Consider the following 144179-nt stretch of genomic DNA (forward strand, 5'->3'; position numbering starts at 1 on the left):
GGGTGGAGACAAGCCTATGCCAGTCCCCACTCTCCTACATATCCCATCCCTCTAAAACTCTTGTTAGTATCATTGCATATTAGATATGTGAAAATATTATCATCACAAATTTCTAATCACATACTGAGTGTCAACATTTTAAAATTGGACAAAATGTTCAAATACCCACTTTATATTTGTCTTTAGATATTTAATTGCATAGTCTTTTGGAAAGACGATCTGATCATCGATGGGCTTGAAATGCATGTCATCAAGAGCATAAAAATTTGGACATGCATTTCCAACAAAAAGCCATTTTTGTCTAAGACCACCCCTATTATAAAGGATGACTAAAAAAAAATCCAATGAAAACTACTTATAATTTTTTTTTACCAATATACAAGACCTATTTGATGATGTGAAACAACAAGCATAAGCTCCTACAACAAAAGGGAAGTCAATACTGGAGTGGAGTTGCACTACTTTTTTGGGGGTTACCAAAACCTCTTCTTCGTTATTTTTGGAGCTGGCCGCATCCAAACATGGAAAAAGAATTCACATACAAGCATGCTCTTGCATAGATACACATATTATCAATTGTACGGCAACAATGAAGTGAAAAACTACTCATCAACATGCAACGATGACTCTGAGCTGAAAGTGAGGGGAGATATAAGGTCTTCATCACCTAGGGATTCATAAATTGGCAAGTCGTAATATCGGTATGACGTACAATGCCTCACCTTTTTACCCTTTGCAAGGCTGAGATTGACGCCGTCAAGCACCTTCCTTCTTTAGATGACAGTGTGAAACACTCATGTTTCCATCTTCTTATGGATGTATGCAAACATGCTAAGTAATCCAAGGGTGTCATTAAATAAATTTTTGGTGCAAAATAAGGCTTTTTCTAAGATAGAAGTATGAAGAATTCATGCAAACTTATTTGTGCAGACCCCATAAGACAACAAGATGCTCTCTTCTATAAGCAACAAAGGACAATCACCAATAACACTGTGCTGCTTGTGTGACACCCTTGCACATTCATGATGGCTACCAAAGCGAAGATTCTATTTTGGAAGCTATTGTCCAAGATCGACGAACAAATTATCTTGCATGTAATTTTGGACTCTTTGCTTGATAGCCATTAGGAAGGTGTAAGAGAGTCCGTCGATGACACTCCAATGGAGTGATTGGTAAGTCCCAAGATTTGAGTTTTACTTGCATATCCATCGGATTTGGCTCCTATCAATGTGGTGCTAATTTGAACCCCTTAATGGCGAATGTCTTGATCAATGAGCTCTTTTCAATTGTGGAGATTACAAAGGAAAATAGTTGTTTGCCACCTCTATGGAATTTAATGTGCTACTACTACAAATACATGAGTCTATATGGTTGCATATTGTTTTGAAGCTCAATGCTAGAGCCTCCTTTACATAGATGAACCTTTCTTTTCCACCATCAGCACGGGAATCATAGTAGGGACGTTTATACATATCTTTATATTTACACTCAGAACTTCTATACACATCACACCCACAAGGGGCCATATTGTGGGAGCAACTTCCCCAATGGAGAAGTTGGAAGCACCCATCGAACACGGCATTTTGGGGTTACATCTCGAAGTCTCAATCAATTGAGCTACTGTCTTCGAATATAGATGGAGCTTACTTGGTGTTCCAAAGAAAGTATCTTGAACACTCCTGACAAAGACAAGTTTCCATTTTGTAAGCAAAATATCTTTTTCTTGTTACACTTTATAAATAGGCTACAACCACTGATACATATCTTAACTCTATTGATTGTATATGGAAGTTTGATTCAGTAGAATCGTAAATGAAAACCCATATGCATGCTTTTTGTACTGAACTATCAAGGTTGTAAAGCGAAAGATGATGATACATAGCGTAACTCTATTGATTGTGTATCACGGTTTGCTTCAATGGAACCATAAGTGATCGCCTGTGATGTATGATTTTTGTACAAACTATTTTTTTTATCAAGGTTGTTAAGGTTTAATTTTATTTTTGTGGCCTACATAAGTTATGAAGCTGTGATGTGCTTGCAATGCAAGATGTTGTGTGTGGTAAGCTTTAGTGGATATGCACCAGTAGGTTGTTCTAGCTTGTAATCTTTCCTTGAATGTTGCATGTTTGGCTCTAAGGAAAAGCAAAAACTTCACTTATGTGCTAGCAAGGAGGAGTATATCCCTAAATAGGTCTTCTTGCGTATGGGAAGGTAAAACCTCAGGATGTTCATGTATGTCTATTACATGAAGTTTAGGCCTACCTTGGAATGGCCTACTTGTGTATGCGACCACATGCCTCCCATCATTTTCAAGTTGGCCAATAGTGTCTCTAGGTTGTTGCAATTTAGATGCTTTGTGCAAAGTGGATGCACACATTCAAATATTGTAATGTGCAAGCCCAACATGGAAAGGTGTGAATGTATAAGCATTAGTAAAGAATCTTATGTATGACACACGAGTAGTGTTGATGTCTATGTTGGTTTAATTGATGAATTGGTAGGAGACTTATTTAACAATAGTTCTGTAATCGGACACTCAAATGTCCAGAGACACTAAAGTGTCCTGTTTTTCTAGCAATTTGTCATAATTATTTGGTGAATCTTAAAAAAATTTAATTAGGTCACGTTCATATCTTAGTCAACTATGAGGTGAAGAACATAGCCAAATTTTACTTTTGCCAAAATTAATACCAAATTAAGATTATAATGATAAGTTTTAAAATGAAAAAATCATAGTATTTTAGTGCAGTTTTAACAAAATTTTCATAAATTGAATATAACTTCTCATCAAAATAAGATTTTGCATAGATTTCAAGGTGTATGGATAGGAAAAAACTTATTATAGCAAGAAATTGAGCTTCATAACCTAGTTATGGGATTAGATTTTTGTTATAATCACAAGACCAAAATCTTGAAAGTGCTGACAAAGAGAAAAATTTTGGTCTTTTCAAGCCTCTTTCATTAACATGATGAAGTTATGGGACAAAACCTAAGGTGTATAATGTATCTATAGGTCAATACCCATCAACTAAGCATTTTTCAAGGGTTCAAACTCATATGCATATTGTAATTTAAGCTTGTTTAATAAAATTTGTAGTGTGTAATTTCTTGCAAAAAACACATTGTTATGAAAAACTAATGAAAGTGTGTATATAAATTTCCCAATTGTGTCCATATGAGGCATTTATATACAAATAAGTGAGATGAATGAAAAAATCCAAAAGTGGACTTTATTTTAAAGCTTATCTTTGATAAATAAAAAATCATAATTACAATATGCGCAATTTTTGGTATATGCCATAAATCACCAAATGTGGCTTGCATGACCATTGAAAATTATCACTTTATGTAATGGAGTCATAGATCTAATATATATGCATCATAAGTCATTGTAAATTTAGATGAACTAAATGTTTTTTGTGATCATTAATTAAATTTGTGAGCGTTGCATATTTGACCCACAGGACTTTCTATATTTTATTCTAGTCACAAAGGATTTTTTTCTCACATGACAATCACAAAAATATCAAACACATATATAAGTAGTTACCACGGATTATTGCATGCACCCTGCTCATTTTTTTCTTAGGCTAGAGTACGATTTTTAATGAAACATTGAATGCTATTTTGCGTAGGTTCATTTCATGAGTGTAGTTACTATTGAGGTTATGATCAAAACTCAGAGAAATTTATATTTCTACGAGTACTTCGAATAACATTTTATAAGTTTGCAAAAGCATTTCTTGAGATGTGTTCTAAATTACAGGTACCGTTTTATTTAAATTCGCAAAAAAAGGACACTGAAGTGTCCTTTTTGGTACCAAACTAGTGTTACTGATCACCTAGATGGATGCCATTTGTATTGAATTCCATTTGCGATGCACATTTGTTCTCTCTCTCTCTCTCTCTCTCTCTCTCTCTCTCTCTCTCTCTCTCTCTCACACACACACACACACACACACACACACACACACATGCGCACGCGCCCAAGTAGACCCTTGTTTCACATTCCTAAATGAATTGAAGTCATGCTACTCAAAAGCAACTATGAAAATTCAGTAACATACATCTACAACATAACAATGATATATTTTGGAATTTTGGCTTCCTATGAAACAAGTTGCCATGCACTTTCCTTAATAAGTTGTAGGGAAAGAGCTACACAAAAACATCATACTTCTTATGACTCAACCACCTATGTTGATGAACAGACCGAATAAATTAATGAATGAAACAAGCTAGCAGAGGTCAAACAAGGCATCACTCCATTCCAGCAATTTTATGACTTGGGACTTTACATATGTAAAAGTGATGATACCACAATAAGTTAAAATTATAAATATGGAAAATGTGAAAAGAGAGAGAATATGAAAGGGTTTGGGCTATTTTTTGTTTCATTAACAATTTTGATAGCATGTGCTATCTCCAATAAACCAACAATTCTTCAAATCATAAATGTAATAATGGTGTGTAAAGAAGGAAAACGGCACAAATGCCATATTGGTGCTCAACTGTAAATTGGGTCATCAACCAATGAGACATAGTAGCAACGGAATCAATTAAATCACATTGAGAGTGCCCACAATAGGGGTCCACATGATGCACATACAATATTACGAACCTAGAGACAAATGAAAGGAGGGCATATGACAAATTGTGATGCAATAAACAAAGACAACTATTGCAAATTAGTGATCACATTGAGTACTCGCAATGACCATGGATTATTGAAGATTCATAATGCAAGAGGATGTATTGCATCATTTGACATGGAGTTCTCCTAAAGAAAGCACAACAAAGCTTGTAGTAGCACCTCTACCATAACAACAATGTCAGATGGAATGGCACCCAAGGAGCTGCAACCACCACAACAATGTCCTATAGAATGGTGGCACCAAAGCCTTCAAAGAATTAGACAAGCCAAACAGAACAAAAAAAGCCAGGGGAAATTAGAAAATATAGCATGGCCCTATGTTGCAAATGAAGATAGGGCATGACTACAATGTGGAGGTTTTCAAAATGTCAATATAACAAGACCAAGGATATCCAAGACCCTAGGAACCACATAAGGCGGTTCCTATTGCAAAATGTCTTCTCCATGGACAAGATTTGCAAAATGTCTTCTCCATGGACAAGATTGAAGAAGATACGGTACATGTGAATTGCAGCTTTAACAAAGTAGCTGAAGGGGGAGTGTGTGAAATGGGCAGCCATACGTGTAGAGAGCTTAGAAACCATGCTAACACAATCTATGAAAACAAAACCATGTTAACACTACATATGAACAAGGTGTGAAAATCGTTATACTTGTGCACATGAAGCTCCGACAAGCATGGACAAGATCAAAGCTTCAACAATGCATGCAACTTCTTTAAAAACAAGGAGAAGGGTCACATTGGCATTCTAGGGTAGAAGTGCCAATAAGCGGGCCCCATAAGAGAAACAGAGATGACAAGGACTGAGCAATAGGTGTAGAAGGCTTGACGTGCACTGCAATGATTGGCCGCTTTGCTGGTTCAAACCGGTTTCCCGCTTTTGACGCATGGCCAGCAACGCCTTTTGGATCCTTATTTTTTTTGACACAACAACGAGAAGATCTGCATTGCGAATCATCTCTACTGCATCGCAAGCTAAACCGCCTCATCTACAGATTGCTTTGCTTTGGAGCTTCTCATCCCACTTCTCAACGCTCAAAATTATCCACCACAATTCGTGATTAAAATTGATGCAAAAGTCCAATGTCTGCCCAACTCGCTTAATAAGGCTCGTCTTTAAGAAAGCCAATTATGGGCAAGGTAGGAATATTTTTATCCCATTATTGGCAAAGAGACTTCATCACAGTCCTTGGAAATGCATCTCAAGGTAACCTTTAAATCCTTGTGAACATGTTTAGAATCGTACAAAAAAGGCTCAGTTAAAGACTCAAAATATATGACGACCAAGAGACACATGGGAGGGTAAGTGATTTATAAACATTTACCTTCATTAACGTTCCAAAGCAAATAAAATGAAAATAGAAGAAAGCAAAATGTCTTTATTATATCCTCCATTTTATTTGATACATCCTCCGTTACCATATAACTTTAAAACAGCATGACAGTAATATGCTATGGAAGAAAAATCACTCTCATTAGATAACTCACTAACTAGAAGGTGCTAATTACAAGAAAATAACTTCATATTTCGCCAAGGATCTGAAAAGGAACAAAAGGAGTCTATCTGGCCATGTTAGAGGGATACCCGGGGCTCACGAGTCTGAGGTAGTTGAACGACTAACAGAGCTTTCATGACATATTTTACACTGAACATCTTACAGTTGCTGTACCATTACTGCCTAAACTGCCTCTTTAAGTGCAAAACATGCTTCTGTCTCTACATCACCATCAAATGCTCATTCTACAGCATCAGTGTATCGGCACGTGAGGCAATCAATGTTGTGACCATGCTCTTTTCTCATTTTGTGCTCCATGGGCCATGGCCACCCGCGTTGCACGTGACCATAATTGCATGTCGCAAAGTACATTGTAAGTCAAGCTTGACCTGCACCTGCTTCGTCCTCGGAAGTATCCCCATCTTTCACTTCCTGCACACCTTTCACCTGTTCAGCAGGTAAAATGAAGACGTTGGAGTCTCTTTATGACTTTGTAACATCAAACTCATCGTATTAAGTAAACACAAAGAATTCAGGGAAAGCCAATATGCAACTCATGGTGGTCATTGCAAAGACCATACAAGGATCAGCTCCGTTATTTTCGGGCATCCTCATTTATGCCATCACATACAGAAACACACACACACACGTCGACGCACAATCATTCATTAATAAAAAGATCTGCATACGGGCCCAAGAGACGTAAGGCAGACTCCACCATAATGAAGTCCAGCACCTCTCAAAGCATTTAATAGAATGAAAACATACAATAAAAAGTATACATGAGAAGAGTATAACCATCAACTAAAAGTGCATTGAGCAGACACAGAATTGTTTCAACATTCCGAAGAATACAAAGAAGAAACTCACACACTAGACATTGTACACAAGCATACCTCCGGTACATAATGCATGAGCATATTCTGTATCCCACTTTTAAGGGTGACAGAAGAGCTTGGACATCCACTGCATGCTCCTTGCATCCGCAACTTGACGATTCCACTTTCCCTGGTGACAAACCACTTGATAATTTTGAGTCTTTTTCCATGCAAAGCGCTCTCTCTCTCTCTCTCTCTCTCTCTCTCTCTCTCTCTCTCTCTCTCTCTCTCTCTCTCTCTCTCTCTCTCTCTCTCTCAGTTATCAGCAGATAGAAGTGGTCGTTTGTTGTTTAGGGTTGTCGGATCGTCTCAAGAAATACGGCCATGAATGCCACACTTGTAACACCTTACTTCGGATCGATATTGTGCCATCTCTTCAAAAGTTAGCCATCAGGTAGAAGTGTAAGAGGACGTGCTAGTTCGTTGTTGTGAGGTATCCTGACTGGAAGGTCGCAGACTTTAGATTCCTATCTTTGAGAGCATTGTGAGAATCTTGGACGCCTGAAAAGATGAAGAACTTAAGACTGTAGCACCACCAACCTTGAAAGGTTTGAGACCTCAATTCACCGGAGGTGCCGAATAACAATAGTAGAAAATGATGCTACCCATCAGATGAAAAAGAAAACAAGATGAGCAGGGGCTGGTGGTGGCAGTGGTGGAATGGAAGGGGGAGCTCCAAAAGGCAACAGACGTTGCATGTAATAGGCTTGAACACTCCAAGCGTGAGATCTACAGCAATACACATGAGAAAACTACAAACAACTGCACTAAACTTGAATAGAGAGAGGAGAGGAGTCGATTGCGAAGTGGCGGATTTCCGGCTCCAAGATGCACTGGCCCCAAAGACAGACGCCCCTTTCGGTATTTATTTCTTATTGATGCTTCACAAGGTACAATGTCCAAGGGTCCTCTCTCTACAGTGCTCCCCAGCTAATGTGCCAGAGAAGAGGCCCTGGCCCTGCTTATAAAGGTTTTACATGTGGCCTCTGGCCCAAAAGAATTGCCAGTGAAAAGCTCCCGTCTCCAAAAGCTTGCGCTCCAAAGGCTGTTCCACGTTTTGCAAAAACCCATACGTGTGCCACATCAATGCGTTTTGCAAGGAAAAATCCATACGGCAACCACATCAACCTTCTTACGCTTTGCTTTACTTTAGGGGTTTGAGCCATGTCACGTGCACACTTCACTTGCATTGCATGGACATGCTTCTACTACAGTCTTGCATGAGTCATTAGCTTAGGACTAGCCTGGCACCTTTGTGAGCCTCTAGCAAGACGTGCGTGCCCAGGCTGGTCATAGTTGCATACCCTCTCTTGCACAGTACAACATTTCAGTACGCAGGCATTTTACCGCGTGAACCACCCCTTACGACCTTATTATTTGATAAGTCAATTTCGGCCTATTATTTAAATGATCGTGGGCTGGCCCTTTTGACTGCTCGACCCAGCCAATTGCACCTTTGTATGCAGCCAGAGGCAGTGCTTGGAAGGTAGGAAGCAGGAGGAGAAGACAGCCAGCGTTTTCCCTCACAGTAGTCCTCAGTGCTTCAGCCCAGACAGCCAACGTTTTCAAACAGCATGACCAGCGTTTTCAGCCCATGAAGACCAGCATTTCTCAGCCAAGACAGCCAGCATTTCCAGTTTGAAGCGCTTGCAGATTTCAGCCCTAGCCTCGTCATTGGTTGCAGTTCCCAGCCATCGACATCGCTAGCAGTACTGGCATCCAACCATAGCATCGTCTTTGTCGTCGTCGTCGTCGTCGTCACAGTACCCCAGCACCTAGTACCCCTTGTGCCTTGGCTCGTTATAAGGATCCATAGGACCCATCAGAACCTCGTCGTCATCGTCGACATCGTTGTCGTCGACACAGAAGATCTCGCTGATCTCTAACAGATGCCTATATGCACTAAGTCCAAATCACATTCATTCTTCATTTAGCCATCACATCCAGATCTTACTTATCTCTGAGATGGATGTCTAGATGCACTAACTTCTAATCATTCATCAGACAAAATGTTGGAGACATTTCATCTTTCTCTACATGTCTCTAACAATACACACATGAAAGAGCACATGTTTTCAGTTCAATCAAGAAAAATTTCCAATTCAATGTACATCTATTCATAAAGTCATTCCAAAATAATAAATATATTGTCTGCCTGTCAGTGCCCTAAAATCCTAAAGAGAAATTAGTGATTTTATTCAATCTAGGCAATCTGTGACAAAGGAGTGGAGTGGCTCCCCTCTTGTGCAATCCACACTGCACCAGATTCAACCTGCTAATTCATTGGTAACTTTTGGCATAGACACTGCTAACAACCCAAAAGCTTCAAGGTAAATCTCTCTCTGAAGAAAATTTGTGAGATTCTCCTCCTCCATCCACTTTGCATCGAAGGCCAAAAAGTACCCTTGACCAAATTATCCGGTGGACCTGGCTTACCTTTCTGGTCTTTCCTTGTGCCCTTTGACCTGTTGGTAGCCCTGCTGGCCTCCCTGTCCTTGGCACCTCAATTTGGATCTGAGGAATTCTTTAATCTACCGGCCGATTCCCTTTTACTTTCTTTCTTCGTAACCTGGGATCTATGGGTAGCCTCGCTAGCCTTCCCTGTCCATGGCGCTCTTCAGTGTTGCAAAGGCCTCTAAAATCTCTTCAAGGGATGAGAATTTGGATATGAGGCAGAGACAAAGTTGGTCATCTCGATGAGCCCTACATATTGACACAAATAGATTTTGATTCCAATAGTTTTAAAAAATTAGGTGTTAACCTTCGTGGCTCACGGACACCCTATCGCCTACGACGGACGCCGTATTATTTATTTAGTAGAGTCAGGCACCGGGCTTGTCGGTCCAATAGGAAAAGGGTAGAGTGATCGCCGACAAGCAAGGGTTAGTTGGCTAAGCATGGGCGCCCAAATGTGAATGGGGCGAGCTCGTATAAAAGTCACCTAAACCTAAAATTGACCTATTCTCTCACTGTGCAATAGAAGAAGTGCTCTTGCCCTATCTCCATCCCCATCTCCATTGTGTGCTCACAGGTGTGTGTGTGTGTGTGTGTGTGCGCGCGCTTGAGGGAGAGAGGGAGAGAGTGTGTGTGTGATCGAGCATTGCGACGGCACCTGCAGCGGCGAGGCGGTTGAGCACAGTACGGCGGCGGCTCCCTCTTCTTCGCGGCGAAGAATCCTTCACGGCGACAAGCGCAGGGAGGTGAGTGACACACCCCTACTCTCTATGAGCTTGCTAGGCTAGTTGTGTGCTTGCAGCCTTCGTGGCTCGCACACGGTGCTCGGCAAGTCCCTAGCTCCGACACGTGCGACAGACGTGCACATTTTTGGCGCCGCTGCCGGGGAGTTGCCCTGCACTAAGCTCCGGGAAGCACTTTGTGCTGCCCCGTGGAGTCACTAAGCTTAAGTAGGAAGGAAGAACGAGAAGCCTGGTGACTGTGTGCGCAAATCTGGTGCAGATTTGCAAGAGTTTTGTGTTGTGGGTTAGTGTACGAAAGGTCTGTTTATTTGCACAGTCTATTACAGTTCTGCTATAGCTCACACAGTTCTGTTTGAGCTCACAGCAAGTTTGCACATTTCGATTTCTGCTTACAATTCGGTTCAGCACAGTCAATTCGGTTCGTTTTTGGTACATCTAGTTCAGTTTGTGTTCTGCACAGTCGGAACGGCTCAGATATGGTTTGCACGATCCTGTTATCCGCACTTAGTTCAGCTCAGTGCGCAACAGTTTCACGGCCCACAGATCTGCACGTTTTCGTCAACATTATCTTCAAAAAACAGAAAAAAAAAAGCAATTGTTAAAATCTCTTGTGAGGGGAATATTTATTTCCACACAAAAATTAGTTGTAAGTTTGTCCCAAAAAGATAGATCGGGATCGGGATCATTTGATGAGCTTGAGCTTGAGCTTGAGCTTGGTCTTATGATATAAGGTAAATGCTATTCACTATATATAGGCTAGTGCTCAAGTGAAAGGAGAAAGCATGTGGGGCAAAGCCTTCACCTTTCCCTCCACAAGTCACCCTTCAACTTTCTATTTTAAGCCATGTGCCCAAGTAGAAACTAGGAGAAATTGATTGTTTTAGGGACTTTGGGAGCTTCCGATAGTCAAATAGTGTTCTATAAAGTGCGCCTAGATCTCCTAAGCGATACGCTCGTTTCGAGCTATCACACGTCCCAATCCGTTTTTTGAATCTCAAAAAACATCAAAAACAAGAAAAAATCAAGTAGAAAACGGGGTGCAAAACACCCACAAAACAAAGCAAGTAACCTTTGAGGGTACTTGCCGACACTTGTAGGGCGCCCAAAGCACATGTATCTACGCTCTGGTTGTGTGCTAGAGTCCGAACAACTAGCTAGTGCTTCGATTTACGGGGATACTCACCATCCTTCCACGCTAGGGTCTAGGCCCTCGGCGGGGACCCAAGGTAGTGCGACCCAGGACCCAAAAATAGCTGCTAGCGACTCTTCCTCTGACTACGATATTATGGAGGAGTATCTTACACAGCCCCAGGGGAACAAATGAAATTGTACCTAGCTGGGCCCAACAACCTGAAACTAGGGTTTTTAGCCGTTTGATGGAAACTTTTAGTAGAGCTACGCGCTCTGAACCTACGGCTAGTGAAGTAAACGAAGGGGGTGGGGAAGTAGAATCACCATTTACATCTCCTGTAGACCCCACACTCCCTCAAAGTGTCCACGTGGACATTCTACCTACCTCATTTAATGAGGGCCCTACCGAGCTACCACCTTCCAAAGTCGCCTCTAAAGTAGCGGTGACTAAAAGTCAAAACACAGGAAGCAACATTGCATCCACCTCACGGCAACCCTCTAGTACACCAAGTTTGGACGGGGTATTTCTCAATGAAAATTGGGAATATGACCTACACACGGAGACTTTGACCGACCTATACATACCATGTGGGTTGGTTAGAAGTTGTACAATCCACATCTAGTGCTACTAGTCTAGAGGAACAACAACACATGATCTGCAATGTCATCCATAGGATTATCCAATCCGAGAGGCAAAATCGAAGAATGAACATACCTTCGACGGATCCTATGCGATTTTTAGACACGGGCAAAGGGAAACAACCCACTCTATCACAAATAGAGACTCCCCCAGTGAGTCCCATCGATCCCCCATATGTTGTTTCGCCAGGGGTCTCAATGCAATCTGAGCCCACAAGTGATAGCTTTACTTTTCCAAGTCTAGCTCATCCTTCCCTTGATGAAACCACGGATACCATGCCTACCCCAATGATGGGCATACCAAGAAACACACCATGGACCTCGTTTGTTAGTACAACACCGCTACATGGAAGCTCAATACCTGCAACAGTACCTACAAGTGTGTACCAATCGTATGCACCTATGGGTCATCGCACTCATATAGTCCCTACCCCTCCCATTGTTTCAACTACCTATGCTCCCCAACCACAACACCCAAGTTCTTATTTCCATGGGACTATACCGGCTAGCATTAGCATGTCACATCCGACGTCTGCTATGCCTAGGTCCACACATATGAACTATGGACCACCACATGGCACAACATCGTACCCAATGTGGAACCCAATGGCTTCCTATGCGCCAGTCCCAATGCCAATACCTACTCCACATGTAGTCTCTGGAGCACCTCCACCCACGGTACCTGCTCACTTAGGTGACTTGGCAACATTTGCTCAAGCTATTCGTCGATCTATCGCTGAGAATATGCGTAACACGCCTGGTAGAGAACCTAGAAGTAATTTACACAAAAATTTAGTGAGACGGGGATGTGCGAAAGCATATCGAAGTGTTTGAACAAATATGTGATTCTCTAGGAGAACACAATGACCTGCATAAGAGTAATGCTTTAAGCCTAACCTTAAGTAGGAAGGCAGGGGATTGGTATAGAACCCTAAGGATGGAAGAAAAAAGCAATTACCCTACTCTTAAGAGACTGTTCTTGAAAGAATACATACGAGAGGGAGTGCTTTGGGGTGTAGCCTCTCAGCTCCAAAAAGCCGAACGAGAGGAAGGAGAGTCGGTGAGAGACTTTATTAGTCGCTTAAAGCATTTAAATTCTCGTTGTAATCCAAATGAGCGCTTCAATAATAATCAATTTCTTGATAGATTCATTAGGGGATTACGACATGAGGATATCTACAATGGTCTAGTCATTAGAGGTATCACCACTTGGGAAGCAGTCTTATCACCAATGCGATCCAATTGGAGGATAATTTAATGATTCAAGGAGAAAGAGTGTCTGTTGAGACTAAATCTATTAGCTCGCAGGCATTAGGGCATCAGCGAATGACCCTAAAGCCTATTGCTAAGGAGCCAAAGATATCTGAGATGACTTTAGCAGATCTCACCAAGGCTATTCAAGTATGTATCCAAGAAGGGAGCAACAATGGTGCTCAGTATGCTATGGACCGCATAGTACCAGTGAATGCCCTACTTTTAGAGTAAAATTCAATGGGAACTGCAATGCATGTGGGAGGTATGGTCATCAAGCTAAGGATTGCATAGTATTTAAGCGTGCGATGGCCAATAGACTAACCTTAGCATGGACAGACACACCTCGAGTGCCTGCATTGATGCCGGCCCCACCTCTTGAACAAACATCACAACATATGGTCCCTAGGGCCCAAAATGTTGTTCAAACAATACCCTTACCACCTCCAGTGCTAGGACCGCAACCACCACATCCGAGAATCACTTCTGTGAATCAAGTGGGTTGCGAGTCATCTATTTCTTGTTTGGAAGGCTATGAGGAAGTTATAGATCCTAATATCGCCTATGGGATGGATGTGCTTGAAGAAAGTCCACAATACTACATGGAGGACTATTGGGGACAAGTCAAACCTGTATATCAAGTAGCTGCTCTTGCTACAAGAGGCCAAAATATCAATTACACTGCCAAGAGACCACCTCTTCAATGCTATGAGTGTGTAGGTCCACATCGTGTAGCCGAGTGTCCTATTAGGCTACAAAAGAACGCCACACTAATGCAAACCAATCAAGCGAGCACGTCTACAATGCCAACACTCATGTGTAATCGATGTGGCATAGATCATTTGATTGCCCAATGTCCAAATAATCCAAATGCACCAAAGATCACGCCATTAAACTTGATTGAAGTTACCGAGGAGCCATCACCAAGTACACCTGTGGTACCAGTAAACGTACTCACACGATCGATACTCCAAAAACAAAATTATATTCTTGAGGAAAGAGACACGGCATCAATTGCCCAATCTCAGAAAAAGAAGAAAACACCAAGAAAGAGATTGCAAAAAGCAGCGAAGTCAGACCCCAGTTCAAAGACCAACATAGGGACTGGTGACAACCCCGTATATAGGAACGACGCTGAAGAGGATTCTGATTCAAGTGAAACCATGGAGACCAAAACGACCACTAACATAGAAACCAACAAGGAAGATCTTCATGAGCCACAATGGTGAGGATCCAAAAAGAAGATAGGAACTTACCCAAACCCTATAGAGGAGATTGAGTGAGTCAAGCAATTAAGGAGTTTGGTAGAAGATACCCAAAGGGATCTAGAACCAGCACCTAGGAAGATCCAGATTACACACACCGTGTTCCCTACGCAACAACAACCTCACCAAGTCCATAGACCCTTGGACATACCTAGTGTCATCCAAGAAGAAAGTGACTTAAAGTCATGGGAAAGTGGACGTACTCACTTCTTGATGGAAAGAATGTTTACAAAGGGACTACCTGATCCTATGGAAGAAATGGAGATCCCATCTTCCCCACGTCAAGGGACTCAAGGCCAAAAGGTGCCGTTAAACATTGCCAAATTGATGGATTTCATGTCTTCAGAAGTTAGAACCACCATCATGTCCAAACTATATAAAGACCCCGAGCTAGTCTCAGCTCTTCGAGCCTTCCTCAATGGAGAACTGAAGTTTGGGCTACCACAATTTGCACAGATTGATGGAGCTGGGGAGATGCCAATAGAGGAGGAACACTTAGATCCACAACCCAACCTAGATGAGAACCTTGTTGTGGAAATACCTGTTAACAAGTTGGGACAATACTCTGAGGGTGATGAATCCAATGCGACCATACCAATCACTACTAAGGGATTAACTGTGAAGGGAATCCTTGATGGTGGCGTTGGGGTTAGCATTGTGACTAAAAATTGTTGGGAAACTATGGGAAGACCTCACCTTGCGACCACAACCATAGTAGTGAAGATGGCCAATGGGTCTATTGTTAAACCTATTGGGATGCTAGAAGATCTCAAGATCAAGGTCTTTGGACATAAAATAAGGATTACCTTTATTGTTATGGATTTCTCCAAACACACTATGGCATCGGAGATGATCTTAGGACGTCCTTTCATGAGGGAAGCAAAAATGGTGCATGACTGGTCTAAAAACCATGTCTACTTGCAGTTCCAAGATTCTGTCATTCGAGTGGATCTTGTGTGACGGGTCGAGCACATCCTCTAGGAAACAGGCTTATAATTGATCATAGATCTGACACCACAGTTCACTCGGCCCTATTGCAATATTGTTACATGTGTAAAGCGGACACTGATGTGGGGAAGATTCTCCTTATATGGATGTACTACTTGGGATAACTGAGTCGGACAATGTGGATTGGGTCCACCTAACAGCAACCATAGACACTTGGGGAAATAGGGGGACGACCTGGGTAACACCTAAGGGGGATGAAAGACCACCACTTGTACCCTTAAACATGCTAGAAGCAAGGCATATAGCTTCTGATGATCTACAAGATGAAAGTTTGACTGGCATTGAAACCAGTAGCGTCTCACAAGACTATAGCCCACACGATTTGGGGTCAGAATCATCATTTGAAATTGACTATGAGGACGAAGAATCTGAGTTAAATCTTAGTGCAAATGTGGGGACAAACCATTCAGGGCCCAGTGGTAACTTAGATGATAATCTATCCAAGGGAGCAGAAGACACAAGTAGTGATTCATTTAGTGAGTCTTCGCTAGAAATCGACCGTAATCGAGAATTAAACAAGAAGAGTAAGAGATATAAGAGGCGACGATATCGAGCAAATGTGCGTGCTAGAATAAATGAAAAGAAATCTACCGCAGAATGACTTTATTATATAGGGGCATGTGATGCTCATCGAAAGTTGGTAGATAACTGGGGTGAATTCCTTCAAAGCGTTATGTGGTGTAATCCACAACCCATTGGCATCGCACAACTAGAGGCTACAGAGAAGCCAAGGTTGAGCCGTACCGTAAGGAGACGACAAAATCGAGAGTTAGCTCAACAACAAAAGGAATCAGAAGTTAAAATCACAGTCCACAGAACAACAAGACCCCATAGACTTACACCCTACACCTGAACATTTCAAATCCTATACCACAGAGGAACGTAAGGTTGTGTATACAAAGGCCCAAAGAAAACCTATTGATGGGAGCAATGGAGTCTATGATGGTCCAGCGATAGTTAAGGAAATAGAGTTAGCAGACCCAGGAGAAGAGTCTAAACCTGTCTTCATTGCCCAAGATCTGACAGCGACTGAGGAATACGTACTTAAAGAACTTCTCAAGGAATTTAGGGATATATTTACTTGGACATATCATGATATGAAAGGTGTCCCACCTTCCGTGGTGCAGCGCACAATCCCCATGAATAGCATGGCTAAACCAGTTCAGCAATGACCCTACCCAATGAATCCTAAATATGCAAAGATCGTTCAAGAAGAGATTGAAAAGCTTGTGGAATGCGGATTCATATACCCTATTGAGCACTCAGAATGGGTGTCTCCAATAGTGATTGTGCCAAAAAAGAATGGGGAACTCAAAGTGTGCGTAGATCTCAAGAAGGTCAATGCCGCCACTAGGAGGGACCATTACCTCTTGCCATATTCGGAACATGTGCTTGAAAGAGTTGCAGGGAAGGAAGCTTATAGCTTTTTAGATGGGTACTCTAGCTACAATCAAATCACAATTGCGCTGGAGGACCAAGCTAAACAGTTTTTATAACCGAATTTGGAGTGTTCGCATTTCGTGTTATGGCTTTTGGCTTAACCAATGCCCCGGCTACCTTTCAAAGATTAATAAACACTGCTTTTAGAGAATATTTGAGGGAGTTTTGTGAAGCTTTCTTAGATGATCTTTGTGTTTATTCCTCTTGGAAAGAACATCTATCATGCTTACGAAAAGTGTTTGAGAAGTGTAGATTGTATCGCATCTCCTTAAACCCTTTCAAATGCCAATTTTGGGTTAAACATGGAGTCATTTTAGGGCATACAGTGTCCAAAAATGGAATTTCCACAGATGAGGGCAAAATTAAAGCCATTGCTGAATTGCCACCACCTACAAATTATAAACGAGTTCAAAGGTTCATGGCCATGTTGGTTATTACCGACGGTTTATTTTAAACTTTCCCGAGATAGCTCGTCCTTTGTACAAGCTTCTTATTGAGTTCCAATGGACTGCGGAGTGTGACCATGCTTATGAGTCATTGAGAAAGACCTTGACTAGTGCTCCTATTCTACGAGTGCCCGATTGGAATGTAATTTTTCATGTGCATATTGATGCATCGAACTTGCTATTGGGTGTGTTCTAGCTCAACCAAGAGAACATAAACTGGACTACCCCATTAGCTTTGCAAGTCGTCAGTTGAATGATGCCGAAAGGAACTACACCACTACAGAGCGAGAAGGTTCAGGTATAATTTATGCAGTGAAGAAATTTCGCTACTACCTTCTGGCCAACAAGTTTGTGTTCTATGTTGATCATCAAGCCTTGTTGTATCTAGTAAATAAACCTTGTTCCACGAGAAGAATTACACGATGGTTGTTAATTCTCCTTGAGCTTGATTTTACCGTTGTGGTGAGACCTGGTAAAAGACATGTCATGGCGGATCATTTGTCTCGCATACCCAATGGTGAAGCCCTACTGGAGTCGATGATGAATTTCCCGATACTTCTCTATTCCTAGTCGAAACCATACCTGAATGGAGTGAGAAGGTTGTGAACTTTCTAATTAATGGTTTTCCACCCAAAGAGCTTCCTAAGGACATAGCTCAAAAACTGTTAAAAGAATGTGAACCTTACTCTCTCATTGCAGAAACTCTCTACAGGCTAGGGAAGGACGATATTCTGAGACGTTGTGCCCGTGAGGATGAGTATTTGTACATACTGCAAGAAGCCCACATGGGTATAGCCGGAGGATATTTCTCGGGGGGACTAACAGCTAGGAAGGTGTTGCAATCAGGCTATTGGTGGCCAACCTTATTTAAGGATGCATCACTTTTTGCAAAAGGATGTGATGAATGCCAACGTTACAAGATCACTCAACGAAAGGATAGGATGCCCTTATATCCTGTTAAAGTGACTCAACCATTTGAAAAATGGGGTTTGGACTTTGTAGGCCCAATTAGTCCGGCAGCTCGTAGCACTCAATCTCGATATATTATCGTTGCCACTGACTATGTAACAAAGTGGGCGGAAGCCAGGGCGACACGAAAGGCTGATGCGAGGTCAACTGCCAAGTTTCTCTTTGAGAACATTATTACAAGATTTGGTTGTCCCTTTGAGATTGTGAGTGACAATGGTACTCATTTTATAAATGGAGTAATCAAAGAACTCACTACTAACTTCATGATAGCTCACCATAAGTCAACACCTTATTATCCGCAAGCAAATGGCCAAGCTGAGAGCACCAATAAAACCTTAATCTCTATCTTGACCAAAACGGTGGAAGCTCATCGCACAGATTGGGATTTAAAGTTAACTTCAGCTTGTACAAAGTTGCCATTAATTGCACACCGTTTAAGATGGTGTATGGCCAAGAAGCGGTTATGCCATGGGAGTTTGTCGTTCCTAGTCTTCGAGTAGCTTCTCAAGAAGGTTGGGATGGTAACCCTTTAGTTGAGCGATTATATATCCTTGAAAGGCTAGATGAAGAGAGGCAATTAGCTGTGCAAAATGCACTTGTGGAGAAAGATAGGAGGAAGAAATGGTTTGACCATCATCTAAAGAACAAAGATATCAATGTTGGTGATGAAGTCTTTATATATGGAGTAGGTAACGAAAAGAAAAAGTTGAAATTTGCGGGAAAAGGACCGTATAGAGTATGTGAGATCACCCCACAAGGAACCATTCGTGTGGAGACTCTTGATGGAGTTGAAACCATTGGATTCTTCAATGGGAGCAAATTTAAAAGATACTATGATCCTTTAAGCCAAGAGGAGCTACGTGCTATCCATACGAAAAAGACAGCCAAGGCTCAAACAAAATTGAAAAAGATACAAGCTCAAGCTGAGGCGAAAGAGCGCCAACAATGCATAAGACGCCAACGAGAGGCTAACCTTGGAGTTACACATGCATTCCACGTTGAAACAGAGGATGATTGGTTAGACTCTGACACGCCTCTACGATACCCTATTGAGTTAAATAGTGCCTATGGAAAAGTGCTATATAACGCCTTATTGGACACGGGTGCTAAATATAATCTGCTATCATATGGGGTGTGGTGTCAGTTAGGGAAGCCATCTCTATCTGAGAGTATTATCCAAGTCAAGGGTGTCAACAAGAAAAAAACTACGGTTTTTGAAATCTGGCACACTACTATCAGTTATGACAATGGGGTTGTAGCTCAAGACTTTTTGGTCATGCCTACTGGAACTATGGAGGGTAATATAAACCTAGAACGCACGTGGATGATAGCCACCAAATGCACTATTGATTGGGGGACTGGGGGTGTCACAACGCAAAAACCAACTCTTATCCCTACCACTCAAGCCATAGTCCCTGAGATATTGCCTAAGGAAATAAAACCCAAGACATTGCATGTCCAGGAGGTTGAACCATACGTCCCCATAGCCCAACTCTCTAGAGCTTCAACTGATGTAGTTGAAAGAAAACTTCAGACACACAAGAACCATCCTAATATAACAAAGAAAACATACAAGTGGGTCCCTAAAGCTTCTTTAGTGACCACAGCTGATGCTAAAAAACGGAAGCCTCGTAAGAAACGTCCCACTCACTCCAAGAAATGTAAAGAAACATTGCGTTGGATTCCTAAACCACTATTGGAAGCCCACGGATACTATGAAGGAAATGATCAAATCAGGGTGCCCAAACGTAAATTGTACTCTTACCTGTCACCTGGTCCATGTAAACCCAATCCTGTGGCTCCAAAACAAATTGAAAATCGTGGAAAGGAAAAAATCACGGAATGTTACACACCCGCTCTAGAGCTAGTTTGGGTACCAAAGAAAGAACGATTTGTTCCACCTAGCTCAGGAACAGGGAAATCAAATGAAGCTTCTTCCTCTTCATGTAGTTCCTGTACGCAAATAGAAGCTTCGACACAACCTCCACCTACCATTGTACATATCCATACAAGCAAGAAAGAGTTTGCACCTCCCGTTGTAGGTTCACCACCTACAACAATGTTGCAAATAAAATCATGGGAGAGTACCTTACCACCCTTGCAATTAGATGAAAAACATAGGGCGATCGAAAACTATTGGTTAAAGCCTTCACCCATAACAACTTGGAACAATTGGTTTCAAAAGGTGACGACATCATTCCAAAAGGTATGATCTACCCAAGGAAGGGGGGAGTGTTTGCTGACATCCATCATTCACTTGCTTCCCTCTCAACCTTCCTCCCTGACCTCTTAATCTCCAATCCTAGGGAATGTATATATAAAGCCTTATACTAGTTCTAGCAAACAAACAAAAAAATGTTTTTTTTTATAAAAAAAAAGTAAAAGAGCAAGAGCAACTAGCAACGAGAGAGCACCCTATCAGATCCTACACATAAGTCTAAATTCACCATGTCACATCAAGCAGCACACAAAAACAACTCATGTTTTAAAGACCTAACCAAATCTATCTGTATTCTCAGAGATGGCTAGTGCACCAGAGGCATGCGCTTCTATTTTTTATGAAAGGTACCCTTTTTCTTTTTCTCTAGTGTTTCACATCTGCTACCCTGTACTTTCTTGCGAATGGGATTTGGTAGAGAGACTTGCGCGTGAGCAAAATTTTGAGGAGTTAGAATGGTTGATACATCTATGGATAACTAGTGATCCCTACCTAGTAGCGAATGTTTCTCCGGTGGAACATGCTTATTCTTTTGCACAAGATGAGTATCCACGCATCGCGAGATTCTTGATTAACACGCTTGCGCAAAAGGATGATGAAGAAGAAATAATAGAGACCGAGGAAGACTATGGCCTCACGGAAAATGATTTCGTTTATCTAGAGGATGAGGATAGAGACCTAGCCTTAGGGTGGCCACCCGGTTTATATAATATCCTCTTTCCTTGATTCTAAAAGGGATGACAGATAGGTATGTTAGGGGTCTGGATTGTGTTTTGAGTTTGTTTTCTAGGAGTCTTAATTTTTTCACACTGACATGCCTCCTAGAGGTATAGTGCTTGTTTTTTGGATGTGTTAGGTAGGACTTATATGGATCTCCATCCACATGGCTAAGGACATCTGCTTCGACGAAATGAACAACTCCATACCTCCAGGTGTACTACTTTCCATGATTCATGTTGGTGGATATGTATAATTGCTAATAATGATTTTTCATGGTTTGATTGAGTGCAATAGTTATGTTTGTTATCTGCCATTATAGATGTATCAATTTGTTTTTGCTTAAGTTGATGGAACTAGAGTTTAATCTTATGGATGAGCCTTGAGATTAGAAGACCGTGACTTTAGGTTAACTCATTTACTTGACCACTAGGCTTAGCTGATAAAATTATCTGAGTATTTGAGACCTTAGGAATGTTTAGGCATAGAGAAGCTTGCTCACTTAAACAACAAAAACACTAGTGAGAATACAAAGGAAATGGAAGCAAAAAACATAAGTGCCACAAATGAAAAATCTAATGCTGGAAGAGAAATCCTGGCTTGATTTGGTACTTCACTCACATGTATTGTCTATGGTACTAGAGCCCTAGAGGTTCCCAGTGTGGGCGCTTTTCTTTGAGAAGCAAAAAGCCCCGGATATACAAAATAAGCACACATGTCAAATGATTGTGAACCAAAGTAAAAAAGAAAAAAAAAAAGAATGACATTTAAAAGACTTCCATCAAGCTTACAGTTAACATTTCAAGCTTTTCTTTGCAGTTGTGAGAGCTAGTTGGCTAATCAAAGCTGAAAAGCACAATTAGGGAATCTTGCATTTAGATAATCTTTTTAGCTTAGCTAGTACTAGAGCAGTTGTTTTAACCTTAGTCATAGCTAACTAATTGATAGACTCACCCATAAGCCCAAAACTCTTGATTAATTAATTTACTCAAAGTGCGATTTATTTGTCCTTAATGGCAGTCTAACATTTCATAAATCTTGCATTTACTCATTTCCACATGTACTTTACATTCCCCTCATGATTTATGGCCATATAATTCCGCTTGCTGAAACAGTGACTTTGCCTTGCAGATTCAAATCCAGATGCTCTACAACATGGACATAACAAGCTTCAACTCAATAGCTTCCGAGGACGGAATCTACATCAGGAAGGGGGGCATGTTAACCCTCGTGGCTCACGGACACCCTATCGCCTACAACGGACGCCGTATTATTTATTTAGTAGAGTCAGGCACCGGGCTTGTCGGTCCAATAGGAAAAGGGTAGAGTGATCGCCGATGAGAGGCGCACTCTAACTCGAACACGCAAGGGTTAGTTGGCTAAGCATGGGCGCCCAAATGTGAATGGGGCGAGTTCATATAAAAGTCACCTAAACCTAAAATTGACCTATTCTCTCACTGTGCAATAGAAGAAGTGCTCTTGCCCTATCTCCATCCCCATCTCCATTGTGTGCTCACAGGTGTGTGTGTGTGTGCGCGCGCGCGCTTGAGGGAGAGAGGGAGAGAGTGTGTGTGATCGAGCATTGCGACGGCACCTGCGGCGGCGAGGCGGTTGAGCGCAGTATGGCGGCGGCTCCCTCTTCTTCGCGGCGAGGAATCCTTCACGGCGACAAGCGCAGGGAGGTGAGTGACACACCCTTGCTCTCTGTGAGCTTGCTAGGCCTGCTAGTTGTGTGCTTGCAGCCTTCGTAGCTCGCACACGGTGCTCGGCAAGTCCCTAGCTCCGACACGTGCGGCAAACGCGCACATTAGGGCTTTCAACAGTAAATTAGGGTTCCTGCAACATGTGTCAAAACTATGTTTTTGAAGAAAGATGGAGTTAGAAGCATGGGAGATAGTAGAAGCAATGACTTGTTTGAAACTTTAATTGAGCTTTTAAATTTTGTTTGAGGATATTGTTTGGGAACTGTTTGAGTTATATCTAATCTTCTTTAAGCCTATTAGACCTTGTTTCGATGTCAATTAGATTTGTTTGATGTTGGTTGCAATGCCAGTTTAATGCTGGTTGATAAACTCAAGACGATGCAGGCTGCGGTCTGGGGAGCGTCTAGTTGTACTTGGAAGCTCTAAAACGACGCAGGCTGCTATCTAGCAAGCGTTTGGTTGTAGATGGAAACCTCTAAATGATGCACGCTGTGGTTTGGGGAGCGTTTGATTATATATGGAACCCTCTAAACGACGCAGACTTCAATTTGGGAAGCGTTTGGTTGTATCTCGATATCTTTATGTTATATGTTTACACATGTGAATTTTGTGTCGATGCATCAATAGTTCCAAATTGGTGAGATTGCCAGGGTATGTGATCTTAGCACATTGACATCCCTTCAAAGGATCAGTGCAATCTGGATGTGATGGTTAATATTGCTATGGCTGAATAACAAGAGCTCCGCTACAAATGAGATAACTAGATGAAAATCTGGTTGTGGAGTTGTATGGTGTAATGCATGCTAGAGAATGTGCTATCAGGCAATGAGGGCATTGGCATGTATGCATAAAGGTAGTGATTTCTAAAGAATCGGCTTGAGTTTTGAAGGTCTAATTGCAAGTGATTACTCTTCTTTCGACAGAGGAGTATGTCACAAGTTGATGATGTGGCATATGGACCATGGATAAAATATGCTCACATGGCAGATGGTATGATGTAAGGTGCAGCGGAATGAATGTTGTTCTTTCTCAAGATGAGTGTTCCATATTTTGCTCAAGGTTCCTTTTAGTTCTTATGGAAGGGAGAGCCTTCCGTTCTTAATGGAGAGTGCTATGATCACAAACAAAGTGAGTGGACACCGTGCATGCAAGTGTATGAGACTGAGAGATAGAGAGAGAAGAGAGATACGACACTAGAGACGTAAAACCCTCCTCCGAAGGCCCATAGCGATTTTGGACAGCAGATAAAAGATTGCAGATTTCAGCCCTAGTGTCGGCCTCGTCATCCCCGTCGTCGTCGTGAACATAGCCTAAACTTGCATCAGTCACATGCATTTAGTTTGTACCAATTTGTGCAATCATAAGTAGACCACTCTCACCGACGAGAGTGGTGCCGAAAACGCTGATTTTGCTGGTCTTTAGGGCTGAAAAACTGCATCTACTGAAGGCTGAAAATTGAGGTTCTTGGGCTAATCTGATGGTCTTTCTACTACTGAAAATGACGATCTTATTTGTTGAAAACGCTAGGCTTGAGAGTCTGCAGAAAACGCTAGGGCTGCAAATCCAAAACGCTAGGTGCTGAGTCTGTGGCCATGATCCTCCTGATGGAAACGCCACGCTGATGCTGATCTAGGCGATGATGCTTGATGATGCAAACGCTAGGTGCTGAGTCTTGCTTGGAGGGGAGAACCGCCAAGGTCTTGCTTGAGAAGTTGCCTGCTGAGCTTAGCTCCTGTTGCCTCTTCTGCCAAATAGTGCTAGTCTAGGTTTGCTTATATACAAAGTTACTCAATTTGCCCTACCCACTTTCCAACAAAAGTCACTTATAAATAATAAGTGAAAAATGTCAAAAATAGGAAAAATAGGTTAAATGTACTGGAAAATTCCCCTGAAGGATTCTGATGGGAATGCTTATGATCATGCTGTGTGCAACCAAAGGATATGCATCTATACTAAGTGACTGAGGATATGCATCTATACTAAGTGACTGGACATGCACGATCTGCGAACAGACTCACAAAAGTGCCAGATCACTTCTAAATCTAGACTGACTGGACTGACTGAACCCTGATCATGATGTAGCTTGTCCACGGACACATAGGGTTGGATGTGTCACGTGACATCCCCTCCTTTTTACAGTGAGGTACTAGTACCGAACTGTATGGCGCGTCAAGGGAGATCACCAACAACATCCGGAATCCTCGAAAGGACTCTTCGCTGACCCACTCTGAGGTGTGGGTCGTGCGATACTTGAACTTCATAAAGGTCTGCAAAGTTTGCTTCTCTGGGCCGCGCCGAAAGCGACACAGTCATCTGTGGCTCCTTCAATGCTTCAACTTCGTCCATAGTCATGCTTCTTTCTTCTTCAAGAATCTCCAAGGCTGAAAATTCATGAAACCACTTCCAACACAAAAACATCAACATACCTATTCCATGTAAGGTGACTGGAAAAAATCTTGTCTTCCTCAAAGACTGCGCATGCAATGTAGATGAACAAAGAGACGGAGTGCTAAATCGTTCACCGCACACATGCAAACAATGAGATCAAATCTTTCTCTTATGATCTAGAGCAATCAACTGTGGCAATTCACAACGGAAATGCCCATGCTTGGTGCTCATACTGTCATGTGCTCGTGCTACGAATGCGTCATGCCAAGGAAGAGACATGGAATGTGACTTCCTTACATACATACTTTTCAGCTTTTCATGAACAATCCGCATACATTCGTGCTCATTCATGAGTGAAACGTGCTCAACGTACAATATGTCATGCCTAGGAAAAGGGATCACATAAAGACGCTGACGAAGATACAGGAAACGATCACGAATTAAACACTCGAACATTGCGTGCGTATAAATCATGCGAACACATAATACTTCTTGTGAGGGTTCTTTGGACCTAGGCTCGAGAGCCAAGATCGGTTCTTCCTGAGGGAGTTCTTTGGATCTAGGCCTCGAGAGCCAAGATCGATCCTTCGTGATTGATCAAATCTGCAACGAGGTTAGCTTCACTAGAGAAAGTATCAACTAACACATAATCCTTGTAAACAATCACATCATCTTCATGCAGCTAATCATGCTTGTGAGAAATCACATCTTCTTTATGCAAATCATTGTCATTCAAATCATCATGCAAATCATGTGTGTCTTGCTTTGGAGAAGAAGAGACTGAGAGAGTCTCCTTCTCCTGAATCTCTTGCATCTGTGCCTGCACTTGAGAAAAGAGTCGCAAAAACTCTTTCATGTGTTGGTCGCTCTTTTCTTTGATGGCTTTGTTCTCGCAATCAAATTCTGCTTGACTTTCTTTGATCTCGCGATCCAATTTGGCTTGTCTTTCTTTGTCTTCCAAGTCGTACTTACGCTCTATGGCTGCCATGCTTTCTTCGTATTCACAATCGATGGCTGCCATTTCTTCTTCGTAGGCCTTTCTTTTTGCTTCTCTTTCTTCGCGTTCTAACTTTCTTTCCAGAAACGATTGCTTCAAAGCCTCCATAGGAGTTAGTGCAATCCTTGGCGTAGATGGGGAAGGGGAAGGGGAAGGGTCGGGAAAACCTCTTGGTGGGGAAAATTCTTCTTCGCCTCTCTCATGCTCATCACCTCTAAGCGAAGTATCCATTCCGCTTCGAGTGATGACCATCCACTGAAGTCGTGGGTTCTTGTGGGTTCTTGTGGTCTTGGGTTCTTAAGTTCACGAGGAACTTGGGTTCTTGGGGGTCTTGGTTCTTGGGGTTCTTGAGGTTCTTGCGGGTCTTGAGGTTCTTTCGCTTGCAATCTGTGTTTGAGAAGGATCTTCTCTTCACCCGAGTTCTACTCCTTTCCGCACGCGCACCCCTTGGCGGCCTTGCGCTCACACCAAGGTTGCTTTTTTCCACCTCACGTCGAGTGGTCGGCCGCTAAGTGCACAGTCCGCTCTCAATGAGTGAAAAGAGACACAAGGGGAGGTTGGACGAGTCCTTCTTTCTTGGGATTCCTGTCACTCTTCAAAAAACACGATTAGGAATCGACACGCCCAAGCGAACTTGGGTTCGTGCGACCTCAACAAGCAAAAAAAATTATGTGGTTCTTGTGGTTCTTTCCTTGAGTTATACAGAACACTGCCAAAGCTCTGATACCAATGTTAGGTGCAGCGGAATGAATGTTGTTCTTTCTCAAGATGAGTGTTCCATATTTTGCTCAAGGTTCCTTTTAGTTCTTATGGAAGGGAGAGCCTTCCGTTCTTAATGGAGAGTGCTATGATCACGAACAAAGTGAGTGGACACTGTGCGTGCAAGTGTATGAGACTAAGAGATAGAGAGAGAAGAGAGATACGACACCAGAGACGTTGTAAAACCCTCCTCCAAAGGCCCCACTCTCGTCGGCAAGAGTGGTCTACTTATGATTGCACAAACTGGTACAAACTGAATGCATGTTACTGATGCAAGTCTAGGCTATGTTGACGACGACGACGAGGATGACGAGGCCGACACTAGGGCTGAAATCTGCAATCTTTTATCTGCTGTCCAAAAACGTTATGGGCTGAAATCTGACCTTGCCAAAAACGCTAAGGAAAACGCTGATTTTGCTGGTCTTTAGGGTTGAAAAACTGCATCTACTGAAGGCTGAAAACTGAGGTTCTTGGGCTGAATCTGATGGTCTTTCTACTGCTGAAAATGGCGATCTTATTTGTTGAAAACGCTAGGCTTGAAATCTGCAAAAAACGCTAGGCTTGAGAGTCTGCAAAAAACGCTAGGGTTGCAAATCCAAAACGCTAGGTACTAAGTGTGTGGCGATGATCCTCCTGATGGAAACGCCAGGCTGATGCTGATCTAGGCGATGATGCTTGATGATGCAAACACTAGGTGTTGAGTCTTGCTTGGAGGGGAGAACCGCCAAGGTCGTGCTTGAGAAGTTGCCTGTTGAGTTTGGCTCCTGTTGCCTCTTCTGCCAAATAGTGCTAATCTAGGTTTGCTTATATATAAACTTACTCCATTTGCCCTACCTACTTTCCAACAAAAGTCACTTATAAATAATAAGTGAAAAATGTCAAAAATAGGAAAAATAGGTTAAATGCACTGGAAAATTCCCCTAAAGGATTCTGATGGATTCTGATGGGAATGCTTATGATCATGCTGTGTGCAACTAGAGGATATGCATCTATACTAAGTGACTGGACATGCACGGTCTACGAACAGTCTCACAAAAGTGCCAGATCACTTCTACTAAATCTAGACTGACTGGACTGACTGGACCCTGATCATGTTGTAGCTTGTCCACGGACGCATAGGATTGGATGTGTCACGTGACATATGAACACCTAAAAATTCTGCCGTAAACTGCTAAACAATACAGATGCTCCACAAAACGGGGAAGTAAAATCTAGGCCCTAGCTTTTGAGCCTGAGAGCTTTATTATACCTTTACAACCAAAAACAAGACCTTAAAAGTCTTTTGCTTTATTTTAAAAGCACCAAAGTCAATTGCTTTTCCACAAGACAATTGCCGGTCAACTTTGCCACATCATGCTTTTCTGTATACCTGCGATATCATCAATCTTTGTGGCAAAAAAAGCAACAGATTTTGCGAGATGATTTGCTTTATTTTTTGCCACCCTATGACATCATCATGTTGTATGTATAGTAGAAAGGGAGATGAATAGACAAGGAAACTATATGAGAGAGAGATGAAGAATCAGTCTAGGGGTAGGGGTGTATACACAATCTGTGTGGCACCCCACTCAAAACAACACCCAAACTACTATCAATCACAACCGAAACTCTCATAGTAGTCCTTGAAACCTCGCTTATCTAATAAATCCTCACTGACGCTAGCTAGATCCATCCCCTACTTCCCTCTATACAAATAACAATATGCTCTGCTAAAGCTAAGGGATTATGTGCCAATGCTAGACTAGACTCATCCGATGTCTCAAACTTAACCCTGTGGCAACTTTTCCCCAAAAGACACAATCACAATCTTGGAAATAGTCGGAGGGAGCATTGCGGAAGTCCAGAGTCTGTGTCACTCACGACCTCTCCTACCACTTTGCATACCAAACAACATGCCTCTAATGTAGCCACTAAACTATGAATGTGTCAGGTGTAGCGGAAGGGTTTAAGGATTTAGATCAGATCTAACAAGGTTACTTTACTTTGCTTGAGAGAATTAAACTGAACACAATGACACGAGAGGCACAGAGAGAGAAAAGAGAGAGGATGATGCATGTCGGGTCCCAACCACCCTCAAGGGCCCCCTTGCTCTGTTGCAAGAGAAAGTACTTGCTTTAATTACTTGCACAAATACTGATACAATGGCTAAATGCAGAATACTGAGTGCTCCATGCTCATGATCTGCATTAATGCTAGATAATGATGTTGATGCAAATACGGTAGGGCTGATCTGGTGCAAAAACGCTCGTTGATCTGATGCAAATACGGTAGGACTGATCTGGTGCAAAAACACTGGCGGATCTGATGCAAAAACGTTGGCTGATCTGATGCAAACGCCAGGGCTTATCTGCTGATGTTGAAGGTGCTGGCGATGGAAACGCTAATGGATGCTGAGGGAAAACGCCAGGGTACTGTTGGGTATTGGATAAGGGTACTGTTGGGTATTGGATACTGCTCTTCTGATGCTCCCAATGGGGACCAAGGGGTTGTTTATATAGGTTCTTTCGCGATTTGCCCTCGGTACTTTTTATAAATGTCATGTCAAAGTCACTTATTAATAAATGACTTAAGTGATTGTTCATGTCACGAGGACGTGGCAACTTGCTAACCTTAGTTGTTGGTTTCTTTCCAATGATTTTTGTTTTATTTTTGAGACCCTCTTTTTGAAGTTGCAAATGGTCGGACATTGTATGGCCAATGTGAACGGTAGTTTCACCCGCAGACAAGAAGTTGGTCGGCACTGGAATTCGTATAGTAAGAGAATGTTTAGGCTCAGTGCAAGATCATGTGGGTCCCCTCGTCGCACTTAGCAAGTTGGTGGATACTAGGAAGTGAACTCAATAAAGGCATAAAGTCAAGGTGGGATCACCAACAGAAAGTATTTGACAGTTGGGCCCCATTGCACTTTTGGATGCGGTCCCAATGAGGATAGATGGTCAGAAGACCGGGAGCCCAACGGAAGCATCTCCTAAAAATTAGGAAACTGCTATTTTGGGCCGTGAAATGTGTTCGCGTCATTACCTTCGGAATGACAAGGGGAACATTTTACAACTCTGCCGCGAAGTCAACTGCGCAACCGGTCGGGAGATTTTTAGGCGGCAACCCTGAAACGGGAAAATGCGTGAATTGTGCCAAGTGGCGCATTTTAGTCTACTTTCCTATTGCAATGAAGAGGTAGCACTGAATATTAAGCTGGGAGCCCTCATTTTGAAGGACTGTCACAGGTTAAGAGCTATGGAGTGCTTTCTTTACACTCTATGTACAGTGTGGTGCTAGGAATGATGGCCTACACACTCCACGCTGCTCTCTCTCTCCCCTACGTGCAGTTATGTGATGCCCCACAAGAGGGCTCTTCATTTGACTAATGTACCGTTCTGTGGGTTCATGCGCGATTGCCGAGGCAAGAGCCTCTTGCACAAGTACCGGATTAGCTAGTGGCTAATCCCCCGCAAGTACAGGTGAATTCGGAGAGGTTTCACGTGAGAAATCTCGTCCAATTCAAAGGGCAAGTGGCCCTACAGGTGCGGGAGCTCGAGCCTCGAGGACTTGCTACGGATGTGACCAGCTTGCGAAACAAAGCCCAAAACAGGGAATTACAGCCTGCTGTGTATTTTTCCAGGTTTAGGGTTTCCGCCCTAAACGGTCCCTAATACCCCCAGGAGGTCCGGGGACACGAGGGGACCACTGTAGAGGTGATCTGGCACATTTTCGAGGCAGAAACAGAGAATTCAACGTGCTGCAGATTCTCGCCAGGTTTTGCAAAGTGTTCGTATGCATCGGGAAAGTCATGTATTGCGTGGGGATACTGTCTGTGAAGCATCCTAGTACAGTTATGCTGCCGAAATCGGGCCAGAACAGGTGGATTTCAGCCCGGATTATGCGGGACAGCTCGTAAGAAATCACAGGTTTTATTCCCTCTATTAAAGTATAAAGAAATACCGAAAGGGGCGCCGATTTTGGGGCCTACAGGTTGTCGGCGTCTACTCGGAGCATTCTAGCTTCCGAGCCGTGTGTGCTTAAGTGTTAATTCCCGTCACAGGTGTCCTTTGCACGTTCTCTCTGTGTGTGTCTAAAGTAAAGAATTTCGGGTGAAAGCCAAAGCCTACCGCCCCACAAGCGGGTTTCAAGGTTCCATTGCCGAGACATCAATCACTTTTTCCTCAAAGAATGAGCCTCGGTTGTTTTGAGTAAAGACATAGAGTACAGGAACACGGGATTACACTATGGCCGACAAAGGGAAGTGCATTATGGAAGAGGGTTCCTCTTCGAAGGACAGACAGGAAACTGCTATGGTGTTCAAGATTGGCGAGAGCTCACGGCCACGTCAGTCTGTATCTCCTGTTGATGTGAATGTCCCTCCAGTAGTACAGGGCTTTATGACTGGGCAACTTGAGGATGATGCGTTCAGAGCTTAGTTAGTTGCCGCGGTGAATGTCTTTTCGCAACTGGTGTAAAATCCAAGGTTTATGGAGTTCTTGCAAGTGCCACCAGTGCAACAACAAAATAGGCAACCTACACCGCGTACGGAGCTTGTTGAGGCTCAAGCCCAAGTACTTCATGTGACTCAGCAGGATAGGGAACACTCGCATGTTGCGGAGTCACGGGCCCCAAAACAGGTTCCTCCTGTGCTTGAACAGGTGGCTAGAACGCCTATTCAACAGGTTATGCCAGCTCAGCCCGCCACCTTTCAGAGCCCGCATGCTGTCTTGAATGGACAGGGAGCTGGCTACCAGGCAATGCACCCCGTTTTTCCACCACCCACGGTACATCTTGGGTATTTTGGAGGTGGATCTGTGTTCCAGAGTATGGCTGGTTATGCGCCTGGAAGTCAGCCGCACATGCTAGGAACAGTGTTTGGGGGTATGCAAGGCATGATGCCAAACCCCATGTATGGTAACATCAGCATGCAGCAGGTTTTCAGTGCAACCAGGGCCAGTTTGGGGAGCCACAGGGTCATTTTGGCATGGCTGGTTTTTCTGGACAGCAGCCAGATATCGCACCTCTAACGCAAAATGTTAATGGCCAAGATGTGCCGATCATGCCTACTACAGTGCCCGTGTTGCAGACCATTCCTTATGACAATTTGAGGGCATTTGTAACAAACTTGGACACTCCAAGTCAAGAATCAACCGCGACAGCACCAAATAACCACTTCAAAACAATTCACAGATCACAATAGATTTGCACTGGCCCGACGGAGTTCCGTGCCTAGAGATATTGGCCCCAAAGACTGGCGCCCCTTTCGGTATTTCTTTTTGTATTAATCAATCATCAAAGTACAAGAGAGCGGTTAGGGTTTCACTCTCAGACTCTGCGTCCAGATGCTCTGAGAAGTGAGGCCCTCACCACTAATTTAAAGGTTACAAGGGATGCCCAAAAGCAGAGCCCCAAAAGCTTTTAAAATCAAAAGCATCAATTCTCTCTCTCTCTTAGAGAGTCTTTTCTCTTTTTTTTTTTTTTAAAAAGCAAAAGCAAAATTCGCGTCGCTCATCATTTTCCAAAAAAAAAAAAAAAAAATTAATAATCCGCCTCCGCGATTTCCGGAATTTAGGGTTTTTGGCAAAAATTAGGGTTTGCAGGAATTTTAGGGTTTCTGGCAGAAATTAGGGTTTCTGCTGTCCGCCACGTCATCACTTTGTGACATACCCCCCTCTTGAAAGCATTGTAATCGACCGCGATTACGCCTGCAAAACCGACAAAAGCCATAAACCGTCTTAGCAGACACTGACTGTTAGTACCTACGTACTAGGAACGCACATCTAGCACATGTACAAAATCGACAGTCACATCACACGACATCACAGGACATCACCAGACATCACAGGACATCACATGACATTCAACATTCATTCGGATCTTAGACCATGATTTATCGGCAATGTAGCTAGCAATCACATCTAGGTCCAATCGGGACCTCATCGATGTCCGATTGACTAACCCCTATTGCAACCATGTCTATTCGAGATCAAGTAGACCAAAATGCTGCAGTCATTTCGTCTATCAGTTCCTGCACTCACAAGAAGTCAAGAACAAATCAGTATCATAATCAGGAATTCCATTTCATAAAGTCATCCAGCAGAATACTGTCAGCTCTCAGTATCCCTGAAGCTCAAAGAGACATCAGTGACTTTAGTATCAAAATCGAGGCATCTGTTGACAAAGGAGTGGAGCGACTCCCCTCTTGTGCATCCCACTGCACCAGATCTTCGGCCAAGCTGAGTTTCTGGGTTCCGTTTGGAGTAGACTATGCTAAACCAAAACATCGAGGTAAAGTTTCACAATCCGAGGAGTATCTGCTAGGTCCTCCTCCATCCACTTCGCATCAAATGCAGGAAAGTTCTTGAACTTAACCAAGAACCGCCTTCGGACTTTACCTTTCTTCGTATCATTATGTGCCAAAATCTGTTCAGGAACAAGGATCTCCTCGTTTTCTTCCACTTCGGGTTGCTCATCAGGCTCCCCATCATCAGGCACATCACCCTTAACAGGGTTCAAGAGACTCACATGCAATGCATTATGAATCCTCCAAGTATCTGGCAGTTTCAATCGGAAGGAGACATCATTTATCTTGTCAGTAATCTGGAAAGGTCCGTAGTATCACATACTAAGCTTTGGAAAAAGCCTCTCCTTTCCCTTTTTTTTTTCTTAGGCGTGCCTTCTCAAAAGTAAGAGCACCCAATCATCCTCCTTCAGTTTCCAGTCGCGACGATGGCGATCCGCTGCCTTTTTCTGTCGTTCTTGAGACTTCTGTAAAGTCTCGTGAACCTTGGCAAAAGCCGTATCCAAATCTCGCGAATATTCATCCGCTTCAAATTTCTAATCTTTCATGGCATCTTCCCCGTCGAAGAGTGTATCGTGTTATTGTAGGCAAATTCCACCAAAGGTAAGTTCTTTTCCCATTGAGTCTTCTGATGCGAGATACAAGACTTCAATAAATCTAAAATCACTGAATTGGCAATCTCAAATTGCCCGTCAGTCTGCAAGTGGAACGATGACGAGAACTGCAACCGCGTCCCAATGTTCTCCCAAATTGCCTTCCAAAACAAACTCATAAATCTGGGGTCTCTGTCGGAGACAATCGTCTCAGGCGTGCCATGTAATCGGAAAATCATCGTGATCATTCTGTATTCTCGGGAGATAAAAAAAAATGAAATCCATTTCAATATTTTCCCAGGGGCGGGTGGGTGGGTATGGGTAAAGGCTGTAACAATCCCTGTGCCTTATGCCTGTCAAACTTGACCTTCTAGCATACCAAGCAACTGCGCACAAACTCTTCCACATCCTTCTTCAGTCTCCGCCAAAAGAAATCTCTCTCTACCCCTTTCATGGTGGTAGCAATGCTGCGGTGACCCGTAAAAGGTGGACAGTGGCAATCAGTCATAACCTTTTCCCTCAACGGCTGTGTAACGCACAACATAGTCTTTTTCATCAAGTAGCCTTCCCGAAGGGAGTATCCAGCTACTGTCTCCCCATCCCGTATCCGTGTGAAAATACCTGCAAAATCTGTATCTGTGGCACACTGATCGACCATATCCTCGAAGCTCCTATGATGTATCGCGGAAATAGCCAGAACCAACGGTTTCCGAGACAAAGCATCTGCCACCACATTCTTCTGTCCCTGCACATGGACAATCTGGAAGTGAAACTATGACAAGATGTTCGCCCACCGCATCTGCTTTTCCGAAAGCTGCTTCTGTGACAAGAAGTAGCGCAAACTCTGATGGTCTGTAAAGACAATAAAATCCGCTCCGAGTAGGTAATGCCGCCACTGAGTAAAAGCATGGATAACCGCCAAAAGCTCTTTCTCATAAATCTGTGCTGTCATCTCCGGCCTAGAGAACAAACGGCTCTCGTAAGCTATGACATGGCCTTCTTGCATCAAGACCGCACCCAGACTACGACCACAAGCATCACAATATACTTCGAATGACTTCTGCAAGTCCGGCAAAGTCAAAATAGGTCCCGTAGTCAATTTCTCTTTCAATGTCTGAAAGGCAGTCACCTCTGTGGGTCCCCACGAAAAAGGTACTCCTTTCTGTGTCAAGATATGCAAAGGGGAAGCAACCTTTGCAAACTTTCGTATGAACCGCCTGTAGTATGAACATAGTCCCAAGAAGCTTCTAACTTCATGGACATTCCTCAAATCGGGCCAATCACGGATAGTCTCTATCTTGGCCGGGTCCATTTGCACTCCTATTGTGTTGCTGACACAATGTGTCCCAAAAAGTGTATCCATGGTAGGAAAAAATTCACTTTTCTTTGCATTAATCACTAGCGTGTGATCTCGTAATGCCTAAAAGACTTGAAGCAGATGATCTCTGTGTTCTGCCTCATTCTTCGAGAAAACAATGATGTCGTCAAAGAAAGTGCCAACAAATAGCCTGTACTCTCGAAAAATCCTGTCCATCATCCGGTTAAATGTCGAAGGAGCATTGGTTAAGCCAAAAAGCATCACCAAAAACTCAAATAACCCAAAAGTCGTCCGAAAAGCTGTCTTGTAGACATCTCCTGGCGCTATCCTGATCTGATGATATCCACTCTTCAAGTCAATCCTGCTAAAGCACGAGGATCCCTGTAACCTGTCGAGTATATCATCGATCCTAGGAATCGGAAATCTGTTCTTGATGGTGATTTCGTTGAGAGTGCTATAATCGATGCACATTCTCCAAGATCTGTCTTTCTTCAAAATCAACAACACTGGAGAGCAATACGGTGAAGTACTAAGCTGGACAAGACCCTTTTCCAAGAGGTCTTTCACTGAGTTCATAATCTTTTCATTCTGTACTCGGCTCACACAATAAGGTGGCCGATTCCGTGGTGTGCTTCCAGATATCAGATCAATGGTATGATCTTCAAGCCCTCTCAAAAGCAATCGGCATGAGCGTGGAGAAAAAAATCTTGGCGTTCTTTTCTTCAGGTCAAAACATATTCAACTTTTATCCATGGTTCAGTTCTCCCGAAAGAATGAGTAAGAAAACTGAAGTTCATCAAGTACAATCTCTAAGCCCTTCATTTATCAAAGTCGCTTTCTCGGCCCGGTAGTCAACCACGGCGTAGTTCTTGTGGTACCAAGGGATCCCGAGTAGAACGTCACTCACGTGCCCTGAACACCCCTGTCATTGCAAACGAAGTTTGCCAATGCTCAGTGTAATGGCAACATCCCATCCGGGTGCCAGTCGAACTACCTCCGCCAGTGGCATCAGTCTGTCGAGCGCAGTTCCAAATCGAGCCGCCAATTCCAAGTGAAAAGAAGTTGGCCTTGGCTCCTTCAAAAGAGCTTCTTGATCCTTCACTTTGCCCCAAAAAAAAAAACGGCAAAGTTTGTACTTTCATTCATTTGATTCGGTGCAAGTCCCACGCCATGTGGTACCAGTTCTGCTTTTCTATCTGCCTTTTCTGCCACATTCCTCAGCTGCTCTCGAACTCTCAAACCTGTCGTCGTCTTTATCATTCTGTTCTTTCTGTGCCTTATCAGGGCACTTTGCGGAAATATGTCCATGTTTCCCGCATCCAAAGCACTTCCCCTCTCTGATGAAGCGAGCTCTCTCCTCAGGAGTAAGCTTGGGTCGTGCATCCTTTTTTTTTCTCTGGGTTGCTCTTTTTTCATTCTACTTTCATTCCCAGAAGTCTGTTTGGCTCGTTGTGTCATGGCCTCATCTGTGGGGTAGGTCAGACTGCCAGAGTGAATGGCAAAGCCCCGCTTCGCATGACTCATCAACTCCTGAATAGAAGCTGACTTCTGTTCCAAGCAGTGATCTCGGATCTCTGTAGGTAGACCCAAGGTAAACCGCTCAATTTGTTCTCTGAACGAGATCTTCTTGAATGAAGAGGCGGGTAGAAAAGAGCTCCAGAATCTTTCACAATAAGAATTCACTGTATCGCTCTTGGTCATCCGGAGATGGTTCCAAGTAGCTCGTATATCTCGCTCAAACTCTTGAGTCAACCAAGAAGAAATAAAAAGCCTCTTGAATTTAAGCCATGTAACTGGCACAGTCTTGCTTAATAGAAGCGTGGACCACCAAGTAGGAGCATTCCCCTCAGAGTAAGAGGCAGCTCTCCGAATCTTGGAGTGCTCTGAATAGCGTCCTCCCGCGAAAGCGATGTCAAACTGCTGTATAAGAGACAAAGCCTTCGAAGCATCTGAGTATCCTGAAAAGTATCAAACTTGATCGAGTGGCCACCTTCCTTAAACTCTCGGACTTTCTTGCTGTTATCTTCGAGAAAGTCATACTGGTTGGCTTTGTAAAAATTCTTCTTGTTCGCATAAAACTTTCCGTCATCGGAATCTGAGCTGTCTATAGACGAGTCCTCAGTAGAACTGTCAGTCTCTGGGCGAGATGTAGCCTTCTTTGCCTTTTTCTTGCCCGTTCCGAAGCTTTGTGTCTTGCTTCGCTTTTTGCTTTTTTTCTGTCTTCTTCGCTCTAATCCGAGGAGCTAGAAGAACTGTCAGAAGAAGAAGAAGAAGAACTGGGTACTCCTTCAAATCGAACACGCTTCTTCCGTTTCTTTGCTTTGTCGAATGTCGACTGACGACCCAAATATCCCGGGAAGTCAGTGCCTTTCTTCTGCTTTTTGCCGTGCTTTTTGGCTTTCGTTTGCGCGTCAAAAAGCTGAGCAATCCGTGCATCAACCACGTTCTCCAGTTCCTTCTCCGTATATTTCTTGGAGGCAGAAGGTTTCTTGAGAGCGGGTTTCGGGAGTGGTGTTGTGGTTCTCTGCCACTCTGTCTGTACCTCTTCCAAAGAGGTCTGATTCATATATTTTGCCATCTTCGGGTCCTTGGCAAAATTGAGCATCATCTTTGTTGCATCACCAATCAATTGACGACGCTCCATCTCTCTTTGCTCCGCCTGAGTAGGCCGAGGCGGGCCATACTCTCTGCCTGAATCTTCGTTGTGATCCCAGCCCGCATCTCCAGATGCAGAGGGAGTCGACTGATCATTGCCTGAAGCCATAGGTGCCGCGGAAAAAAAAAATTCGGGGATCGGATTTCCCGTAGAAGAGAAATCGGCCGTGCTCTGATACCACTGTAACAAACTTGGACACTCCAAGTCAAGAATCAACCGCGACAGCACCAAATAACCACTTCAAAACAATTCACAGATCACAATAGATTTGCACTGGCCCGGCGGAGTTCCGTGCCTAGAGATATTGGCCCCAAAGACTGGCGCCCCTTTCGGTATTTCTTTTTGTATTAATCAATCATCAAAGTACAAGAGAGCGGTTAGGGTTTCACTCTCAGACTCTGCGTCCAGATGCTCTGAGAAGTGAGGCCCTCACCACTAATTTAAAGGTTACAAGGAAGGCCCAAAAGCAGAGCCCCAAAAGCTTTTAAAATCAAAAGCATCAGTTCTCTCTCTCTCTTAGAGAGTCTTTTCTCTTTTTTTTATATAAAAAAAAAAGCAAAAGCAAAATTCGCGTCGCTCATCATTTTCCAAAAAAAAAAAATTATTATTATTTTTTTTTAATAATCCGCCTCCACGATTTCCGGAATTTAGGGTTTTTGGCAAAAATTAGGGTTTGCAGGAATTTTAGGGTTTCTGGCAGAAATTAGGGTTTCTGCTGTCCGCCACGTCATCACTTTGTGACAGCATTGGAGAAGCCGAAAGCTTACAAAGAAGGTGGTGCAGCAATAAAGTTCAGCACTTTCAGTGGCTTCGAGGATAAAGCAAAGGCTCTCACTTTCCTCTAACAGTTTGATACAGCCTATGCAGGAGGGAATTTTACAGAGCCTCTAAGGTCAGGAAAGCTGCCACTTTCTTAAAGGATAATGCGCTTACATGGTGGACGACATTGTTAATGCAAGGACAGGCACCGCCACTTGGGTCTACTTCAAGCAAATGTTTGCATCTGCTTGGCTGTCAAATGAATTTGAAGTCGACGTCGTGACATATTGGCACCAGCTTACTTCGGCTACATGCAAGAGCTTGCTGGAGTACATAGGAAGTTTTGTAAAGCGTTACTCTCAGTGACCTCCTACAGATTTGTGCCATTGACAGAGCAGATAGAGAAGTACTGTTGTGGGCTGCCTAGAGGGCTTCGCGATTACTGTACCAAGAACAGAGTGGCTACCCTCACTCAGCTTATGGAAGTTGCTAACACTGGTCTTGCCTTGTTGAAAGGAGAGGACAGTGGGTTTTCGAGCAACGAGAAAGGAGGGCAGCAAAAGAAAAATTCAATGAAGAAGCCCTTTGTCAAACGGCTCCTGAAGCGTCACAGGGTCAGAAAAGGCCACCAAAGACAAGGATTCAGACAGGACTTCTGGAGCGCAGGCAAAGAAACAAAAAAGGAAGCCTTTTGTGCGCAAGTCGCTCAAGGAAAAGAAGGTCCTAATGGCTGAAAATAAATGCTTTATATGCGAGCAGCCTGGTCACTTTGCTACCAATTGTCCACAAAGGAAAAGACCAGCTGACTTAGATGATCAAGAGGATCAGAAAGGCAAGAAGCCTAAACTCACGGTAAGTTTGGTGCCAGACATGGTGGGTGATAGGCCCAGTACAGATGCCAATGAGTTATGGAGGGCATGGGGTAAAGTTAGGGATCAGACGGCACTTATCTTCTGTTATCCAGGTGCCAAAACAAACTTTATCTCACCCAAGTTAGCTATGAAGCTGGGCATCAGAGCTGAAGAGATGGGGTACACGGCACAAGCAGGGTTGGCATGTCATGGCCACTCAGAGTGTGTTACTCCCATCATTGGAAAGTTGCGTCTGCATATTCAGTCATATGTGGACATAGAAGAATTTTATATCATGCCATTGGAAGGGTGCGCTACTTGGAATTCCGTGGATGTTCAGAGTGCATGGCATGCTGGAGGTCTTCGGCAAGACGATCACCCTTCAGCATAGGGGCAAAACTCATGTTTTGGATGTAAAACTCAAAGGGGAGTCTGTCCCTATTGTATTTGCTTCTGCTATCACTTCTGTAATAAAGAATCATCTTTCTGTGTACTTGATTTTTTCACATGATGTCTCAGATGATTGTTAGTCAAATTTATCTGTGTTAGATAAAGAAAGGTCATCATTTTTGCGAGAGTTTAGTGACTGTTTCTCTGATTCATTACCGTCACAATTGCTGCCACAGAGACCTGAGGACCATCGGATAGATTTGGTGCCAGGGTGTAGCCCACCAAATAGACCTCCCTACAGGGTTAGTGCGGCGCAACAAAAAGAGATTATGGGCCAAGTTGAAGAGTTATTAGAGAAGGGGCTGAATCACCCTTTTGCACCCCAGTGCTCCTAGTGCAAAAGAAGGATGGCTCATGGCGCATATGTCTTGATTACCGTGCGTTGAATAAGAATACCATCAAGAATAGGTTTCCTATTCCTCGAATTGATGATTTTCTCGATCGTTTAGAGGGTGCTGCAATTTTCAGCAGGATAGACCTTAAGAGTGGGTACCATCAGATTCGTATAAGGCCAGAGGATGTGCACAAGACTACGTTTAGAACGACATTTGGTCTTTATGAGTTTCTAGTGATGCCGTTTGGTCTAACAAATGCTCCTGCCACGTTCAACAGAATGATGGACCGGATTTTCCGCTCGCATCAACAATTTGTTGGGACGTTCTTCGATGGCATGATAATCTATTCAAAGAATGAAGAGGAGCATAGGTGTCACTTGACCATTGTGTTCGGAGAGTTGCAGTCACATACTACTTGTCAATCCTAAGAAAAGTGAATTCTTCCTGGAAGAGATCCACTTTCTTGGCCACATAGTCTCAAAGGATGGTGTCAGAATGGATCCCACAAAGGTTGAAGCTATTAAGACATGGCCAGACTTGAAGACTGTGCACGATGTCAGAAGCTTCTTGGGATTGTGTTCCTACTATAGAAGGTTTATCAGGAATTTTGCAAGATAGCATCACCTCTTCACGCTTTGCAAAAGAAAGAGGTCACTTTTAGGTGGACCCATAAAGAGATTTTAGCTTTTCGTCTCTTAAGGAAAAGTTGACTTCAGATCCAATAATTGTTTTGCCAGATCGCAGGAAGTCATTTGTGGTACAGTGTGACGCGTGTGGCACTAGCATCAGAGTAGTGCTAATGCAAGATGGACGGGTAGTAGCTTATGAAAGCCGAATTTTGCAAGGGCCAGAGAAGACCTGATTCATGCGCTTTCTAGCTGGAAGCACTACCGCTTAGGTGCTGATTTTGTTGTCCAAACAGACCATCAGACCTTGCGATACTTCTTGACACAGTCAAAGTTATCCGAAAAGCATATGCGATGGGCAAACATTCTTTCCATGTTCCACTTCCAGATTACGCATGTGGAAGGCAAGAAGAATGTTGTGGCTGATGTGTTATCAAGGAAGCCACAAGTTTCAGTTGTGTCAATTCCTTACCATCATGAGTTAGATGACATGAAGGAACAGTATGCTACTGATGAAGAGTTTGCAAGGATCTTTGAACAGTTGCAAGAGGGGCAACATCATAAACACTACCTCCTTAAAGATAGTTTTATGATGATGCATGGTAGACTTTGTGTCACTAGGCCATTGCGACATAAGGTCATGGAAGAGAATCGTGTCCCACCGTATGCAGGGCATCGTGGTATTGATGCGACAGTTAAAGCGGTAGAGACATTCTTCTATTGGCCTACCTTGAGGAGAGATGTGGATGCCTTTGTGCGAACATGCATAATTTGCCAAAAGGTCAAGTTTGACAGGCAAAAGGCACCAGGGTTGTTATGGACCATTATCTGCAGGTTCAGCAAGCAGGCCCATTTTATTTTTGTCAGGAAGAAGATAAATTTGATCAGATGGCACGCTTGTTCATGTACAATGTGTTTAAGTACCATGGTATGCCACAATCGATTGTCAGTGATCGTGATCCTCGCATGACCAGTTTGTTCTGGAGAGGATTGTTTGAGAACATGGGCACTACACTCAAGTTTTCGTCTTCGTTTCATCCACAAATTGATGGACAATCAGAAGAGGCTAATTCTACTGTCTTAGATCTCCTGAAATGCTATGTGTCAGATAATAAGGGCAAGTGGGAACAATGTTTTCCTATGCTTGAGTATGCGTACAATAATATGGTGCATTCGTCAACTAGCAAAGCACCTTTCGAGATTGTTGAAGGCGGCAAAAAAGTTCCTCCCATTTTGCATACAAAGGACAAGATTTTGAGGCAGATCGATATGTTGAGACATAGATGAAATGTACAAGAAGATTAAAGTTGCCTTGGAGAAGACTCAGGCAAAGCAGAAAAAGGATGTTGATCGTCACCGTCGTGCTGTTATCACCTGGTGATTTGGTACTCTTAAGGTTCGAAAAGGCAAGGTTAAAGAAGATGAAGGGCAAGGAACGGTTGTTTCCTAAGATCAGTATGCGTTACTATGGGCCTTTTCAAGTGCTTGACAAGATCAACGATGTGGCTTACAGGCTGAAATTGCCTGATGCATGGAAGATTCATAGTGCGTTTCACGTGAGTCTTCTAAGACCCTTCGTGGGTGATGTGCCAAAAGATATGCCAGATAAGGATCAGCCAGAAGTTGAGGAACTTGCTAAGATCCTGGTACCTGAGCAAGTTTTGGCACACAAGGACAGAAAAGTTAAAGGACAGGTTGCAAGACGCTACTTGGTGAAGATCAAGAACTATCCGCCTATAGATGCAAAGTGGATGGAAGAGCACGAATTGTCAGAGTCACCAAATGTATTGCAGCTTTTACCTTAAAGCCTTTGGGTTACAACCTACCTATGTCCCAACCCAACTTGTGCAAAGGAGGGGTAATGATAGAACTAGCACATCAAATGTACATATGAATTCAATGTGATAGATCGAAATGACAAAAGTATGAAGGTCTCATTAAGTCATTTGTATCTATGTGTTACGACCTTTCTTGCGGATACATACGATGATAAAAGAGTGCTAACAACACAAGATCATCAGTGGCGTGTATTTATGGTATGCAATCGAGGACGTTTTTCAGAGGGGGGTATGTCACGAGGACGTGGCAACTGCTAACCTTAGTTGTTGGTTTCTTTCCAATGATTTTTGTTTTATTTTTCAGACCCTCTTTTTGAAGTTGCAAATGGTCGGACATTGTATGGCCAATGTGAACGGTAGTTTCCCCACAGACGGGAAGTTGGTCGACACTAGAATTCGTATAGTAAGAGGATGTCTAGGCTCAATCCAAGATCATGTAGGTCCCCCCGTCGCACTTAGCAAGTTGGTGGATACTAGGAAGTGAACTCAATAAAAGCATAAAGTCAAGGTGGGATCACCAACAAAAAGTATTCAACAGTTGGGCCACATTGCACTTTTGGATGCAGTCCCAATGAGGATAGATGTTTAGAAGACCAGTGGGAGCCCAATGGAAGCATCTCCTAAAAATTAGGGAACTCCTATTTTGGGCCGTGAAATGTGCTCACTTCATTACCTTCAGAATGACAAGGGGAACATTTTACAACTCTGCCGCGAAGTCAACTGGGCAACCGGTCGGGAGATTTTTAGGCGACAACCCCGAAACAAGAAAATGCCTGTAATTGTGCCAAGTGGCGCATTTTAGTGTACTTTCCTATTGCAATGAAGAGGTAGCGCTGAATATTAAGCTAGGAGGCCTCATTTTGAAGAACTGTCACGCTCTCTCTCTCCCCTACATGAAGTTATGTAATGCCCCACAAGAGGGCTCTTCATTTGACTAATGTACAGTTGTGTGGGTTCATGCGCGATTGGCGAGGCAAGAGCCTCTTGCACAAGTATCGGATTAGCTAGTGGCTAATCCCCTACAAGTACAGGTGAATTCGGAGAGGTTTCACATGAGAAATCTCGTCCGATCGAAGGGCAAGTGGCCCTACAGTGCGGGAGCTCGAGGACTTGCTATGGATGCAATCGGCTCGCGAAACGGAGCCCAAAACAGGGAATTACAGCCTGTTGTGTATTTTGCAAGTCTAGGGTTTCGGCCCTAAACAGTCCCTAATACCCCTAGGAGGTCCGGGGAGGCGAGGGGACCGCTGTAGAGGTGATCTCGCCCATTTTCGGGGCAGAAAACAGAGAATTCAGCGTGCTGCAGATTCTCGCCAGGTTTTGCAAAGTGTCCGTATGCGTCGGGAAAGTCATGTATTGCATGGGGATACTGTCTGTGAAGCGTCCTAGTACAGTTATGCTGCCGAAATCGAGCCAGAACATGTGGATTTCAGCCCGGATTCTGCAGGACAGCTCATAGGAAATCACAGGTTTTATTCCCTCTGTTAAAGTATAAAGAAACACCGAAAGGGGCGCCAATTTTGGGGCTTACAGGTTGTCGGCGTTTGCTCGGAGCATTCTAGCTTCCAAGCCGTGTGTGTGCTTAAGTGTTAATTCCCATCACAGGTTTCCTTTGCACGTTCTCTCTGTGTGTGTCTAAAGTAAAGAATTTCCGGTGAAAGCCAAAGCCTACCGCCCCACGGGCCGGTTTCAGTTCATATGCCTATATGCTGAAGTGACTATAGTGTGCAAGCTAGGGTATGAAAACTATGACCTGCCTGATCATCCACGTCCTTCTAGAGGCTCACAAAGTGCCAAGCTAGATCCTAAGCTAGCTAAGACCGATGCTAAACTGTAAGAATAGCTTGTCCACGTGGCTCCAATGCAATGCGTACGTAACAAAATGAAACTAAGTGTGTCTGTTGAAAGTCCGATCCTAAATGGATACCCATCAGAATCCATGATGAAGAAAAGACTAACCTCCAATGAGCCAACCAGACCTGCCAGATAAAAGCAGGGTGCCAGGCTAATTGCCCACAATAAAAGCAACCCCTCCCCTTCCATTTTTGCATTAGTTGGAATTGCCCTACTACCGAGGAGATTCTGCCACACTTGTAGCATCTGACATACGACGATCAAGCCATAGGTTCCATCGGTAAAGTGCACCCAAGTTGGAGCTCTACAACCACGTTTTGTGCAACAAGTGATTGTTCTCTCATTTGATTTGCCTCGTAAAAATTTGTGTATTCTACAAGAGTTCTCTTCGCTACCGAGATCGATCAAAATAGAAGGATTTGAGCTTTGCCAAAGGGATTCTGAGATTAGAATCCAAGAAATTTTCAAAGATAGCTGTCACGAGGCTGTGGCAACCACTAACATTAGTTGTTGGTTTCTTTCCCTTGATTTTTATTTAATTTTTGCGACCCTCTTTTTGAAGTCACAAATGGCCAGACATTGTGTGGCCAGTGTGAAACAGTCGACGGCCGAGAGTTTCACCCGCAGCCAGGAAGGGCAGGTCGCCACGAGACGGTCGGCCCAGCCGGTGTCACAAAGTGATGACGTGGCGGACAGAAACCCTAAAAAAACTTGCAAACCCTTTTCTTTTTTTTGGGGGGGGGAAATTTCGAGCGAAGCAAATCTCTGCTTTTTGCTATGATTTGGGAGAAAGAGAGAGAAAAAAAAGAACTTGCTTTTTACTGACTCTCATTGAGAGAGAGAGAGAGAATTTGCTTTTGCTTTCAAGCTTTTGGGGCTCTGCTTTTGGGCATCCCTTGTAATCTTTAAATTAGTGGTGAGGGCCTCACTTCTCAGAGCATCTGGACGCAGAGTCTGAGAGTGAAACCCTAACCGCTCTCTTGTACTTTGATGATTGATTAATACAAAAAGAAATACAGAAAGGGGCACCAGTCTTTGGGGCCAATATCTCTAGGCACGGAACTCCGCTGGGCCAGTGCAAATCTATTGTGATCTGTGAATTGTTTGAAGTGGTTATTTGGTGCTGTCGGGATTGATTCTTGACTTGGAGTGTCCAAGTCTCTTAGAGTGGTATCAGAGCACGGCCGATTTCTCTTCTACGGGAAATCCGATCCCCAATTTTTTGTTTTTCCGCAACACCTATGGCTTCACGCAAGGATCAATCGACTCCCTCTGCATTTGGAGATGCAGGCTGGGATCACAACGAAGATTCAGACAGAGAGTATGGCCCGCCTCGGCCTACTCAGGCAGAGCAAAGAGAGATGAAGCGTCGTCAATTGATCGGCGATGCAACAAAGATGATGCTCAGTTTTGCAAAGGATCCGAAATTGGCAAAATATATGAGCGAGACTTCTTTTCCGGAAGTGCATGCACAGTGGCAGAAAACCACTACACCACCCCCGAAATCTGCTTTCAAGAAACCTTCTGATCCCAAACAATATTCAGAGAAGGAACTAGAAGAGGTGGTTAATGCACGGATTGCTCAGCTTTTTGACGTGCAAAAGAAAGCCAAAAAGCATGGCAAAAAGCAAAAGAAAGGCACTGACTTTCCAGGTTATTTGGGTCGTCAGTCGACTTTTGACAAGGCAAAGAAACAGAAGAAGCGTGTTCGATTTGAAGGAGTACCCAGTTCTTCTTCTTCTTCTTCTGACAGTTCTTCTAGCTCCTTGGATTCGAGCGAAGAAGACAGAAAAGGTAAAAAGCGAAGCAAGACGCAACGCTTCGGAAAGGGCAAGAGAAAGACAAAGAAGGCTAAATCTCACCCAGAGACTAACAGTTCTACTGAGGACTCGTCTACAGACAGCTTAGATTCCGATGACGGAAACTTTTATGCGAACAAGAAGAATTTTTACAAAGCCAACCAGTATGACTTTCTCGAAGATAAAAGCAAGAAAGTCCGAGAGTTTAAGGAAGGTGGCCACTCGATCAAGTTTGATACTTTTTCAGGATACTCAGATGCTTCGAAGGCTTTGTCTTTTGTACAGCAGTTTGACATCGCTTTCGCGGGAGGACGCTATTCAGAGCACTCCAAAATTCGGAGAGCTGCCTCTTATTTTAAGAGGAATGCTCGTACTTGGTGGTCCACGCTTCTTTTAAACAAGACTGCGCCAATTAAATGGATGAAATTTAAGAAGCGTTTTATTTCTTCTTGATTGATGCAAGAATATGAACGAGATATAGGAGCTGCTTGGAACCATCTTCAGATGACCAAGAAAGATACAATCAATGCTTATTGTGAAAGATTCTGGAGCTCTTTTCTACCCGCCTCTTCATTCAAGAAGATCTAGTTCAGAGAACAGATTGAGCGGTTTACCTTGGGTCTACCTACCGAGATCTAAGATCACTGCTTGGAACAGAAGTCAGCTTCTATTCAGGAGTTGATGAGTCATGCGAAGCAGGGCTTTGCCATTCACTCTGGCAGTCTGACCTACCCCACAGATGAGGCCATGACACAACGAGCCGAACAGACTTCTGGGAATATAAGTAGAAAGAAAAAGAGCAACCCAGAGAAAAAGGATGCACGACCCAAGCTTACTCCTGAGAAGAGAGCTCGCTTCATCAGAGAGGGGAAGTGCTTTGGATGCGGGGAGCATGGACATATCTCCGCGAAGTGCCCTAAAAATGCACAGAAAGAACAGAATGATAAAGACGACGACAGTCCTGAGAGTTCGAGAGCAGCTGAGGAACGTGGCAGAAAAGACAGATAGAAAAGCAGAACTGGTACCACATGGCATGGCACTTGCACCGAATCAAATGAATGAAAGTACAAGCTTTGCTGCTTTTTGGGGCAAAGTGAAGGATCAAGAAGCTCTTTTGAGGGAGCCAAGGCCAACTTCTTGGAGTTATTTGAGTTTTTGGTGATGCCTTTTGGCTTAACCAATGCTCCTGCGACATTTAACCGGATGATGGACAAGATTTTTCGAGAGTACAGGCTATTTGTTGGCACTTTCTTTGACGACATCATTGTTTTCTCCAAGAATGAGGCAGAACACAGAGATCATCTGCTTCAAGTCTTTCAGGCATTACGAGATCACACATTAGTGATTAATGCAAAGAAAAGTGAATTTTTCCTACCATAGATACACTTTTTGGGACACATTGTGTCAGCAGCAGGAGTGCGAATGGACCGAGCCAAGATAGAGACTATCCGTGATTGGCCCGATTTGAGGAATCTCCATGAAGTTAGAAGCTTCTTGGGACTGTGTTCGTACTACAGGCGGTTCATACGAAACTTTGCAGAGGTTGCTTCCCCTTTGCATATCTTGACACCGAAAGGAGTACCTTTCTCATGCGGATCCACAGAGGTGACTGCCTTTCAGACCTTGAAAGAGAAATTGACTACAGGACCTGTTTTGACTTTGCCGGACTTACACAAGTCATTTGAAGTATATTGTGATGCTTGTGGTCGTAGTTTGGGTGCGGTCAGAGATGACAGCACGGATTTATGAGAAAGAGCTTTTGGTGGTTATCCATGCTCTTACTCAGTGGCGGCATTACCTACTCGGAGCGGATTTTTCTGTCTTTACAGACCATCAGAGTTTGCGCTACTTCTTGCCTCAGAAGCAGCTTTTGGAAAAGCAAATGCAGTGGGCGAACATCTTGTCACAGATTCACTTCCAGATTGTCCATGTGCAGGGACAGAAGAATGTGGTGGTAGATGCTTTGTCTCGGAAGCCGTTGGTTCTGGCTATTTCCACGATACATCATAGCAGCTTCGAGGATAGGGTCGATCAGTATGCCACAGACAGCTTTTGAAGATATTTTCACACGGATACGGGATGGGGAGACAGTAGCTGGATACTCCCTTCGGGAAGGCTACTTGATGAAAAAAGACTATGTTGTGCGTTACACAACCGTTGAGGGCAAAGGTTATGACTGGATGCCACTGTCCACCTTTTACGGGTCACCGCGGCATTGCTACCACCATGAAGGGGGTAGAGAGATACTTCTTTTGGCCGAGACTCAAAAAGGATATGGAAGAGTTTGTGCGTAGTTGCTTGGTATGCCAGAAGGTCAAGTTTGACAGGCATAAGGCACAGGGATTGTTACAACCTTTACCCATACCCACCCACCACTAGGAAAGTATTGCAATGGATTTCATTTTTTATCTCCCTAGAACACAGGATGATCACGATGATTTTCCGATTACATGGCAAGTCTGAGACGATTGCCTCCGACAGAGACCCCAGATTTATGAGTTTGTTTTGGAAGGCAATTTGGGAGAACATTGGCGCGGAGTTGCAGTTCTCGTCATCGTTCCACTTGCAGACTGACGGGCAATTTGAGATTGCTAATTCAGTGATTTTAGATTTATTGAAGTCTTGTATCTCGGATCAGAAGACTCAATGGGAAAAGAACTTACACACTCTTCGACGGGGAAGACACCATGTGCGATTGTTGAAAGTGCTGCGAAGGTTCCATCCTTCCTGAGCACGAAAGATTAGATATTTGAAGCGGATGAATATTCGCGAGATTTGGATACGGCTTTTGCCAAGGTTCGCGAGACTTTGCAAGAGTCTCAAGAACGACAGAAAAAGGCAACGGATCGCCATCGTCACGACTTGAAATTGAAGGAGGATGATTGGGTGCTCTTATGTTTTGAGAAGGCACGCCTACGAAAGAAAAAGGGAAAGGAGTGGCTTTTGCCAAAGCTTAGTATGCGATACTAAGGACCTTTCCAGATCACTGACAAGATAAATGATGTCTCTTTCCAATTGAAACTACCAGATACTTGGAGGATTCACAATGCATTGCATGTGAGTCTCTTGAAACCTGTTAAGGGTGATGTGCCTGATGATGGGGAGCCTGATGAGCAACCCGAAGTGGAAGAAAACGAGGAGATCCTTGTTCCTGAACAGATTGGCACATAACGATACGAAGAAAGGTAAAGTCCGAAGGCGGTTCTTGGTTAAGTTCAAGAACTTTCCTGCATTTGATGCGAAGTGGATGGAGGAGGAGGACCTAGCAGATACTCCTCGGATTGTGAAACTTTACCTCGATATTTTGGTTTAGTATAGTCTACTCCAAACGGAACCCAGAATTCAACTTGGCCAGAGATCTGGTGCAGTGGGATGCACAAGAGGGGAGTCACTCCACTCCCTTGTCAACAAATGCCTAGATTTTGATACTAAAGTCACTGATGTCTCTTTGAGCTTCAGGGATATTGATAGCTGACAGTATTCTGTTGGATGACTTTATGAAATGGAATTCCTGATAATGATACTGATTTGTTCTTGACTTCTTTTGAGTGCAAGAACTGATAGCTGAAATGACTGCAGCATTTTGGTCTGATTGATCTCGAATAGACATGGTTGCAATAGGGGTTAGTCAATCGGACATCGATGAGGTCCCGAATGGACCTAGATGTGATTGCTAGCTACATTGCCGATAAATCATGGTCTAAGATCGGAATGAATGTTGAATGTCATGTGATGTCCTGTGATGTCTGGTGATGTCCTATGATGTCGTGTGATGTGATTGTCGATTTTGTACATGTGCTAGATGTGTGTTCCTAGTACGTAGGTACTAACAATCAGTGTCTGCTAAGACGGTTTATGGCTTTTGTCTGTTTTGCAAACATAATCGCGATCGATTACAATGCTTGCAAGAGGGGGGTATGTCACAGTGATGACGTGGCGGACAGCAAAAACCCTAATTTCAGCCAAAAACCCTAATAAAACCTGCAAACCCTAATTTTCGGAAATCGCAGAGGTCAAAATAAAAATAAAAATTTGAGCGACGCAAATCTCTGCTTTTTGCTATGATTTGGGAGAAAGAGAGAGAAAAAAGAGAACTTGCTTTTTACTGACTCTCATTGAGAGAGAGAGAGAGAGAGAGAGAGAGAGAGAGAGAGAGAGAATCTGCTTTTGCTTTCAAGCTTTTGGGGCTCTGCTTTTGGGCATCCCTTGTAATCTTTAAATTAGTGGTGAGGGCCTCACTTCTCAGAGCATCTCGACGCAGAGTCTGAGAGTGAAACCCTAACCGCTCTCTTGTACTTTGATGATTGATTAATACAAAAAGAAATACCGAAAGGGGTGCCAGTCTTTTTGGGGCCAATATCTCTAGGCACGGAACTCCGCCGGGCCAGTGCAAATCTATTGTGATCTGTGAATTGTTTGAAGTGGTTATTTGGTGCTGTCGGGATTGATTCTTGACTTGGAGTGTCCAAGTCTGTTACAGCCGGCCTTGGAATCCGAGCAATAAAAGGGTGTATAGGCTCAGTTCAAAGTCATTTAGGCCCCTCGCTACACTTATAAGTCGGTGGGTACTAGAAAATTAACTCAAAAGAGGCAAAGTGGACACTTGGTGGCTATAGAGTAGTTTGTCAAGTCTTGGATGAAGAGGGGCCGCCCAAAATGGGAGAGGAGGCTGATTTGACTCATAAGTGAACTACTATGTGTGTGAGTGTCACAAGACGGGCACCACATGCCAATAGAAAAGAACAGACTGAACAAACTTTTAGCATTTGAATAACAACTGAACTGAAAGAGAGAGACGACACGCGACAAAGAGTGGCGGAATTCCACCTCAGAGAGTATTGGCCCCAAACCTTGGCGCCCTTTCGATATTTCTTTAAATTGCATCAACACAGTACAAGCCGGTACTCCAGACTCTGCACCTTCTCCAGGAAGCATGCCAGAGAATGAGCCCTAGCCTCATATTTAAAGGAACTAGGCCCAAAAAGCAGTTTTACATGAAAAGCCTTCACACTCAAAAGCTTCTGGTCCAAAAGCAATGCCAAAAAGCTGTCAGCGCGTTTTGCAGAATTCCATACAACTACCACATCAACAGTCAACGCAAAACGTGGAGCGTCCGTACAACTGCCACGTCATTAATTTTTGCGTGAGTGTGTGTGGGTCCTGCTTTATTTTATTTCCTTTGTCAATGGGGCCCCATCAGAACGGGGTCCCCAGAAGTTGGTAGGACTTCTTCTGTTACTTGTTCTTCTTAGGGTTTAGGCCCCTCGGCCAAGATCTGCAAGTTGACTCCATTCTTCAAGGCTTTGATACGTCAGCAATTTGTGACAACTCCCCTTCTTGAAAGAGAGTAATCCTCCATGATTACAACATATCTACAAAACAACTCAAGTTAGCTCACAAATTTCCGAGGGTCATTCCAAGGGACATTCGGAGGGACAATCATGTTAGGTGCAGCGGAATGAATGTTTGCGCTTTGCTCAAGATAAGTGCTCCAAACTGTGCTCAAGGTTCCTTTTGTTCTTATAGAAGGTAGAGCCTTCCGTTCTTAATGAGAGAATTCTATGATCACAATTGAAGTGAATGGACACTGTGCGTGCAAGCGTATGACATTGAGAGATAGAGAAAGAAGAGAGATATGACACCAGAGACGTTGTAAAACCCTCCTCCGAAGGCCCCACTCTCGTCGGCGAGAGTGGTCTACTTATGATTGCACAATCTGGTACAAATGGAAGGCATGAGACTGATGCAAGTCTAGGCTACGTTGACGATGACGACGGTGATGACGAAGTCGATACTAGGGCTGAAATCTGCAATCTTTCTACTGTTGTCCAAAAACGCTATGGGCTGAAATCTGCAGCTAGTCAAAAACGCTGTTTTTGGGGCTGTTTTCTGATGATCTTTGATGCTGAAAATCTGCAGGTTTAGGGCTGAAAACTGAGGTTCTTCATGGCTGAAAACTGGGGTCTATCCGGGCTGAATTTGCTACTTCTTGGGCTGCTCTTGCGGTTCTTTATCTGTTGCTGAAAACCAAAAATGCTAGAGTAGCTGATGATCAAAAACGCTAGCAAAGCTGGTCCTTGCAAAAACGCTAGGTGGCTGGGTACTGTGGCGATGCAAATCTGATGCAGAAATGTTAGTGACTGGGTACTGCTGGCGTTAGTGCTAGATGAAGAAAACGCTAGGTATGCTGCTTGGAGAAAACGCCAAGGCTTGGGATCTTGCTTGGAGGGGGAAACCGCCAAGGTTCTGCTAAGAAGTTGCCTGCTGAGCTTGGCTCCTGTTGCCTCTCCTGCCATTTTGTGCTAACTTTGGTTTTCTTACCCAAATTGCCCTACCTACTTTTGTTGGAAAGTTACTTAAATTAATAAGTGAAAAATGCCAAAAATAGGTAAAATAGGCTAAATGCACTAGAAAATTCTCCTGATGGAATCTGATGGATTCTGATGGGAATATTGATGATCATGTTGTGTGCAACCAGAGGATATGCATCTACACTAAGTGACTGGGCATGCACAGTCTACGAATAGACTCACAAAAGTGCCAGATCACTTCTAAATCTAGACTGACTGGACTGACTGAACCATGATCATGCTGTAGCTTGTCCACGGACACATAGGGTTGGATGTGTCACGTTGCCCATGCTTGGAGCTCATTCTACGAATGTGTCATGCCAAGGAAGAGACATGGAATGTGACTTCCTGACATACATACTTTTCAGCTTTTCATGAATAATCCGCATACATTCATGCTCATTCATGAGTGAAACGTGCTCAACGTACAATATGTCATGCCTAGGAAAAGGGACTAAAATACAAGAAACGATCATGAATGAAACACTCGAACAATGCGGGCGTATCAATCATGCGAACACATAATACTTCCTATGAGGGTTCTTTGGACCTAGGCTCGAGAGCCAAGATCGCTTCTTCTCGAATGATCGAATCGTCTTGTGGCCTTTAGACCTCGACTCGAAAGCCAAGATCGGTTCTTCGTGATTGATCGAATCTACAACGAGGTTAGCTTCGCTAGAAAAAGTATCCACTAACACATCATCCTTGTGAACAATCACATCATCTTCATGCAACTCATCATGCTTGTGAGAAATCACATCTTGATCATGCCAATCATCATGCTTGTGAGAAATCACATCTTGATCATGCAAATCATCATGCTTGTCATTATCATGCAAATCATTGTCATTCAAATCATCATGCTCATCATTATCATTCAATTCATAATACTTCTCATAATCATGCAAATCCTGTGTGTCATGCTTGGGAGAAGAAGAGACTAAGAGAGTCTCCTTTTCCCGATCCTGTTCCATCTGTGCCTGCATTTGAGAAAAGAGTCGCAACATCTCTTGCATTCTTGCTTTGGTCTCGCGATCAAAGCTTGCTTGACTTTCTTTTTCTTCCAAGTCGTACTGACACTCTATGGCTGCCACTTCTTTGTAGGCCTTTCTGTCTGCTTCTCTTGCTTGGTCCAACTCCTCCATAGGATTTAGCGCAATCCTTGACGTAGATGGGGAAGGGGGAGGGTCGGAAAAACCTCCTGGTGGGAAAAATTCTTCTTCGCCTCTCTCACGCTCATCACCTCCAAGCGAAGCATCCATTCCGCTTCAAGTGATGACCATTCTGAAGTCGTGGTTCTTGTGGGTTCTTGTGGTATTGGGTTCTTAAGTTCTCGAGGAACTTGGGTTCTTGCGGGTCTTGGGTTCTTAAGTTCACGAGGAACTTGGGTTCTTGGGGGTCTTGGTTCTTGAGGTTCTTGAGGGTCTTGAGGTTCTTGAGGTTTTCTTGAGCTTGCAAACCGTGTTTGAGAAGGATCTTCTCTTCACCCGAGCTCTACTCCTTTCTGCGGGCGCACCCCTTGGCGGGCTTGCGCTCACACCAACGTTGCTTTTTCCCACCTCACGTCGATTGGCGGCCGCTAAGTGCACGGTCCGCTCTCAATGAGTGAAAAGAGACACAAGGGGAGGCTAGACAAGCCCTTCTTTCCTCGGATTCCAGTCACTCTTCAAGAACACGATTAGGAATCGACACACCCCAGCGAACTTCGGTTTGTGCAATCGCAACAAGCAAAAAAAATTCTTGTGATTCTTGTGGTTCTTTCCTTGAGTGATACAGAACACTGCCAAAGCTCTGATACCAATGTTAGGTGCAGCGGAATGAATGTTTGCGCTTTGCTCAACATGAGTGCTCCGAACTGTGCTCAAGGTTTTCTTTTGTTCTTATGGAAGGTAGAGCCTTCCGTTCTTAATGAGAGAATGCTATGATCACAAACAGAGTGAATGGACATTGTGCATGCAAGTGTATGAGACTAAGAGATAGAGAGAGAAGAGAGATACGACACCAGAGACAACGTAAAACCCTCCTCCAAAGGCCCCACTCTCGTCGGCGAGAGTGGTCTACTCATGTTTGCACAATCTGGTACAATGGGAATGCATGAGACTGATGCAAGTCTAGGCTACGTTGACGATGACGACGGTGATGACGAAGTCGACACTAGCGTTGAAATCCGCAATCTTTCTACTATTGTCCAAAAACGCTATGGGCTGAAATCTGCAGCTAGTCAAAAACGCTGTTTTTGGGGCTGTTTTCTGATGATCTTTGACGCTGAAAATCTGCAGGTTTAGGGCTGAAAACTGAGGTTCTTCATGGCTGAAAACTGGGGTCTATCCGGGCTGAATCTGCTACTTCTTGGGCTGCTCTTGCGGTTCTTTATCTGTTGCTGAAAACCAAAAACGCTAGAGTAACTGATGATCAAAAACGCTAGCAAAGCTGGTCCTTGCAAAAACGATAGGTGGCTGGGTACTGTGGCGATGCAAATCTGATGCAGAAACGCTAGTAACTGGGTACTACTGGCGTTAGTGCTAGATGAAGAAAACGCTAGGTATGCTGCTTGGAGAAAACGCCAAGGCTTGAGATCTTGCTTGGAGGGGGAAACCGCCAAGGTTCTGCTGAGAAGTTGCCTACTGAGCTTGGCTCCTGTTGCCTCTCCTGCCATTTTGTGCTAACTTTGGTTTTCTTACCCAAATTTCCCTACCTACTTTTGTTGGAAAGTTACTTAAATTAATAAGTGAAAAATGCCAAAAATAGGTAAAATAGGCTAAATGCACTAGAAAATTCTCCTGATGGAATCTGATGGATTCTGATGGGAATATTGATGATCATGCTGTGTGCAACCAGAGGATATGCATCTACACTAAGTGACTGGGCATGCACGGTCTACGAATAGACTCACAAAAGTGCCAGATCACTTCTAAATCTAGACTGACTGGACTGACTGAACCATGATCATGTTGTAGCTTGTCCATGGACACATAGGGTTGGATGTGTCACGTGACAAATCAGTTTGCTCTTTTTGTTAAGGAGTTGCTTCTCCTTTTGGCTCTTTTGATCTAGGAGTTGGCTTCTCCTTTCGTCCCGATCGGAACTCTTGATATTCTGACGTAGTAAAATTAGCCATCACACCCAGACCGCATTGATTTTCCACGGGTGTCTTGATGCACTAAGATTACATACCTAGGCAATCTCATCCAATTAGGAATATTCAGTGGTTGGCATATCACAATGCAACACAAATGCTCACATATGCATGTTACAAGACATAGAAACATAAAGCCGCCGATGAACACTCCTCCCGCACAACCTAACAAGGTCCGGGCCGGGAGATATTCAACGACTCCCTCATCACTCCTCCCGCATAACCTAAAAAGGTCCGCGCCAGGAGATATAGAGGCCTTTTACAACCAAACGCCCCCCAGACCGCAGCCTGCGTCGTTTGGAGGTGCTGAGAGTAACCACTGCTCAGACTTCTTAATACTCCTCCCAATAACCATCCAGGTCTGGGCCGGGAGTCACAACAGCAACACTCCCCCCGTAAAATAACCACAAGGGTCCGAGCCATGAGTAAAAACAACACTTTTCAATCATCATTTCTCACTACTCCACCCGGGAGTAAAATTACCAATCATTGAAACCATTATTAAAACCAAAGTCAAGCATTTCAAATTGGCACCAAAACAAGTTCAAAACAGATACCATCCATTTCAAATAAATTTTCAAACAATACTTTCTAGCTATAAAGAAAAACAAGTAGAGAGTTTATTCGAGGTTTGTTCGGACAACCGAACTTTGAGGACGACTGGTTTGTCTTTCTGCATCACGGTGATGGTTCGGTTCCGAACCTGGAGAGTCGCATCATTCTTGTCGTGCCAAGGCATGCCCAAGAGAACATCGCAATTGCCCAACTTCATGATGTGGAAATCAGCTTTTCCATGATAATCACTGTCACAAGACGGGCAATGAACAAACTTTTAGCACTTCAATAACAACTGAATTGAGGGAGAGAGAGAGAGAGAGAGAGAGAGAGAGAGAGAGAGAGACGACACACGACACGGAGTGGCGGAATTCCACCCCAAAGAGTATTGGCCCCAAACCTTGGCGCCCCTTTCGGTATTTCTTTATATTGCATCAACACAGTACAAGCCAGTACTCCAGACTCTGCACATTCTCGAGGAAGCATGCCAGAGAATGAGCCCTAGCCTCATATTTAAGGCCCTAGGCCCCAAAAGCAATTTTACATGAAAAGCAACTCAAAAGCTTCTGGTCTAAAAGCAATGCCAAAAAGCTGTCAGTGCGTTTTGCGGAATTCCGTACAATTGCCACGTCAGCAATCAATGCAAAACGCGGAGCGTCCGTACAACTACCACGTCATCAATTTTTGTGAGTGTGTGTGTGGGTCCTGCATTATTTTACTTCCTTTATGTCACTGGAGCCCCATCGACGGGGTCCCCATAAGTTGGTAGGACTTCTTGTTCTCCTTAGGGTTTAGGCCCCTCGGCCAGGATCTACAAGTTGGCTCCATTCTTCAAGGCTTTGATACGTCAACAGTTTGTGACAGTGAGTAGTGGGTGCACGTGATCACAGCTTTAATGGAAAGCTTGCCTTCTCCCTTGTCTTGTGTAGAGGCAAGAGCCTCTTGCACAGGTACTGGATTAGCTAGTTACTAATCCCCCGCAAGTACAGGTGAATTCGGAGAGATTTCACGAGAGAAATCTCGTCCGATTCAAAGGGCAAGTAGCCCTATAGGTGCGGGAGCTCAAGGGCTTGCTGCGGATGCCACCGGCACGCGAAACGGAGCCAAAAACAGAAAAATACAGCCTGCTGTGTATTTTTTCAGGTTTAGGGTTTTGACCTTAATTGATCCCTAACACCCCCAAGACCTTCGGGAAGCATTGCGATCACTGTACATGTGATCGGGTGCATTTTCGGGGCAGAAAACAGAGAATTCAGCGTGCTGCATATTCTTGCCAGGTTTTGGAAAGTGTCCGTATGCACCGGGCAAGTCATTTTTGGCATGGGGATTTTGTCTATGAAGCTTCCTATTGCGGTTATGCTGCCGAAAGCGGGTTAGAGTAGGCCATTTGCAGCCCGATAAAAACCGGACCGCGCGTAGGAACTTGCAGGTTTTCTCCCAAGTTTTATAATAGTAAAGAAATACAGAAAGGGGCACCAGTCTTTGGGGCCTATAGGTTGTCACTGTCTGCTTGGTAGCACTCTAGCTGCCAAGCCGTGCTTTGTTTTAAGTGTTAATTCCAGTCACAAGTTTATTCGTGAAGTCTTCCTTTGTGTTGTAAAGTCAAGTAAAGTTATCAAGTAAAGAATCGGGTGAAAGCTAAAGTCTACCACCCTACAGGCCGGTTTCATGGTTCCGTCGCCAAGACAGAATCACTTTTTCCTTAAAGAGTGAGCCTTGGTTGGTTTGCGGCGAAGACAGAGAGCACAAGAACTTGGAATTACACTATGGCTGACAGGACAAACAATGCCAGGGAAGAGGGTTCTTCCTCATAGGACAAGCAGGCTGTCCCTCCTCCAGTGTTTGAGCGTGGCGAGAGTTCACGACCACCCCTATCTGTACCTTTTGTTGATTTGAATGCTCCACAAGGTCAAGGGGCGTCAATGATTCCTATTACAGTGCCCATGTTGCAGGCAATTCCCTATGACAATTTGGGAGCACTGGAAAAGCCAAAAGCTTACAAAGAAGGTGGTGCAACTGTAAAGTTTGATACTTTCAGTGGCTTTGAGGATAAGGCTCTTACTTTCCTCTAGCAATTTGATACAGCTCATGCAAGGGGGGGGGATTTTACAGAGGCCTCCAAGGTAAGGAAAGTTGCCCCTTTCTTGAAAGGCAATGCGCTTACATGGTGGACGACACTGTTGATGCATGGACAAGCATCCGCCACATGGGTATACTTCAAGCAAATGTTTGCATCTGCATGGCTGTCAAATGAATTTGAAGCCGATGTGATGGATTGGCACCAACTCATTGCGGATACTTGCAAGAGCCTACAAGAGTACAATCGGAGGTTTTGTAAATCGTTGCTCTCAGTAACCTCCTATAGGCTTGTGCCACTGACAGATCAAATTGAGAAGTATTGTTGTGGGCTGCCTAGAGGACTTCGAGATTAATGTACAAAGAACAAAGTGGCTACCCTCACTCGGCTTATGGAAGTTGCCAACACTAGTCTTGCCTTGTTGAAGGGAGAGGACAGTGGGTTTCCGGGCAACGTGAAAGGGGGGCAGCAAAAGAAAAATTCAGCAAAGAAGCCATTGTGAAAGTGACTCTTGAAGCGTCCCAGGGGTTAAAAAAGGCAAACAAAGGCAAGGACTCAGCCGAGACATCGGAAGGACAAGCCAAGAAAAAGAAAAGGAAGCCTTTTGTATGCAAGTCATTCGAGGAGAAGAAGGCTTTAATGGCTGAGAACAAATGCTTTATATGCGAGCAACCTGGCCATTTTGCCACAGATTGTCACCAAAGGAGGAGGCCAACTGACTCAGAGGACAAAGAGGACAGGAGAGGCAAGAAGCCTAAACCCACGGCAGGTCTAGTGCTAGATATGGTGGGTGATAGGCCAAGTTCAGATGCTACTGAGCTATGCAGAGCATGGGGTAAAGTCAGAGAGCAGACAGCATTTATCTCCTTTGATTCAGGTGCTAAAGCAAACTTTATCTCACTAGAGTTGGCCATTAAGCTGGGTATCAAACCTGAACAAAGCAGAGGCAGGGTTGGCATGTCCTGGCCACTCAGAGTGTGTTACACCTATCATTGGAAAGTTGCGTCTGCATATACAGTCATATGTGGACACAGAAGAATTTTACATCATGCCACTGGAAGGGTGCGCTGTTGGGAATCCCGTGGATGTTCCGTATACATGGAGTGCTGAATGTCTTCAACAAAAAGATCACCCTTCAACATAGGGGCAAAACTCACATCCTGGATGTAAATCTTAAAGCGGAGTCTGTCCCTATTGTATCTGCTTCGGCTATCACTTCTGTAATTAAGAATCATCTTTCTGCGTACTTGATTTTTGCACGTGATGTTTCAGATAATTGTCAATCAAATTTATCTGTGTTAAATAAAGAAAGGTCGGCATTTTTGCGAGAGTTTAGTGATTGTTTTTCTGATCCATTACCGTCTCAGTTGCCACCGGAGAGGCCTAAGGATCATGCGATAGATTTGGTGGCAAGCTATAACCCACCAAATAGGCCTCCCTACAAGGATAGTGCGGCTCAGCAGAAAGAGATTATGGGCCAAGCAGAGGAGCTGCTAGAGAAAGGGCTGATTCAACCTAGTTCTTCACCCTTTTGCTCCCCAGTGCTTCTAGTGCAGAAGAAGGATGGCTCTTGGCGCATGTGTATTGACTACCGTGTGCTGAATAAGAATACCATCAAGAACAGGTTTCCTATCCCAAGAATTGATGATATTCTTGACCGACTAGAGGGTGCTGCAATTTTCAGTAGGATAGACCTTAAGAGTGGGTACCATCAGATTTGGATCAGGCCAAAGGATGTGCACAAGACTGCGTTTAGGACGACATTTGGTCTGTATGAGTTCTTAGTGATGTCGTTCGGTCTTACAAATGCTCTTGCTACGTTCAATAGGATGATGGATTGGATTTTCTGCCTACATCAAAAGTTTGTCGGCACATTTTTTAACAACATGATAGTCTACTCGAAGAATGAAGAGGAGCATAGGCATCACTTGACCATTGTGTTCGAAGAGCTACGCAATCACAGGTTGCTTGTTAATCCTTAAAAAAATGAGTTCTTCCTGGAAGAGATTCACTTTCTTGGCCACAGTGTCAAAGGATGGTGTCCGAATGGATCTCCTACTGAAGGTTTATCAAGAACTTTGTCGAGATTGCTTCACCCCTACATGCTTTGCAAAAGAAAGAGGTCACGTTCAAGTGGACACAAAAAGAGATTTCAGCTTTTAATCTCTTAAAGAAAAAGATGACTTCAGATCGAGTAATCGTTTTACCAGTTCTCAGGAAGTCGTTTGTGGTCCAGTGTGATGCATGTGGCAATAGTATTGGGGCAGTGTTAATGCAAGATGGTCGGGTAGTAGCTTACGAGAGCAGAATCTTGCAAGGGCCACATAAGACTATGCAAATCTATGAGAAAGAGACTACCTGTTAGGTGTTGATTTTGTTGTCCAGACAAATCCTCAGACCTTCCGATACTTCTTCACACAGTCAAAGCTATCAATAAAGCATATGCGATGGGCAAACATTCTCTCTATGTTCCACTTTCGGATTTCGCGAAGGCAAAAAGAATGTTGTGGCTAATGTGTTATCAAGAAAGTCACAAATTTCAGCTGTGTCAATTTCTTATCATCATGAGCTTGATGACATGAAGGAACGGTATGCTATTGATGAAGATTTTGCAAGGATTTTTGAACAGTTGCAAGATGGGCAACACCATGACCACTATCTCCTCAAGGATGGTTTTACGATGATGCATGGTAGACTATGTGTCACTAGGCCATTGCGACATAAGGTTATGGTAGAAAGCCAAGTCCCACCGTATGCAGGGGGCATCGTGGTAAAGATGCGGTGGTATAGATGCGACAGTAAAAGCAGTTGAGACATTCTTTTATTGGCCTACTTTTAGGAGAGGTGTGGATGCCTTTGTGCGAGCATGCATGATTTGCCAAAAGGTCAAGTTTGACAGGCAAAAGGCACCAGGGTTATTACAGCCACTGCCCATTCCAGATAAGCCATGGGAACGCATTGCTATGGGATTTTATCTTTGATCTTCCAAGAACGCCGACAAGAAATGATGGTATATGGACCATTATTTGCAGGTTCAACAAGCAGGCCCATTTTATTCCTGTTGGGAAGAAGATAAAATATGACCATATGGCACGGTTATTTATGTACGATGTGTTCAAGTACCATGGTATGCCACAATCTATTGTCTGTGATCATGATGCTCGTATGACAAGTCTGTTTCGGAGAGGCTTGTTTCAAGTTTTCATCCACATGGACAGTCAGAAGAGGCTAATTCTATTGTCTTAGATATGCTGAAATGTTATGTGTCAGATAATAAGGGCAAGTGGGAACAGTATCTACCCTTGCTTGATTATGCATACAACAATACGGTGCATTCATCACCAGGCAAGGCACCTTTTGAGATTGTTGAGGGTGACAAAAAGGTTCCTCCCATTTTGCACACAAAGGACAAAATTTTCGAAGCAGATCGTTAGATCAAGCTTGCCTTTGAGAAGACTTGGGCAAAGCAGAAAAGGGCGGCTAATCGTCACCGTCGTGAATTGCTGTTTTCACCTGGTGATTGGGTACTTTTACGGTTTGAAAAGGCAAGGTTAAAGAAGATGAAGGGCAAGGAAAGGTTGTTTCCGAAGCTCAACCTGTGTTACTATGGGCCTTTTCAAGTACTTGAGAAGATCAGCAATGTTGCGTGCAGGCTGAAATTGCCTGATACTTGGAAGATTCATAATGCGTTTTACGTGAGTCTTCTAAGACCCTTTGTGGGTGATATGCAAGAAGATATGACAGATGAAGATCGGCCAGAAGTTGAGGAACTTGATGAAATCTTGGTACTTCAACAGATTTTGGCACATAAGGAAAGAAAAGTTAAGGGAAAAGTTGCACGACAGTATTTGGTTAAGTTCAAGAACTATGTAAGGTGCAGCGGAATGAACTTTGTTCTTTCTCAAGATGAGTGCTCTGAACTGTGCTCAAGGTTCCTTTTGTTCTTATGAAGGTAGAGCCTTCCGTTCTTAATGAGAGAGTGCAATGATCATAAACAAAGTGAATGGACACTGTGCGTGCAAGTGTATGAGACTGAGAGATAGAGAGAGAAGAGAATACGACACCAGAGATGGAAAAACCCTCCTCCGAGGGCCCCACTCTCGTCGGCAAGAGTGGTCTACTATTGATTGCACAAAATGGTACAAAGTGGATGCATGTGGCTGATGCAAATCTAGGCTAGATCGATGATGACGATGGGAATGGCGAGACCGATCTAAGGGCTGAAAACTGACGCTTTTGCACTGCTGTCCAAAAATCTAATGGCTGAAATCTGAGGCTGTTTTGCTGCTGTCCCAAAAACACTGATGGCTGAAATTGTCTGGCACCAAAAACGCTGATATGGGCTGGTCTTTGCGGCTGAAATCTGCTGGTCTTTAGGGGGCTCAAAGGTTGAAATCTGTCGATGCTTTATCTGCTGAAAAACGCCAGCAAAAAGGGGGGCGATTTGGGGATCTTGGAAATGCTAGGCCTGCAATCCGGTCTTGGAGGAAAAACGCTAGCAAAATGGGGATCATGGCGATGATGCTTGCTAAGGAAAACGCCAAGGCTGAGGTTATCTTGGCGGTGACACTTCTTGATGAAAAACGCAGGGGATGGATGTCTTGCTTGCAGGAGAAAACGCCACCAAGCGAGATTCTTGCTGATCAATTGCCTGTTAAGCGATGGTGCTTCTGCAGCCTCTTCTGCCAATTGGTGCTAGTCTAGGTTTGCTTATATACAAACTTACTCAATTTGCCCGACCTACTTTCCAACAAAAGTCACTTACATTAATAAGTGAAAAATGTCAAAAATAGGGAAAATAGGCTAAATGCATTGGAAAATTCCCCTGAAGGATTCTGATGGATTCTGATGGGAATGCTGTAATAACAGACTTGGACACTCCAAGTCAAGAATCAACCGCGACAGCACCAAATAACCACTTCAAAACAATTCACAGATCACAATAGATTTGCACTGGCCCGGCGGAGTTCCGTGCCTAGAGATATTGCCCCCAAAGACTGGCGCCCCTTTCGGTATTTCTTTTATATTAATCAATTCAAAGTACAAGAGAGTGGCTCGGGATTCACTCTCAGACTCTGCGTCCAGATGCTCTGAGAAGTGAAGGCCTCACCACGTATTTAAAGGTACAAGGGATGCCCAACAGCAGAGCCCCAAAAACTTTTAAAATAAAAAGCATCAATTCTCTCTCTTAAAGAGTCTTTTTTTTTTTTTTAAAGCAAGTTCTCTCTCTTTCTCATGGCATGGAGAAAAAGCAAGATTCGCCTCGCTCATCTTTTTTTTTTTTTCTTTAAAGCCTCCGCGATTTCTGGAAATTAGGGTTTCTGGCAAAAATTAGGGTTTGCAAGAATTTTAGGGTTTCTGGCAGAAATTAGGGTTTTTGTTGTCCGCCACGTCATCACTTTGTGACATACCCCTCCCTCTTGAAAGCATTGTAATCGACCGCGATAATGCCTGCAAAACCGACAAAAGCCATAAACCGTCTTAGCAGACACTGACTGTTAGTACCTACATACTAGGAACACGCATCTAGCACATGTACAAAATCGACAATCACATCACACGACATCACAGGACATCAGTAGACATCACATGACATTCAACATTCCTTCTGATCTTTGACCATGATTTATCGGCAATGTAGCTAGCAATCACATCTAGGTCCAATCGGGACCTCAACGATGTCCAATTGACTAACCCCTATTGCAACCATGTCTATTCGAGATCAATCAGACCAAAATGCTGCAGTCATTTCGTCTATCAGTTCCTGCACTCAAAAGAAGTCAAGAACAAATCAGTATCATTATCAGGAATTCCATTTCATAAAGTCATCCAGCAGAATACTGTCAACTCTCAGTATCCCTAAAGCTCAAAGAGACATCAGTGACTTTAGTATCAAAATCAAGGCATCTGTTGACAAAGGAGCGGAGTAACTCCTCTCTTGTGCATCCCACTGCACCAGATCTTCAGCCAAGCCTGAATTTCTGGGTTCCGTTTGGAGTAGACTATGCTAAACCAAAACATCGAGGTAAAGTTTCAAAATCCGAGGAGTATCTGCTAGGTCCTCCTCCTCCATCCACTTCCCATCAAATGCAGGAAAGTTCTTGAACTTAACCAAGAACCGCCTTCGGAATTTACCTTTCTTCGTATCCTTAAGTGCCAAAATCTATTCAGGAACAAGGATCTCCTCGTTTTTTCTTCCACTTCGGGTTGCTCATCAGGCTCCCCATCATCAGGCACATCACCCTTAACAGGTTTCAAGAGACTCACATGCAATGCATTGTGAATCCTCCAAGTATCTGGCAGTTTCAATCGGAAGGAGACATCATTTATCTTGTCAGTGATCTGGAAAGGTCCGTAGTATCGCATACTAAGCTTTGGCAAAAGCCTCTCCTTTCCCTTTTTCTTTCTTAGGCGTGCCTTCTCAAAAGTAAGAGCACCCAGTCATCCTCCTTCAGTTTCAAGTCGCGACGATGGCGATCCGTTGCGTTTTTCTGTCATTCTTGAGACTCCTGCAAAGTCTCGCGAACCTTGGCAAAAGCCGTATCCAAATCTCGTGAATATTCATCCACTTCAAATATCTAATCTTTCATGATCAGCAAGGATGGAACCTTCGCAGCACTTTCAACAATCGCACATGGCGTCTTCCCCGTCGAAGAGTGTATCGTGTTATTGTAGGCAAATTCCACCAAAAGTAAGTTCTTTTCCCATTGAGTCTTCTGATCCGAGATACAAGACTTCAATAAATCTAAAATCACTAAATTGGCAATCTCACATTGCCCGTCAGTCTGCAAGTGGAACGATGACGAGAACTGCAACTCCGCGCCAATGTTCTCCCAAATTGCCTTCCAAAACAAACTCATAAATCTGGGGTCTCTGTCGGAGACAATCGTCTCAGACGTGCCATGTAATCAGAAAATCATCGCGATCATTCCGTGTTCTCGGGAGATCAAAAATGAAATCCATTTCAATACTTTCCGAGGGGCGGTTGGGTATGGGTAAAGGCTGTAACAATCCCTGTGCCTTATGCCTGTCAAACTTGACCTTCTCACATACCAAGCAACTGCGCACAAACTCTTTCACATCCTTCTTGAGTCTCCGCCGAAAGAAATATCTGTCTACCCTTTCATGGTGGTAGCAATGCCGCGGTGAGCCATAAAAGGTGGACAGTGGCATTCAGTCATAACCTTTTCCCTCAACGACTGTGTAACGCACAACATAGTCTTTTTCATCAAGTAGCCTTCCCGAAGGGAGTATCCAGCTACTGTCTCCCCATCCCGTATCCGTGTTAAAATATCTGCAAAATCTGTATCTGTGGCATACTGATCGACCATATCCTCGAAGCTCCTATGATGTATGGCGGAAATAGCCAGAACCAACGGTTTTCGAGACAAAGCATCTGCCACCACATTCTTCTATCCCTCACATGGACAATTTGGAAGTGGAACTGTGACAAGATGTTCGCCCACCACATCTGCTTTTCCGAAAGCTGCTTCTGTGACAAGAAGTAGCGCAAACTCTGATGGTCTGTAAAGACAGTAAAATCCGCTCCGAGTAGGTAATGCCGCCACTGAGTAAGAGCATGGATAAGCACCAAAAGCTCTTTCTCATAAATCTGTGTTGTCATCTCCGGCCTAGAGAACAATCGACTCTCGTAAGCAATGGCATGGCCTTCTTGCATCAAGACCGCACCCAGACTACGACCATAAGCATCACAAAATACCTCAAATGACTTCTGCAAGTCCGGCAAAGTCAAATCTAGTCTTGAGGTCAATTTCTCTTTCAATGTCTGAAAGGCAATCACCTCTGTGGATCCCCACGAGAAAGGGACTCCTTTCTGTATCAAGATATGCAAAGGGGAAGCAACCTCTGCAAACTTTCAAATAAACCGTCTGTAGTACGAACACAGTCCCAAGAAGCTTTAAACTTCATGGACATTCTTCAAATCGGGCCAATTACAAATAGTGTCTATCTTGGCCGGATCCATTTGCACTCCTGTTGCTCAAACAAAGTGTCCCAAAAAAAAATGTATCTCTGAAGCATATGATCTCTCTGTTTTGCTTCATTCTTGGAGAAAACAATGATAGCATCAAAGAAAGTGCCAACAAATAGCCTGTACTCTCGAAAAATCCTGTCCATCATCCGGTTAAATGTCGCAGGAGCATTGGTTAAGCCAAAAAGCATCACCAAAAACTCAAATAACCCAAAAGTCGTCCGAAAGGCCGTCTTGTAGACGTCTCCCGGTGCGATTCGGATCTGATGATATCCACTCTTCAGATCAATCCTGCTAAAGCACGAGGATCCCTGTAACCTATCGATTATATCATCGATCCTAGGAATCGAAAATCTAATCTTGATGGTGATTTTGTTGAGAGCTCTATAATCGATGCACATTCTCCAAGATCTGTCTTTCTTCAAAACTAACAACACTGGAGAGCAATACGGTGAAGTACTATGCTGGACAAGACCCTTTTCCAAGAGGTCTTTCACTGGGTTCATAATCTTTTCAATCTGTACTCGGCTCACACGGTAGGTGGCCGGTTCGGTGACGTGCTTCAAGGTATCAGATCAATGGTTTGATCTCCAGGCCTGCTCAAAAGCAATCGGCATGAGTGTGGAGAAAAATCTTGGTGTTCTTTTGATTAAGTCAAAAGATATTCAACCTTTGTCCATCGTTCAGTTCTCTCCCAAAAGAATGAGTAAGACACTGAAGTTCATCAAGTACAATCTCTAAGCCCTTCATTTATCAAAGTCGCTTTCTCGGCCCGGTAGTCAACCACGGCGTAGTTCTTCTGGTACCAAGGGATCCTGAATAGAACGTCACTCGCATGCCCTGAACACCCCTGTCATTGCAAACGAAGTTTGCCAATGCTCGGTGTAATGGCAACATCCCATCCGGGTGCCAGTCGAACTACCTCCGCCTGTGGCGTTAGTCTGTCGGGCGTAATTCCAAATCGAGCCGCCAATTCCAAGTTGGCCTTGGCTCCTTCAACAGAGCTTCCTCATCCTTCACTTTGCCCCAAAAGCGGCAAAGTTTGTACTTTCATTCATTAGATTCGGTACAAGTCCCACGCCATGCGGTACCAGTTCTGCTTTTCTATCTCCCTTTTCTGCCACGTTCCTCAACTGCTCTCGAACTCTCAGGTCTGTCGTCGTCTTTATCATTCTGTTCTTTCTGTGCCTTTTTAGGACACTTTGCGGAGATATTTCCCTGTTCCCCGCATCCAAAGCACTTCCCCTCTCTAATGAAGCAAGCTCTCTCTGTCACGTGACACATCCCAACCCTATGTGTCCGTGGACAAGCTAAACCACAGCAGGGTTCAGTCAGTTCAGTCAAGTCTAGATTAGCAGTGATCTGGCACTTTTGTGAGTCTATTCGTAGACCGTGCATGCCCAGTCACTTAGCACAAAGCATAGATGCATATCCTCCGGTTGCACACAACATGATCATCGGAATTCCCATCAGAATCCATTAGCATCAGTTAGGGGAATTTTCCAGTGCATTTAGCCTATTTTCCCTATTTTTGGTTATTTTCACTTATTATTTTTAAGTGACTTTCCAACAAAAGTAGGTAGGGCAATTTTGCCAAGTTAATATATAAGCAAACCCAAGTTAGCACTAAATGGCAGAAGAGGCAGCAGGAGCACCTTGCTCAACAGGCAACTTCTCAGCAAGACCAACCCCTGTGACTACTCTGGCATTTTCTCCACAAAAGACCTAGCGTTTTTGCATCAGATCAGCCTTGGCGATTTGTGCACAGCAGATCAGCCCCGGCGTCATCACGACACAGCAGATCAGCCTAGCGTTTTTGCATTTGCAGAACCCCGGCAACAGAAGGACCAATTTTCAGCCCCTGGTGTTTTTGGATTTCAGTAGCAAATTAAGACCGGCATTATTCACCTAAAGTGTAGCAGATTCAGGCCGTAAAGACCATCAGTTTTCAGCCCTAAGAAACCTCATTTTTTGAGCCAAGGAAACGCAGCCAAAACAGTCATTTTCAGCCACCGAAACAGTCCCGAAATTCAGCGATTAGAAGATCTCAGATTTCAGCAATCGTCGGCGGCGGCGGCATAGACCAAGTTGCATAGTCCATTGCATACGCATTGTACACCTTTGTGCAATCAAAGAATAGACCACTCTCGCCGACGAGAGTGGGGCCTTCGGAGGAGGGTTTTACAACCTCTCGGGTGTGTATCTCTTCTCTCTCCTTCTCTCAGTCTCATTCACTTGCAGGCACAATCCACTCACTTTGTTCGTGATCATAGCACTCTCCATAAGACGGAAAGCTCTCTCTTTCCCTAAGAACTAAAAGGAACCTTGAGCAAATAAAGATCACTAATCTTGAGAAAAAACAACATTCATTCCGCTGCACCTAACATTGGTATCAGAGCTTTGGAAGTGTTCTGCATTACTCAAGGAAAGAACCACAAGAACCACAAGAATTTTTTTTGCTTGTTGCGATCGCACGAACTTGGGCGTGGCGATTCCTAATCGTGTTTTGTTGAAGAGTGACAGGAATCCCAAGAAAGAAGGGCTTGTCCAGCCTCCCCTTGTGTCTCTTTTCACTCATTGAGAGCGGACCGTGCACTTAGCGGCCGGCCAATCGACGTGAGGTGGGAAAAAGAAACCTTGGTGTGAGCGCAAGGCCGCCAAGGGGTGCGCCCGCAGAAAGGAGTAGAACTCGGGCGAAGAGAAGATCCTTCTCAACGCGATTTGCAAGCGAAAGAAAAACCCAAGAACCCAAGACCCTCAAGACTCAAGAACCTCAAGAACCCAAGACCCTCAAGACTCAAGAACCTCAAGACCCCAAGATTCTCACGAATCAAGGACCCCCAAGAACCCAAGTTCCTCGTGAACTTAAGAACCCAAGACCCCCAAGAACCCACAAGAACCCACGACTTCAGAATGATCATCACTCGAAGCGGAATGGATACTTCGCTTGGAGGTGATGAGCATGAGAGAGGCGAAGAAGAATTTTTCCCACCAGGAGGTTTTTATGACCCTTCTCCATCTACGACAAGGATTGCACTAACTCCTATGGAGGCTTTGCAGTAATTTTTTCTGAAACAGAAGTTAGACCAAGAAGCAAGAAATGCAAAAAGAAAAGCAGAAAGAGAATGTGAACACGAAGAAAGAATGGCAGCCATAAAGCATGAGTACAAAGAAAGGAAAGCCGCCTTGTTGCGACTCTTTTCTCAAGCTCAGGCACAGATGCAACAGAATCGGGAAAAGGAGACTCTCTCAGTCTCTTCTTCTCCACAGCATGACACACAGGAATTGCATGATGAGAAGCATGATGAATTGAATGATAATGATTTGCATGATGATTTGGATGCCAATGATTTGCATAACGATTTGGATGACAATGACAAGCATAATGATTTGCATGATCAAGATGTGATTTCTCACAAGCATGATGATTTGCATGATCAAGATGTGATTTCTCACAAGCATGATGAGTTGCATGAAGATGATGTGCTTGTTCACAAGGATGATGTGTTAGTTGATGCTTTTGCTAGCGAAGCTAACCTCGTTATAGATTCGATCAATCACCAAGAATCGATCTTGGCTTTCGAGTCGAGGTCCACAGATCCCCCACAAGACGATTCGATAGACCCCGAAGAACCGATCTTGGCTCTCGAGCCTTGGTTCAAAGAACCATCACAGGAAGTATTATGTGTTCGCATGATTGATACGCACGCATTGTTCAAGTGTTTCATTCGTGAAGGTTTCCTGTATTTTAGTCAGCATCGTTATGTGATCCCTTTTCCCAGGCATGACATATTGTATGTTGAGCACGCTTCTCTCATGGATGAGCACGAATGTATGCGGATTTTTCATGAAAAGCTGGAAAGTATGTTTGTAAGGAAGTCGCATTCCATGTCTCTTCCTTGGCATGACACAGTACCTGAAAGAGCACATGATAGTATGAGCACCATTCATGGGCATTTCCATTGTGATTTGCCACAGTTGATTGATTTTGATCAAACAGAAAAGATTCGATCGCATTGTTTGCATGTGTTTGATGAACAGGTTGTCACTCCGTCTCTATGTTCATCTACATTGCATACACAGTCTTTCGCAAAGACAAGATTTTTTTCCTTCACTTTACATGGAATGGGTATGTTCATGGTTTTGTGTTGGAGATGGTTTCACGAATTTTCAGCCATGGACATCTTGAAGACGACAGAAGCAGGTCTCTAGACGAAGTTGAAGCAAGAAAGGAGATTTAGAAGACTTTGTGTCGCTTTCGGCGCGGCCCAAAGAAGCAAGCGTTGCAGACCTTTATGAAGTTCAAGTACCGCACGACCCACACATCAGAGTGGGCCGGCGAAGAGTCCCTTCCAGGATTCCGGATGTTGTTGGCAATCTCCCTCGACGCCATACAGTTCGGTACCAGTACTTCACTTTGAAAAGGAGGGGATGTCACGTGACACATCCCAACCCTATGTGTCCGTGGACAAGCTACACCACAGCAGGGTTCAGTCAATTAAGTCAGTTCAGTCAAGTCTAGATTAGCAGTGATCTGGCACTTTTGTGAGTCTATTCGTAGACCATGCATGCCCAATCACTTAGCACAAAGCATAGATGCATATCCTCCGGTTGCACACAGCATGATCATCGGAATTCCCATCAAAATCCATTAGCATCAGTTAGGGGAATTTTCCAGTGCATTTAGCCTATTTTCCCTATTTTTGGTTATTTTCACTTATTATTTTTAAGTGACTTTCCAACAAAAGTAGGTAGGGCAATTTTGCCAAGTTAATATATAAGCAAACCCAAGTTAGCACTAAATGGCAGAAGAGGCAACAGGGGCACCTTGCTCAACAGGCAACTTCTCAGCAAGACCAACCTCCGCGACTACTCTGGAGTTTTCTCCACAGAAGACCTAGCGTTTTTGCATCAGATCAGCCTTGGCGATTTGTGCACAGCAGATCAGTCCCGGCGTCATCACGACACAGCAGATCAGCCTAGCGTTTTTGCATTTGCAGAACTCCGGCAACAGAAGGACCAATTTTCAGCCCCTGGCGTTTTTGGATTTCAGCAGCAACTTAAGACCGGCATTATTCACCTAAAGTGTAGCAGATTCAGGCCGTAAAGACCATCAGTTTTCATCCCTAAGAAACCTCATTTTTCAGCCAAGAAAACGCAACCAAAACAGTCATTTTCAGCCACCGAAACAGTCCCGAAATTCAGCAATAAGAAGATCTCAGATTTCAGCCATCGTCGTCGTCCTCGTCCTCATCGTCGTCGTCGTCATCATTGTCGTCGTCGTCGTCGTCGTCAGCATAGACCAAGTTGCATAGTCCATTGCATACGCATTGTACACCTATGTGCAATCAAAGAATAGACCACTCTCGCCGACGAGAGTGGGGCCTTCGGAGGAGGGTTTTACAACCTCTCGGGTGTGTATCTCTTCTCTCTCCTTCTCTCAGTCTCATTCACTTGCATGCACAATCCACTCACTTTGTTCGTGATCATAGCACTCTCAATAAGACAGAAAGCTCTCTCTTTCCCTAAGAACTAAAAGGAACCTTGAGCAAATAAAGATCACTAATCTTGAGAAAAAACAACATTCATTCCGCTGCACCTAACACTCTCCTCAGGAGTAAGCTTGGGTCGTGCATCCTTTTCTCCAGGTTGCTCTTTTTCTTTCTACTTTCATTCCCAAAAGTCTGTTCGGCTCGTTGTGTCACGGCCTCATCTGTGGGGTAGGTCAGACTGCCAGAGTGAATGGCAAAGCCCCACTTCGCATGACTCATCAATTCCTGAATAGAAGCTGACTTCTGTTCCAAGCAGTGGTCTCAGATCTGTGTAGGTAGACCCAAGGTAAACCGCTCAATCTGTTCTCTGAACGAGATCTTCTTGAATGAAGAGGCGGGTAGAAAAGAGCTCCAGAATCTTTCACAGTAAGAATTCACTGTATCGCTCTTGGTCATCCGGAGATGGTTCCAAGCAGCTCGTATATCTCGCTCAAACTCTTGAGTCAACCAAGAAGAAATAAAAAGCCTCTTGAATTTCAGCCATGTAACCGGCACAGTCTTGCTTAAGAGAAGCGTGGATCACCAAGTACGAGCATTCCCCTTAAAATAAGAGGCAGCTCTCCGAATCTTGGAGTGCTCTCAATAGCGTCCTCCCGTGAAAGCGATGTCAAACTGTTGTATAAAAGACAAAGCCTTCGAAGCATCGGAGTATCCCGAAAAAGTATCAAACTTAAGTGCTTGGCCACCTTCCTTAAACTCTCGGACTTTCTTGCTTTTTTCTTCGAGAAAGTCATACTGGTTGGCTTTTCAAAAATTCTAATTGTTCGCATAAAAGTTTCCGTTGTTAGAGTCTGAACTGTCCGTAGACGAGTCCTCTGTAGAAGTGCCACTCACTCGGTGAGACTTACGACTTCCTTGCCTTTTTCTTGCCCTTTCCGAAGCGTTGTTTCTTGCTTCGCTTTTTGCTTTTCCTGTCTTCTTCGCTCGAGTCTGAAGAGCTAGAAAAACTGTCAGAAGAAGAAGAAGAACTGGGTAGGCCTTCAAACTTGACACGCTTCTTAAGTTTTTTTGCTTTATCGAATGTCGACCGACGACCCAAATATCCCGGGAAGTCAGTGCCTTTCTTCTGCTTTTTGCCGTGCTTTTTGTCTTTCTTTTGCATGTCGAAAAGCTGAGCAATCCGTGCATCAACCATGTTCTCCAGTTCCTTCTCCGTATATTTCTTGGAGGCAGAAGGTTTCTTGAGAGCGGGTTTCGGGAGTGGTGTTGTGGTTCTCTGCCACTCTGTTGGTACCTCTTCCAAAGAGGTCTGGTTCATATATTTTGCCATCTTCGGGTCCTTGGCAAAATTGAGCATCATCTTTGTTGCATCGCCAATCAATTGACGACGCTCCATCTCCTGCTGCTCCGCCTGAGTAGGCCTAGGCGGGCCATACTCCGTGCCGGAATCTTCGTTGTGATCCCTGCCCGCATCTCCAGATGCAGAGGGAGTCGAGTGATCATTGCCTGAAGCCATAGGTGCCGCGGAAAAAAAATTGGGGATCAGATTTCCCGTAGAAGAGAAATCAGCCGTGCTCTGATACCACTGTAACAGACTTGGACACTCCAAGTCAAGAATTAACCGCGACAGCACCAAATAACCACTTCAAAACAATTCACAAATCACAATAGATTTGCACTGGCCCGGCGGAGTTCCGTGCCTAGAGATATTGGCCCCAAAGACTGGCGCCCCTTCCGGTATTTCTTTTATATTAATCAATTCAAAGTACAAGAGAGTGGGTCGAGATTCACTCTCAGACTCTGCGTCCAGATGCTCTGAGAAGTGAAGGCCTCACCACGTATTTAAAGGTACAAGGGATGCCCAAAAGCAGAGCCCAAAACCTTTTAAAATAAAAAGCATCAGTTCTCTCTCTTAGAGCCTTTTTTTTTTTTTTTGAAGCAAGTTCTCTCTCTTTCTCATGGCATGGAGAAAAAAGCAAGATTCGCATCGCTCATCATTTTATTTTTATTTTTAAAAGCCTCCACGATTTTCGGAAATTAGGGTTTTTGGCAGAAATTAGGGTTTGCAAGAATTTTAGGGTTTCTGGCAGAAATTAGGGTTTCTGCTGTCTGCCACGTCATCACTTTGTGACAAATGCTTATGATCATGCTGTGCACAACCGGAGGATATGCATCTACACTAAGTGTCTGGACATGCACGGTCTGCAAACAGACTCACAAAAGTGCCAGATCACTTCTAAATCTAGACTAACTGGACTGACTGAACCCTTGTCGTGCTGTAGCTTGTCCACGGACACATAGGGTTGGATGTGTCACGTGACAAACTATCTACCTATGGATGCAATGTGGATGGAAGAGTGAAAACTGCTAGAGTCACCGAATGTATCGCAGCTTTACCTTGAGGCCTTTGGGTTACAACCTACGTATGCCCCAACTCAACGTGTTCAAAGGAGGGGTAATGATGGAGCTAGCACATCAAATGTACATACGGATTCAATGCAACAGAAGTGGACATTGTGCTACAAATGCTAAAGGTATTATGCTCACTTCTAGCGTAGAGGAAATGACAAAAGTATGAAGGTCTCATTAAGTCATTTGTATCTATGTTTCATTACCTTTCCTGCGGATATATGTGATGATAAAAGGGTGCTAATCACACTAAATCATCTAGGGCATGTATATTTGGCATGCAATCGAGGACGTATGCGATTTCAAGAGGGGGGTACGTCACAAGGCTGTGGCAACTACTAACCTTAATTGTTGGTTCTTTCCCTTGATTTTTATTTAATTTTTGGGACCCTCTTTTCGAAGTCACAAATGGCCGGACATTGTGTGGCCAGTGTGAAACGGCCAACGACCGAGCGCAGTCGGTAAGGGCAGGTCGCCACGAGATGGTCGGGCCAATCTGCACTTGAATCCGAGCAGTAAAAGGGTGTCTAGGCTCCGTTCAAAGTCATTTAGGCCCCTCGATACACTTATAAGTCGGTGGGTACTAGAAAATCAACTCAAAAGAGGTAAAGTGGACACTTGGCGGCTACACAGCAATTTGCCAAGTCCAACATGAAGAGGGGGCGTCCAAAATGAGAGAGGAGGCTGATTTGACCCACAAGTGAACTACTGTGTGTGAGTAGTGGGTGCAAGTCAAGGTGGAAAGGTACGTAGTGTACGGCATGGTTAAGGTACGTACGAAACGTACTTCCGTGCTGAACCACCTTTCAAGTACGTAATAGGTACATACCATTTGTAAAAAAACCATATTATATTGAAATTACATTCACAGAGCTTTCAAAACTTAGACTCATAAACAACTTAACATTACAATGGACACACATGAGGAATGCGAGAGGAGAACAAATGCTTAGAGAGGGCGGGGGGTGGCAAAAGAGTACGTGCAACTGTGTGATTGTCTGCGAAGGTCTCTGCACAAATCTGCTCTCTTGAAATCGTAGCAGATGCGCCCCAAAGTTTTAAGCCTTGGCACACACTTCAATAAGCCTAAGGCCACACAAAAGGGCTCGCCAAAACTGTCCGCCAAAATCAGAGTGTTGATTTTTCCCAAATTTTTCAGGTTGGCCGTACTGTACGTACCGTACCGTACCGTACGGTTGTACAGTACAGAAAGGTAGGGTATGTACGTAGGGATGCAACCTTGGTGCAGGTGATCACAGCTTTAATAGAAAGCTTTCCTTCTCCCTTGTCTTATGTAGAGCAATGATTCTGCTCTCGTGCATCTCTCTCCCCCTTTGAATACAGAAACGTGATGGCCCGTTCGAGGGCTTTTCATTTCTATGTATAGTTGTGTGGGTTCATGCGCGATTGCTGAGGCAAGAGCCTCTTGCACAGGTACTGGATTAGCTAGTTGCTAATCCCCCGCAGGTAGAGGTGAATTCGGAGAGATTTCACGCGAGAAATCTCGTCTGATTCAAAGGGCAAGTAGCCCTATCTTGCTCTCAAGGGGCACTAGGTATCATCGATCAAGCGCGGTAGAGTAGAGCCCTCCTTGGGAAGCTCATTGTTAGCGGTCTTCTTCCAAAGGAGGAGCCCTCGAGCTTTTGTTACATTGGATCAGAGATTCCACAAACTGTGGAGCCCTTCCACTCGCTGGATTTTCACAAAGATGCGTAGTGGGGCTGAGCAGAAGATGGGAGGACCGTTTCACGTTGAGCTTACTTCGGTCTTGGGAGCAGCTGAGGGGGGGCTTGAGCAGCACCAGCCCACATGCATTGAGGAGCGCTTGAGGCAGCCTCACATGGATCCCGTTGGTCAATACACAGCGAGGTCACATGATTGGCAGTAGACCCCATGTCTCATGGGGTCCCAAGGCAGAGGGTCCAGTCCGCACCCTCCAGGACTAGTTGCAGTTTGCAGCACTCCCTGAGGAGAGTCAGAGCATGCAAATGCGCAGCATGAGGGGGGTACAGAGCATGTGTCAGGACATTGTCGAGGCTATACCAGCAGAGTGGCACACGTCTCTCGAGCCGACGGCTCCCAGCTGGATGGGGGCCTTTACCCGTCTTCAGGTCCTCATCGCAGTTCGGGCATCAAGCATTTGCATGTTCAGCGAGAGGGTCGCCTCCAGAGAGACAGGACATTGGAGGCTTTGGGCTTGAGAGAGTCGCCCTCTGTCGCGAGTGCAGTGGGACCCTGGAGAGTGATTTTGGTGGGACCCTTTTGTCACCCACAGATTCCTTTTTTCCGGTACATAGCATGACTGGGCGCCACATACTGGCTGTACTGGCTGCTCGGAGAGAGGCTCGCCCTGCTGCAATAGGGCACTGGCAGGAGGAGGGTCTTACAGCTGAGTTCTTGATAGACTTTTGGGAGCGCTAGTGGGACAGCAGACAGCCGAGGAGAATCACCATGTTCCAGTGCCTTGTTAGCCATCGAGCTACCGCAGTGGGGAGTTGATTTGTCTACAGTGGACATCCGGCGTGCTGTGCTGCATGTGACCACCCACTTGAGTCATAGAGACACTATCTATGGGACTGCCCCGTGGAAGGTTTGGCTTCGGATTTTACAGCTGATGGCAACCCTGTCGTCAGCTAGTCAGTACACCTCGGCTGCCGCTGCTTGGTCCACTCTCACAGGCGCAGCACTTCATTTTGAGTTGTCCTCAGCTAGCAAGATGATTGTGATACAGGAGGGCCGGCCTACACTCCAGCCTGTCACAGAGCTTATGCCCAAGGAGTGAAGCAGTGATAGAGACCTTTGCTGGGAGCTTATCTGCATCCTGACTCTCTGGTTCATATGGAGAGCCCGTTGCTTCCGCATCTTCGAGACCTGCTCCATCCCACAGGTGGAAACTGTACGAGATATATGGCTGGAGCTGATCCACATACTTCAAGGTCAGTTCGAGAGGTTGCAGGGCAGCTCTGACCGTATGCGGGAGCGCCGCGAGGCATTCCTACGACTTTGGCGTACAGGGCCTTTCTACACCATGGTCCATGGGCTCCTAGATGGTAGTACACGCCACCTGTGTGGTTGTTTCCTCCTCCCATATCCTGATTTAGCCATCACTGTACATAGCTCACGTTTTCATTGGGAGAGTCTCTGATGTAGCCCCCCCTCTTGCTGGGCAGTTTGTAGCCCAATGGGCAGTTTTATAATCTTTTATTAACTAATAGGATCAATTTCTTGGGAAAAAGACCTTGAAAGGTAGCCACACCTTGAGATCAGGTTGGTGTTGAGAGTTATACCCTCTCGTGATTCAGATAAATGAGCGTCTCTCAAGTGCCATCGAAACAAAGATCAAGATGGAGTGTGGGTATTGAACCCCACCTTTCGATTCATGTGCTTGTACTCTAAGGAAGGGACCATCTCATCTTCTATCCTAGTCTGGTGTTGATTTTCTCTCACCTTGTGTTTTCATATCTCTAGTGCCTTAAAAGTGATGTTTATTTACATTAAGTACTTGAATTGTGAGACCCTTTCATTTTGTGACAACAACACACTTTATGACCTTCACCATCCCCCCATTATCCATTGGTGCCAACCACACTTACTTCTCACTCTCTTAGGTGACACACCACTTGTAACCACTTCCAAAGAGTGGTCTGATGCAAAGATAATAAAACTTTGCATGAGTTAAACCAACTTGAAGTCTTTAAACCAACCACTCAACTTGACTCAACTCAACATGGAGATGGAGAAGGACTCTTGTACAAGAAAGTCCATGGCCCTCAAACCCCACTATCGGTGCCCTCATTTGGGTATTTGTTTATTAATTGAGATTGAGCGTAACAGATGGGAAAATCTGCAAGTCCTTGGGGTCATAGTGACATAAGAACCCGTTTCACGCATCTGAAACCTCGAAACTTGCAAAACCTTTCGTTCGAAACCTTCTGGCAAAATCCAAAGCCTTCCAAAAGTATGTTTATAAAGTTTCTGTTTTTCTGTTTATAAAATTTCTGTTTTCCAAAAGTATTGCTGTTTTTTGTGAATCAATCCTCTCTCTCTCTCTCTCTCTCAGCCTATTGCAGCTTTTAGATCTTATGTTGTTCTGCTTCGTATTCAAGCTTTGCTTTATTTCATAGTTTAATTGTAAACAAATGACATGTACCCGGTACCATCCACACTGAGAGTCAAAGAATGATAATTTTAAATTACCCTGACGATACATGAATGCATTTCTATTTATCTAGTTACATGTGTGTATGTGTGTGTATACATATATGCGTATACATGCATGCAAGCGCATATACATAGATAGTCCATACGGATAATGATAGAAATACCTACATATGCATACATATTACAAGAAACCTACGATTCATTTTTCTCTTGTTTCGAAACGAAAGTTTCAAAAACTTGAAACCCCAAAACAATTGAAACCACGAAACGTATCATGTCACATTGCTTGGGGTGTGTGTGCACGCCCGTGTATGTATGTATGCAAGTCTTTTGCCGATTAAAGTCTTCTACATATCTTATATTCTATCTATGAAATGACTAGCCGATTTCTTAAATATTGATAAGAACGTTGTTCTGTCTCTCCCAAGTGTGTGCACAATTAAGTTTCAACCATACCCCGTACAAGTTTAAGCCTAGGCTTCGTTCCTTTTCACTCAGTCTTACCCTCTCTTTCAATGGACTTTTCAACTAATAATTACCCTCATACTATCATTGATAAATTCTAAAAAGTTATAGATTATCCTCAAGATAAAACAAAAACATCAAAAAGTAATTATTATGAAAAACGCTTACGCATCAAAGCCGTAATATTCTATATCACCACCATCATCTTGCACGGCAGGACGTATTCTTGTCTCAAGTAACTCTTTGATCATTGCGACAGTCTCATCATCATCCTGCACACCTTCAAAAATACTTAATTAGCATTCCATCTCTCTCTCTCTCTCTCTCTCTCTCTCTCTCTCTCTCTCTCTCTCTCTCTCTCTCATAACAGGTCTTGAGTTCAACTCTCCTCGTCGGATAGATCTTTAAGGTCTCTTGGGATAGTTTCCTACAACGTTAAAACAATCTTCTTCTCGGGTGTGTGTGTGGCGGTGTGTGTGTGTGCGCACGCGCGCTAATAAAAAGAGGAAAATGGTATAACCTTTCTATCGCCCAAGTGTGGTAGATTGGTTATGCCATTTCCCTCTTGAATAACAGGTCTTGAGTTCAACTCTCCTCGTCAGATAGATCTTTAAGGTCTCTTGGGATAGTTTCCTACGACGTTAAAACAATCCTCTTCTCAGGTGTGTATGCGGGTGTGTGTGTGTGCGCTAATAATAAGAGGAAAATGGTATAACCTTTCTATCACCCAAGTGTGGTAGATTGGTTATGCCATTTCCCTCTTGAATAAGAGGTCTTGAGTTCAACTCTCCTCGTCGTATAGATCTTTAAGGTCTCTTGGGATAGTTTCCTACGACGTTAAAACAATCTTCTTCTTGGGTGTGGGTGTGGGTGTGGGTGTGGGTGTGGGTGTGGGTGTGTGTGTGCGCCCGCGCTAATAAAAAGAGGAAAATGGTATAACCTTTCTATCACCCAAGTGTGGTAGATTGGTTATGCCATTTCCCTCTTGAATAACAGATCTTGAGTTCAACTCTCCTCGTCGGATAGATCTTCAAGGTCTCTTGGGATGGTTTCCTACGACGTTAAAACAATCTTCTTCTTCTTCTTCTCTCTCTCTCTCTCTCTCTCTCTCTCTCTCTCTCTCTCTCTCTCTCTCTCTCTCTCTCTCTCTCTCATGGAAAGATCATCTCTATAAATCTAAGTACAAAAGAACCCTTTAGATGCTAGAAATAGCCTATCTCATAGGATGTGCAAGGCTATTAACAACCAAAGTTCACTCCTCGAAGAAACATCTAGAGATCTCCATGGACCAAGTGCGAAGAACTGAGGTGGCAAGATCTCAAAAAGCGGGAAATCTGCTACAGATGCAAAGCCTACAGAATAGTCAAAATCCTTTGCAACCTGTAAAGACACGCTCTCTTGCGCCCCCTCAACAAAGCCTACTATGAGAGGCACCTACAACTGCATCTCCAAGAAATCCAAATCCTGTTGAACTGGTCTATCCTAGGGCAACTCAAGCTGCTCCTAAATTGTTTTCGATTGTTGATCTATCCCTTTGTCCAACTGCCACGGGACCTCCTCTCAATCCTGGTCTGGCAAATTGTCACAAAGTGATGACATGTCTACCCGAGAGCATGCGGGAAACCCTAGCCCTGACTGCTGCTGAAAACCCTAATTCTGCAAACCCTAACCCTAAACCTGCAAACCCTAAAATCTGCCAGAAACCCTAACCCTAAAACCTGTCCTAAACCCTAACCCTAACTCTAGCAGCAAATGATTTCCAAGATAAAGCGTTGGAATGCTGACGTGGCAGTACGGCAGTCCCGAAAATTGCGCTGGCAATTGCTTTTGCGTCAAATAGCTTTTGGCACGCAATTGTGTGTGAGAGAGAGAGAAAAAGACTTTTGCTTTAATTCAAAAACTCAACTGAGTTTGAGAGAGAAGGAGCCTTTGCTTTTCTTTAGGCTTTTGATTTGAAGCTTTTGGGGCTCTGCTTTTGGCAACCCTTGTAAACAAATAAATAAGCGGTTTGGGTTCACTCTGCAGAGCATCGGGACGCAAAGTCTGAGAGTGAAACCGTAACAGCTCTCTTGTACTTTGAACATTGATTAATACATAAAGAAATACCGAACGGGGCGCCAATCTTTGGGGCCAATATCTCTAGGCACGGAACTCCGCCGGGCCAGTGCAAATCTATTGTGATCTGTGAATTGTTTTGAAGTGGTTATTTGGTGATGTCGTGATTAATTCTTGACTTGGAGTGTCCAAGTCTGTTACACAACCTCTCCTCCGGACGTCTGTTTGTGGTTGCTCTGCTTCTGCCAACCTCTGTCTCACTACCCTCCTATAAACGAGGATAGGTTGTGCTTGGTCCTGTCTACATGCCTGCCTCTGTCTCTATCTCTGTGTCTGCTCTACATTGTGTTGTTGAAGAGCTCTTTGTTGTTGTTGACTCTGTGCGGAGTTCTGCTACTGAGTAGAACTCTGTTGTGGTTGTGAGGGTTGTCTCCTCCCTCCGTCAATCTGTCTCTGTTGTCGCTCTCTAGGGCAATCCTTCACCAAGTGCCCAATCTCATGGCTTCTAAAACACTGGTTTGGTCTACCCGTAACCACAAGTCTTTGCAAGTGCAGCACCCCTTTTCACTTAGTTGTGATGGGGTCTCGAAAAACTCTGGAAGGGATAATAGCCACCATTATAGATGGCACAGATGATTGAATCTACACTGAGCGTATGAATGGTATGCCAAAGATAGAACCCATCTGCCTCAACATGTCTGGCAACCAAAACTGTGTTGGCAGCTCTGGAAAAGCTGTTTTTACAAGATACATTAAAACCTGACATCGTTCCTCAAAATCAGCCAATGAAAAATCCTCGTACCACAAATGTAGAAAGACCAATCTGTCCCCGAAGCTGAGAGGAGTGCGGCTGATGACCCTAGAGGCAAGTTCCTTTGATGAAAAAATGCTAATGAAAGTACCTCTACTGAGCAAGATGATTTACTCCACTTTGCCTGCATCTGAACCAGCTAGAGTGCACAAGAGCCACTCCCCGATGTTGACACAAGCGTAGGAACACCCCACTAGGCGGCCAACAGCCCCTCTTTGAGAGAGAATTTCTATTCAGTCACATATCTTGCGTTGTCGATCATCTGGAATGACCAAAGACGGTGCCATAGTACTTGGGAGAGAGCTAGAGAAATAGAATTAAACCTCATATCGAAATCCTACCCGAACTTGGAATGAGGTGGAAGGCTCAAGGAATTGAAGGGTGGGCGGGTGCAGCTGAGAGTGAGGATGGGCAAGAGCGGGAGGAGGTTGAGGGGGCAAGGTAGGAGGGCAGGCTAAGTGAGTTTTTTTTTTCTTTCTTTTTTTTTTTTTGGGGGGGGGGGGGGCGTATGGGCGGATAAGGTGGCAGAAGGGCTAAGGCGGGCGAGACTGGTGGCGGATAGGGCGCGGGTTAGGTGGTGGAGGGGCAGGGCTAAGGCTGTGTGGCGGGGGTAGGCGAGGCATGGTGCAGGAAGGAACAGGGCAACAGTGATGCGCGCAGGCCTTTAGCAGCACGACGCGAGCACAAGGCGCGTGACACGCGCACGCGTGACGCGCGCAAGGCAAGCAGCGCAACGCGAACTGTGGTAGGCGTGTTAGGGTTGGGAAAGCAGGGGTTAGGGTTGGGGTTTCGCTCACAAGGCAGCTCGCAGCCCGTAGCCTCTCTATCTCTCTCTCTCTCTCTCTCTCTCTCTCCTTTTAGTGCCTTAGTGTTTTAGTGTTAGTTCTTTGTAACTTGGTAATTTCCGTACTCAGACATGGTATAAGATTCACCAATTGTAACTTTTTGGTCTCATAGATCATTTTGGCCTTTTGAAGACGTTAATATAACATTTCATTTCATGTCTCTCTCTCTCTCTCTCTCTCTCTCTCTCTCTCTCTCTCTCTCTCTCTCTCTCTCTCTCTCTCTCTCTCTCTCTCTCTCTCTAAAAGTGGGGCTTTGACCCTTTGCATTACATAAAATATATACAAGAAATATGGAAAAACCCCTAAAATAAGTACAATGAGACCGTTGTCGTGACGCTCCGTGTCCACAACGTGAAGCTCAGTCAAGACGCAATTTTTGGGCATTATCATTCCTTAGGCGGAATCATTGTGATTGCAAAGATATGCTCGACATGGTTGTAGAAGAAATGTATACCAAATCTGATGCACTGTAAGAAACACATCCTATTTTAAGAACATTGCAGTCAACATGTATGCTAAAAGCGATGACTTCAGAGAGCATCATACTTGATTGTTGAGGAGCTTCATATATATTGGGAATGGTTTTGTTACGAGACCTTGAAGTTCTTTAATTACTGTATTTTCACCAACATGTATCCTATGTTTGCATCTTTAACACACGTAGATATTCAAAGATTACATTGAGTCGGTGAAGTGACAGGGCATGTGAATGGCTGCGTAGACGAACGCTAAGAAGAAAAGAAGACATACTAAATTTAAAGGCCAAGAAAAGCATTAAGAAAGGGAAAGAGGTTGACGAGCAGAGGGAACCGTTGGGGGTTGCTTTTTGGCGAGGGCGAGCAGCAAGGAGCCACGGTCGAGCAGGAGCAGGGGGAGCCGCCGTCAGGGGGCCGACGAGGACGAGAGCAGCTGGCGACGGCGGCTTTTGCAGAGTAGAAAAACAGGGGCGTGCTGTCTGTAGCGCAGAGGTAAGGCCGCCGATGAGAGGGGAGTCGCCTACAGGGAAATCAAATGGGCTATACCCGTGCCAAACCAGGCCGAAGAGGGAGCGACTTTTGCGGTCAAAAGCCTTCGACGACCATAAGCAGTACAAGGACAGCAAGCCTCGTTTATAAGTGACACGGGGTGTCACTCGAGGGATCGACGGCGACGAGCGCGATCGGCAGGGCGGGGAGCTTTAGGCCGTTGGATCGACGCGCCTAGAGGGGGCAGGTTTTTATATACATAAAGGCGAATTGCCTGCATGGAGGCGCGTTAGGCGGGATGGTTGAGGTCTACGAGTGGGTGGGAAGGGGTCGCGAGCTCGAGGCGGGAGTGGGACAGGCGGCGCGCTTTTTTTTTTCCAGCCAGCTGAGATCCAACGGTGGGATGCACTCGGGCCGTTGATCCCTCGAGTGCACCCCGTGTGCTTTATCGACGAGGGACAGCAAGCCGCGCAATCAAAAATAACGGCATCATCGTCAAGTCAACCTGGCGCTGAAGTGGAGGAGACGGCCGAGTTGCGAGTTGCAGGAGGACGAGTTAGAGGCTTAATTAAAATTTGATTATTTAAAGATAACAGGAGTCTGTTCTCACACGAAATCGCTTACGAGCAGCCTTTGAAGCAATTGAGGGCTCTTAAGAGAGCGCAACGAGGGTTTACCGAGTGTGTCGAATGAGCATCAAGGTCGGCTACAAGCTTCTGGCTCAGTAGAGTTAAAGTTTCTACGAGATTTCTTTCAAAAATAAAACATGCAGCAGAAGTCGACAAAACGAATAGTGCTACATCAGAAGAAGGGCAAGGCAAGATACAGTTTCTCGCGCTCTTTTGATAAAGGGCACTGTTTTTTTCTTTGTGCTTCTTTCTTGTGTTCAAGCTGCCTGATAGATTCTTTGGTATTTGATTGTAGTTTGATTCTAGCCGGATTTTCAGTTGATAGTAATAAAACACTGAGTTCTAAAGTGTCGTTTGCAACTCCGAGATATCATTTTGTGTTGTTTCTCTCACCTGTCCCACAGCAAGCAACCCAGTGTTGAACCCGGCTCACTAACCGCAGAAAAAAAAATTTATCCCCAACACCGTGGGGGAAAATCCCATACAAACCACATAATACATATGAGCATAAAGATACTCTAATTAGGTAGTGAAATGTAGCTATCTGGATAGTGATCAAATCTACACAAATCTGCCAAAAGCTCTGTCCACCTCGAGCGATGTAGTGAGAACCACAAAGTCAAATGTTGTGTATCCGAATGATATAAAGCATCCATTATAAAACCGCATATATCAGCTCACAAAACCCAAGGAATTGTGAAACCCCTAGGCCATGCCTCTGAAATCATCGCATCCACTCTTAACATTTTCTGTTGATGTACTACAAAAAAGGAAGCATATCTACGGCACAACCATACCGTAAGAGAGGCAGGAGGGACCCCCTTATCGTCGACCTCAAAAACCAAGGGGAGGTACCCAAAGCCTCACGAAACTGACTCTCAAACAAATCTGCAAATTGTCTGATATCCATAAAATAGTTGGCCTCAGCCGTCATCTGCTCTTGTATGGTATCATATAACAGCCTCCCTCGTCCAAAAGAAGCTCTCTCTCTCTCTCTCTCTCTCTCTCTCTCTCTCTCTCTCTCTCTCTGGTCTCATAGGTCACTTTGGCCTTTTGAAGACGTTAATATAACATTTGATTTCATTTCATTTCATTCATCTCTCTCTCTCTCTCTCTCTCTCTCTCTCTCTCTCTCTCTCTCTCTCTCTCTCTCTCTCTCTCTCACACACACACACACACACTACAACCACCAATACTACCAACCACAATCCAATACACATCACGTGCATGTGTGCACCATGTCAGCTATTTAGAGCATTTTTGGTGAGTTATCATGCATACTTCAAATTTGACAGTTGCTGCTTCACGGTGCTACACATTACAAAGGGTCTTGCTCAACCAGATCTCCAGGCAACAAAGCAGAGTATGTGTGTGCAACTATGCACTCTCCATGGCATATATATACACATTGAGGGTTCAACATGTAAAAGATGAATAACTTGTTCTTGCAGAAAAGTGATATGCAGGTATTCACAGCCTGATAACCCAATTAGCTTGTAATTCTACAATTCGCATATGCATATTGATGCCTCACCTCTTGAATGGCAGTATCAGCTGGTGAGGAAACTTTTGCATCATAGAACAGAGGTTGTTTTGAAGTGTAAAAGTCCATGATAGCTGCAAACACCTCTGGCTTTAAAAGATCCCAGTTAACATCCTCAGCTTTTGTGACAGTTACAAAGTCTGACCCAAAAAACACACGACTAACTCCTGCAAAAAAATCAAAAAGCAATTTACACATGTCTCGAAGTAGCAGGCAAGAGTTGAGAAGTTGAGATTCTGACATATTCATGCAGCTGTTATGACTCAAGTGCATCATGATGTCTCTTGGGCCAACTACCACTTGGCAGGAACGTTGAAACTAACATTATTGACACACTTTATTGGTGCAAAATTACGATAGAGGATGTGATACATTGATAAAATTTGCAATTAAGATTTTCAGTTTTTGGTGACATGCTGACAAATGTCATGGTAGCAGAAATACTAAAGGGTTAAGTAACAAATGTGCAGAATAGAAAAAGCTATCACATACCATCAATTCTGAAAAGTGCCTTGGCAAGTGGTGAAGACATCCCTGCTCTACTATTGGGAAAATCTGCACTTCCCACTTCCATTACAGATTTTCCAGGATAAAACATCAATGAAAGCGGATTTGGAGTGGTTTGAGTTTGTATGAAAATACTTTTGTATTGTCCAATGGAAGCAAACTGAGAAATACAACGATAATAACATGTGACAAAATCCCAGAATGAAGTAGCATGGGAAAACCCCATCCTAAAAGACGTACTCTAACATGTATCAGCATACGAATCACAATATTCCAAGGGTTAAGCAAACAGAACTAGTGCAAAATATGACAAACAATTCAAGAATAAGCTCCCTAAAAGTACTTGCCTCTTTTATTACACCCACAAAAAAAGAAGCTGAGACCACCAATTTGGAAAACACCTTTTCTTTCTCAGAATATCTACCAACCTTCTGCAACTAGCTAATGATTGCTCAGAAGATAGTATTCCAAGGAAAAACCAAGCATGATCAGGGTATTATGATTTGTGTGTGACCAACTTATCAGTCTGCTGCACAGCTCACAGTGTAACTGGCTTTCCCACAAATCCACAATTTCCTATAGACATAAACATGGATCCAGAAATGCTCGAATTCAGCCTTAAAGGTCATATGCAAGTTATTGCTTCTGGAAGAATCCACAAGTAACTTTAATCATTAGGTCCATTATACATAATACTCACTAGATATTATCAACATTCCAACTAACACGATATTGCGACTTAAACCATTCCAACGATATTGTGACTAATCACTAGATATTACCAACATTCCAACGAACACGATATTGTGACTTAAACCATTTGACGAGCCCTCAATTCCTTGAGACTTGTTACAATCCAGATAGCAACTATTTGGCAGTTTCGCAGCTCATATTTAATATTCTAAAAACATGTTAATTCTTTTATTCCCTTTTTCTAGGTTAATTTGACCTCCATTTAATCACATATATGTTAACCAGCACAAAGTTGCATATAAAGCCCAAACGGTTGTCTCAACTTTCTCACTTACTCCAAATCCAATGCCATCGAACTTCACAAACTTATCATTAGGTGTACAATGATTGCCAGACTCTACACCTAGATGAATCATGAATAAGCCCAGACTCGCCTTTAAAGAAAAGTGCAAGATAGAGACTCATGGTAATCATCCACAAGACAATATAACCATCAACTCCATCATGCATTTACCTAGATGAATCCAAGATAAATTCACCTTTTAAAGGAAAATACAAGGTATAGACTAATGGTAGTCATCCACAAGTCAAAATAACCATCAGCTCCATCATGCACAGTATTGACTAAATACTACGCCATCCCCACTAACGTCGTCACTGCCCAACAGTGGGTGCAGAATTAGGTACTCATATACGCTCCCACACGCCCACACCACACACACACGAGCACAATACAAATATCTATGTCCTTAGTTTCTATCATAACTCTAGAGATGCACAGTAGACACAACTATAGTTTAGCCTAACATCAAGTAGGGAAAATTAGCAAAAAATAACATAGTCGATATGTCAGGTGCAACGAAAGTGTTCAAGGAATTAGCTTGGATCTAGTACTCCGCACAAGCACAAGGGTACTTTACTTCACTTGAAAGAACTGAACTGGACTGAATGAAAGAGAGAGACGCAAGAGAGAGAAAAGAGAGACGACACGGCATGTCGGGTCCCAACCACCCTCAAGAGCCCCCTTGCTCTAATACCAGAGCAAGTACTTGCTTTATTTCTTGCACAAATGCTGATACAATGATGCTAAATGATGAGATATTGAGATGTTAATGGGTACTTGATGCTACTGGGTACTCCGGGTACTTGGTATTGTGGGTTCTTGGTACTTGGTACCACGGGTTCTTGGTACTTGGTATTGCGGGTTCTTTGGGTACTGAAGGTACTTGGGTGCTAAGGACACGGAGGTCCCGATGATCCCTACGTTGAGCTAGGCAGGAGCCAAGCCAAAACTCAAGGGGTGCTAGATGCTGGGGTACTGTGTCGATGACGACGACGATGACGATGTTGACGACGATGAGGGGTACTTGTATTAGGTGTTGCTGAGGTACTTATGCGTACTCTTGAAGATGATTGGTACTAAGTGACGGCGACAACGAGGCTGTGGGCTGATCTGCTATCGCCTGGGACGCTGAAGACTAAAAACGTTGAAGATGAAGATGGCTGAATTCTGAAAATGTTGGTGGTAATGCGGCAAGGACTGTAGACGCAACGAGGCTATGCTGAAAACGCTGAGGACTGAAATCTAATGGTGATCATAGGGCTGAAAACGCTGATGGAGAAAACGCTACATGATGGATGCTCAAGCGTTGGTACTGCTGAGAGGCTCTTCTACTGCTCCTTTGCCTTCTATTGGTGCCCAAAGGCCACTTTTATAGATCTTTTAGCCATTTGCCCTACCTACTTTTAATAAATGTCATGTCAAAGTCACTTATTAATGAATGACTTAAGTGACTATTCATATACCTATATGCTTAAGTGACTTAATTGTGCAAGTGAGGGTATGCAACTATGACCGGCCTGGACATGCACGTCCTGCTAGAGGCTTATGCTCATGACAGTTCCATTGAATCAGTCGTGATTCAAAATTCATGATTCCTTTCGTTGTCAAGTTCATTCTGGAGCTGTCATTGCTCCCAATTCGTCATCATCATCGATTTCACCTGTTATCTGGATACAAGTAGCAAGTTCTTCCAAAAAACAATAATTTCATACATAAATCAAATTCATCTTGGGGAATTTCCATGCAATTCACAAAAATCACACTTAATTCATATTGAACACAGTGTTTCAATCATCTAGTCATCTCATCTGTCTAGAAGTCTTGATGCACCTAGATCCTTGTGTAGTCATGTCATCCCGCAGAAACTCTTGATGCGCTCACAACAGTATCTAGTCATCTCATTCATATGGGAATCTTGATGCACTAGAATCATCATCATTCATTCAAATTTCATGATTCTTATCTCGAATCGTGATCGGGTTTATTACGGAGCTATCGTCACTGCCAATTCGTCATCATCTTATTCTTGATTTCACCTACAAAACATGTAAAATTTTGAGCAAATGGTTCACCTCGTTGCAAAAGAGTCGAGGTCCAGTTCCATGTCTCCAAATGCATGTTCCTCGCTCCTACTAGTTATCTCCACACAGACAACAAGATATCAGTATCCCTTTCATTTTCCTTTCCAAAATCTGTTCTTGGAGCGAGTATCTCCTCGCCCTGTAATATCTCCTCTGAGAGGTGTTATCTCCATCAAATTCTCCACGAAAACCCATGTCAGTTCCATTGAATCGGTCATGATTCAAAATTCATGATTCCTTTCGTTGTCAGGTTCATTCTGGAGCTGTCATTGCTCCCAATTCGTCATCATCATCGATTTCACCTGTTATCTGCATACAAGTAGCAAGTTCTTCCAAAAAACAATAATTTCATACATAAACCAAATTCATCTTGGGGAATTTCCATGCAATTCACAAATAACACACTTAATTCATATTGAACACAGTGTTTCAATCATCTAGTTATCTCATCCGTCCAGAAGTCTTGATGCACCTAGATCCTTGTGTAGTCATGTCATCCCGCAGGAACTCTTGATGCACTCACAACACTATCTAGTCATCTCATTCATATGGGACTCTTGATGCACTAGAATCATCATCATTCATTCAAATTTCATGATTCATATCTCGAATCGTGATCGGGTTTATTACGGAGCTATCGTCACTCCCAATTCGTCATCATCTTATTCTTGATTTCACCTGCAAAACAGGTAAAATTTTGAGCAAATGGTTCACCTCGTTGCAAAAGAGTCGAGGTCCAGTTCCATGTCTCCAAATGCTTTCAAATGCATGTTCCTTGCTCCTACTAGTTATCTCCACACAGACAACAAGATATCAGTATCCCTTTCATTTTCCTTTCCAAAATATGTTCTTGGAGCGAGTATCTCCTCGCCCTATAATATCTCCTCTGAGAGGTGTTATCTCCGTCAAATTCTCCACAAAAACCCATGTATACTCTGGGATTCTTTATGGCTTATGCCCTTTAAGACAGAGCGATGAAGACGCAAGCGCGAGGGATGCGCGATGAAGTAAGGGTGGAGTGGCTAATAAGTCCGGGTCGGGACACGAAGATTCTTCAATAACAATTTCCAAAGTGCCCAAGTGCCCTGTCTACTCTTTAAAGGACCAGTATGCTTTGAGAAAAGCACACGCCTGAAGCTCTGATACCACTATCACAGACTTAGACACCCCAAGTCGGGAATCCGGCACGACACACGAGAGAATCACTAAAAATACTTCACAACTTTAAACTCATAGTTCAATTTGGTCGACACGGCCCAACGTAGTTCCGTGCACAGAGGTGTTGGCCCCAAAACTTGGCGCCCCTTTCAGTATTTCTTTATTATATTAATGCTTGAGCAAAGTACAACACCCGAGGGGTCCTTTGCTCTCAGACTCTACGTCCAGATGCTCTGAAGAGTGAGGCCCCTTGGATCCTTTTTATTCTTACAAGGGATGCCAAAAGCAGAGCCCCAAAAGCCATCTAACTCAAAAGCAATTGGTCCAAAAGCAACTGCTCAAAAATCTGCCCCAAAAAGCAATCAACGCAATTTGTGAAAATCCGTACAACAGCCACATCAGCATGTCAGTGCGATATGCGGAAATCCGTACTACTATCCGTACAACTTATGCCACGTCGTCATCTGTCCGGTCAGACAGTTCTTCCACGTCATCATTTTGTGACATACTTGGTACTTGGTATTGCAGGTTCTTGGTACTTGGTACTGCGGGTTCTTTGCATACTGAAGGTACTTGGGTACTAAGGACATTGAGGTCTTGATGATCCCTACACTGAGCTACGCAAGAGCAAGCCAAAACGCAAGGGATGCTAGATGCTCAGGTACTGTGTCGATGTCAACAATGACAACGACGACGATGATGAGGGGTTCTTGTACTGCGGTGCTGCTAAGGTAGTAATGGGTACTGCTGGAGATGCTTGGTACTGCGACGACAACGACGACGAGGAGGCTGTGGGCTGATCTGCTATCACCGGGGACGGCGATGGGCTGAAAACTGAAAACGCTGAAAATGAAGATGGCTGAATTCTGCACGTCCGCTATATGACTCAAATAATTTACCTAGATGAATCCAAGATACATCGAGATCCACCTTCAAAGGAAAGTGCAAGGTATAGACTCATGGCGATCATCCACAAGTCAATATAACCATCAGCCCCATCATGCATAGTAGTGACTAAATAATACTACATCCCCACTAACGTCGTCAGTACCCATAATGGGTGTAGAACTAGGTATCAATATGTGTTCCCATGCACCCACACCACACACACACAAGTATACATCTATACAAAGATCTGTGTACTGAGTTTCTATTATAAATCTAGAGATCTAGGGCTGACTCTGTCATAATGAAGCCTAGCACTAAAACAAGCATCAAATAGGAAAATTAGCACAAAAATAAGGAAGTTGATACAGCATGCGCACCACAGAAGATAGAGAGAATTTACACAATATCACCTGGCCGCGAATCCGTTCACAATGTGAAGTCTACATGTTCGCTATACAACTAAAATATATACCCAGATGAATCCAAGATAAGCCTAGATTCACCTTGAAGGAGCGTGCAAGGTATAGACTCATGGTAGTCATCCACAGGTCAATATAACCATCTCCATCATGCATAGTATTGACCAAATAGACATCCCAAATAACGCCGTGGTAGTCATACAGAAGTCAATATAACCATCAACTACATTATGCATAGTATTGACTAAATACTACAACATCTGCATAAGTGTTGTTATGCCCAATAGTGGGTGTAGAACTAGGTACTAATATATGCTCCCACACGCACAACAACATACATCAATACAAAGATCTGCGGTGAGTTTTTGTCATCAGCCTAGAGATGCAAGTCAAACTCAGCAACCATAATGAAGCCTAGAACTAAAAGAAGCATGGAATAGGAAAATTAGCACAAAAATAATGTAGTTCATACGGCATGCACACCACGGAATTTAGAGAGAATTTACACAATATGAACTAGTTGTAACTCAAACAAAAACTTCACAACGCGAAGTTTGCATGTGTGCTATACGATTTAAAACTATACCTAGAAGTATCAAAGATAAGCCCATATTCAACTTCAAAGGAAAGTGCAAGGTATAGATTCATGGTAGTCATCCACAAGTCAATATAAACATCAGCTCCATCATGCATAATATTGACGGTAAGACACTTGAGACATGCAAGGATACTTGTCAAGCCACTCTTTGGACGTAGAGTCTCGAAGAAAGTCGGACCCTCGAAAGTTGTACTTTGTGAATCCTAAATAATAAAGAATTATCGAAAGGGACGCCAGTCTTTGGAGCCAGTGCATCTTGGCTCGAAACTCCACAAAGTCCTGTCGTCTTTCTCTTAGTTGTTCAAGTGTTTTGAAGTATTAAAGTATTGCCAAGAGTGAAGTTTGCAGATATCTTTGTGTTTCCGTCCAGTCAGTTGCCGGAAGTGATTACAGTGGTATCAGAGCACAACTTGCTCCCTTGCCCTCTGCAAAACGGAGCACGATCCTTTTACAAAGAGAAATACATAACCGTGGCATGTCTTGCCACAACAAAAACCATCTACATAATCTATGTACAAAAAAAATGCAGGTTCTCTTTGTAGTCTGCTGCTGAAGCTCAAAATCCAAAACTAGTTGCTTTCATATCTATGTTCATATCACGAGCCACTTCATACGACTCTCACAGTCACTATCCCACATATGTAGGCGCGGCTCTGTAACAATTTTACGTTCACAAAATTGTATAAGTTTTTATTATCAAGAAAAAAAGTCACATCGTGGCTATCGCTCATGCAAAAAAGCGTACTTAAGAAACACTTTGGTGTCAGATTTGCAATCAGTGCATGGACTATGCGCTAAAATAACAAATTTCAAATTGAAATGGGCTTACCAAAAATCTCAACATTAATTGTTGAAAAGGCAGCGAGTGGATGGGTGGGTACAATATTACTTTCTTCTCTTATCTTATAGAGCATCGTGGCCTTAGCCACAACATCTTCGACATCTGTCGAAGCTTTACCTCTGAGTAATGCCCAACATAATTCCTCATGTAACCCGAGGATATACATGTGGACAACCTGTTCTGAGTCCAGATTAGTAAGGTACAGGGCTTCCTTGAAGGCGATAGTATATTGGTCAAATGACATCATTTTCATCGCCACGCTTTAAAGCCTTGTGTATGCCTTCAACGGATCCTTCCTAGCGAAGTGATTCACACAAAAGTCAACCCATGTCAGGGTTTTTCAGTCATGTTACACCACGAGTGTGGCATCTCTCAAGTACCGAGGAAGCATCTGCATCTCTGATTTTTCATGGAGATCAACATATATTGTCCATTGGCGAAGCCAATTATTGACTCAAGCTTCATACACTCTCTCTCCTCGCCAAAGAATTGAGTGATCCGTCCAACCTATCGATGTACATTATCGTCAATCTGCATCGGAAATTGTCGAATTCCAAATTCGCTCACAGAAAACGGCAGTGTCATCAACTGGTCACTGAGCTATGTTTACAAGTACCAAGGCCATATAAAGCGTCTCAAAATGAGAGAGATTAATGTTCAAATTCCATGAAAATGGCGTACAAAAATAGAAAATAAATTCTTACATGGGCCGCCCTCACCTCGTAAATCAAAGCCAAAGGAGTTCATTGTGAGAAACTCAAAGAAATATCAAAATTCGACTCAATTCGTACTTTTTGCGTCACGAAAGATGAAATTTTATGCTCGACCTATTAGAGTTCAGATTCCTGTCCAATGGTGGCTCCAATATCTCCCAAGAGCAGATTAGGGAGTGAAGGCTGTTTGGTGGCTGTGCTCGGCCTATCTGAGGTAGACATACCTTTCTCGGCAATGCACTCCACGGTGTTGCTCACGCTGGCATGAGGCAGGACCCCTGTTCCTAGGGTTTCCCAATATCAGATTCTCAAGTGCTTTGCAGTTCTTCTACTAAATATGTGTGTCATGTCACTGTTAGTGAGTTTACATATTTACTAGCATTTTTAGCCATTTATCAAGATCGTGGGGTTTTGCAGTAGGTAGGGCAATTATGGGGATTGCCTATATATGCAACACACCCGCTTGTACTTTTGACATGTGTTGTAATCACTGTAGAGCTTCAGTGTTTGGGCACACTCTCTCGCTAGCGTTTTTCTCCGACTAGCGCTCTGTGTGTACGGCTTCACCCTCTCTCTAGCGCTTTTTGTCCACCAACAATCTCTCTCTCTAGCGTTTTCTCCTGCGATCTCCCTCTCCCTTGCTAGCGCTCGTTCTCTCTTGCCGTGTGCACCATAGAAATGGCCATTTTTTGGTTCCACATTCCCATTCCAACTTCCCGTTCCAAATCCCCGTTCCGTGTTTTAGACGTGAGTATCCATAACAGGGAATGGCATTTCATGCTCGTTGCCGTTCGGCATTCCCCATTCCGACTTTTTGTTCCGGGTAACTATGGTGTGCACACCCTCTCGATGTGGCATTGCTTGCAATGAGTTCCTATTCCCGTTCGGTGGGCGGTACGCGCTAGGAGCTTGAGTACAAGGAGATCCATTGCAATAGATCCAAGATCTATTGGCTGCCCAGTACAGAGAGGAGGTTTGCTCGCGGTTCATCACCCGATCCACCCTTTCCGCTACACCTTTGACATGGTATCAAAGCCACGGCGTGCTCTTGAATCGGATCGCTGATTTGTGTGAGTTTTTGGTGCTGAATTTTCGCAACAAAAAGAGACGATTTGTTGTTTTTCACTCATTTGGGGCTTATTTCGGTTGTGGTGGGCAGATTTGCAGATTCTTTCATTTCTACCTCGACCTATAAGTTCTCCAACACGAGAGGAGTGATAATTCTGACACAAATTCAGCCCGTGATGACAAAGTACACAATGAGGGTACAACCGGTAGTGGTGGCGAACCAACCGTCTTAACAAGGAGTGGGGAGATTGGTCTTAGTTCTACTCCGGCGTAGGTGATCGACCAATCAAGATACCTACCCTCCCTACTTTTCCCTCGGATCAGCAATTGAATGGAGACAACTATGCCATTTTGAAAGTTATCACAATGGCGGTCTTCGACTCTTAGGAGCTTGAAGGTTTTGTCTCGAGCAAATTTCAAAAGCCAAAGGACCCAATGGAGTAAAATTATGGGAGCATGTCAATGCTCGAATCCGATCTTTCATTATCCTCAACAATACACCATAAGTTCTTAGCCACATACGATTGATGAAAGATGCAAAGTTGATTTGGGATCGGCTTTCTTCACTTTATTATCAAGTTTCTCCAATGAAGCGAATAGCGCTCAAGGTGCAGTTGAGAACCCTAGATTCGAAGCACTCTTCCATGCAGGATCACATCAACAAGATGCAAGAGCTTCAACAAGAGATACTTCATATGGGAGAGCTTATCAATTCAGAGGATATGGCCATCCAGATTTTGGCCAAATTGCCTCCTTGGTACACCAACTTTTATTCCTCATTGATTAGGAGTGACTAGCTAAATACTATCTCTTGGGACAAGATTTTGTTCCAATGGTATTGAACAAAGAGGAGCAGTTCAATACCGGGAAGAAGTCATGCTCCGATGCCTTGATCGGTTCTTCCAACAACAACAAGAAGCAGAAGGGTAAGAAGAAAAGCAACAACACCAAAGACAAGAAGAGTGATGCCGAACGGGCAGCCTTAAAGGCGGAATGGTATTGGAACAGTTGCAGTGAGAAGGGACATTATTGGAGAAAGTGTCCAAAGCGAGTTGGAGATGCTTTGACTTCTTCAACGACAATGGTGTAGCCACTAGCCTCCACGGACATCGGAGGTTGAGTCGACTCTTGCAAGTCAAGATGATCATGATTGGATTCTGTATAGTGGTGCCTCACGGCACATGACACCTTCAAAGCATCTTTTGTCCAGCATACGACGACACTGTGGTACCATCTTTATTGGCGACAAATTTGAAATTTCTATTCGCAGCGAGGGATGTATGGAGTTGATTCCCGACGACAGAGAGGATATGCATACCTCCAAGGTACTTTATGCTCCAAAGCTGGGATTCCATCTTATGTATGTGCACGAGGTGTGCAAGCTTGGCATGGAGGTGATTCTTATAGAGGATGCGATATCTATTCGGGATCGGCAATCCGGCAAAGAGGTCAGAGGGGGCTCAGTAGAGAACGGACTCTACAAGCTCCATGCTCTTCCTTCACCGACACGAAAACCTACAGGTGATCTTTGGCATTACAAATTTGGCCATTTGAACAATGATGCTCTTTGGCTTGCTTTCTATGAGCAGATGCTTGCAGGCTTACCAGATGTTGGGCGTAAGCATGGGAAATGCATTACTTGCATTTGTGGGAAGCAACATCGAGAATCTATTCAGAGGCTTGCTACACGCCGAGCCATTGCCGTTTTGGAGTTGGTTCACACCGACCTTTGTGGACCTATGCAAACCCCTTCCCTCGGGGCTCTCTATTTCATGTTACAAGTGGATGATTTCAGCCACTTTACTTGGGTATACTTTCTACAACACAAGTACGAGGCATTTGGTCTCTTCAAGAATTGGCATTCTCTTGTGGAGAAGGAAAGCAATTAAGTGTTGAAGACTATACAATCAGACAAAGGTGGGTAGTTCATCTCCAATGCATTCATTCAATTTTGTGTGGACAATGACATCAAGAGAGAGCTTGCGAGTACAGGATCACCTTCAAAGAATGGAGTTGTGGAGCGGAAGAATAGGACACTGGTAGAAATGGCAGACACCATGCTTGAGCATCAAGGTTTGCCAAAGCCTTTATGGGTAGAGGCAGTTGCGACGGCAGTCCACACCATAAACCGATCTCCAACCTCTTCAATTCCCGGCAAGACCCAATTCAAAGCCTATTTTGGTAAGAAACCCGACGTCTCCCACTTTCGGATTTTAGGGAGCGACGCATATGTCCATGTACCGAAGGAGCATAGGGGGAAGTTTGACCCCAAGTCCGGAGTATGATTTTTGTCGGCTACAACTCTCTTTCCAGGAAATATCGACTTTATGATCCAGAGAAGAAGGATGTTGTACTCAAGCCATGATGTTGTCTTCGACGAGTTTTTACCTTCAAAGGGGGCTCCCACTCCCAAGCCTTCTACGACAACCCTTGATTTGCCGATACTTGAAGACCCAGATTTTGCTTTGCCTCTTAATGAACCCTCTTCTCCTACCCTTGTCCCACGGGCTTCGGAGGAGAATGCACCCATTCCAGATGATACAGATGATAGTGATTCTCATCATAGTGCAGAGTTAGAGCCAGACATACCAGTAGCTCCTCCTTCGGGAAGCAAGACGGACAAGTTGCCGAAGTGGCTATTGGAGACTTTGCGACATTCAGCAACTTTAGATTTTCCACCCGATGGCGTGAAGACAGTACTACACGATGATCTCAACGACTTCGATTTGTTGAGGTGGATGGGACTTTATTACAGGTGAACTCTGCTTTGATGTCTACAGTGATCAAGGACAAAGATCATCTGACAGTTGAGGAGGCGCTTTCACAACTGAAGTGGAAGATGGCCATGCAAAAAGAACTTGATTCCATCAAGAAGAGCAACACTTGGGAGTTGGTTCCACAGCCTGCCAAGCGGCAAGTGATTGGTGTTAAATGGGCTACAGGACCAAGTACAAATCTGATGTTTCTTTGGACAAGCACAAGGTAAGACTAGTTACTAAAGGCTTCTCTTAAAAACCCGGTGTGGACTATGACAAGACCTTTGCACCGACTACGAGGGTGGCGACCATTCGGATAGTTTTTTCCCTTGCTACCTTTACGGGTGGCCGGTTTTTCAGATGGATGTTGTTTCCGCATTTCTCAATGGTGACTTAGAGGACGAGATGTATGTGCAGCAACCTCCAAACTTCGCAGTGAAACCGGCCTGTTCAATCCAAAAAGGGCGGTAGACTTTACTTCAAACCTTGATTTAGCTTTCACCCATTATTAGTCGTCTATTCTACCTGTACTTTCAAGACACAACACGGGGGAAAAGGATACAGGCTGCTAGAATGCACCTGTATGAGAAGACCGACACCAGATTGGCCCCTAACTTAGGCGCCCCTTTCGGTATTTCTTTATTGCTTAAAAGAGGGAATAAACACTGTGGTTCCCTACAAGCTGCCCCGCACAAGCTTGGCTGAATTTCAACTGTTCCGGCCCAATTTCGGTAGCATAACTATACTAGGACCCTTCACAGTCAGTATTTCCACGCATTGAATGACTTTCCCGACGCATACGGGCACTTTGCAAAACCTGGCGAGAATCTGCAGCACGCTGAATTCTCTGTTTTCAGCCCCGAAAATGCGCCAGATCACCTGTACAGCGGTCCCCTCGCGTCCCCGAACCTCCTGGAGGTATTAGGGTCCGTTTAGGGCCAAAACCCTAAACCTGCAAAAATACACAGCAGGCTGTAATTTACTGTTTCGGGCTCCGTTTCACGTGCCGGTCGCATCCGTAGCAAGTCCTCGAGCTCCCGCACTTGTAGGGCTACTTGCCCTTTGAATCGGACGAGATTTCTGGCGTGAAACCTGTACCTACAGGGGATTAGCCGCTAGCTAATCCAGTACCTGTGCAAGAGGCTCTTGCCTCGGCAATCGCACATGAACCCACACAACTGTACATTGGTCAATTGAAAAGCCCACTAGAGGGGCATAACATACTGCCATAGGGGAGAGAGAGGGCAGTGCGTAGCGTGCAGGGCATCACTCTTGGCACCGCACTGTACATAGGAGGGAAAGGAAGCACTCCATAGCTCTTAACCTGTGACAAAATCTGCAAATGAGCCCTTCTCCTCTCTAAAATCAGCGCCCCCTTCTCTTGCATGAGGAAAGTGCACAGAATTGTGCCACTTGGCACATTTATAAGCATTTTCCCGTTTCGGGGTTGCTGCCTAAAAATCTCCCAACCGGTTGCCCAGTTGACTTCACGGCACAGTAAGAAAATGTTCTCCTTGTCATTCCGGAGGTAATGACGCAAACACATTTTCAAGTCCCAAAATAGCACTTCCCTAAATTTTAGGAGATGCTGCATTGTATCTTTCTAGGTCATCTGACCCTCTTTTACACTGCAGCCACACCCAAAACTGAAATGTAGCCTCTGTAGCAAAGGATTCCACTTTGGCTAGTCAATGACCCCACTTTGGCTAACCATAGTCTTTGTCCAACCTTAGTGCTCTCTTGCCCTCACGCCTGGACTCCCTCTGAAGAGTTCCACACTAGCTATGCAATGCAGGGCAGTTAGATTTCCCGAGGGGTATTTCCAAAAAGTGAGTAAATAAATAATAAGAAAGAAATCAACAAAAAGGATAGATAGTAGTCACACACTGGTGACATACCCCCCTCTTGAAATCTCAAACGTCCTCGTTTGCATCTATGTCGTACATGCTCACAGTCAACACTGATGTATTCAACACCTGTCGACTCATGTACGACATATACATGCTCATTGTCAACCCTGGTGTATTCAACACCTCGTCGACACATGTATTGCCTGCCTGTGAACCCCGTCCCAATGACATAGTGGTAGCTTCGCACTCTGCCATTGCTTTGAGTCACTAACTTTCCAATGACAAAATGGTAGCTACACATTTTGCCACTGTCTTATAGTACACGTTGGATCCCATAACACTTTTGAGCATACCCAAACGGACAGTTTAAGAATGCAGTTACACATGTACTCTTTAATAGAAGCAATTACTGTATCCTTGACAAACTGACAAGAAATACTCACTTCTATAGCACTAACCAAACTTTTGGACAATCCATAAGAGCAATTGCCAAACTCACAATCTGTACAGCTCTAACATTCATGTAACAGGTATTTCATTTGAGCTCACTTTAAATACCATGTACATCATTTGTTTGAGAAGCCATTGTGACACTGACAATCCATGTAGCTTTGAAACTCAAGGGGTCAAGGTAGGTTGCAGATCGAAGGCTTCAAGGTAAAGTGATAACACAGTTGGTGACTCTGCAACTTCACCTTCTTCCATCCACTTAGCATCCATTGGTGGATAGTTTCTGAACTTTACCAAGTAACGCCTAGCAACCTTGCCTTTCACTTTTCTTTCTTTATGTGCCAAAATCTGTTCCGGGACCAAGATCTCGTCAAGTTCCTCGACTTCCGGCTGATCTTCAGCTGGCATATCTTCTGGCACATCACCCACATAGGGTCTGAGAAGACTCACATGAAACGCATTGTGAATCTTCCAACTGTCAGGCAATTTCAGCCTATATGCAACATCACTGATTATGTCGCATACTTGAAAAGGCCAATAGTAACGCATGCTGAGCTTTGGAAACAGTCTTTCCTTGCCCTTCATCTTCTTTAACCTTGCCTTTTCAAAGCGTAGAAGCACCGAATCACCAAGTGAAAATACCACTTCACGACGGTGACAATCAGCTGCTTTCTTTTGCTTTGCCTGAGTCTTTTCCAAGGCCACTTTGACCTTCTTGTACATTTCATCCATGTCCTGAACATACTTATCTGCTTCAAATATCTTGTCCTTCGTATGCAGTATGGGAGGAACTTTCTTGCCACCACCAACTATCTCAAAAGGTGCCTTGCCAGTTGATGAATGCACTGTATTATTGTATGCATACTCCACCAATGGCAAATACTGCTCCCACTTTCCTTTATGCTCTGACACATAGCACTTCAGCAGATCTAGGACAGTAGAATTTGCCTCTTCTGACTGCCCATCTGTTTGAGGATGAAATGACGATGAGAATTCGAGCGTTGTGCCCATATTCTCAAACAAGCCTCTCCTGAACAAACTTGTCATGCGTGGATCACGGTCGCTAACAATCGACTGTGGCATGCCATGATACTTGAAAATATTGCTCATAAACAAGCGTGCCATCTGATCTGGCTTTATCTTCTTCCTGACAGGAATAAAATGAGCATGCTTGCTGAATCTGCAAATGATGGTCCAAATACCATCGTTTCCTGTCTGCGTTCTCGGAAGATCAAAGATAAAATCCATAGCAATACTTTCCCATGGTTTATCTGGAATAGGTAGTGGTTGCAATAACCCTGGTGTCTTTTGCCTGTCAAACTTGACCTTCTGGCAAATTAGGCATTCTCGCACAAAGGCATCCACATCTCTTCTCAATGTAGGCCAGTAGAAGAATGTCTCAACCGCTTTAACTGTAGCATCGATACCACGATGCCCTGCATACGGTGGGACATGACTCTCTTCTATAACTTTGCGTCGCAATGGCTTTGTGACACACAATCTGCCATGCATCATCATGAACCCGTCTTTAAGAAGATAGTGTTCATGACGTTGTCCATCCATTAGCTGCTCGAAGACCCTTGCAAAATCTTCATCATTTGCATACTGTTCTCTCATATCATCAAGTTCATGATGATAAGGAATTGACACAGCTGAAATTTGTGGCTTCCTTGACAAGGCATCAGCCACAACATTCTTCTTGCCTTCCACATGCACAATCTGAAAATGGAACATGGACAAGATATTTGCCCATCACATATGTTTCTCAGATAACTGTGTCTGTGTCAAGAAGTATCGCAAGGTCTGATGGTCCGTTTGGACAACAAAGTCTGCACCTAGCAGGTAGTGTTTCCAACTTAAGAGTGCATGAATCACAGCCAGCAACTCTTTCTCATAGACCTGCATGGTCATCTCTGGCCCTTGCAAAATTCTGCTCTCATAGGCTACTATCCTGCCATCTTGCATTAGCACTGCACCAATGCTACTACCACAGGCGTCACACTGGACCACAAATGACTTCCTAAGATCTGGCAACACAATGACTGGATCTGAAGTCATCTTTTCCTTTAAGAGATTAAAAGTTGAAATCTCTTTCTGTGTCCATCTAAAGGTGACTGCCTTCTTTTGAAGAGCATGTAAAGCAATCTCAGCGAAATTTCGGATAAACCTTCTGTAATAGGAGCATAGTCCCAAGAAACTTCGGACATCTGACTTGATCGCTTCAACTTTTGCAGGATCCATTCTGACACCATCCTTTGAGACAATGTGTCCCAGAAAGTGGATCTCTTCCAAAAAAAATTCACTTTTCTTTGCATTGATGAGCAACCTATGACTGCGTAGCTCTTTGAACACAATGGCCAAGTGATGCCTATGCTCCTCTTCATTCTTTGAGTAGACTATCATGTCATCAAAGAATGTACCAACAAACTACTGGTGTGGACGGAAAATTTTGTCCATCATCCTATTGAACGTAGCAGGAGCATTTGTGAGACCAAAGGGCATCACTAAAAATTCGTAAAGGCCAAACGTTGTTCTAAAAGCAGTCTTGTGCACATCCTCTGATCTAATGCGGATCTGATGGTACCCACTCTTTAGATCTATCCTGCTAAACATAGCTGCTCCTTCTAATTTGTCCAGAATATCATCAATTCTAGGTATAGGGAACCTATTCTTGATGGTATTCTTGTTCAGTGCAAGGTAGTTGATGCACATACACCATGAGCCATCCTTTTTCTGCACCAACAACACTAGAGAACAGAATGAGATAAACTGGGCTGAATCAACCCCTTTTCTAACAGCTCCTGTACTTGGCCCATTATCTCTTTCTGCTGAGCCGCACTAGCCCTGTACGGAGGCTTATTTGGTGGGCTACTGCCTGGCACCAAATCTATCGCATGGTCCTCGGGTCTCTCTGGCGGTAATTGAGACGGTAATGAAGCGGAAAAACAATCACTATACTGTTGTAAAAACATTGACCTTTCTTTATCTAGCACAGATAAACTTGATTCATCACAATCTGACACTTCACGTGCAAAAACCAAGTACGCAGAAAGATGCTTTTTCATTACAGAAGTAATAGCAGAAGCTGATACAGTGGGAATAGACTCCCCTTTAAGCTTTACATCCAGAATGTGAGTCTTTCCCCTGCTCTGTACAGTGATCTTTTTATTGTAGGCATCCATGATTCCCTGTACACGAAACAACCAAGGAATACCTAACAACACATCACATCCGTCCAGTGGCATGATGTAAAATTCTTCAGCATCTACATAGGACTGGATATGTAGGCGCAACTTTCCAATGATGGGTGCCACAGCCTCTGTATGGCCAGGACATGCCAAACCTGCCTCTGTTGTATACCCCATCTCTTCAGGTCTGATTCCCAACTTTGAAGCCAATTCTAGGGAAATGAAGTTGACTTTGGCACCTGGATCAAAGAAGATAAGCACTGCTTGATCCCTCACCTTTCCCCATGCTCTGCAAAGCTCACTTGCATCTGAATTTGGCTTGTCGCCCACCATATCTGGCACTAGACCAGCCATGGGCTTCTTTCCTTTCCTGTCCTCATTGTCTTCAGAATCAGATGGCCTTTTCTTTGTAGGACAATTGTAAGCAATGTGGCCAGGCTGCTCACAGATGAAGCATTTGTTCTCTGACCTCAGGACCTTCTTTTGCTCTTCAGACTTGCGAGGAAAACGTCTTTTCCATTTCTTTGCTGGTCCCTTTTCTGATTCAGCCGTAGCTTTGTCTTTCCTTGCGTTGGCTAGCTCCTGAGTCACTTTCGGAGCCTCCTTGGGAACATACTTCTTCGCTGAATTTTTCTTGGCTGATCCTTCCTTGACGCCAGTATTGAATTCACAATCTTCTCCCTTGAGCAAACCATTGCCAGTGTTTGCTACCTCGATGAGCTGCGTCAAAGTAGTGACTTTGGTCTTCGTGCAGTACTTTCTCAATCCTTTGGGTAGGCCACAACAGTATTTTTCAATCTGTTCTGTCAATGGCACAAACCTATAGGAAGTTACTAGAAGTAGAGCTTTCCAAACCTTCCGATTGTAATCATCCAGATTCTTGCAAGTAGCAGCATTAAGCTGGTGCCATTCTGTCATGACATCTGCTTCAAAGTCATCAGATAACCATGCAGCTGCAAAAATCTGCTTGAAGTAAATCCATGTGGACGGAGCTTGCCATTGCAGCAATAAAGTTGTCCACCATTGTCCCGCATTCCCTGTCAAGAAAGTGGCTACCTTGCGGACCTTTGAAGCCTCTGTAAAGTTTCCCCCTGCATAGGCCTTGTCAAACTGCTCGAGGAATGAGAGAGCCTTCTTCCTGTCATCAAACCCTGTAAAGGTCGTGAAAGTCACACCTTTGCCACCTTCTTTGTACGGAGTTGGCCTCTCCAGCGGCGTTAAATTGTCATATGGAAGAGACTGAAACATGGGAACACTGTTAGGGTTCATTTGTGTTCCTTGACCGCAATTAAGTTGACCTGGAAATGCCATATTTGGCTGCTGATTTGTAATTCCAGCCATACCAAAATTTGCCTGTGGCATCCCAAATTGGCCGTGAGTGCTTTGAAACCCTGGTAGCATGCCCGTGACACCATACATGGGGTTAGGCATCATCGTTTGAGCACCCCCGAACACTGTTCCTGGCGTGTAAAACCGATTTCCAGGTGCATTACCAGCCATGCTCTGGAATACCGATCCACCTCCAAAATAGCCAGGGTGTACTGAAGGTGGTGGGAAGACTTGTTGCATAGCCTGTAGGTTGCTTCCCTGCCCATTAGAACCAGCTATAGGCTGTTGAAAAGTGGCTGACTGAACTGGTACAGCTTGAAAGACTGGCATCTCAGCCACCTGTTCTTGCACCTTAGGCACAGGTTGTGGAGACTGCATGTTCTTCGTCAAGTGTACAGGTGTTTCCATTGACTGTGCAGTATGAATCACCTGTGCTTGAGCCTTAACAGGCTTTTGAATATGATCCAGTGACCCAACTTGCTGAGACGGAACAGGAGGTTGCAGAAAGGCTAAAAACCTCGGATTCTGCATTGCTTGTGTGAACATAGCCACAGCAGTAGCCAACTAGGTCCTGGATATATCATCATCCGTCTGTGGTGGTCTTGAAGACTCACCCACTTCATGTGTCTGTTGACCCTGTGAAGAGGAAACCTCTTCAGTCACATCATCTGGTCTGTCAGCCATAATTGCAATTCCCTGTGTCTGGTCTATGATCCCCTGTGTCTTCAACCCAAACTGACCAAGGCTCACTTCTATAGGAAAAAGTGATTTAATCCCGTCGACGGAACCATGAAACCGGCCTGTTCAATCCAAAAAGGACGGAAGACTTTACTTCAAACCTTGATTTAGCTTTCACCCATTATTAGTCGTCTATTCTACCTGTACTTTCAAGACACAACACGGGGGAAAGGGATACACGCTGCTAGAATGCACATGTATGAGAAGACCGACACTAGATTGGCCCCTAACTTAGGCGCCCCTTTCGGTATTTCTTTATTGCTTAAAAGAGGGAATAAACGTTGTGGTTCCCTACAAGCTGCCCCGCACAAGCTTGGCTGAATTTCAACTGTTCCGGCCCGATTTCGGCAACATAACTGTACTAGGACCCTTCACAGTCAGTATTCCCACGCATTGAATGACTTTCCCGACGCATACGGGCACTTTGCAAAACCTGGCGAGAATCTGCAGCACGCTGAATTCTCTGTTTTCAGCCCCGAAAATGCGCCAGATCACCTGTATAGCGGTCCCCTCGCGTCCCCGAACCTCCTGGGGGTATTAGGGTCCGTTTAGGGCCAAAACCCTAAACCTGCAAAAATACACAGCAGGCTGTAATTTACTGTTTCGGGCTCCGTTTCACGTGCCGGTCGCATCCGTAGCAAGTCCTCGAGCTCCCGCACTTGTAGGGCTACTTGCCCTTTGAATCGGACGAGATTTCTGGCGTGAAACCTGTACCTGCAAGGGATTAGCCGCTAGCTAATCCAGTACCTGCGCAAGAGGCTCTTGCCTCGGCAATCGCGCATGAACCCACACAACTGTACATTGGTCAATTGAAAAGCCCACTAGAGGGGCATAACATACTGCCATAGGGGAGAGAGAGGGCAGTGCGTAGCGTGCAGGGCATCACTCCTGGCACCGCACTGTACATAAGAGGGAAAGGAAGCACTCCATAGCTCTTAACCTGTGACAAAATCTGCAAATGAGCCCTTCTCCTCTCTAAAATCAGCGCCCCCTTCTCTTGCATGAGGAAAGTGCACAAAATTGTGCCACTTGGCACATTTACAAGCATTTTCCCGTTTCGGGGTTGCCGCCTGAAAATCTCCCAACCGGTTGCCCAGTTGACTTCACGGCAGAGTAAGAAAATGTTCTCCTTGTCATTCCGGAGGTAATGACGCAAACACATTTTCAAGTCCCAAAATAGCAGTTCCCTAAATTTTAGGAGATGCTTCCATTGTATCTTCCTAGGTCATCTGACCCTCTTTGTACACTGCAGCCACACCCAAAACTGAAATGTAGCCTCTGTAGCAAAGGATTCCACTTTGGCTAGTCAATGACCCCACTTTGGCTAACCATAGTCTTTGTCCAACCTTAGTGCTCTCTTGCCCTCAGGTCTGGACTCCCTCTGGACAATTCCACACTAGCTATGCAATTCAGGGCAGTTAGATTTCCCGAGGGGTGTTTCCAAAAAGTGAGTAAATAAATAATAAGAAAGAAATCAACAAAAAGGATAGATAGTAGTCACACGCTGGTGACACGCAGACATGGTTTAGACTTTACAAATATGGTTTGTAGGTTGCTAAAGGCTCTTTATGGCCTGAAGCAAGCCCCTCGAGCGTGGTACTAAAAGATAAGACTCTTTCTTCCTACAACACTCCTTTCGACGATCTTCTGCAAACCTAGATTTATACATTTACCGTGAGGGAGGATTGGTGGCACTTGTTATCCTCTATGTGGACGATCTTTTGATTACAGGTAGATCTTGTGATTACAGGTAGCCATGTTGAGCACACCCGCAATACTATGGAGACCTTGGCTAAGGAGTTTGAGATGACAGATCTTGGCTTGCTTCACTCCTTTCTTGGATTAGAGATATGGCAGACAGAGGGGGGCATCTTTCTCACCCGAGTCGCAGGAGCACTATATCCAAGAATTGTTGGAAGCATTTGGTACGACTCAGTGCAAACCTATCTCAATCCCTATGAATCCCAATCAGAAGTTGTCAAAGTATATGATTCCCCAGATGTAGCAGATGCTACAAAGTATCAAAAATTGGTCGGTTCTCTTATTTGATTTCTCAACACCCGGTTTGATGTCAATTTCCCGGTGGGACTTCTCAGTTTTTTCATGCAGAAACACGCCAAGTCACATTTGGAGCAGGCTCTTCGCACTAGTTTCGCCTTGTGTTTGTCGAGGGAGCCATTGGCCTTATACTTTGTCTTGAAAGTCCATTTCGTAGAGACCACTTTCCGCTTGTTGGGACTGGGAAAAGTTCTATTCCGCTCGATAGCATCCAGCTCTATCTCCATGGTACGCTTCCAACAATCATACTGGAGTGCTTCCTCCATCAAGGAAGGCTCAACTGGTGAAGCCCGAATCTGGGACATGAGTGCAAAGTTGACGAACCCTGCACCGTCATAAACTTGCCTCTCCCTGAGGCGTACAGAACGTCGAAGCTATCCAGGGGCGCCAATATCTGGGAGTCGTAAATTGTTGTGAAGTGGTGAATTCCAATCACAGGTTTACTCGTGAAGTTACTTTGTGCTGTAAATTGCAGGTGAAGTTAAAGAACGTATAGATCAGGTGAAAGCCCAAGTTTACCACCCTTTAGTAAGGCTACTGACCGGTTTCACTTTGAGTGTCCAAGTCTATTACAAATGCCATTCACATTCTGAATCGAATACCAAAATTTACAAGATGATTTGCTAGTGAATCCCCAAACCAAGCAGCTCACTACAATGAACATCTAAAGCATAAAAATTCAGTTGGAAGTTTTATTGGGAACAAGCCTGTATATAAATATAAGCAAGACATCAAAACGGAAATCAAGGCACTGCTAGTGAAGATGCAGATAGCCAAAAGAATGTTGGATCATCAGGTTGCAGCTCTACTAAAGAACAATGCATCCAATAGTCAAGGCCCAAGGACCTAGATGACACTCAAAGAACAAGAACACTCACTAAAAAGCCTTTTTCATCTGGTACGAGTTTTGACAAAGATGATGCAGCAAGAAAACTAGATTGTCCTCAACTACATTGAGGCAATGCCAAACTAACCCCGGTACTTATGCATGTGATCCCCATGAAGGATGAGGAACTACCCAGCTTCTATCACACCCCCTATCCTAGCTACAATGAACCTGCTGATCAAATGCTATACATGAGAATAGTGGATCAGATTTGAGAATGGCATATATGAGCAAAGCAAGGCGCTATGGGTGGCTTGGAAGTAAGATTATCTAATCAATTTTCGAGACATGATGAACAATGGTGGGCCAGATCAGTTTGTTTATCAAATACACGAATGAATTGCTGCAATTATCAATAGAAGCCTCCAAGATTTCTGAAAAGAAATTGGCTAATAAAGCTAGCTCTGAACCCCAATTCAGAGAGAGATGGTTGAAGTTCTATTCGAAGCATGAATCAAAGCAGATGGAGACACACAGTGTCTCTATGTCATAAGTTGGCAAGGGCACGGCTCACAAAAGGCAAGAAGAATATGACCCTAATACCAAGACCTCGCATGCCCTAACACCATATAAAGTGGAGATGCTTACAGAACAAAGAGAGCAATTCGAACAGGAGACCATCTACAGGATGATTCATAAGGAGAATACTCCTGCCGAGCCCTCCAGGTCAAGTTCAGCCAGGAGGTCTTCAAAGTTCAAATGCCAAGAAGTACCGAAGGGCATACTAAAGATAGCTCCAGATACATGAAGGTCACTTCATTCAAAGCAGAAATGCTCACATCGGATCAGAGTCTACTACATAGTGGAATTACCAGAAGATCTAGTAATTACCAATCGATAACTTTACAGTTGAACAGTCAGTCAAAACCCAATACGACGCCTATAAATAGAACCCGCTACTTTCATTTTGGGTTGGTTTATCTTCTATCGGTCAATCTTGAGCAGAGCTCTATTGTATTCATAAGTCTTTGGAACTCTTCTACCTCCTTGTAATCCAGCACTCGATACATTATCAATTGTACTTCCGACTCAATAATCTGAATATCTCAGTTCCAATTGTCTCAATATCTAGCATATGATTCTATTCTTTCAGTTCAATCTAGTTGTCTGTCTGGTTTTTCGTTTTGTCATCTGAAATCTCATTATGTTCATCCTATCTGATCTAAAATTTCCTATCTGATCTGAAATTTGGCATCTGACTCTAAAGTTCTAACTTGGAATAGTTGTCAAGTGACGAGCTTATTCCAAAGAGAACGCAGCCTCACATGGCCGATGCAGCCAAAAAGAAGCTCCAAATCCCTAAATCTAAATATAAACCAAGGAGATGAGCTAGTAGTATATTACATGGCAATTAAAGTTCCAACATCTCAGTTCATTGATAAACAACACTTTTTGGTCCTCAGAAACAGGAACATGAAGGTTCATGGTCATGAGGTGAAGTTTTTTGCAACTAAGTGTGTGTAGCATTATTCTTACTAGTAAGGCCGGCGAACTTCGCCTCTCTCTCTCTCTCTCTCTCTCTCTCTCTCTCTCTCTCTCTCTCTCTTCGCGTCGTTGTGCTCCCAGAGCTGCAGGCCACACCCGCCTCTTGAAGGAGCTTCTGACACGTGGCAGTGGGAGGGAACCGGAATTCCCTCCCCCATTATCCTTAGCATAGATCCATGTCAATATAATGCAACGTAAGCATAAATATAGCCTTCCAGGGATACAAACTCGATGTCACCAAAAACTTGCATGTATACACACACATATGCAAATTATACATGACTTGTACATTGTGACTGCATATATATGTGCAAGTTTCATGTAAACCTGAGCATTAATACGAAGCATGTATACAGATGCAACTATCTGCACATGGCATACGTACGCATGCACACTCCCATTGCATCTGAAAAAGGTCTTGAACGAAATGAAAAGTGACTTGGGGTGTATGAATTCTCCTTGCTTTGCAACAATGGAAAGGCAGGCACATGGGATGGAGAGACAGAGAAGAGGAAGTTTTACCTTGAAGAGTGGTGCGCGGTAGCAATGAAGCGACGAGGGGAAAGGTCTGGGCCAGTGTCGGGAGGGCGGGTTCGGGGAAGACCAGCTCGAAGAGCCAAATGCACGAGGCAATTGCAAGCACCATAGCGATGGCAGCACCCTCCGCACAAACTTGTGCAGACGTAGCGCCATTTGCTTCGTCAATTTACTTAGTAGCGTAGTTCTGTGTGTTTGTGAGAGAGAGAGAGAGAGAGAGAGAGAGAGAGAGAGAGAGAGATTCGCAGGAACGACCCCTACCTAGAGATCTCGCCGACTCGGGGAGAGAGAGAGAGAGAGAGAGAGAGAGAGAGAGAGAATTGAAGGGAGGAGAAGCTTTTTTTCTTTTTTGAAAATATGGGAGAGTTATATTAAAAGGGGCAAAAATTACATATCATGACATACAATATCCGTTTACTCATCCATTTTGACACTTTCAAAAAGATGGCATACATATTAGCTCCTTTGGTAAGAAGCACAGATTGTGTTGTGTACACTAACTCTCCTTCCCACTCCAAAACCAGCTTGAGGAATGCATCTACATGCTCAGTAGCGGTGTTTTCACACTTCTTCTCTTCAACAGCCACGTATCTTTCTAGGTGACGAAGAAGAACAAGTGTCTGGCTGTGCAACTGGCGTTTAGCCTTATGAGCATGTGTTGCAGTCCACACACTCTTATAAAGAATAAAACAAAGGAGTGTCCAATTTTTTTGGGGTGAGAGTGGTTTCCACCCTGGCAACTGTAGCTACCTTAGGTCTAGTTGACCTACGCATCCGGTTTTCCAACTGTGACCTTCTGGAAAATAGAAGGCGCGTTGGGTTAAAAATAAGGCGTCTTTGGAGGGCAGACCTAAAGAAATAAGTTCTTCAGTTTTCTAGAATCTTCCTTTGTCTTTGTTCCACAAATTTTGCCATATGTGCAAAATCCTAGTTTGAACAGTTTATAAGCCTTCCATACGTCTCTGAGGTCCAATGGGGGGAGGTTTAGAGCCGACCACCAGGGACAATCAAATTTAATATTATCCTAATGGGATTGTTATCAATATCCATGATAAGATGTGGCTTGTATCTGTTCCAAGCTTTAAAATACCTTGAATGAGTTATGAGCCTTTTCTTTTGATGGGAAAAGGTGAGACAAACATGGTTGAAGATGGGAGGTTCACCCATGAGGGTGCATGTTGCAGTGAGAAGCAGTAGTGTGTTGATGAATTAGCTGGACCAAATCGTTGGACGAATTGCCAAAGGATTTCATAATCCATTTAGCCATCAATTTATCGGTTAAAAGTATTCCCAAGCCTTTCTCTTTAGGCTAAATGCAGGTTTCCCAGAAGAAGAAGAACAAGAGAGTTGAGAGAGAGAGATAGAGAGAGAGAGAGAGAGAGAGAGAGAGAGAGAGAGCTTAAGGCCCAGGTCACACACGGGTATCGAACATGCTCAAAAAGAGCATTTTTGGGTGCCTACACTATCACACACAAGCGGACGATAAGCTCTACATATACTTTTTGCTACATTGAGCACCAACGAGATGTAGTCTACTAGCAAAGGCGTAGCTGTATGTCCGAGAAGGTGAGTGCAATTTAACCCCCTCTGTGCATTTCACGTGTGCATGTTGGTGAGCGGGTAAGACTCTCTAACTTCTCACTCTGACAACATAGCTGCCAACCAATGACATTTTGCCATCTCATTTGCACACACATCCACCCGAGGGGCCTAAGACATGTAGTCAAGATGAAACTAGGATAACACTTGAAAGGGTATTCCAAAATTAGAGAGAGAAAGAGAAAGAGAGAGAGAGAGAGAGAGAGAGAGAGAGAGAGAGAGAGAGAGAGAGATAGAGAGAGAAATGACACATGTGTGGAGAGAGGGATGGGACACAAAGCTCGAGGAGATGGTCATGGAGGAGGTTCATACTTGGCAATCAAGCATTGATGACCTGTACATTATCGTCCACTTTGCTATGGTTATGATATAAGAGAAAACTTTTAGACTTTCACTTTGTTGCACAGTGTGATGAACTTCTATGAATAAGCGTTTTAAAAAAAAACTTTACACCTTCACTTTGTCACACAATGTGATGAAATTCTATGAAGAACCATTAAAACAAAAACCACTCACAACTCGGCCATGTTGCTTACATACATGAACTAGAACACCAACTCATCAACACTTACACTTTCCATCGGGCTCTTGTGATATGATTGGAACCGCTTACAACTTGACCATATTGCTTGCATACATGAGTTGGAACACCAACTCATCAACACTTACGCTATCCAACGGGCTCTTGTGGTATGATTGGAACAATCTAGTTGACACGATTGGCCATCTCAAAGTAGGCAGCGAAAGATGCAAATTGGCTCGCGATCAAGTGGACACCTTGACTCCAACCTAAAACACCCGCAATGCCACATACATGAACCAGGCACCTGTGGAGAAGAGAAATTATTGAGGTAGAAAGAAATAGGACATCTGAGAATGAGAGAGAGAGAGAGAGAGAGAGAGAGAGAGAGAGGGAGAGAGAGAGAGAGAGAGAGAGAGAGAGAGAGATTTTGGAAAGGCTCTCCATGTTGATAACAAGCTGCTCATACTAGTAACCAAGGTGGTCTGGCATAGAACTTACATGCCCAATGGATAGACCCGAGGTACACACAATTGCGACTGCTATTGACATTGACAACTGCTCCTGCACATGAGACCATTGGCACGGTCTCATGATGGGCTACCCTAGCCTCCTGCGAAAGGGAGGCTCTGGCAGGGATCTCTCCTAGTAAGAAGAATTGATCTAGAGAGAGAGAGAGAGGAAACTCGAGGAGGGTTGCCCATGGTGTGGTTGCACCCCTTGGAGAACATAGATCTCCTCCTCCCTAATGTTTGCACCAAGATGTAGGTGCTCTACATCTGCAAGACCATGGCACCTCCTCACATCGGCCCTAAGAGAAAAACGCAACAAAGACATCCTTGATGCCCATCAACTGCCATGCAGTGCTTCCCTACTGTTGGGGATGGAAAACGCTAGGGCTGGATGGGAAAAACGTTGGGACTAATTTGTAGCAAAAATGCTAGGCTGATCTGCTCCTTGCTCACCGCCCAACCTAGGGGTGCCGTGCACCCCAAGGGGGCCTGGGCACCACTATCTACCCCTTGCACCCTTGCCTTGCATATATAGCCCTAGAGGTTTGGGTTGGCATCAACCCTCACGACCTCAAAAATGGGCAAAATAGTAGGTGCAAGCACCAGATGTTGCATAAGGCTCATGAAAACAACCAAGCAAGGCTGGGAAAAATACTCCCAGTCTACTAGAGCCTAATGGCCATGGAACCAAGCAAAAACCCAAGGCTAAACATGGTTGGAATGTCCCGACATGAGAAAACTATCTCACATTGGCCAGGCACAATCACAAAACTACCCTCACTTTTTAACACCTATCCTCGGGAGAAACTGGACTAATTGGATGAATTCAGAGAGATGCCTGAACTCTAACACCTTCCCTCAACTCCTCGAAAGGAAGATGGACCAAGAAGCTTGTTGGAGTAAAGGTGGTGTGGCTTACCCCGGGCCAGACACTATATCCGGCCACCCATTGTTTCTCCTTACAAGGAATAAGCAGTAGTCTCACACCATTTAGCTGTTGAGAGGTTGCTTCACCCACTCTCTATGTCATTTTCCTCTTCCCCTTCTTGCATCCCACACACACACATCGTGCACTTACAACTAGTATTAGAGTACGGGTGCTCGGGATCGATCGTTCATGACGGCGGTCTGGTCGTGGCATTCCCAGATTCGGCGAGGCATGGAAGTGTGGAGCTTAACCGTGGAAGCTTGAGCTTGCGACACGGAGTGTAGATCGAGCGGTGCTCGGAGCATATGAGCATTAACGAGAAGAGAGCCTTGTGTGTGGAGCTTTGTGGCTATGGATGTGCCATAGGTAGAGATTTTCTTGAGAGGAGTAGCCAAGGCCGGTGCAGGAGGATCTCAGTCATCAGCACTTGGTGTACCGAATGCAATAGTAGAGGGAAATCAAGTAGCACTAAATCCTACAAATCATCGGGTGATCTGAAGGCTGCAATACAAGAATCTCGACAAAGCTTGCAATTAGGTAGCGCTGAATCTAAACTAAAATTGGGATAGCGCTTTCAACAAAAGCAGAGCAACGTTTTAGCATGTCACACACTCTAGCTTCAGGCAATGACGGGGGCTTTCCCTCATCGTTTGCACTGCAACTTTAGGGTAGGGTAAATGAGCCAGTTGTAACACATGTGCCTTTTAAAAGTCATGCACGCCCCAATTTAGAGACAAAAATTTGGAATATGCTAGGAATCTTGCTTATGTGTCAACTTGTGATTTGTTGAAAACTATACCATTACTGGGCCTTGGGTGTTTCTAACCCCTAAAAGACCTCAAAATTTAAACTTTCTCAAATTGAGTGCCCAAATTAAATTTAAAAAATATCAATCTTGGTATTACCTAATCCGCCTTTGCATGAGGAATCTCATGCAAATTTCAAAATTCAAAAATGACCAAATTTGCAAAATCCCACCCAAAATTACACTTTTTTTCTTGAGTGTCTCTAAACTGGCTCCTTTACCCTAAAGGCTCCGATAAAAGGACAAGCCCTAGAAGAAGGACAGATCTTAAGTACATTGAGGTGTCAGTTCTAGTCACAATTGCGTCGACGGATGGATGGTTTAGTTAAGTTGTCTTATTCTCATTGGTCGGGTTGATGATTCAATTCTTGTACAGCTCTGTCGTTTTTCGACCTGAAGGGTTTGTCCACCTTTCGGGGCTTCAATTTTTTACACAGGAGTTGAGAAACCATTGTCGCGCTCTCTGTGTGTACTACCGGACGCGGAGTCGTCTACCTCTTTCAAAACTACAGTCACTTAGCAACAGATCACGCTCAAAATTAGCGGCAATAGAAGATCATATGCCATGCGCGATGAAATTTCTTCTCGTTGTCCTTAATATGGGGCTTTTACCCTAGTAGGTGATCTTGAAGGCCTTTTCAGCCTACATCGTTGTAGGCAGCCCATAGAGAGGCTGCCCAAGGCATTTCAAGGGCTCCAACAGCCTATGAGCGCATGAGAGGGGCTCTTTTGGCTTTGTGCAAAAGCCAAGCAGCCCACCAAAGCATGTTGCACATCAAGGTAGCTTGTGGGAGCACATTCAAGCAGCAAGTAGGTCCTACACATTTCGAAGAAGAAATGGAAAGGAGAATCTAAGCAAATTCTCTCTCTTGCTCTCTCTCTAGTCGGAAAAATGGAAGAGAGAACTCCAGAGCTACGCGTTGCACGATGCGCAATTACTTTGAGAATTTAGCCCTCCAAAGGTGTGGAGAAGCAAGTCCAGGGAGTTTGAGAGAGCAGCAAGGGGAGACCCTTCTTCGTGGCAGTTGCCTGGCCTCTTTCATTTCTTTAAATTAAATAGATTGCTGATCGTCACAGCGTCACTTGGATGCTACGGTGGTTACAAGAGCGGTGCTAGACTTACCAACTCAATGGGTTCCCTAGCTCTCCCTTTTAAAGGGTAGAAATCTACGGTTGGGTTAGCCTCAATAGGGAGGAATCTAGCAAGAAATAGGGGATTGGACAACAACAATCCATAGCCACTAAAAGTTAGCCACAAAGAGTTGAGTTTGGGGCAACCACAGGTGATTGAATTTGGGGAAGCACAGTAGCCATCGTAGGCAACACCAAGGCAACCCATGAGCATTTGGATTGGCCATAAATAAGCATAGAGGGGGTATCACGTAGGCGGCGTGCTTATCCCAAAGGCGGCCTGCATTCATGGATTTGTCATCGGCCCCAACATCTTCTCGGCATGGCATAGCCAGTGAGAGAGAGAGCACATCAGCTCTCCTCGGGCATCTTCGAGCATTGCCTTCATCTCATCATTGACGATATTTTTCCACAGATACATGTTTCCCACGGATGGCAACATCATCGACATGCTGAGGTGAGGTGCCTCTTCTATAGAGGAGTGACACCTGACATCGGCATCGGCAATGACCTTACCAACATACATTTTTTAGTCGAGGCATAGTCGTCGGCATTGACACTACAAGTGGAGCTTATTTCACGACTTTTGGCATACACATTGTCTCCAGAATTATCTACTTGGCATGCATTCTTGTTTGCCAACATGGACCTACTTGTGCACTTCTTTGAAGTTTCAAGATTTTTTTTGTTAGCCATTCTGTATGGCCTTGATGTATGCTCTTTTCCAGACTTCATTCTCTAATCTTTGTACATAGCCTCATTGGCTTTTGGACCTTGTTGACACATATCTTGACAACGTTTCCACAAGACACTTTGGCATTGATTCAGTGCTTCAATTTATGGTCGTAGACAGATGATTTGCATATGGTTTTGGTGCATGGTTTATGCCCACTGTTCATGCATTTTGGCAAGCACTTTTTGAGTGTCGATGTGCTCTCTTGAGATCATTGTTTTTTCATCGATCGAATCTTTCGGATTGCACCTCTTTGGTACTTGTTTATGCGGGGGCACTCCATTCATATACAGTGAGTGAGGATTGCCATTGTATGTGACATTGTAGAGCCATTTTGGCATTTCTACTCATTGTCATTGAGTAGTCTCCCGGCTTACAATTTTGACTCCTCTTTTGGAGACTATAGTGGTTGAGATTTCCTCCCACTTGCCATATCTTTTGTAGTGTCTCAGCTTATGATTTTGAGTTCTCTTTTCGAGACTATAGTGGCCGAAATTTACTCCCACTTTGCCATCTCCCTTGTTGACATATTTTGATGAGTTTATAGTGGTCAAGAGCTTCTCCCACTTTGGTATCTTGGATGCAATATATGGTTTGAGGGTTTGCTCATTTTGTAGGAGAGAATCTGTACGATTTTCCCTCGATTTTTTGCCATAGTTTGCATTGAGATTTTGCTCATTTTGTAAGAGAGACTTTGTTTGATTTTCCCTCAATTTTTGGCCATAGTTTTTGGCTTGATTCCATACACTCTTTTGATGCATTTGTGGTCATTTGATTGAGACCATGATTCCCTCTTGTTGTGGTTGAGGTTTACTCCCACGTTGTATTTGCGATTTATGCTTTATGATATCTTTTTTGATTGAAATTATGTATGACGCTTGTGAGTCTATGGATGCAACTCATGAGAGACAAAGGTCTCAGTCATGTCGATCTCTGAGATGTTAGCACTGCAGTCATACATGGTACATTCAATGACATTGCTTCAAGTGCATGAGGAAACAGAGGAGATCTTTGTGTGATGTAGACAAGGCTTTGATGCATTTTAGAGAGACAATTAAAGTGCATGGTTATGCCAATGACGCGGTGATGTTGCTTTTGCTTTAGATTTACCTCTTTCCTACTTTGGGTCCTTGGATGGCATACTTTCTTCCTGATGGTTGCTAGATATTGATGTACTCTTCCATGTCACGCCATGTTGTGAAAGGTTCACTAGCTCTTCTAGTGGGAGATACGGTTGTGTACAAATTGCTGATGGTTCACCGACGTATGACATTCAGGGGGTAGGAGATGTGTGTCTATAATTCCTAGAGGTGCGTCCTTTACACTTCACCATGTGTGGTTTTTTCATGAGCTAGGATAGAGTTTTATCTCAATGAGACAACTGTGAGCTAGTGGATGTCATATACTACTTAGAGAGCAATCTTTTTAGATGCACTGCGGATTGCTAGTGATTGTGCTAGCCATCCCAGTGTCGACGATGACGCATCATACGTGATGAGTAGTCCTGATGATGTAGTGTATATAGATAACATTGAGGAGGCTAGTACACTCAAGTTTGCACAAATTGCATCAACGTTCAGGTGTCTCATGTATGACTTGCTAGTGTCAAGGCCCAACCTAACAGTTGTAGTGGGAGCATTTGCAGCAGGGATTGTCAATCGTACAATGACTGACACTAGCATGACGCATTGTGGAGCTATGGATACCATATAGGGATGTCTATGGGATTTGTATGCAGGCTCTAGCATGGATATGCACGCTCGTCTATCACTAGAGTCGATATGGCTCCACTCACCTATGGCACATTTGCCTTTAAGTGGTAAGTTGTTAGGATAAAGACGGTGTGCCTTACTTCGGGCCAAACATTGTATGTGGCTGCCCATTGTTTCTCCTTATTCATTGTACATATGCAAGGAATAAGGAGCACTCTCACACACTTCGGTTGAAAGGCTGCTCCACCCACTCCCTGTGTCATCATTCCTCTTTCCCTTTTTGCACTATGCACACATGCATGGCACACTCACAAACCTCAAGTGAGAAATTTGCAACTATAAAGAGAGGGTTTTGTGGACAAGGATATCTGCTATAGAATTCCGAGGTCAAATAGTATGAGGCCTACATACCATCCAACCACTACCCCTATAAGACATTCTAGAAGTACAATGCTATCCATTGAAAGTAAATCTAGCTCCATCAAAAATCTCCTCAACTCAACTAGCTCACGTCACATAACTAGTATCTACAGAAGGCAATGATGTTGACCACTCCAAGAGAATGCATCAACACTGAGGCTAAAGGCATGGACTACTAATATTCGGAGTATTTTCCAACTAAAAATCTCCACCCTCAAGGTGAGAGTCAGAAACATGCACCTTCGATCACATACCACATGATGGAATCTTCAAGTTGCTATACAGGAAGTCCAAACAATGAGGACAACCGAGGCTACTAAGAAATCAAATGTTAGATGATGAACCAAGGAAGTGCATCAACCACCATATAGAATGATGAACTGAAAACTATATTTGAAGGAACTTTATCAAAGAAATGAGAGTGAAAATTGCTGCTGATCTTTTATCTATCTGGAACACATACGGAGAGAATATCACCCCACTCTCAGAGTGAATAAGGAACATACCATTAACACAAAGGAACACACATCAATACTGAGATTGTAGCTGATACGACAAGATCTAGAGACCCTACACTCGAGAAGGACAAGATAAAGCAACCAAAAGACTGTCAATCCTATCCACTGCTCATGGAACCATCAAAACTAAAGAAAATAGGCCTAGAAACTGACTCCCAAGCTAGCTCCACATCCCCCTCTGAAGGGAGATTACCCGGACCATGAATAACTACCATTACTCTACAATAGTCTCACCTGTATAACTAGATCACCTAAGGTAGGTGAATCTGAAAGGATATTTGTTGTGGAACTTGGAACCAAATCTAAGAGAATTGGGAAGAACATCTCTCCACTTGAAGAATGCCATGGATAATTGTAAGTGGTTCCTTATCAGGCCAAGGGCCATGCATGCGATAAAGGTCTATATATAGTCAAGGCCAAGGGCCTATATATAGGACGGTTGGGTGGAGATGAGCATGCATTAGTCTCTATGTTCTTACACTGGTATCAAAGCTTGATGGAGAGAAGTAGCAGGGAGAGGCATGGAGGGATTAGCATGCATGAGGTTTTGCATCTCTCTCTCTCTCTCTCTCTCTCTCTCTCTCTCTCTCTCTCTCTCTCTCTCTCTCTCTCTCTCTCTCTCTCTCTCTCTCTCTCTCTCTCTCTCTCTCTCTCTCTCTCTCTCTCTCTCGTCAAAGCTTCAATGTTGAGCAATCCCCACGTGAGAACGATCCCCTGACCACAAGCAAGGTGGATTTTGATGGGCATGAAATAGGGTGCGGTGGGGCTTGATGGGAGCACTCAAGCATGATGGGGAGTTTTTGTTTCTGCAGGGAAGGGAATCGAGCATGGATTAGGTCTCTCTCTCTCTCTCTCTCTCTCTCTCTCTCTCTCTCTCTACACAGTGAAGCCGCCATGGTCTTTTTTCTTTCTTTTCATATGCAGAGTAGAGATGAGTACAATAATTTTGGGAGAATGAGAGGTTGAAGCCTTTGAGTGCACTCTGGAAAGCTCGAGTATTTGCTTGGGGAAGCCATTGAAGTTCAAAGGTGATGCTCATTAGGTTTTCTGGACTTCCTTTGAGTGTGGGGATTCTCTTGCCGGTGTGCTGGTGGAGGGCCTTGATGCAAGGGACTGTGTGGAATGGCCCGCTTAGCGGGTGGGGGGGAAGTCTTGGAGCTCATGTGGGAAGGGGGTCACTCTGTGGTAGACCCAAAATAAAAAAAGAAATCGATTGTGGTTCACTGCTTGCACTATGTCTAAAACTATCGCCAAGTGCGTGGGATTCACTGCTTGTGGACACGCTAGCCAATTTGAGCTCAAGTTGAAATCTTCTCATGATCCTCTTTGACTAAAAATAGCGCTTCAAGCTCAAGACTCGCGGACCAATGCACTATTCTTGGCGTACTAGCCAACAAGCCAACCTCACTTGCACATGGATGGTGGCCTAAGTATAGGCTATTAAAGTCACTTCAATCAGGTAGTCACAAACACACACACCCCCAATTTGGGAATGAGCTAGATGGGCCTAAACTTCTCAATTTTTAGGAGTTAGGGGCTCATTACAGAGTTGTAGTAGCAGTCGTACACACACGCAATTGGAAAAGGTTTTCAATGAGAGATAAAACTAATCATAAAAATGATGCAAAAACTATGCTAATCAACTCCAATTACTCCAAATTTAGCCAAGAATCAAACTGATGGGGCTCAATTGAAGCAATCAAAGAGTGTATGGAGCAATATTATGCTAGATTTGTTGCTAACTAAGCACAAATACTAGTGTAACTACTCATGTAAGGGTGGTGGCTCTAGCCATTAAGCCATGAACATGGCCAACACTACCATAGTCTCCTGATGGGCTATCCTAGCCTCTTGTGAGAGCGAGGCACTAGCAAGATCTCTCATGGCAAGAAAAAATGATCTAGAGGGGGAGAGGAAACTAGATCAGGGCTGCCCCATGATGTGGTTGCCCCCTGGAGAACATGTATCTCCTCTTCTCATATGCCTACACCAAGATGTAGGTGCTTTGCATCTGCAAGACCATGGTGCCTTCTCACATTGACCTTGGGAGAAAAATGCAATGAAGACATCCTTGCTACCCCATCAACTACCATGCAATGCTACCCTACTGTTGGGGATGAAAAACGCTAGGGTTGCATGGGAAAAATGGGTTGATCTATAACAAAAAAAATGATAGGCTAATCTATTCCTTGCCCACTGCTCAACCTAGGGTTGTCCCCTAGGTTGTCCCCTAGGGGCAACTTACACCCCAAGGGCCTATGCACCACTACCTATGCGCTCTACCCCTGCCCTGCACATATATCCCTAGAGGTCTAGGTTGGTCAGCTATCTCCATGATATTAGAAATGGGCAAAATAGTAGTTGCAGGCACTAGATGCCCAAGAGGGCTCTCGGACAAAAAAACAGGCAAGGCCGTGAAAAATACTCCCAACCTATAGGAGCCTACTGTCCATGGGACCAAGCCAAACCCCAAGGCTAAACATGGTTGGAATGTCCCAACATGAGAAAACTACCTCAAACTGAGTGCATCCATGGAGCGAGCCAAGATTAATGAGCCTAGAGCAAATGAGGAACCAATTAAGCAAATAGAAGTGAGCACAAAGTCACTTGAGACAACCCCACTATAGTAAAATGAAACCCCATGTATTTAGGGTTTAATACTTCTATGAACAATACTCCCATGAATGTTAATACTCCCTAAGCATATATTGGTAGGACTATGGAAAAATTGCATGCACCATGATTTCTTTTAAATCATGGGAAAATTTTATAGGGAGGAAAATTGGTAGAGAGCTTGTGTGTGTGTGTGTGTGTGTGTGTGTGTGTGTGTGTGTGTGTGAGAGAGAGAGAGAGAGAGAGAGAGAGAGAGAGAGAGAGTTGATTTAAGATGCACTATTAATGTCTGCAAAAGGCCCAAATGATCTATGAGACAAACACATACAATAATCATACCTATGATACAATTATTTGCAACATGAATGAAACAAAAGAAACAACCTTAAAAAATTATGATTGGTGGGTCAAAATGAGACAGTGACAAGCTAGAGGGGGTTTGAAGTGTGTGTGTGTGTGTGTGTGTGTGTGTGAGAGAGAGAGAGAGAGAGAGAGAGAGAGAGAGAGAGAGTGAGGGAGTGAGTGTGAGTGAGTGAGCGAGTGAGAGAGAGCATGCCATTCAAAGTTGATCATTGGAAAGCAATGGAGATTGCAATATAGACTAGAGAGAGTGCCATGGTTGAGTTGCAAAGATTGCAAACTCTTCAAATATGTTATGGATGGAATCTATCATATTCTTGAAGGAATAACTTAGAAAAAAGAAACGTTTTAGTACCTACCTCTTACAAAAAGTTTTTGTTGATTCATTCAAAAAACTTCATGAGTGGGTTACAAAATGGACTAAGTAAAAGGAACTAAATAACTGTAGTCATCTAGAGACTATAAGTTTTGATATCTTGTCTACCCTTCCAAAAGGAGTCAAACAAAATAAGACATCACCCAAGCTATAGCCCTTATAGCTGATTTGGCTGGATTTTGACTGCCTTTGTTAGCATATCTTTAAGAATGGCCTTCGGAATTCGTGCTTGATGGATATGCATGTTGTTGTTGACATCTTGTCCAAGTACAATCAAGTACACTAAATAAAGATTCTTGCAAGCAAGAAAGGAAGCCTTCTTTGCCAATCTGCCTTGAAAATCAATGCACGAACAAGATGGGACATTCTGAATTATAACTTCTATGCATGATGTTGGGGCTCTAATGTGACTTGTGAGTAGTTCTATGGTAAATATCTCTTTCTCTCCTTCCACTTCTACATGGATTTCAATCAATTTTGCGGGCATTTCTAATGCTGCGTTAATTTGAGCATAGGCAGCCTTTGACACCCCTCGTCGATAGGGATAATTTTGATCTTCATTGTTGCTGGCATGGGGCTCTATCTGATGCACTTCTTTGGGGATCAATGATTCCATTGACACTCCAATCTCAAGTCCTGCCTTCACAAGTGCACAAGCTTCTTGGATATTGAGTTTGGTGCCCTTCGCAATAGGCCAGACATGTGGAGTGCACTCTGGTGGGTGTATGATGCTTGTGACCATTCTCCATGTATGCCTCACATCTGTGTTGCAAAAGTAGCAAAACTTATGCTTCTACCAAGAAGATAATTGACAATCACTCCAAAAACACGGAGCTGGGTCTCCCGATCTCTGCCTCAACCCACACTTCTTACCAGCGGTCCAATGGTTACACTCCACTCTACTTGATGTTGGTATCCTACGAATAGCCCACTTTGTGTCATGGACATTTTCCTGTAGAGCTTGCAACAATTCACTGCATGGTTGCTCATGTGTTGCATTTGACATCTTATCTTGAGTGACATAATTATACTCAGGCCTGTGGCTACAAATGCTTGTATCCATATCCATTAATGGTCGCTTGGCACGCATTGTCCTCTTCTCACCCTTGAAATTAACTCTATTATTGAACATTGGAGTACCCATGGAAGCATCATCCCCCTGCCCTAGAGGTGGATGTTGGTGATGGACTAGTCTGCATCCTTGACATGGCTGTGTCAACTAGAATTTCCAATGTTGCCCCCCCCCCCCAAAAAAAAATAATAAAATTTACCATCCAAGAAGGTTAGACGACGGGAACATTGAAGATAGACATTAATAAGATCAGTGACACATCCATCATAAAGACTAATTTTTTGCTTTCACCCCTCTCCAACCAACCAATTGGCATGCTTGCCCTCATAGAGGTTGGTCCTTGGAATCAATGCATTCATTATGGGCTCCCCATCCTTGACCATCATATGTCCCCAATGGCTAACCTTGAAATGCCACCAACTCAACCAACTATCTAGCTTTGGTATGTTTTTATCTATTGTCTTGCATGTTTCCCACCAGCTCCTAATCCTACGAAATTGCTGGAGTGCCGCATCTATTGTCTTAGACAATCTCCACTTCTCACACATCTCTTTATGCTTTGATTGGTATTGGGAGTGGATATATCTCTGTGTGTGCACCCTCAAATTATCCTGCCAGTGCCAAAGACAAGACCTTTCCCTACCCACCATTTCCTTCTTGTCCCCAAACACATGTCTCACTGCAATCCAATTTGCTCCTGCCTCATCTGACATGAATCCTTGGAAATCGGTTGGCCTACCTGTGTGCTTAATCATAACCTGGTTCATAGATTCCCAAAACATTATTTGTGCGTCCTTGTCCTCTTCTCTAAACTCACATGTTGCAATTGTTAGAATCTGTCCAATCCTAATAACATTACAAAGCCATGAGCCAAGGTATACAATAGTTTACGTAATTAGTATCCGCATCCACTTATTTATGTCCTTATACTTATTTGTTACTTACGTGTGATCATAAACATGTGCTCCCATTGTGTGTCAACCTCCTTCTATTCGATGGACATGGTCAAAACAACCCATGATAGTCGGAGGTCTCCATGTCCATCTCTATCCATCCTTCCGACCACATCTACTCCTTAACCTAGGCCAGTAGTAGACATCTTGAATATGAAGGACCGTTCTTGTGATGTTGATGCTTGCAATGGAAATCAAGAGCCATGGAAGAACTGAAAGTGGCACTTTCTCTTTAGTTCGAGAATTGCATCATATTCATCACCCATTGGTCGAGTGGTCCTTCTACACTGCATCACCATTTGCTTTACCCTAAAACATACATAATCATGGGTGAACCAATTTTTCAAGGAAACAAGTGTTTTGGTGCTTATAAGCTTCTTGGGACATGTCATGGACCTTCTTATCACTTATAAACTCCCCACTTGTAATATTATCATTTGTGAAGGCCTTGAGCACAATCTCTCTAGCCAATATCATTTGTACATTCCTAGGGCCTGCTCTACTGTCCATTGTCATTGCCTTAGCTACTAAGGCTTTTATGTTCCGAATTGATGCTCTAGACATTCCCTTAGGGACTATGTGTTTGTGCTTGCCATGGTGCATAAATAACCTACTATGGCAAGAATTCCTAGGCATAAAACATTAAACTATCGCTGGACAATCTTTCACACACGTGGGAACATGCTTGCAAAAAAAGCATTCCAAATTTCCATAGCTCCCCATGGCTAGGCAGCCATTCTTTGGGAGCTTGGACAATTGACCATTCCAATGCTGCTTGTTAGTTTGATTAGTCCTGCTCCTAAATGAGCATCGCTCATTCATACATTGGAAAACCCTCCACAAAAACTCTTCCTAAGGACAAAAGATTTGTTAGTTCTTGAGTTTGTGGTTTTGTCCACAAATTTCCCTCATACTTTTGCTCCATACCCTCCATTGCCTTCCCCTCAATCATTTCATAGATGCAAAATTCCTGGTAGCTTTTTGGTAGATCTATGATCTTGCCCTTGTATTCACACTCTTGCATAATAGAGAGTTTCTTCATCTAGCTTATCAAATTCAACATGATCTTCATTTTCCCCATCATCATCAATTTGTCTGCAAGAGAACAACAACATAAAATCGTGAAGAATTGTTCAAACCTTCATGAATGATCTTGGACTTACATGCACTTACATTGGTGCAGGTAATGGACCAATCGGAAATGACTCAGGGGTTTGAAAGATGTCTTCTAGTCTTGTAGTGTAATTTTCAGATAATGATTCCTCCAAGATGAAGCATGCCTCCATATCAACCCCCGCATAGATGGGAAGAGGTGCCAAAACCTTAAACTCTTCTTCCCCATGAACAAGAGCCTCCACAATGACTTTAGTTGTACCACACAACTTCTCTTGCAAGAGCTTGAAGGGAAGGAGGCATTTTCCATGGATTAATGGAATGTTGATGGACTGTCCGGACACAGAGTGCAAGAAAATTTTAGCTTCCCTGCATAAAAGAGAACTTTCAATCAAATCAACACCATATCCATAATTAATAATTTTGAGTAAATTGAACACGTGGCAAGTCAATCAAGTCAATCTATACCAACAACTCTGTAAAAGTTAAAAATTTCACAGGTAGTACTTGTGTCATGTGTTCAAATACACTACTGCCAATCCATTCAAAGATGCTACTGTCAATCCAAGTTTTCACGAGTAAAAAAAAAAAAAAACGATAATCTGGAGAAATGTTAAAAAAGGTTAATCTTGAGAAATGTTTAAAAAAACGTTAATTTGGAGAAATGGTTGAAGAAAAGTTAGTTTGGTTTTCTTAATTATTTCCTGCAGATCCTGTAAATTTAGGTGTAAATTATTTTAAAGTTTATAACATTTGAAAATCACACTTCTTAGCTCTATCGTTCATATTCTTTGCTTGTTTTCCATCGTTTGCAACGCCATGAGGAAGGAAAGGCTCTTGAAAACGTCGCCACTGGCCAAACACTTCCACCCCATAAGCCCCAAGAAAACAACAAAGGTAAGCTTAACGTTTTGGTTTAAAGACCATCTTTCTCAGATCTTTAAGCACGCTGAGCGCGCGCACGCTGAGCGCGCTTAAAGATCTGAGACAAAGGAAGGTGAATTTGACAACAAATGAGAGCACGTGGGTTGAGCGTAGGTGGGACAAAAATGGGAGATTGAGTGTGTGTATTGATCAGATGTTTGTGTGGAGACATGAGACACCAATGCACATTCTTGAAGCTTGCATCACTACTGGGTCGTGGTAGCAGCACACACACACACACACACACACACACACACACACACACACACACACACACACACACACACACACACACAGAGAGAGAGAGAGAGAGAGAGAGAGAGAGAGAGAGAGAGAGAGAGAGAGAGAGAGATTCACTTACATGTTTGCAAGAGAACAATTGCAAGACAGATAGATTGAACGATAGTATGGAGAAGAGAAAAATGTTGTAAATGGTAGTATAGAGGTGGAGCAAGATTTGTAGTGATAAATGTGCCGGCCATGATGATTTCAACTTGCCATGATGATAAATGGTAGTATAGAGGTGGAGCAAGATTGGTAGTGATAAATGTGCCGGCGGTGATGATTTCAACTACCCATAATTTAGTTCATGTCAATAACTGACCATAATGACTATAATCTAGTGAATTAGAAAGCTGATGTTGTCCTTTCCAACATCTCTGGTTCGGTCAATCAAGGGGCTTTTATCTAAATTTCATATAGTTGAAGATTTTCATTGTTTCAAAGTGTTTATGCACTTCACAAGATCTAATAGTGAGGATGGTAAGTGTGCGGCATATATTATGCCTAAGAGAAGGAAAATTCTGCAGGGTGCAGGGGATTCTGGAGCAACATACAAGAGAAGAGGCACACCATCGAAGCATGCCAACTTCAATAGGTCAGGTACTCAAGAGTATTCTCAAGTAAGTCAAAAGGATGTGGAAGATGTTGAGGATGGTGGTGGTGATGAGGAGCTGGTTTATAGTATTATTCATGACTTGGAGCAAGAAACCCTTGAGAAGGTAGTGGATCAAGTTGCTATTGAGAGAGAGGGGTAGGGAGCTGATACTCAGAGAACTCAACAATATGATCAGAATGAGGAGGTGGTAGTTGAGCAACATGACGAGGTGACTAAGGGGCAACATGATGATGAGGTGACTGAGGGGCAACATGACGAGGAGGAGGGGCAACATGATGATGAGGTGACTGAGGGGCAACATGATGAGGAGGAGGGGAAATATGATGATGAGGTGACTGAGGGGCAACAAGATGATGAGGGGACAGAAGGCCAAAATATGTCCAATCTTGCAGGGGGGAGAAGAAACAAATTAGAGGTGTTTGGTAAGATCCTTGAGACCTCTACACCACAAGCATTCCTTGAGAGAATCAAAGTCACATTTTTTGGACCACCCCCTAGGATCCCATTATGCCGGTTACTGCCTAGTGAAGCCATTAGGAAAGTAAGCCCTTCCACTAAAAGATCACTCACAAGAAGTTTTATTAAGATGGGAGGATATCTTGAGAGCAAGGGGGCCTTTACTGTCTCCCTTATTGACCTAGAGAGGGAGGAGACACCAATCACTCAAGAAAGGATAGATTCTTGGGATGACTGCTGGAAAACAGTTAATGAAAGGTTTGAGAGGTCCCTCGATTTAGAGACGGAGTGGGGGCCCTACTTGAAAGGAAAGATGGTTCATGTCCTAGATGGCAACAATCATCTACATGCATGGATGGAATGCATTAGACAAGGTATTCTTTAACTTAATCTCCTTTAAGAACTTTTGTTGTGTTGATTGCACTATTTTAATATAATTGTACAATTATGCAATATAGGGTTTGAGAATGACTTGTCTAGACATTGCTCTATGGTCTGCCACTTTTTGCGGTTTGCAAAGACTAAAGTAGGGGAATTAATTTTCTCCTTGGCAAGATTGAACAAGTAAGAATGATGTTGGGCATCTACTATTCTCCTTGAAAATTTTAATTGTTGTTTTTGAGTTATTGATATTTGTTTTTGTTTTAATGCTATAGGATGAACAATTATGCATATGTGCCAACCACATTTGGAGATAGGTTGTTCCAATTGAGAAGGCCAAGAGAGGCAGACAAGACTACTCTCTTGGATGGTTTGGCTATTGAAAATAGAGCATGGGTGGAGAAAGAAATGCAGGTTGTCTCATCTAGGGGAAAAAGGAGTTGGTTTACACTCCCTGTGCAAATAATGACATGGTTGCTCTTTAAGGATGAGATGGAACAGAAGATTGAAGACTTGGCTAAGGGAATGGATGAAATTGGTGAGGCCAAGGTGATAAAGAAGATGGAGATTACCTATAGGGGAAAGACCTCCAAGTATGCAAGGATTGCAGATCCTGCAAATGGAGAGAAGTTTTGGTGTGCTACTCTATCCTTGCCTTGGCATGAGCCGAGTGCGCATATTGCGACTGAAGAGAAACTCAACATGATTGGAAGTGCTTGTACAATAGATGTGGATAAGACACACATTGTGAAATTGCTAGATAGCTCACAAGTATCAATTTGATCCTTTGAGTACCTTCCCAATGACAAAGCAAAAGTTAGGGGCTGGCTCCACATGTATTGCCTTTGGTTGCAAGTCAATCAATATGGTCTAGGTCTATTACTGGACATTCAAAATGCTGATCGAGTAAGGCTGCCATTGGAACATTGATTTAGCAACTTTGTCATGCTTTGTCAAAGAAAGTACTTCAATAGAGCATTTTGTGTTGTGGAAGGTGGCATTAAGTCGACCAATGCCATGAACGAGCAACCCGGATTACACAATGCAGCCCGTCGAGTTGTTTACATGTTTGTTAATTTGTATGGTTCAATTTTTTAGTCCTCATTAAACTAGAACTCAATAGTTGGTGTGTTTTTAGATGGCTACTCCAAGGAGATTGCAAAACATATGCTCAATGAGATGACCCCCTTGGCAAGTGTGTGGACATATGCAGATAACCCAACGTTCATGTATTCCGATGTGAAACTTGGAAGGGTAAGTGATGCATTACATCGCATTTTTTATGTTAAGTCTTAGCACATAGGGAGATTATGCTAAATAATAGTTGTTGATTGTGTAGTCCTTGTCCACCATAGAGAAAGCCAAGTGTCCACGGTGGCTAGACATGGTTAAGAACCATGTTCCAGATGAAGAGTTGGAATTATTTCAGCAATGTAAAGCAACCCTTCAACTTACAACTACTACAGATAGTGTCCAGAAAGAGGAGACGACGAAAACTTCTCAAGTAGTAGCATCCACTGCATTAGCATCATTTTGTAAGACACTTCCTATAAATCTTGGTAGGGAAGTCATGCATAGGGAATTACAAGCGAACAAGGCTATAGAGGATGGCAAGATGCAAGGGCAACAACAAAGCGCAAGTAGCAATGGAGGCCTAAGAGAAAATGATGACATAATCAATGACACATTGGAACCTACATGTAGTGTTGATGCCTTTGCTTTGTCTATCTGATATGATCCATGGAGTGTTGTCATTGTTGATACATTTTCTTAAATCTATAAGCTTTGATTTGTAGGCACTATTTACGTTTTCAACATTTCTCTTGAAGAGCTTGTTCATATTATTGAATATCCCCAACAAGTAGATCAAATGGGGCTTGAGGTGTTAGTGGCCTTCAATGTAGTTTGTAGCCAAGGCACTGTGAAGGGAACTCAGCTAGACTTGTGCGTAGACCGCATATTTGCAGATTTTCCATCTAACGTGGCTATCGAGGGATGCTTTTTCAATAAAGTTCCCTTCTCCAATAAGATTGTTGGAATTAGGGTTGTAGAGAGACGTACACAGCTTGGAGAAACAAAGGAAGCTCAAGGGACACAATAGAGAGTGTGTTACTTAGTGTGCAATGGAAAGATAGATACCCTAGAGTGATGGGCATATATACAATGCACTGGGGACAAAACCTCCTAAAGAGGGAAAAAATGCCATGGCGGTCCTAGTGTGTTCACACACATCACAACCACATGCATATGGTAACAAATCCCCCTTGGAGTGATGGGGTGAACGAGAGTTGGCACATGAGTAAAGGGAAGTGCCATGCCCTGAGGACATGATCAGTCCACAAAGGGGAGTAAGCCCAAAGCTTTGCGGAAAGCTTCAAGCTTCTCACGAGACAATGCCTTTGTGAAAAGATCTGCTGTTGGAATTAGGGTTGCAGAGAAACACACACAGCTTGGAGAAGACGAAGGAAGCTCAAGGCACACAATAGAGAGTGTGTTACTTAGTGTGCAATGGAAAGATAGATAGCCCTAGAGTGATGGGCGTATATACAATGCACGGGGGAAAAAACCTCCTAAAGAGGGAAAAAATGCCCCGGCGGTCCTAGTGTGTTCACACACATCACTACCACATGTATATGGTAACAAATCCCCCCTGGAGTGATGCGGTGAACGAGAGCTGGCACATGAGTAAAGGGAAGTGCCATGCCCTGAGGACAGGATCAATCCACAAAGGGGAGTAAGCCCAAAGCTTTGCGGAAAGCTTCAAGCTTCTCACGAGACAATGCCTTTGTGAAAAGATCTGCAAGGTTGTCCTGTGTTGGCACATAAGCCAAGCTGATCTCTCCTGCTGAGAGCCTCTCCCTGACATAGTGGTAATGCACCTCAATGTGCTTTGTGCGAGCATGAAAAACTGGGTTCCTCGCAACTGCCAATGCGCTCTGACTGTCAGTGTAGATAGTGTTGGCAGTGTCCTGTCCAACACCCAAGTCAGCCATAAGGCGTCTGAGCCATACACACTCAACCGTAGCTGTGAAGACTGCCCTGTACTCAGCCTCACAACTCGAAGTGGCCACAGTAGGTTGCTTCTTGCTCAACCATGATATACATGAACTGCCAAGCATGAAACAAAAACCACTTGTGGACACTCGCGTGTCAAAACAACCAGCCCAATCTGAGTCCGAAAAAGCATGTAAGTCTGGCGGCAATGATCCCCCCTTGGGATAAAACAAGCCAAGATGTAAAGTGCCACTAAGGTAGCGGAAAATCCTCTTGACAGCCTGCCAATGCTTAGACCCTGGGCTATGCATAAATCTGCTGACCTGCGAGACTGCAAACTGAATATCTGGCCTCGGATTGCATACATAAATGAGGCAGCCAACAGCAGTTTGGTAAAGAGTGACATCAGCAGGATCGCCAGCATCATGTAGACTCAACTTCAAACCTGTTTCCATGGGAGTGGCAATAGGTTTGCAATCCTCAAGTCCAAACTTACATAGCAATGTCTCTATGTAACTTTTCTGACACAAGGCAATACCACCATCACACTGCTTAAACTGTATACCCAAGTAATGATGCAGCAGCCCCAAATCTTTCATCTTGAAAGTAGCATTCAAATCAGCCTTAAATTCAGCAATATGTCTCTCATTTGGTCCAGTGATCAGCAAATCATCAACATAAAGAACCACAATGAGAAATACATCATCCTCACGCTTTACATACAATGTGCTTTCTGTTGGACTGTTATGAAAGCCTCGTTTAACCAAATGAGTGTCAGCTTTCTCATACCAAGCACGAGGAGATTGCTTCAACCCATACAAAGCCTTCTTACATTTGCACACTTTGTCCTCTTGTCCTTTTATGACAAAACCGCGAGGCTGCGTTACATAAACTTCCTCAAATATGTCACCATTCAAGAAAGCAGTAACAATGTCTGATTGATGTACATCCCAACCAAAATGAGCTGCCAATGCACATAGAAAACGCACAGTAGTCATACGACAAGTGGGAGCAAAAGTCTCTTCATAATCTATGCCTTTTTGTTGTGCATAACCCTTTGCAACAAGTCGAGCCTTATGGCGATCGATCTCACCATCCGGCTTGCGTTTCAACTTGTAAACCCACTTCGTACCAATGGCCTTTTTGCCAGGAGGCAAATCACATAAAGTCCATGTGTCATTCTCTATAAGTGCATCATATTCTGATTTCATGGCAGCAATCCAATTTTCTGAATTCTGTGCTTCATCAAAGGATAGAGGCTCCTCAACATCATGTAAACTAGACACAGCCAAAGCATAACAATCTGATGCATAAGATGCAGGGCGAGAGCCTGAACGAGTACGACTAGATAAAGGTGCATCCAATTTACTGTCACGCAAAGTGTGCACCCGCCATTTTGGCATACCTCTAGCCTGCTCATTTTCAGCCCTTTCCTCATCAAGTACATCATGTACATCTGCATCAGTAATAGGCTGTTCTAAAACATTTTCAGAAACCCCCATAGGCTGTACATTTGCCTCATTGGAACTTACATTCGTATTTCCACCACTGAAAAGAGGCAACAAAGTGTCATAAATGTCCTGTGAGCTTACATTACTGTCTCTAGTACATGACAGCAAGGGTTGAACAGAATCTTCCACAAACACTACATCCCGTGAAACCAGAATACGTTTTGTTTGCGGATGATACAACCTGTAACCTTTGCTTTCAGCACTATAACCAACAAAAATACATTTGACAGCCTTATCATCCAATTTTCTGCGCTGCACTTGTGGCACCAAAGCATATGCCAAACAGCCAAAAACACGCATGTGCTCAATAGAAGGTTTTCTATCATGCCATGCTTCATATGGAGTAATAGACTGCAAAGCTTTCGTAGGACACCTGTTAAGTACATAAGTGGCACACATGATGGCCTCAAGCCAAAAAGAATGCGGCAAAGCTTGACTCTTGACCATACATCGTGCCATTTCCGTTAGTGACCTGTTTTTCCTCTCAGCAACACCATTTTGCTGAGGTGTATAAGGCACTGTACATTGGTGTTTTATCCCACGACTAGCCAGAAATGCATTAAATTCATGAGACATATACTCCCCCCCTCGATCGGAACGGAGGGTGCCCATAGTACATTTTGAGACATTTTCAGCCATAGCCAAAAATTGTTTGAAGCACATAAAAACTTCGGACTTCGCTTTAAGCGGAAATACCCACGCATGCCTGGAGTAATCATCAATGAAAGTCACGAAGTACAGGTAATTGCCCAAGGACGGAGTTTGCATGGGCCCACAAACGTCACTATGCACAAGCTGCAACCTGCATGTGGCCCTAACTGAACCATCCTTTGGAAACTTAGAACGCTGCATTTTACCCAGAATACAGCCTTCACAAACATGTTTGATAGGTGCTTCAAGAGGCGGCAAAGAAGCAACCATATCAGATTTCTGCAAACGTAGCAAACTGGCAAAATTCAGATGACCAAAACGTGCATGCCAAAGTTTTGCATCTGAAATAGCCCTTGAATCTGCAACAGCATTTGCAAAATTTTGTCCACACTTGTCATACAAAGTGAGCTTATACAGCCCACGGCACAAAAGCCCAGATGCAACAATTTCATCACCAAAACTGAGATCATGAACTGTACATCTGTCATCCACAAATTTGACTACAAGTCCAAGTCTAGCAAGTGCGGATACAGACAAGAGATTCTTCTTGATCCCAGGTACATAAAGTGCATCAACAAGTGTGAAGGAACTGCCATTAGCAGCAGTGAGCACAATCTTTCCAACTCCCTGACCAAAACGTGCATGCCAAATTTTTGCATCTGAAATAGCCCTTGAATCTGCAATTGCATTTGCAAAATTCCTCCCACACTTGTCATACAAAGTGAGCTTATACAGGCCACGACATAAAATGCCAGATGCAACAATTACATCACCAAAACTAAGATCATTTGCTATACATCTGTCATCCACAAATTTGACTACAAGACCAAGTCTAGCAAGAGTAGATACAGACAAAATATTCTTCTTGATCCCAGGTACATAAAGTGCATCAACAAGTGTGACAAAACTGCCATTTGCAGCAGTAAGCACAATCTTTCCAACTCCCTGAACCGGATAAGAGGCATTGTTTGCACAAGTGACTGAATTCCCATGAGGGACAGACTCAAGAGTGGTGAACAATTCACGATGTGAGGTAATGTGCTTTGTAGCACCACTGTCGAAATACCACACATGTGAATCTACAGCAACTGACATGCATGCATCATGGACAAGAGGATTGTAAGTGCACTCTACACTAAAAGCCCATTCTGCATCAACATCAGCATCACAATCTCCTTTCATAGAAAACTCAACAGTGGCTGCATTTGTAGTGGAACCATCATTTTTATTGGAACCACCCTCTTTCTTCTTAGGCTCTTTGGCCTTCAGCTTAGGACACTGCTTGATCAAGTGATCATTAGCTTTACAATAATGGCAATGCATCTTCTTTTTGCCCTTATCACCAGAATTTCTAGATGAATTGTTGTTAGTAGAAGCATTACGAACAGGTGATTTTCCACTCGCAGAAGAACCATAAGAAGTGGCCGCATTGCTGTTACCACCCTTTCTTTGAGAAGCAATAAAAGACTGTTCAATTGCACACTGTCTAGTACTGTTTTTTTTGGAAAGTGACTCTTGCAATAGCAATGTGCACAATGCATCAAACTTGACAACTTCAGGATTTCCTTGGGTCATAAGTCTCCAAGTACTAGCAAAAGTCTGGTAAGAATTTGGTAAGGCCTCAAGAATAGTCTGCACAAGGGAACTGTCTGAAATAACTTCACCTGCAAAAATGAGTTGCTCATTGATATCCTTGACACTAGCAAGGAAAGTTTCCATATCATCTTTCTCATGCATAATCTTCGACTCCAGCTCTTTACGCAGCAATGCAATTTTTGCCTCATTGCGGCTTGCATAAAGACCAACCAGAGTATCCCAAGCCTGTTTTGTAGATTTCATTGAAGAATGTGAGGAGTAATGGTGAGCTTCATAAACAATGCAATCAATGCATGAGCCTGCACATCCTTTACATCCCAACGACCTTGTTCTGCCGTAGGTAAAACAAATCTAATAGTAGCAATCCTTGCATCAAGACCTGCCACATCCTCAACATCGCCTACATCCTCAGAAACAAGACATACATCAATGCCCTGCACAATATTCTAGACGCCCTTTGACACAAGAACATGTTGCATCATGTAAGCCCACATAGGGTAATTATCCCCATCCAATCTATCCTTAATATCAAACATCTTGAATACTATTGTGTTGTTGTCAGCCATGGAAAATGCCTGCACTTGATGTGAAAACTGCCCAAAATGAGGAGAAACTAAGTGAGAACAGCACGTGCTATATAGCACAACCTGCAATAGACTGTATGGGACCTGTTATGCAGTATTTGGCACTGACAAAAAATCTACACAAAATGACGAAATTGCCTACACAGACCTGACTGTAGTGGAAACGGAGGTCGAAATGAGCCCGAATAAAAAATATGAGCAGATTGCACTTATGAGCTCACCCAAAATATATATAGACCCGCGAATGCTAGCCAAAGCTCACAGAATCGAAGAAAGTGAGCATGCGTGTGTTGGAGCTGCAACCTGCTCTGATATCAATTGTTGTAATTAGGGCTGCAGAGAAACGCACACAACTTGGAGAAGACAAAGGAAGCTCAAGACACACAATAGAGAGTGTGTTACTTAGTGTGAAATGGAAAGATAGACAGCCCTAGAGTAATGGGCGTATATACAATGCACACGGAAAAAAACCTCCTAAAGAGGGAAAAAATGCCTCGGAGGTCCTAGTGTGTTCACACACATCAATACCACATGTATATGGTAACAAAGATAGGGGATAACCTGTATGACACCACATTTCAGCTTGTGGACTCGTGCTTGAGTGATAGGGGGTTTTATGTTTGTTTGTACACCATGGAGGAAGGGGTGAAAGTCAAGCAAGCTGGCAAGCAAAAAGGGTTTAAGATATATCATCGTCAGGTTGTGAGATGCACACCACCTATTGGGAAGAGGTTGGGACCCATTGTCACACATGTATGAGTAATTTATTCAATGTGCGATAGAATTTAGTGTGACATCCTATCCGTTAATGACGTGTATGATATGAAGCTTTCTATTTGAACAGGTGAATTGCTTGATCTTGTCTGCTTTTGTTTGTTGCTCAACGACTTGTGTGTATCGTATACATCATGATCAGTTGCCAAAATTGAACCTTGGTGGTGGCCTTCAATTTGGATAGGACGTTATCTTTGATATGTGAGTTGACTCTATCATTTACTTGTTTATATGTTTAATCCATCATTTACTAATATATATATATATATATATATATGATAGTAAAGTAAAATGTGTATTCAATGTCAAAGTACCTGGAGTAGATTTAGTAAAGAGGAAAGGAAAGCCGATTTAGTAAAGAGGAAAGGAAAGCCATGGAGGGGTGGTTGTCAAAGAGGTCAAAAGCTTGTGAAGTACATAATCGCACTTTTTAGCCGTCCACAAGGTGTAGTCCTTGACATATTTCTGGCACGGGTACACTTGGCTTGGTAGCTGGCTTCATGGATAGACATGTCATTATGGTTGAGAGGGATGAGCACATATATGATCGCTTGCTGAAGCCATTTGGAGTAAAGGTATGTTAGGAGTAGGTTCGTTGAAAATTATAAGTTGATTGACAAGAGGGTATGTATTAAGCAAATGTGTATTTTTTTGCAGATGGATTGATTTTAAAGGGTCTCAATGTAGTTGAAGATTGGATCTAGCCAAGCTTCACATTTTCTTTTTGGTGTTTTCTTAGATGATTGTACTCAAACTTAGACTCACTGGCAGTGTTGTGGATTTCTTCAAAACTACCTTTCTTTTATGGTTGTATAAGAAGGGTCGAATATGGCATATCGATGTTTGATGGTTATATCGTTAGTCAATCTTATTGCGCTATTAAGATTGGTAGCAAATTTATTGTATAATTTTACTATCATCATAGTGTTTATTTTGGCTAGTTATGTTGTCATGGTTGTGAGAAATTGATCTTGTTAATTATGACGGTGGTTGTGATTGTGTTGATCAATTTGTATTCCATACAATTGACTCTAACTCAGCAAGCACCAAAGGTGGTTGAGGAGTTTCTTGTCAAGAATGTCATCTCATGGAGTGCACTGATTGCGGGATATGCCCAACACAGGAAATCCCATGAAGATTAGGGCTGTTTTAGCGGATTTAATGCGAGGACTTCTCACGGAGTGCAGTGACTGTGGGATATGCCCAACACAAGAAAGGCCAAGAATAGGAGCTAAAACGCTGTTTTTTTGGGCTAATTTGATGGTTGATTTGGGGCTGTTTTTTTGGGCTATAAACGCTGATTTGGGGCTATCTTTTTGGATTGATTTGATGGCTAATTTGGGGTAGTTTTTTTGGGCTAGAAACACCAATTTTTTAGGATGATTTGGAGCTGATCTTGTCTGGGATGTCCTCTCATGGAGTGCATTGACTGTGGGATATGCCCAAGATGAGCAAAAAAGGCGAGGAAGCTTAGGGCTGTTTTCAACATATGCAATGCAAGGGATTCTCATGGAGTACACTGATTGTGATATATGCCCAACACGGGAAAGGCCAAGAATAGGAGTTAAAAATGTTGTTTTTTTGGGTTGATTTGATGTGAGGTCCCTAACTTCGAGAAGATTGGGGCGACTTGATAGATGGCCTTCCTTTATTCTCCTTTTTCGTTGATGACACCCTACTCTGTTTCCACAAAGTAGAGATATGAGCAACAGAAGAGATGAAGTCCTCTATCCATCGTTTACGTGGTTATAAGGGTCATACGCCACAACCCACGTCAATAAATCTAAGATTCTAATGAAATTTGTTTCCTAACATAAAGATGAAATCCCATCGACATATTTACAATCCATAAACAACTCCTTTTTCCCCACGTTTAAAAGGCATGGCCGCCATCCATAAACCATAAATATGATATGAGACTTAGTCTAAACTAACTAGTAATCTCGTGGGCACATAGATTTGGGACGTCTTGACTATTGGCACGATGAGTCTCTAATTTCACTTCTCTTAAAAAGAGGGAGTGGAGAGTTTCTCGACTAATCGAGACCACCCATCCTTGACTGGCAACTTGAGCCAGCCCCCACTTTCCACCCCACACTCACACTTTTTAACTTGTCTTCTAATTACTACCACATTGTTTCACATACACAAACAATATTCTTTTCTTAATTCCAAGCACAGGTTCTTTCATACAGCCCTTCAAACAATACCAAAACAGTTCAAACAAGGCTTAATGAAGACAGCCCTATAATTCAACAAAGATAAAATTTCCAAATTCTCATGAGTTGTCGCTACCCACGGACTTTCTCTGTCTAACCAACAGAGCCTTTGCAAAGGATTTACTCGCTAACCGCGAATTACGCAACCTTCCCATTTTGCTAACCGCGAGGCATCCCGCTACCCGCGAGGCATCTTGCTAACCGCCAGGCATCCCACTACTCGCAAGGCATCCCACTAACCGCGAGGCATCTTGCTAACCGCCAGGCATCCCGCTGCACGCAAGGCATACCGCTAACCGCGAGGAAGAAAAGAGACCTGATAACCTCAGCTTAATCTCCGCTAACCGCGGAATCACCTCGCTACTTGCGAGAAATGAAAGGTATTCTTTCAACAATTCTTTTCTTTAAATGATTCTTCAAACATGATCAACTAATTCTTCATATCAATCAGTAACCAATTGTCAGACAATAACAATTTATTAAGCAATAACAATTCAACAAACAGTGATAATTTATCAAACATTCTTTCACTAATCTATGAAAACATATGCTTGTTTCTTATGATAGAATTACGTTTCTCGGACAGTTTAAAGGGTTCCCTATGCTTAGCTTCCCAAGTCATCATGAATAACAATGCAGAATTATAAATTTGTCTTACCAGATTAGCGACATGTTTGATTACCTCCCGTGTTTGAGGCTGGATGACTTTGACTTCTTCCGCAACCAATACCTCCTCTTGAGCAACATTTGTAGTAGTTGATGCCTTCCTCTGCACCTTCCTTGGAGGTGGAGCGACATGAGCGTCCTTCGAGCTTCGAGTCACTCACTTCGGGGCCATCGTAGAGGGAAAGAGAGAAGAGAACTCTAGAATTCCAAGGGCAACACGTCGATGGTAGAGAAATACTTGGAGATGGAGATGGCTTGAAGGTAAGAGATCGAGGGAGAGAGGTTGAGGGAGAGAAGGTAACTCCAACGTCAAGGCAAGAGAGCTTCCTCTTTTGAGAGTGTGTGTCTGTGTCCTTGAAAGTGAAGGGAGAGAGGTCTTTATATAGGCTCTCAAGGCCAACTAAGAATAGAGGAAAGCAAAGAGAGCTAAGTTCGCGTACGTTCACAGCTCTAAAAAGAAAATAAAATAAAAATAAAAATATAATTATTATTATCATTTTTTTTTTTGGACATGGATTTCGGTGCACGATTTCGGTTCTCCAATGAAGCTTGGCTTGCAAGCCAAGAACTCTAAACTTAACTCCCCCTTCTTTCTTTCCTAAAAATACTCCTTCTTTCTTAAAATTGCTCCTTCTTTCTTAAAGGTCAACTCTTATCTCTAGATACACTCTTGAGGCTTAAGTTTCCCATCAACCTATAGTTCTTCAAGTGAATAAGGGTCATAATTCATAGTTCAAGAGTCCGATTTTTGATCCTATCATTCCGTTGGAACGCTTTAAGACTTAACAAAATGCAAACCTTAAATATTTGCAAAGTAAATGAAATATTCTTATTGAAAAATATTGGGTACATTACATTTGATGGCTGATCTGGGGTTGTTTTTTTGGCCTAAAAACGCTAACTTTTGAGGCAGATTTGGGCTGATCGTGTTTGGGATGTCGTCTCATTGATTGCACTGATTGCGGGATATGCTTAACATAGGAGAAGCCAAAAAGCTTAGGGCTATTTTTAGCATATGCAATGTGAGGACTTCTCATGGAGTGCACTGATTGCAAGATATGCTCAACACAGAAAATCCAAGAATAGGAGCTAAAAACACTGTTTTTTTTGGGCTGATTTGGGGCTGATTGGGGGATGTTTTTTAAGGCTAAACACGCTAACTTTTGAGGCTGATTTGGGGTTGATCATGTCTGGGATGTTGTCTCATTGAGTGCATTGTTTGCGGGATATGCCAAACATGAGCAAAAAAGGCAAGGAAGCTTAGGACTGTTTTCAACATATGCAATGCAAGGATGTCTCTCCAAATGCAATCACCTAATCTTGCATCTTCAAGGCATATGGCATTACGCAAGACATTAATATGGGCGAAATAGTTCATATGATATTGTTAGTCAAGGGTTATTGAAAAATGATGTCTTTCTTGGCATTGCCTTAGTCGACGTGTATGCCAAATGTGCACTACCTCAGCAAGCACAAAAGGTGGTCAAGGAGTTGCTTGTCAAGGATATCGTCTCATGGAGTGCACTGATTGTTGGAATGCCCAACACGAGAAATGTCAAAAAGGTTAGGGCTATTTTTAGCATATGCAATGCAAGGACTTCTCATGGAGTGCACTAATTGCGGGATATGCCCACACAGGAAAGGCCAAGAATAGGAGCTAAAAATGTTGTTTTTTTGGGCTGATTTGGGACTGATTTGGGGCTATTTTTTTGGGCTAAAAACACTAATTTTTTAGGCTGATTTGGGGCTAATCGTGTCTGGGATGTCGTCTCATGGAATGCATTGACTGCGGGATATGCCCAACATTAGCGAAAAAGGAGAGGAAACTTAGGGCTATTTTTAGCACATGCAATGCAAGGACGTCTCTCCAAATGCGATCACCTAATCTTTCATCTTCAAGGCATATGGCATTACACAAGACACTATATGGGTGAACTAGTTCAGATGATATTGTTAGTCAAGGGCTACTGAAAAACGATGTCTTTCTTGGCATTGCCTTGGTTGACAAGTATGCCAAATGTGCTCTACCTCAGCAAGCACAAAAAATGGCCGAGGAGTTGCTTGTCAGGGATGTCGTCTCATGGATTGCACTGATTGCGAGATATGTCCAACACGGGAAAAGCCAAAAAGCTTAGGGTTGTTTTCAGCATATGCAATGCGAGGACTTCTCATGGAGTGCACTGTGGAATATGCCCAACACGGGAAAGGCAAAGAATAGGAGCAAAAAATAATGTTTTTTTGGTCTGATTTGATGGCTGATCTGATGCTGTTTTTTGGGCTAAAAACGTTGATTTTTGAGGCTGATTTGGTGGTTGATTTGGGGCTGATCCTGTCTCGGATGTCATCTCATGGAGTGCATTGATTGCAGGATATGCCCAACATGAGCGGAAAAGGCGAGGAAGCTTAGGGTTGTTTTCAGCATATGCAACGCAACGTCTCTCCAAATGTGATCACCTAATCTTGCATCTTCAATGCATACGGCATTACGCAAGACACTAATATGGGTGAAATAGTTCAAATGATATTGTTAGTCAAGGGCTATGGAAACACGATGTATTTCTCGGCATTGACTTGGTCAACGTGTATGTCAAATGTGCTCTACCTCAACAAGCACAAAAGGTGGTCAAGGAGTTGCTTGTCAGGCATGTTGTCTCATTGATTGTAATGATTGCAGGATATGCCCAACACGAAAAAAGCCAAAAAGCTTAGGGCTATTTTTAACATATGGGATGTCATCTCATGCAGTGCACTGATTGTGAGATATGCCCAACACGGGAAATACCATGAAGCTTAGGGCTATTTTTAGCAAATGTAATGTGAGGACGTCTCTCCAAATGCAATTACCTAATCTTTCATCTTCAAGGCATATGGCATTAAGCAAGACACTGATATGGGCAAAATAGTTCAGATGATATTGTTAATCAAGGGCTATTGAAAAACAATGTCTTTCTTGGCATTTCCTTGGTCGATGTGTATGCCAAATGTGCTCGACCTCATCAAGCACAAAGGTGGTCGAGGGGTTACTTGTCAGGGATGTTGTCTCATGGAGTCCACTGATTGCGGGATATGCCCAACACGGGAAAAGCCAAAAAGCTTAGGGCTGTTTTTAGCATGTGCAATGCGAGGACTTCTCATGGAGTGCACTGATTGCGGGATATTCTCAACATGGGAAAGGCCAAGAATAGGAGCTTAAAACGGTGATTTTTTGGGCTGATTTGATGGCTCATTTGGAGGCTAAAAATGCTGATTTTTGGGGTTGATTTGGTGGCTGATTAGGGACTAATCTTTTCTCGATGTCGTCTCATGGAGTGCATTGACTGTGGGATATGCCCAACACGAGAGGGAAAGGCGAGGAAGCTTAGGACTATTTTTGGCATATGAAATGCAAGGACATCTCTCCAAATGCGATCGCCTATGCTTGCATCTTCAAGACATGTGGCATTATGCAAGAGGCTAATATGGGTGAAAGAATTTTGATCATAATGTTAGTCAAGAATTTTTGAAAAAAATATTTCATGCTTGGCATTGCCTTAGTCAACATGTAAGCAAAACGTGCTCCACCTCAACAAGCACAAAATGTGGTCGAGGAGTTTCTTGTATAGGATGTCGTCTCATGGAGTGCACTGTTTGTGGGATATGCCCAACATAGGAAAGTCCATGAAGCTTAGGGTTGTTTTCAACAAATGTAATGCGAGGATTGTTTCTCCAAATGCAATCACCTACGCTTGCATCTTGAAGGCATATGGCATTACGCAAGAAACTAATATGGGCAAAATAGTTCATATAATATTGTTAGTCAAGGGCTATTAAAAAACGATGTCTTTCTTGGCATTGCCTTGGTCGACATGTATGCCAAATGTGCTCTACCTCAGCAAGCACAAAAGGTGGTCGAGGAGCTGCTTGTTAGGGATGTCGTCTCATGGAGTGCACTGATTGTGGGATATGCCCAACACGGCAAAGGCCAAAAAGCTTAGGGATGTTTGCATATGCAATGCAAGGACATCTCTCCAAATGCAATCACCTATTCTTGCATTTGAAGGACCTTCAAGGAAATCGGTAGCTAAGAAGCAAGCAATTGATTTTTTCCCAATTGTACATTTTTCCACAAGCCCCTCCATAACAATCTCAAACATATTTCTTGAGTTGATGTTGGGCATAATAACATGCTCCTTCAAGTTTCAAGGATAGGAGATTGCATATTCTTAATTTCAATAACCTATACTTCTGTATGGAAGGAAAATGACATGAATGATCAAACACATACTTCTCAATCTAAGAAGCTTTGGTTTGATTTCAACAAAAATATGCCCTCACTTTTGCATCCTTTAAAAGCAGCCCAATTCTTTGTAGCCTTTCTATTAATGGGATCATCAACATTCTACAATCAGTGTAGAACAAGTAATGATAACCCAACAACAATTTGGTCAAGCACTCATTGGTGTTTTCATGAATGCGTCAAATCCCAAGCACCAACTCTTTTCCAAAAGCTCCTCATGAATAATCTCATTATAAATATATTCCCACATAGTAGATTATTTCATCTTGTTGCTTTCCTTTAGATGCAAGCATGGG

The 144179-nt window shown here is 43.6% G+C and overlaps 1 protein-coding gene and 1 pseudogene across 3 annotated transcripts; both read right to left on the reverse strand.

Moving 5' to 3' along the window:
• Positions 1–6017: 6017 nt before the first annotated feature.
• On the reverse strand, positions 6018–110864 carry LOC147428485 (nifU-like protein 4, mitochondrial). 3 transcript variants are annotated; one of them, XM_086496525.1, is made up of 6 exons: positions 110574–110864; positions 86495–86669; positions 85994–86169; positions 79323–79426; positions 7051–7162; positions 6018–6586 (listed from the first exon to the last, which is right to left on the reverse strand). In XM_086496525.1, the coding sequence occupies exons 1-6, from the start codon at positions 110742–110744 to the stop codon at positions 6533–6535; spliced, it is 792 nt and encodes a 263-aa protein (XP_086352651.1). In that variant the 5' UTR covers positions 110745–110864; the 3' UTR covers positions 6018–6532. The 3 variants fall into 3 exon arrangements, with proteins under 3 accessions (XP_086352651.1, XP_086352650.1, XP_086352652.1); XM_086496524.1 differs by having other exon boundaries at positions 6018–6601; positions 110574–110859; XM_086496526.1 differs by lacking the exon at positions 86495–86669 and having other exon boundaries at positions 6018–6601; positions 110574–110841.
• A 12108-nt stretch (positions 110865–122972) lies between these two features.
• On the reverse strand, positions 122973–124023 carry LOC147428486 (uncharacterized; annotated as a pseudogene).
• Between the last annotated feature and the right edge of the window lie 20156 nt (positions 124024–144179).

Source organism: Adiantum capillus-veneris, chromosome 23 (genome assembly GCF_014529385.1).
Source record: "Adiantum capillus-veneris isolate H3 chromosome 23, ASM1452938v2, whole genome shotgun sequence".
Taxonomy (NCBI): domain Eukaryota; kingdom Viridiplantae; phylum Streptophyta; class Polypodiopsida; order Polypodiales; family Pteridaceae; genus Adiantum; species Adiantum capillus-veneris.

Bases quoted from the DNA above. Each gene is read 5' to 3' on its own strand.
- LOC147428485 (XM_086496524.1), bottom strand. From the start codon at position 110,744: ATGGCGCTACGTCTGCACAAGTTTGTGCGGAGGGTGCTGCCATCGCTA. The intron at 86,670-110,573 runs GTAAAACTTCCT...TGTATTTCTCAG, and splicing joins ACCGCGCACCACTCTTCAAG to TTTGCTTCCATTGGACAATA. The intron at 7,163-79,322 runs GTAAGCGTTTTT...GTTTGTCACCAG, and splicing joins GAATATTACGGCTTTGATGC to GGAAAGTGGAATCGTCAAGT.